Source organism: Tubulanus polymorphus, chromosome 2 (assembly GCF_964204645.1).
Source record: "Tubulanus polymorphus chromosome 2, tnTubPoly1.2, whole genome shotgun sequence".
Classification (NCBI taxonomy): Eukaryota; Metazoa; Nemertea; class Palaeonemertea; order Tubulaniformes; family Tubulanidae; genus Tubulanus; species Tubulanus polymorphus.
Window position 1 is genome coordinate 1 of NC_134026.1, and position 144,179 is coordinate 144,179.

At 39.2% G+C, this 144,179-nt stretch overlaps 7 protein-coding genes, 1 long non-coding RNA gene and 1 pseudogene across 11 annotated transcripts; 4 read left to right on the top strand and 5 right to left on the bottom strand.

Moving 5' to 3' along the window:
- Window positions 1-3,070: 3,070 nt before the first annotated feature.
- On the bottom strand, window positions 3,071-30,903 carry LOC141899555 (uncharacterized). Its single transcript, XR_012618634.1, has 3 exons — window positions 30,782-30,903; window positions 28,185-28,300; window positions 3,071-3,357 (listed from the first exon to the last, which is right to left on the bottom strand). It is a non-coding gene; the product is annotated as an uncharacterized LOC141899555 (long non-coding RNA).
- On the top strand, window positions 14,923-15,866 carry LOC141899988 (uncharacterized; annotated as a pseudogene).
- A 2,729-nt stretch (window positions 30,904-33,632) lies between the features above and the next one.
- LOC141899571 (pantothenate kinase 3-like) lies at window positions 33,633-38,540 on the bottom strand. Its single transcript, XM_074785946.1, has 8 exons — window positions 38,458-38,540; window positions 38,015-38,109; window positions 37,023-37,375; window positions 36,347-36,594; window positions 35,747-35,923; window positions 35,130-35,253; window positions 34,920-35,045; window positions 33,633-34,496 (listed from the first exon to the last, which is right to left on the bottom strand). Exons 2-8 carry the CDS (start codon window positions 38,088-38,090, stop codon window positions 34,437-34,439), a joined length of 1,164 nt encoding a protein of 387 aa, XP_074642047.1. The 5' UTR covers window positions 38,091-38,109; window positions 38,458-38,540; the 3' UTR covers window positions 33,633-34,436.
- A 201-nt stretch (window positions 38,541-38,741) lies between these two features.
- Window positions 38,742-40,651, top strand: LOC141899554 (pyridoxal phosphate homeostasis protein-like). Its single transcript, XM_074785928.1, has 8 exons — window positions 38,742-38,846; window positions 39,010-39,108; window positions 39,229-39,264; window positions 39,351-39,426; window positions 39,557-39,691; window positions 39,875-40,017; window positions 40,114-40,212; window positions 40,304-40,651. Exons 1-8 carry the CDS (start codon window positions 38,757-38,759, stop codon window positions 40,400-40,402), a joined length of 777 nt encoding a protein of 258 aa, XP_074642029.1. The 5' UTR covers window positions 38,742-38,756; the 3' UTR covers window positions 40,403-40,651.
- A 223-nt stretch (window positions 40,652-40,874) lies between these two features.
- On the top strand, window positions 40,875-42,130 carry LOC141898876 (uncharacterized). 3 transcript variants are annotated; one of them, XM_074785017.1, is made up of 3 exons: window positions 40,875-40,966; window positions 41,076-41,242; window positions 41,329-42,130. In XM_074785017.1, exons 2-3 carry the CDS (start codon window positions 41,136-41,138, stop codon window positions 41,528-41,530), a joined length of 309 nt encoding a protein of 102 aa, XP_074641118.1. In that variant the 5' UTR covers window positions 40,875-40,966; window positions 41,076-41,135; the 3' UTR covers window positions 41,531-42,130. The 3 variants fall into 3 exon arrangements, with proteins under 3 accessions (XP_074641118.1, XP_074641120.1, XP_074641119.1); XM_074785019.1 differs by having other exon boundaries at window positions 40,906-40,960; XM_074785018.1 differs by lacking the exon at window positions 40,875-40,966 and having other exon boundaries at window positions 40,973-41,242.
- Window positions 42,131-42,355: 225 nt separating this feature from the next.
- Window positions 42,356-47,126, bottom strand: LOC141898875 (uncharacterized). The gene is made up of 9 exons (XM_074785016.1): window positions 46,746-47,126; window positions 45,885-46,247; window positions 45,158-45,357; window positions 44,680-44,771; window positions 44,256-44,409; window positions 43,818-43,984; window positions 43,611-43,747; window positions 43,080-43,249; window positions 42,356-42,997 (listed from the first exon to the last, which is right to left on the bottom strand). Exons 1-9 carry the CDS (start codon window positions 47,068-47,070, stop codon window positions 42,587-42,589), a joined length of 2,019 nt encoding a protein of 672 aa, XP_074641117.1. The 5' UTR covers window positions 47,071-47,126; the 3' UTR covers window positions 42,356-42,586.
- A 1,312-nt stretch (window positions 47,127-48,438) lies between these two features.
- LOC141898904 (very long chain fatty acid elongase 4-like) lies at window positions 48,439-53,700 on the top strand. Of its 2 annotated transcripts, none has more exons than XM_074785048.1 (8): window positions 48,439-48,556; window positions 49,650-49,748; window positions 51,155-51,342; window positions 51,429-51,512; window positions 51,620-51,676; window positions 52,519-52,633; window positions 52,905-53,032; window positions 53,345-53,700. In XM_074785048.1, exons 2-8 carry the CDS (start codon window positions 49,694-49,696, stop codon window positions 53,633-53,635), a joined length of 918 nt encoding a protein of 305 aa, XP_074641149.1. In that variant the 5' UTR covers window positions 48,439-48,556; window positions 49,650-49,693; the 3' UTR covers window positions 53,636-53,700. The 2 variants fall into 2 exon arrangements, with proteins under 2 accessions (XP_074641149.1, XP_074641150.1); XM_074785049.1 differs by lacking the exon at window positions 48,439-48,556 and adding an exon at window positions 48,968-49,112.
- Window positions 53,701-56,394: 2,694 nt separating this feature from the next.
- On the bottom strand, window positions 56,395-93,002 carry LOC141899597 (uncharacterized). Its single transcript, XM_074785984.1, has 12 exons — window positions 92,941-93,002; window positions 91,917-91,994; window positions 91,574-91,744; window positions 91,153-91,253; window positions 90,419-90,530; window positions 87,933-88,182; window positions 77,974-78,038; window positions 66,766-66,840; window positions 66,441-66,590; window positions 58,969-59,063; window positions 58,755-58,869; window positions 56,395-58,004 (listed from the first exon to the last, which is right to left on the bottom strand). Exons 1-12 carry the CDS (start codon window positions 92,984-92,986, stop codon window positions 57,829-57,831), a joined length of 1,434 nt encoding a protein of 477 aa, XP_074642085.1. The 5' UTR covers window positions 92,987-93,002; the 3' UTR covers window positions 56,395-57,828.
- Window positions 93,003-107,734: 14,732 nt separating this feature from the next.
- LOC141899596 (uncharacterized) lies at window positions 107,735-140,202 on the bottom strand. The gene is made up of 14 exons (XM_074785983.1): window positions 139,794-140,202; window positions 127,506-127,653; window positions 118,921-118,988; window positions 117,989-118,069; window positions 116,879-117,052; window positions 115,088-115,188; window positions 114,868-114,982; window positions 113,609-113,867; window positions 112,570-112,634; window positions 111,604-111,678; window positions 110,733-110,894; window positions 109,320-109,417; window positions 108,989-109,100; window positions 107,735-108,538 (listed from the first exon to the last, which is right to left on the bottom strand). Exons 1-14 carry the CDS (start codon window positions 139,864-139,866, stop codon window positions 108,333-108,335), a joined length of 1,737 nt encoding a protein of 578 aa, XP_074642084.1. The 5' UTR covers window positions 139,867-140,202; the 3' UTR covers window positions 107,735-108,332.
- Between the last annotated feature and the right edge of the window lie 3,977 nt (window positions 140,203-144,179).

The following is a 144,179-nucleotide window of genomic DNA, read 5'->3' on the forward strand; positions in this document are numbered from 1 at the left end:
ATATCTGAAACTCTCAAACTCTGAATATCTGAAACTCTGAATGTCTAAAACTCTGAATACTCCCTAAAGGGGCACTCAGGTCGCCCTTACAACTGCAACTACAACTAGAAGCGACTGGTTCGAGCAACTGGCAGCGATCGTCAGCGACTGGTTTTTTCCCAGTCGCAGCGACCTGAGCGCGTCTACAACTGACAGCGACGGGTCGGCGACGCAAAAACTGCCAGTCGCTATGAGTTGAACATGTTGAACTTTCAGCAACGCGTCGCAGCGACTACCACTAGTTGTACAGCGTTTTTGTCGACCTGAGCGCTACTGCAACTGATTTCCGCGTTGTAGGGAAGTACTATAGTCATTTTGAACAGATCACATGATCAATTGAACATGGGCGGCGCCATTTTGAACAGATCACATGATCAATTGAATCGCGCATTGCAGCGACGGTCGTAGGGCGACCTGAGCGCGCACTGATTAGCGTTGAACGTTTCAATCCCGTTGCTGCCGGTCGCTTCTAGTTCTAGTTGTAAGCGACCTGAGCGCGGTTACAACTCGTAGTCTTCAGTTGCGTCGCGTCGTAGGGCGACCTGAGTGCTGCTTTACTCTCTCCCTCTCCATAATGCCTGACATGATTTAAACAGAAACGAGAGCATGTTTTTTTTTCTCTCACCACCCGTTCACCGGGGTAAAGAGATTTATGCAGTAGTACTAACTGAAAGACCCTGCCGTATACCGAGCTTACAGCGGTACTCACAGGTGAATTATACTACACCAAACCGGGTCACTCGGTGCATTATAGAAAATTTATCAACAAAACGCAAACAGTATATACACACAGTTATAACAGTTACCGGATATAGAAAGAGAGAGAGAGAGAGAGGTTTATAAGATCAGTTTAACTAGCTATAAGGGTTCAGCGGACACTGCTGTGTGACACACTGTCGCTTTGTGTCCAAACTAGTTCTAATAATGCCGTATAATAGATTGCCTGTCAATTTTCATTATTATTTTGAATTATGAATTGTGTATTATAATCCGTCAGTTCGTCGTTTGTCAATCTCAGCGATATTTCACTTACAAAACCAGTTATTCATATATCACGCGCGTGTGTGTGTGTATAGATTTATCTATGTCTGATTCCTGTAGTTGATAAATTCAAACTCCAGTAACTGGTTTTAGACCGGTCTTAATCCGAGAGCCAAGCTGCACGGTAGTGTTTAATCATATAGAGACTGGTCTTATGAGTTGAGAACCAGCCCCACGAGCTCATAACTGGTGATTTCTATCTCTCCTAAATAGTTTCAACGTAGAATCCTGTTGCACGTTTTGCCTGCTACCGGGCTCGTCGAAAATGGGCTTTTTTAACCCCAAAACCTACGCAATTTACACATTTAAACAGTTAACTGAATATATAAATATTAAACAAGATTATATAAATTTGAAGTGATATCAGCTTAAACGGAATGCTCTATAAACTAAAATAATGAACCGGCGTTCCTGGGAATATTACATTTTTATGATATTTCCCTGATTCTAGGTCGAAGAGGTACTTTAAAATACATATAGGTTTAACCAGAAATACGTAAAGAGGTTAGACTGGTTTTAATCGACTAAGTTCAGTTTTAACCCCTATTACACCTGGGCCTAGGCTCACATCCAGTCTGAAAACAAGCCCCTGGAAAGTGAATTTACATAATAAGATGTCGAAAATTAAAATCAGCTAAATCATTTTTAAGTAATTAGTTACATATATATTATATTATTATATATTATTACATATATATATATATATATATATATATATATATATATATATATATATATATATATATATATATATATATATATATATATATATATATATATATGTATAATTAGATGAGTGATCGAGAACACTAACGAGAGTGATATCACAACAATACTGCTAATATTGCAGTAGAGGATTCCACTTGTGGCAAGTGAAGATCCACCAGGTGTCACTAGTAGTTACTCTGGCCGTAAAATTGAATGAACTTTTCTCTCAAATGAATCAATTAATAATCATGGACCCAGGAGCCTAAAAATTCTTCTCAAAGTTCATCAATAAAGAGCTAATTTTGATGACGTTAGACCGAGTACTTGGCACGCCACCTAGTGAGATAGCTGGTGTTGCAGTTCCCAATTCACAGATCAATAATTCAGTGAAATACGATGAGAGAGGAGGGAGAACATCATCTGATTCTCTCAGTAAATAGAGACAACCCTTCAGCAGTTTAATTAATATAATTAAAGCCATCTAAACACAGGAAACTAACAGCAGGTTCACTTTAATAAATATATATTACTGAACGTTTTTTTCTTCATACTTGTTATTATTCAATAGTGTAATTACAATAAGGTCAGGTCAATGAAACTGAATTATTATGTCAAGATGTTCGTGTTCCTTCTACACTGTTTAGAGGTCATACACTCAAATTCCAGCATTTCATTTGACTTTAGAGTCAACTGATAATTCTTCCACGCTGGCAGAAAATAAATCATCATTAAAATGATTATATCATATTACATCATATCATATCAATCATATCATAGACTAATTCATTGAACTGTCAGGTTTTATATTATCACAATGACTAGAGCCGTTTGTGTAAATCAAATATATACAGAAATATTGAATACTTCATCCATAAAAATCAAACATTTTTCATACACGAGAAATATATGGAAAGTAAATCAGTTGAGTAAATGATTTTCAAAACATCTGTTGTTTCGTCGGCTGCCTGGTCGGCTGCCTGGTCGGCTGCCTGGTCGGCTGCCTGGTCGGCTGCCTGGTCGGCTGCCTGGTCGGCTGTCTGGTCGACTAGCTGGTCAGCTGGCGGTCGATATTGTTCAATGAATCTTACATAATGTATTCTATACGAGATATCACTGATTAAACTATTTATAGCTTTATGTTTTAATACAATTATCATTATATAATAAAACTAGAGCTAGTAACACGCAATCCTCCACCGAACACTCTACAAATATGGCTCTGCTAGCCATTTTGGAAGATCTACATGACTCAAAACAAAAACAGCACAACCTCCTACCAAGTTATGAGAAAATTGGTCAAAAACTGTTAATAGTTGAGCGCTGGAAACTGCACGCAGGTCTATACTACACAAAGTGTAACGAATTCATTTCCCAAACATCTCCCAGGAAATCTATTGAATTCCAAATAATTCTCCAATTTACCTGTCGTCCTGCGGGAACCACGAATGAAGTCGTACTCACCAAAACTTAGAAAAGTCGGTCATATTCCAAGTGTTAACGAAAGACAGCCTCTCCATGAGTATTAGATCAATCTATGTAAGGTTTGTTAATCTTCTAACTTTCTTAATACTGAAAGTAAAGAAATTAGAAACATATGTTGAATATTGAGGGGATTAATGTAAATAATAATGCTTGTGAAGATCTGTGCCAAGGTTGAGAGAGGAGAGAGAGAGAGAGAGAAAATGGCTGCTACGTTTCCAAAGTCATAAAAAGCCTCATAAATAAAACCTATAAGCAGCTTTCCTACCGCTGGGTGGCCTTGACATTACACAGACAGTCAACCGATAACCGCAGAGAGTCTGGATTATAGAGATTAAATATCCGATATTCACAAATAAAATATTTAACAAAGTCATTTACTAATTTTTTACCATTTACTAATTTGAAAAGCGGATTAACCGGATTAGTGATTCTAAAGTGATTATCCTTCTGTGCATCGCACAAGTTTGTATTGGTAACATTAAGGAGGGAAAGAGGCCTGATTAGTATCCATAATATTTGAGTGTTAGAGAATGAGACCAAATTAGAGGAGAAAGGAGGCACAGGGATGCCAACCTCTGAAAGGAGGCACAGGGATGCCAACCTCTGAAAGGAGGCACAGAGCTGCCAACCTCTGAAAGGAGGCACAGAGCTGCCAACCTCTGAAAGGAGGCACAGTGCTGCCAACCTCTGAAAGGAGGCACAGGGATGCCAACCTCTGAAAGGAGGGACAGGGATGCCAACCTCTGAAAGGAGGCACAGGGATGCCAACCTCTGAAAGGAGGGACAGGGATGCCAACCTCTGAAAGGAGGCACAGTGCTGCCAACCTCTGAAAGGAGGGACAGGGATGCCAACCTCTGAAAGGAGGCACAGGGCTGCCAACCTCTGAAAGGAGGCACAGTGCTGCCAACCTCTGAAAGGAGGCACAGTGCTGCCAACCTCTGAAAGGAGGGACAGGGATGCCAACCTCTGAAAGGAGGCACAGGGCTGCCAACCTCTGAAAGGAGGGACAGGGATGCCAACCTCTGAAAGGAGGGACAGGGCTGCCAACCTCTGAAAGGAAGCACAGTGCTGCCAACCTCTGAAAGGAGGCACAGTGCTGCCAACCTCTGAAAGGAGGGACAGGGATGCCAACCTCTGAAAGGAGGGACAGGGATGCCAACCTCTGAAAGGAGGCACAGTGCTGCCAACCTCTGAAAGGAGGCACAGTGCTGCCAACCTCTGAAAGGAGGCACAGGGCTGCCAACCTCTGAAAGGAGGCACAGGGATGCAGTATTTCTCGTAATAAGAGAGTAACAAATACTGAAAATCAGGAACAGTTGAGCCGCAGCTCTGGAGAGGAGAAACAGAAAGAACAAGAGGAAGAGAGGCAGAGGTAGAGAGAGGCTAGGAAGAGAGATTGAGAGGCAGAGAGGATGAGAGCGAGTGCGAGACTCGGACAAAGAGGTATAGAGAGGTATAGAGAGGCAGGCAAGCGTGTCTATCTGATATATCTCTTGAATGTATTTAGAGCAATAACCATTTATATCAGTGATCTCTCCCTCTCTCCCACACAGATACAATATACAGATTTATGGGCTATAATTCAGTAATAGTTCTCATCAAACTAAAGTAGCTTTCTCTCTGAACTCTCAGATAAATGATCGGTCGGCAAAACTTCAAAGGCTTATAAAAATCTACAATGGAGCCGTATAGCTGGCCTAGTGCCACATGGCCGAAATACTTCACCAATTTTTATGACCCGTTTTAGCCTAGTTTTAAACGGGAGGGCATTCAGAAAATCGACATCATCACACCTTCCCTAAACGGACTACTAAAAAGAAGTGAAGTTATTCTCAAACTGCACTGGGATGAATTCATCGTATGTTATATAATACTATCAGTAAAATGAATACCACACACTCTAGTAGTTGGATCTGTTAAACTCATTTCAAAGGAGTTCTTTACGAGAATAAATTACTGCACTGACAATAAAAAACTGGTAAACAGTAGGTTATATAAATCACTGACAGAAATTCAGGTTAAATTCGCCATTAGTTTCTAACGAAATCAAAGTATCAATTCTTCTCTTGATTCTTTTCTGTGGTCGACGACGAGACCCATTCACTCTATGTACGCGGCTTCTAAGAATTAAAAAAAACAGGTACAATTTTTGTTGCATTCGAGCAACTTTTTCTGCGTGCACTGAAGCATTAGAAATGGATGAAACTGACTGGGCTTTTGTTTTACTAATCTTCGATGAAAAATATCTCGAAGATTCAAGCATTCAAAACAATTAAATAGAGTTCTATTTGAAATTCTAATTAACATTTTACTCCTTAAACGATGCATTATTTTCCCGATTCAGAATTAACAATCAACATTTGTTGCGGGCTTAATAAGAAAGTCTTATAATCAACGCATTCTCAACCACATAATGAAAGAAGTTTTATCAATGAATATCGAGGAACTTGATTCCAGAAAATCAAATTTGAAAAGTATTTAAAATTCTAATAAACATTTCCATGAAACCGGGTGCAGATATATAGGAATAAGAACGTTTTGTATCCGGTCTGAAAACGAGTTTTTGAAATAAAAACGATTTTAATTTATTATTCCCCGAGGGGCAATTCAGTGTGTTTAAAATATTCACATCGTTTATCAGCGTCGGATAAAGAGGAAACGTTTCCTAGAAATAAACGAAAACTAATTTTCTAGAAAAAACACCCAAACACATAAACAGAACACGAGCCACAGTTTCCAAGAAATTAATAATTATTTTTTTGGTCAGGTATTTCTGGCGATAATCGATTATCAAAGAAATATTATATTTCTCTCTCTCGCTCTGTGTCGCCCTGAATTAATGGATGAAATGACAGATTTGATAAACTGCTGTTATGTGCGATGAATTCTATGGAAAAGAGAATTGTACGTGCGACTCTTCGGTGCGAATGAGGTCGTAATTCCCAGAAACCAACAACTGTTATTTATAGCTGCTCTTCGCAGCGCCGGTGCTCTGCCACCGGCGCTCGCTGCTAGCTCGTGGTAAATAAAAGCACATCTAAAACAGGTTCTATGAACTGTACCAGGGCTGTGTGTATGATATATGGATCACTAGTTCCTAGAATTATATAATTGCACAAAAAAATACAGTTGAAAAATCGATGCAATGAAGGCTTCTACAATAACCGCATTAGATCAATCATGATTAGTAGAGGGGTCCAGGAGAGGGGTCCAGGAGGGGGGGAGGTAATGGAAATAAAGTCCTTGATCTCCATGTGTTAACTCCTCCAATAATTCACCCTTTTTATTTCAGCTAAAAAAGACAAATTTCCATCATCCAATCAGATTCACTGAATTAGGAATTTGTGTAGTAATATAATTAATTCATCTCAATATACACCATTTGTATTTGTTTAGACGTGTGTATGAGATCTAACTGTTTATTTTGGTGTAACTTAGATATAAATAACTAATTATGTTATTCACCCTAAAAGATGTTTCATTTTCCTCATTAAGAACTGATTCAGAATTGAATAATGATACAAATTAGTTGTAATTGTCTAATAATAAAGTTTTATAATGAGAAAATGACAATCAGCCACCATAACTGACTGGTCACCACTGACCAGCCACCATGACTGACTGGTCACCACTGACCAGCCACCATGACTGACTGGTCACCACTGACCAGCCACCATGACTGACTGGTCACCACTGACCAGCCACCATGACTGACTGGTCACCACTGACCAGCCACCATGACTGACTGGTCACCACTGTTCACACTGACCAGACAAACTACCTGACCAAGTTAGCCACTAGAGCTCAGTGGTCTAGTGGTTAGCATGGCGGCCTTGAAAACTGCAGACCCAGGTTCAAATCCCAGGAGGGGTCACTCAACTAAGATTAGCACTACACAGCGGTGTTTAATTTTTTTCAAGATTTTTAACAGTCTTTGAATTTTCAGTTCTAGTTTTTGGGGGGTCACACATAGAATTTACGGGTCCTGCATGTACAGCTGGGCGCACACGGGACCCGCGTGTACAGCCGGGCGCACACGGGACCCGCGTGTACAGCCGGGCGCACACGGGTCCCGTGTGTTCAGCGGTCGGTGTTTAATGCTGATCATTTATATAAAATGCCTAACTATCAAACCGCGACATAAAATTACCATAAAACTATTCGCACTAGTTTAGATTATGGTCTATTATTGGTCGAAAGCGTGTTTCGACGATGGCCTTCACAAAACACCGAACCTACATAAAATAACGATAAAATTCTAATCATTTCACACGGTTTATTTTCTCGAGTTTGACTTTGAGAGCATCAAAAACTGGCGGCAGCGATTTCTCGTTATAACGAACCCGAGTCATTAGAGAATTGCATCCTAATTACTATGTTTAATGCTAGGATTAACCATCAAATATGTAGAGGTTTTTTAGGAGTAATTCTAGCTGTGTGTAAATAAAGCACGACGTGTATGAGAGCTCCAGGCGACTATGGCAAATATGTAGGCCACTTACATATATAAAATACTATGTGAGTGAATGGGGTATATAAACTTACTGATGCTACAGATACTCCAGAAATACAAATACAATCGCCGAGCCAATCATACCCGCCCGAGCCAATCATACCCGCCCGAGCCAATCATACCCGCCCGAGCCAATCATACCCGCCCGAGCCAATCATACCCGCCCGCCGTCCGTCGCTCCTCGCATACACATCTCTCTCATATCTTTTTTAGGAATTGAAATTTTATGGACATCGTAAATCTTTGAAAAGTCTACAACGCAAACCCTGATACGGGGAAACAGACGATAAGGGGAAACAGACGATATAACATTTTATAGTAGTCGCCAGATTGTCGTAAATCTTAGAAACGTCTACAATTCGTTATTACGAAGCAAAGTCTAATAGAAACAGTAAAAACAGCAGTAATTAGTGGATCAGACAGAATGACTGATATATCAAAAAAACAAGTGAATCCTATAACAGTGTCATACACCAATTATACTTGATTTTATATCGGATTTTGGGTAAATTTGATTTTCTCTGTAAAAAAAGGTTCGAACAGCGGCAAAAAATCGGCATTCAACAGCTGTTGGTTTGACTGCAGTTTCAGTTTCAGGATTACATTTAGACCGCTGAAATAGGGAAGCTTTTTGGTCTCAGGAAAAGTATAGAAAATTAAGCTTCATTCTCGTTCGAGCAACTATTTTTCAAATATAAACTCTAATACTTTGTAGAGCAATAACTGTCTGGAACAACAGTTAAACAGCACACGATGCTATTGTTAGTTTCACTACTAACTGTAGAACTCTTTGTAAAGACTCAGTTTGTTTGATCAAAATCAACACGCACATCACATCTATATCAAACAACTAGACAAAAACATCAACCGGTTAAATCAATCCCCTCACCCCTCCCCCCCACACCGCCGAATATTACCTCATCACAAAGGAATAAAATGTCAAAACTTTTTATCCAAAATTGAACACAGCTGATACAAAAGGAAGTAATTAGAGAGTGAGTGAGTGAGAGGTCTCTGAAGGTAAAAGGTCGAAGTGAACAAGAACTAAATGTCAGAAGGCAGAAGTCAATAATGAGTCTTACTCCCGGCTAAAACTCTTCTGTCTGGTTTATAATATTTATGAAGATATAAAGATTGTTGTTTCTGTTGTGTATAAACAATTCACTGGGTCAAGGTTCCATCAATAAACAATTACAACTAATCACTTAGTAATTATATATGGAGCATTCCCCCACACATCAATTATATATGGAGCATTCCCCCACACATCAATTATATATGGAGTATTCCCCCCCACAGGCTGAATTACAATTTAGGCTGGTGAAGTTGCAAAGCTTTTAGTCTGAGAATTGATATCAATTCGATATATTCAAGGAGCAGTAGATATTTTAACCGGGGTGAAAGGGGGATGTCTGCTGCGTATATTGGGGGGGGGGGGGAGGGGGTTGTCTGCTGCGTATATATAGGGGGGGGGGGGTCTGCTGCGTATATGGGGGGGGGGGGTGTCTGCTGCGTATATATAGGGGGGGGTGTCTGTTGTGTCTAGAACCTACTGTAAAGATCACTGAATTCGTATTGTTTCTCATGTTATTGATGTAACTATGGAAAGAAACAATTGTTTTATCTCTTGTTGCAATTACTATAATTTGTAGATCTCAGCAGCGGAGAGACGACTCCGACCGACCGGCGAATCATTGAGTAAACATTAACTGCATTAACAGCGGTTTCAAGCTGCGACTTCGTTTATTCTTTACTCGTGATGAATCACGATAGGAATCGATTCGATTCCTTACAATAGAAAATCTACAAATATTTCTAGAATTTCAGCAAACTAAATACGGCTACAATAAGAGGTACTGTCACTGCTACTTGTGGCGAGTGAGGTTTACACAGGGGGCGCCAGGTGTTGTTTTCGGGAAATTAACCATTATTTCAAATTTTCTAAGGAGAGGAGGACTCGGCACTATTTGTGTACGAGAAAGTTTTGCTTCCTCATTTCTCAATTGCTGGATTTTCGGTGAAATCTACACCAAACATTGAATGAGAAAGTGAATGTTATATCTATCCTATATCTATATGTATTGCACCATCTGGTGTGTACTGAAAAAACCTTCTAACAACATAGAACTCAATGAGTTGATCTTCAATTATCCTCGTTGATAAATGCCATAAACTACTGTAACCGAAACTAAAGTCAGAAAAATAACGAGACTCGGCATGAAATTCATTCAAACCGTATTCAACATACTGTAAAAAAATCAGCAGCTAACGCGAAATATTTCACTATCGAAAAAACAATTTTCAACGTCGTAAAAAATGTATTAAAACAGAAAATAGGTCAAATAATAATATGAAATTCTACACAACGTTGAACAATAGAAACATTTAAAAAAAACTCTAGTAAAACCAGACAGATTTTATTAATCGCGCTGTTTTAAGAATTTAGGCCACCATGAAATAATAGTTTAGGATTTCATTTCTGGGAACTAAGACGTAGCTCCGGTGGCCCGCCGGTGGCCCGCTGGTGGCCGGCAGCCAGTGGAGTTCCATTTCAATACAATACTAAAGAATTCAGTGTTACTTATTACTTATTCAGTCATCTGTATTTTCTAGTTTTATTTATCTACAGTTTGACCACTAGTTAAACATGAAGCGTTTATCGTTAGAGGTGTGTCCAAAAACTAGCACAAGAAAAAAGACCCAGTGTCGTATTGTAGAATAGAATCTCTCGTTTCAACCTCAAAGTAATAAAACTGATGTCTTACTACATCTCGAACTTCAGGAGATCAGAACATCTGTTCATTATAACCGATAGTTAGTAATATCTAGTGTACGTGTTGCGTGTTTCAGCCACTTCCTGTTTTATATTAACTATTTCCTAGGAATTGTGCAGGAGTTGTGAGCAGGAGTTGTGAGCAGGAGCTGTGAGCAGGAGCTGTGAACAGGAGTTGTGAGCAGAAGCTGTGAGCAGGAGTTGTGAGCAGGAGTTGTGAGCAGGAGTTGTGAGCAGGAGCTGTGAGCAGGAGTTGTGAGCAGGAGTTGTGAGCAGGAGCTATGAACAGGAGCTGTGAGCAGGAGCTATGAACAGGAGCTGTGAGCAGGAGCTGTGAGCAGCAGCTATGAGCAGGAGCTGTGAGCAGGAGCTGTGAGCAGGAGTTGTGAGCAGGAGCTATGAGCAGCAGCCTGTGAGCAGGAGTTGTGAGCAGGAGAAATGTCTGTCGGTTTCAACTAGTTTCATTCGTTTTTTTGTAGTTTATCAATCGTATTGATTTAGCTGCTGCTTTACACAATTCTGCATCAAAATCCAATAATATTTCTATCCACTGACGATAGAATAAAGTAATAATATATTAGCAGCAGCAGCAGCAGCAGCAGCAGCTATATACAATCGATATTCATTCACTACTGACACGTTTTGCTACTAAATCTCAATTAGACTTTAAAAATAGAAATCATACACAGACGACGGGATGATAGAGGAGTTACTGAACCTCGCGTAGTAATCAAAATTCCACAGCAAAAATTACACCAAAAACTAAATATTTCCTATTTATTCCTCATTTTCTGAACTGACACAATCTTTACGCAGCTGAACAGTAACAAAAAATCTGTTCGTTAAAACCGATAGTTCACTATTATATCCAGTAGGAAATTAACCGTCCGATTTGAGAGAAATTTCTAATTTCGTTATAACTCGAGATATTTCACCGCTATCTCTCAGTATCTCGGTCTATACAACGGAGGAAAGTAGATCGATTTTCTAATGTGTGAAACAAATATGAACCATTTGAAAGGAACCCCCGCTGAATCCAGTCTCCACGACTGAAATACTAGTATTCACTATTCACTCATTAATCAACAGCTGTTTATAAAATGAACAACACGGTTCTCTCGTAATTTCTCTAGCCAACTGTTCACAGGCCGGGCAGGCGCATCTGTAAATTCGAATAATCAGATTAACTAATAAGGCTGAAGATATCATCACAGGCGTATTCGAGGAAGAATTATTCGAGGAAGAATTATTCGAGGGAGAATTATTCGAGGGAGAATACATAGGCTGAAAATCCCTGTGAAATTGTTTTCAGATGAGATTTCTTGCGTGCCTTATTCTAGGTGTACATCCTTCCCTGAATCCGATCCTAGACGTGACCTCGATAATAGCTGCATTTTATACATACACCACCCACCACTGTTGGCCACCGCCCCGGTCGTATCTCGGCAAAAACTTGACTCGGTTTTTTTCATGATTGAACAAATATGACTGGAGATGAGTTTTCTTTGTGCAACGGAAGAATAGCTGACTAAACATCTAACTTTATTGGAACTACAAACCCAATAGAAAACATGAGAGAGAGAGAGAGAGAGAGAGAGAGAAAGAGAGGAGAGAGGAAGAGAGAGAAAGAGAGAGAGAAGAGAGAGAGAGAAAGAGAGGAAGAGAGAGAGAGGAAGAGAGAGAGAGAAAGTTTATCTTACACTAATTCGCTTAAAACTGATTTCCCCTCAGATCATCCTCATCAAACATCGCGCTAATTAATCGCTGAGTAAAGTCGTTAAAGCGTAGATATGAATTTGAAATTTTATATAATTAACCTCAGCAGGGATTTACTAGTAATTATGTGTACACAGGCGGGACTCTGATATTATATTACCTATTATTATATGAGAACTGAATTATGTTATAACAACCTACATTGAGACTATATCGATTTATACCAAACGGTTTTCAAAGGAATTTCATATGAATAGAAGAAGAACTGAATCCATTATTGAATGGCGAGGGTGCGTAGAATAACTCGCTCTCGTTAAAACATAATAGTTCAAAGTTCCTGAAAAATCACAAAGACATTCGTTGAAATGAATAGTTATAGTTGGTGTTAGCGGTAGTGAACGCACGCACAGACTGACACGGACCGGACCGGACCGGACCGACCAGACCGACCGACCGAACCAGTTAGTAGAAAGTACATGTCTATATATAAATAGTAGAAGCTCTCGCTATTTTAAATAGTATTTATCTGTTTGAACACTGACTGAAATATCTATTTATCTATTTATATCTACTTCAGTAGACTAGAGTCAGAGAGAGGAGGGAGAGGAGAGAGAGGAGAGAGGAGAGAGGAGGAAGGGGTTAATACTGCTAAACCTCGCTTACTAACTCAGATATAACAAACTGAAAATTTAACAATTTTATTAATTTCACAGATGAAACTAACGTTTAAATGAAGAGATTTTCTAATTATTTGAAGTTCATCGCGTTACGACTAACACACAGTGACCCCCGACCCTCGAACTGTTCCGACATAACTTCTCGTTCCGACTAAAAAAAAAGATGAAAATAAAAAAATGAATACTTACGACGATTAAATGAATGAAATTTATATCCGAATTGAGAAGAATGAATATTAATAATGAAATAGGTCGCGGCGTCACTCAGTGAGAGGTGACTGCACTGGTGGCTGCTCACGCATTCTGTATATCACTACTAAAGCCTTTTAGTATGCGTACTACAAGACACTGACGATAGTGCAGTATATGTGCAGTCTGTGCTAGTATACGCATTACACGTGGCGCCACCAATCTATCAAAAACCAAACTAAAACATCGTTTTCTAGGTCACCATTACATTTTTACTAGTATTAACATAGTTTATGGACAGGAACACCGTTTAAGCAGTAAGTTGATCTACCTACAACTCTTAACAACTGCATCGGTTTAGAATGAATACTTGAAACAATTTCAAAAGCCACGATATTTATATAAAAGTCTCCTATTCGTAACAAAATCTAACGACGTTTTATATCAAGATGTATCGCAAACTACAGACGACTTCTGTCAAATTGGACACAGTTTTTGTCAGGGCAAAATTTGTCAGGCTTAGGTCAGATTTAGGGGGGTGGAGCAGGACGACTGGTTCATCCCCTTCTAGATGTGCCCTCCAAAAAGTCCCTGGAAAAATTATTTTTGTAGGGAAAATTTTGAAAAGACTAAAAATAAATCAAGATCAGCTGGTTCAAGCTTCAGTTCGAGCTTCAAAAGCCCCTTTTTGTCCTAAATCTTCTGTGGGAATACCAGGAACCCCTCTAATCTTACAAGCTCGCAGCCCTCGCCAAATCTGCGATTTCAAATTAAGCGCCAATTCCTATTTTCAGGTCTACCTAATCCTAGATCCAGTTAGGAAAGCATCTAATTTTAATAAATCTGACTTGAACAGAGTTTACAATGAGATTGATTACAGGAATATAATAATATAGGACGTACCCAGATCTTTCTGTTTTTAAGTAAGATGTTTGACGCCGGTTTCATGTCTCATCAAAATAACCCTGGGTCTTATATCTAACAATCTCGTTACTGTGACAGATATCACGTTTTTCTGCAGTATCTCCGAATAAACCACAAAACCGACAAAAACAAATCCCTTTCTTAACATAAAATGTTAAGAGATCAAGGACGAATCAGAGATTCCTTCTAAGAACTAAACGTAGAACCAGGTAAATGATTAACTATAAGAAACCTTTAGCCGACTGTTTCTGGCTGTGTGCGATCTGAATTATCCATACAATACACACTGTTTCATCATGATCTTATGATTATGTTTTTATGGGAACAGAGAGGAGAGAGAGGACGGAGAGGACGGAGAGGACGGAGAGGAGAGAGAGGAGAGAGAGGACGGAGAGGACGGAGAGAACGGAGAGGAGAGAGAGGACAGAAAGGACAGAGAGGACGGAGGAGAGAGAGGACGGAGAGGAGAGAGAGGACAGAGAGGACAGAGAGGAGAGAGAGGAGAGAGAGGAGAGAGAGGACAGAGAGGACAGAGAGGAGAGAGAACAGAGGGGAGAGAGGACGGAGAGGAGAGAGAGGACAGAGAGGACAGAGAGGACAGAAAGGACAGAGAGGACGGAGAGGACAGAGAGGAGAGAGAGGAGAGAGAGGACAGAAAGGACAGAGAGGACGGAGAGGACAGAGAGGAGAGAGAGGAGAGAGAGAGGAGAGAGAGGACGGAGAGGACAGAGAGGACAGAGGAGAGAGAGGAGAGAGAGGACGGAGAGGATGGAGAGGAGAGAGAGGACGGAGAGGACAGAGAGGAAAGAGGAGAGAGAACAGAGGGGAGAGAGGACGGAGAGGAGAGAGAGGACAGAGAGGACAGAGAGGACAGAAAGGACAGAGAGGACGGAGAGGACAGAGAGGACAGAGAGGAGAGAGAGGAGAGAGAGGACGGAGAGGATGGAGAGGAGAGAGAGGACGGAGAGGACAGAGAGGAAAGAGGAGAGAGAACAGAGGGGAGAGAGGACGGAGAGGAGAGAGAGGACAGAGAGGACAGAGAGGACAGAAAGGACAGAGAGGACGGAGAGGACAGAGAGGACAGAGAGGAGAGAGAGGACGGAGAGGACGGAGAGGAGAGAGAGGACGGAGAGGATGGAGAGGAGAGAGAGGACGGAGAGGACAGAGAGGACAGAGGAGAGAGAGGACGGAGAGGACGGAGAGGAGAGAGAGGACAGAGAGGAGAGAGAGGAGAGAGAGGACAGAGAGGAGAGAGAGGACAGAGAGGACAGAGAGGAGAGAGAGGACAGAGAGGAGAGAGAGGACAGAGAGGACAGAGAGGACAGAGAGGATGGAGAGGAGAGAGAGGACGGAGAGGACGGAGAGGAGAGAGAGGACAGAGAGGAGAGAGAGGAGAGAGAGGACAGAGAGGAGAGAGAGGACAGAGAGGACGGAGAGGACAGAGAGGACAGAGAGGAGAGAGAGGAGAGAGAGGACGGAGAGGAGAGAGAGGACGGAGAGGATGGAGAGGAGAGAGAGGACGGAGAGGACAGAGAGGACAGAGGAGAGAGAGGACGGAGAGGACGGAGAGGAGAGAGAGGACAGAGAGGAGAGAGAGGAGAGAGAGGACAGAGAGGAGAGAGAGGACAGAGAGGACAGAGAGGATGGAGAGGAGAGAGAGGACGGAGAGGACGGAGAGGACGGAGAGGAGAGAGAGGACAGAGAGGAGAGAGAGGACAGAGAGGAGAGAGAGGACAGAGAGGAGAGAGAGGACGGAGAGGACGGAGATGTTATTTATTCAATGTAACTAATGTAAGACTGTGAAACTCTATTGAGACACTCTACAATTATACAGCGTAAAATTCATTTTATTTCATGTCTTCGACAAAAAGAATCATTGATTCAAATATAAATTATCGTATACAAGATTCATCGTAGTTAATAAATCAAGTTGTATCCCGTTTTGTACAGGTCTGATTTAGACCATGCGGGTCCACGCCTGCTGTCTGTAGAAATCTATATAACATCGTTAATCTTACCTGTGATTCGCGATGAAGCCTTGCGTCGATTCTAAATGAAACCTCGCGAGGAAACCTCAAGAAGTGACTAGGGAACGAATATACAGAGACCTCTAGTGGCGTATAGAAACAACGTAAACTTTGCTGACGTTCAGTTCAAAGCGATAAATCATAAATGAATTTCTATCGCTTTATATCAAACTGTCACTTGATAAAACTTAAAGACATTAATACAATTTATCATTCTATCCGTTTAAATCATTGAATACAATAAAAACAATAAATATGATAAACCGATACAATAAATAAATCCCACATTGACGATACTTATCTATCACGGCAACCGAATGCTTAAAAGTTGGAAATATAAGGAGATGATTTTAGCCCCGAAACACATTAAGCATGTGTCTAATTAGAGCCTGTGTCGCGTAAATCTATCACTCATTACTAAACATAAAAACAATACTCTAACAATTGAGATGAAATCCCTTACAGAACCAGTGAGCAAGTTTGGAGCAAGCCTGGTGCGATGTTTTGGTCAGTGTCAAATTCGGCAGCAAAAAAATGCTTTTAACTTAGAAGAATTTCGGGATAATTTATTTTTGATTGATTGATTGATTGATGTGTGCGATTGAGTCAGGTGTTTTCATTATGTAATAAAAACACAATTTGCACCGAATGCTTCCACACTTTGACCGCAAAACACTTGAAATATATTCACAAAATATCAACTGTAGTCTTACTATATATGATAACAAAACCTAATCATAATGATATATGAGATCGCACCGAACGGGTATCATACAGCTCAGAGATCAGAAAACCTTCCTGGTTCATCTCTCTTCTATCTAAACGATCGATCTAATAATTCAGAAACTTTGTCGCATCGGTTAAATATCGAATGTTTGATATCCTCGGAAAATAGAAAATAACTAAATTAATTGACGTCCTTGAAAAATATCACATATATCTCTTGATATCGTATTCGAGTATATCAAAAATTTGAATTGAATGGCAACCAGTCTAACCGCGATATATCGATAGCATAGTGCACATCCTCTCAACAATAATCATAATAATCTTATCAAAAAATCTGAAATAAAACAACAGTTATGAAATGATAAAAGTTAAATTCCAAAACAACTGCAAAAATTCACATTTGTAATTATTTTTTTTTAACATCAATATTGATGAAGTAGTACACATCGACTCACACGGAACCCCTCATACACTCACACAGAACCCCTCATACACTCACACAGAACCCCTCATACACTCACACAGAACCCCTCATACACTCACACAGAACCCCTCATACACTCACACAGAACCCCTCATACACTCACACAGAACCCCTCATACACTCACACAGAACCCCTCATACACTCACACAGAACCCCTCATACACTCACACAGAACCCCTCATACACTCACACAGAACCCCTCATACACTCACACAGAACCCCTCATACACTCACACAGAACCCCTCATACACTCACACAGAACCCCTCATACACTCACACAGAACCCCTCATACACTCACACAGAACCCCTCATACACTCACACAGAACCCCTCATACACTCACACAGAACCCCTCATACACTCACACAGAACCCCTATACTAGGTATCAATATATATAAACATTATTGTAACGCGTAAAAAAATCTTTATCTTCCAAAAATAGAAAAAAGCAGTTTCATTTCGGGGAAGAGGAAAAATAAAAGAGTTTACAATGAGAATGAAACAAACTCTGAGAAAAACGACTGAATTGAAATAGATTTCGCTTTTGACTTATATCACACAAAGTGGTGATGTGTGGTGGTCCGGGTACTAGAGATAGAGCATTGTCAACCAAACGATCACTACAGTGGCTGTGTTCACTTATCTTAAACAAATATAGAAGCACATACGCCATAACAATCATAACAGATTGGTCACGATCCTCGAGTAGATACTTGAAAAAAATAACGCGCTTATTCTCTACATAAACCAATCAACACCACGCCTTTCATTAGTCAAAATTCATAGTCAGACCTTCGATGACTTCTTCACCTTGATATTCAACTGAGTTCATCTGCTGAACACACACACACACTACACTACACACTCCCGACCTGCGGGAGGGACGGGTACTCCCGGCCTGCGGGAGGGACGGGTACTCCCGACCTGCAGGAAGACGGGTACTCCCGACCTGCAGGAGGGACGGGTACTCCCGGCCTGAAGGAGGAACGGGTACTCCCTGCAGAAGAGAGACTGAGTACTCAATATATATGTATATGGATGCTATGGTCATCAACCCGATGGCTTTCAGTCACTCAACTAATATCAAGTGACATCAACACTTGACGAAATAAGTAAAGGTTGTGATTTAGGAAAAGGAAATATGAATGCATTAGTAAAATTACCCGAAAGGTCATATACTGATACTGATACTGATACTGATACTGATACTGATGTAAGTGAAGGCAATCAGTGAGATGATGAATCATGCTTTATCTGAACTAACCTTCATCACTCTCTGAGAGTCACACGCATCAAAATAACAATTGTTTTTCATCCGAAGCAAATTTGAATTCACCGTAAATTCAAGGCTGCACTCGATGTCATCGTCAAATGCCAGTTTATTAAAAGCGCAGAAAAAAACATATTTTTTGCAATAACAGATATTTATAACTGGCATTTGAGTGAGGAGTCAAATGACAGTTATAAAGGTGAAGAAAAAAAGTTTTTAAAATGTCAGAAAGCTTTCTAATCGGTGACGGCATCAGGAGTTTAACTGGGGACGAGAGACTAGAAATAGAGATGTTAGTGTTAGAGATGGTGACTGTGTTACAAGCATATATCATACATCCATTAGCTAGCTCAGGCATCTATAGCTTTATGGGGTGGATTACTTGGAAAATGTGTGCAATTTATCAGGAAGCCTCCTCTCCCACCCTCTCTCTCTCCCTCCCTCTCTCTCTCTCTCCCTCTCTCTCTCTCTCTCCTGCTCTGTCTATCTGTAACTCCTGAAGTATGAAATATTGCCATAAATAACAGACTGCAGATCTTTTACACAGAAATCTATTCAACTTTATTACATAACATTAGCAGTAGTGAGTGGCAACCATTAGATAGCACCGGTTTCTGGAAACAGATTCATCTGAGAGAGCTAGGAACCAATTATAATTTCCAAGGAAGCTTTCGTTTAAGAAACATTTCCAGTGAAGAGTCATTAACGCGATTAAACACATGCAGTGAAGTATAATCTACTAATTGTATTCTAGGAAAAATTATCGAATTTTCATTTTACCGGCCAGAGATTTTTAGATTTCTGTTGTTTTTATACCCAAAACCCATCGGACAGTCATCGACACCCCTCTCATCTAAGATGGCTATAATTCTATTAACCCGATTATTCCCTGACAAGCGCATTGTTTTCCCCAACTTGATTTGATCAATAAACACAATTCAAATACATAAAACATAGACTGAAACTGTTTGATTTTACGCCCGATCAAAATATCTCAATAAATATCTCTCACTTTTAGCTTCTTGTTTTTATAAAATGCTGATTTCCAGATAAGTGACCACCCTGAATAATCTACCAAATTCCACGACCTTTCTTTTCTAGTTTACATGTTATTTCCAACACTCGACTCTAAAATTCCTCGATGTTTCATATTTCTAATATTTCAACTCAACACGACCTTGACACGTGATCATCATACAACAAATTCCACACGGACGGCAAAACAAATGATAATAACATTACACCTAAAGTTTCAGCTATAATTCCTCGACTTTCAAAGACGTGGAAGACTGTTTAAAGCTTCCCTGATTTATCAAGATTTGCACTGTAACCTTTTGGTGATAATTACTATATGAAGTAATGAGTAAATGCGTTAATTAGCAGTTCCTTAAAGTTTAAAATCCTGAGCCGAGTTTCACACATGATTTACCGACAGGGTCCCGTGTTTGAATTGTTTTTGGATTAACTGATAGCAATAAACCAAAATATTAAATTTGAGACCCGGTCAATGAAACCAGGTCCCGAATATGGCAAACATTGAACCCTATATCTTGATATATCGAAATCTCAGGAAGTCTCGCATTCATCAAACATCTACTAAAACTGAGTTAGCAATAAACATACGCATAATGCCATAACTTACAAAAATTCGATTTATTATCATATTTAATTTTTTGATTCGAAATATCTACAAAATTTTCCCGGGCGGGCGCTGGTGTTACCTGACATGACTGATAGATTTACCTGTCAACATACAGTCATTTATTACTTTAATCAACAATCAACATTTATATCTAAAACTGCTGATTATTTTGTTGATAGTATTTCAGTTCAGTCGACCCTCTCAACGCACCGACAAAACATAAATTAAAATTCAATTGAATTTTCGAATGAAATTCTGCTCCAGTGCGCGACACATCGTATCATCACTAGCTATCTAACCCGAAAATTCTGCATTTATCTGATAACGTTTATTTTCACTCAGAGATGGTAGCATGAGAGGAGAGAGTGAGGAGGGGAGCAAGGAGGAGAGTGAGGAGGAGGAATGAGGAGGAGGGGAGTGAAGAGAGGAGCGAGGAGGATATATATATATATATATATATATATATATATATATATATATTAGTATGTAAGAAAAAATTGGGTTGCCAGAGGTTTTACATAACCATGGCAACGGCATCAATCACATCAATTATCAAAAGATTCGAGAGATATGAATAAAAAAAAGAAACACTGATGAAGAACTAACAGGCTGAACCTAAATAACAGGCTGAACCTAAATAACAGGCTGAACCTAAATAACAGGCTGAACCTAAATAACAGGCTGAACCTAAATAACAGGCTGAACCTAAATAACAGGCTGAACCTAAATAACAGGCTGAACCTAAATAACAGGCTGAACCTAAATAACAGGCTGAACCTAAATAACAGGCTGAACCTAAATAACAGGCTGAACCTGTATAACAGGCTGAACCTAAATAACAGGCTGAACCTAAATAACAGGCTGAACCTAAATAACAGGCTGAACCTAAATAACAGGCTGAACCTAAATAACAGGCTGAACCTAAATAACAGGCTGAACCTAAATAACAGGCTGAACCTAAATAACAGGCTGAACCTGTATAACAGGCTGAACCTAAATAACAGGCTGAACCTAAATAACAGGCTGAACCTAAATAACAGGCTGAACCTAAATAACAGGCTGAACCTAAATAACAGGCTGAACCTAAATAACAGGCTGAACCTAAATAACAGGCTGAACCTAAATAACAGGCTGAACCTAAATAACAGGCTGAACCTAAATAACAGGCTGAACCTAAATAACAGGCTGAACCTAAATAACAGGCTGAACCTAAATAACAGGCTGAACCTAAATAACAGGCTGAACCTAAATAACAGGCTGAACCTAAATAACAGGCTGAACCTAAATAACAGGCTGAACCTAAATAACAGGCTGAACCTAAATAACAGGCTGAACCTAAATAACAGGCTGAACCTAAATAACAGGCTGAACCTAAATAACAGGCTGAACCTAAATAACAGGCTGAACCTAAATAACAGGCTGAACCTAAATAACAGGCTGAACCTGTATAACAGGCTGAACCTAAATAACAGGCTGAACCTAAATAACAGGCTGAACCTAAATAACAGGCTGAACCTAAATAACAGGCTGAACCTAAATAACAGGCTGAACCTAAATAACAGGCTGAACCTAAATAACAGGCTGAACCTAAATAACAGGCTGAACCTAAATAACAGGCTGAACCTAAATAACAGGCTGAACCTAAATAACAGGCTGAACCTGTATACATCTGAATACATCGCATGTCTGTCCACACCTCCTGGGTTCATACCACTCTCACTGACCTGAATACATCGCATGTCTGTCCACACCTCCTGGGTTCATACCACTCTCACTGACCTGAATACATCGCATGTCTGTCCACACCTCCTGGGTTCATACCACTCTCACTGCCCTTAATACATCGCATGTCTGTCCACACCTCCTGGGTTCATACCACTCTCACTGACCTGAATACATCGCATGTCTGTCCACACCTCCTGGGTTCATACCACTCTCACTGATCTGAATACATCGCATGTCTGTCCACACCTCCTGGGTTCATACCACTCTCGCTGATCTGAATACATCGCATGTCTGTCCACACCTCCTGGGTTCATACCACTCTCACTGATCTGAATACATCGCATGTCTGTCCACACCTCCTGGGTTCATACCATTCTCACTGATCTGAATACATCGCATGTCTGTCCACACCTCCTGGGTTCATACCACTCTCACTGATCTGAATACATCGCATGTCTGTCCACACCTCCTGGGTTCATACCACTCTCACTGATCTGAATACACCGCATGTCTGTCCACACCTCCTGGGTTCATACCACTCTCACTGATCTGAATACATCGCATGTCTGTCCACACCTCCTGGGTTCATACCACTCTCACTGATCTGAATACATCGCATGTCTGTCCACACCTCCTGGGTTCATACCACTCTCACTGATCTGAATACATCGCATGTCTGTCCACACCTCCTGGGTTCATACCACTCTCACTGATCTGAATACATCGCATGTCTGTCCACACCTCCTGGGTTCATACCACTCTCACTGATCTGAATACATCGCATGTCTGTCCACACCTCCTGGGTTCATACCATTCTCACTGATCTGAATACAGTTCCTATCTAATCATAGTCCAGGAAATTGCGTCTAGAAGCTGGGCCTATTTTTCCTGGAGAGGACCACCACACCCCCATCCCCCTCATGGTCAGTTAATTCATAAATCAGCAGCCTCCTGTCCCATATACACAGTTTTTAGTTCTACCCCTGCTCATAGTACTGTTAGATGTCATGTATAGCTAGAAGAGAGACTGGCTGGCTGGCTGTTTTTAATCAGTTCTGCATGGGCATCTAGCGAAGCTATAAAACTCGAGCAAATAAGGCTATTCCTATGCTAGACCATTGTCTCTTTAATGAGCCTTACCACCGAGACGACACTTTATGGGCAAGCCGGAATTTTACGAGCCATAATCTGCGTCGATGTAAGCACTACGAGTTCTATGTTGAAGGTTCTGGCGCGGCGCAAATGGCCGTAAACAATCGCCGAGCAACATGCTACGAATCGGTAAAAAATGCGTCCTACGATGTCGACTTAATGGGAAACACCAGCTATCCCACCAGATGGCGTGACGAGCGCTCCAGTTTTACTCGTTCACATTTAGATCATTTTCAAAATCTAATTTGAACTGAATTTTTAGGCTCCAGAATATATACATTATCACAGGAACCACTGATTGTTTTACTCAGTGTTTGGTATAATTTTCATTGATAATTATGAGAAAAGTGGAATCCTTGATTGGCAGTAGTTGATGTCCTACTTCACACTAGCGACACCTGGTGGATCCTCACTTGCCACAAGTGGAGTCAATACAATAACTATGGAGCCCTGTATTCTATCTGGTGCTGGCACAGAGACGTAAACACGTATTTACTGTGACTGACTCGAATATTTCATGATTTATCAGCAAATTGCAGCAAGCCTTTAAAAATATACTGCACGCAACGAAGGATGAAGACTACATTTTACCCGATTGCCAGGGTTCTTCTAACATATCCCAGAATTCTCTCATATTTCCACGACTAAAGATATCCTCAGTGAGGGTTGTTTCTTATCAAGAGGTTCCTTGTGTCACTCGTCACCAGCAAGAACAACAATACACGAAAAAATTCAAATTCTCTAACTTTTTCCTGATTCCAAGAATAGAAACATGTGGCACATAGATACCTGAGACGGGTAGCCCCTTAGATGGGTAGCCCGTAAGACGGGTAGCCCCTGAGATGGATAGCCCCTGAGACGGGTAGCCCGTGAGACGGGTAGCCCCTGAGACGGGTAGCCCGTGAGATGGGTAGCCCCTGAGACAGGTAGCCCCTGAGATGGGTAGCCCCTGAGACGGGTAGCCCGTGAGACGGGTAGCCCCTGAGACGGGTAGCCCGTGAGATGGGTAGCCCCTGAGACAGGTAGCCCCTGAGATGGGTAGCCCGTGAGACGGGTAGCCCCTGAGACGGGTAGCCCCTGAGACGGGTAGCCCCTGAGACGGGTAGCCCGTGAGACGGGTAGCCCCTGAGACGGGTAGCCCCTGAGACGGGTAGCCCCTGAGACGGGTAGCCCGTGAGACGGGTAGCCCCTGAGACGGGTAGCCCCTGAGACGGGTAGCCCCTGAGACGGGTAGCCCCTGAGACGGGTAGCCCCTGAGACGGGTAGCCCCTGAGACGGGTAGCCCCTGAGACGGGTAGCCCCTGAGACTAGATTAAATGCAAACGATTAATTACAGCAAGTAAAATGTGCAGCCATAAATATAAAATTCTCGGATGAAGACGACGAGGAAGGAATCCTGTAAATGTTTACCGTGAATAATATTCTGTGATGCTATAAAAGCGTAAAGATAAATATCCCTACTTCAGTGACTTATAAAACGAACATAAAACTGAGTGTCTCACACAGATCTGTGTCTCACTCCCTTCACACTCCCCACTCCCCTCTCTCTCTTACTCCCCACTCTCCACTTCACTCCCCTCTCTACTCCTCACTCTCTCTCTCCACTTCACTCCCCTCACACTCCCCTCTCTCTTTCTCTCTCTCCCTCTCCCCCTCCCACTCCCCACTCACTCTCTCTCCCACTCCCCTCTCCCCTCTCACTCATTGTCACTGATCAGGTAAACAGTGGAATATTGAATACACATCTACAGAAAATATAAACAGCCTTTAATATGACATCCGACGAGCCACTCCGAGCCACTCCCTGAGTTTTTACACAACTCATCTGACATTCGTCTTCAACATTAAATGAAATATGAGGATGAAAACGATGTCTATTCATAGGTAAAATTCACTTTATTCTCATCAGTTTCATATTCATCATCTAAAAAATCTCACCAATTATTAATTCAGGTTTTACATTTATTCATTTTTTGTGTAAAATGTAAGAGAAATTTCACGACGTTTCATCTGAATTTCTTATAATCCATCAAATAAATTCAACACTAATCAGAACAGTAGAACTTGAAACATGAAATTACATTTTGAAGTTTGAAATATATATATATTGATATATATTCACTGATAAATAAAGTATTCAGATATCGAGCAGGTATCAAATATATACCATTCAACTCAGGCCTGAACACCCCTTCAAATATTTGATATTTTAGCGTGAAGTGTGGATGATCAGTTTTTGAAAGTGTGCAGACAAGATGTCTAATGTCTGGTGTTTGTAGTTCATTTTCAATTAAAAATGTCTCAGATGAAGCACTGAACACACGTGAAGTGTGGATGATCAAAAATAAGAATTATGATTATGAAATGTCTATGGATTTAGGCTTAAGGGGCAGTGCAGGGTCCAGGCAGAGGGGCAGTGCAGGGTCCAGGCAGAGGGGCAGTGCAGGGTCCAGGCAGAGGGGCAGTGCAGGGTCCAGGCAGAGGGGCAGTGCAGGGTCCAGGCAGAGGGGCAGTGCAGGGTCCAGGCAGAGGGGCAGTGCAGGGTCCAGGCAGAGGGGCAGTGCAGGGTCCAGGCAGAGGGGCAGTGCAGGGTCCAGGCAGAGGGGCAGTGCAGGGTCCAGGCAGAGGAGCAGTGCAGGGTCCAGGCAGAGGGGCAGTGCAGGGTCCAGGCAGAGGGGCAGTGCAGGGTCCAGGCAGAGGGGCAGTGCAGGGTCCAGGCAGAGGGGCAGTGCAGGGTCCAGGCAGAGGGGCAGTGCAGGGTCCAGGCAGAGGGGCAGTGCAGGGTCCAGGCAGAGGGGGTGCTCCGGTTGAGGGGCCAGCTACCTGAAGATGACATACACAATGACATACACAATGACATACATTACATTTAATGGCTGCGTTGAGAATCCAAAGAATTTCTTTCACTCGAAGACAATAATAAAAATTAAAACCACTTGAGATAAAGCAGTTCACAACCACTTCAGTATTCTAAATACCAAACATCTCATTTCGATATAACAATAATCATATATGATATCCTATAACAGTATAAACACTACATGCAGTGAATTAATTAAAAATCATCAGTTCACTGACAGATAAAAAACAGATAAAACCAGAATCAATTAATCAATCCAAAAAAAAAAAAATATCATATGAAAGAGAATTTAATTACACCAGGAAAAATCTATTTTCCTCATCAGATTTTCCCAGCCAATACAGGCCTATATCTAAAACCAGTCTAACTGATTACAGTCCCAGCCAATACAGGCCTATATCTAAAACCAGTCTAAACTCATTACAGTCCGAGCCAGTACAGGCCTATATCTAAAACCAGTCTAAACTCATTACAGTCCGAGCCAGTACCGGCCTATATCTAAAACCAGTCTAAACTCATTACAGTCCGAGCCAGTACAGGCCTATATCTAAAACCAGTCTAACTGATTACAGTCCCAGCCAATACAGGCCTATATCTAAAACCAGTCTAAACTCATTACAGTCCGAGCCAGTACAGGCCTATATCTAAAACCAGTCTAAACTCATTACAGTCCGAGCCAGTACCGGCCTATATCTAAAACCAGTCTAAACTCATTACAGTCCGAGCCAGTACAGGCCTATATCTAAAACCAGTCTAACTGATTACAGTCCCAGCCAATACAGGCCTATATCTAAAACCAGTCTAAACTCATTACAGTCCGAGCCAATACAGGCCTATATCTAAAACCAGTCTAAACTCATTACAGTCCGAGCCAGTACAGGCCTATATCTAAAACCAGTCTAAACTCATTACAGTCCGAGCCAGTACAGGCCTATATCTAAAACCAGTCTAAACTCATTACAGTCCGAGCCAGTACAGGCCTATATCTAAAACCAGTCTAAACTCATTATAGTCCGAGCCAGTACAGGCCTATATCTAAAACCAGTCTAAACTCATTAAAGTCCGAGCCAGTACATGCCTATATCTAAAACCAGTCTAAACTCATTACAGTCCGAGCCAGTACAGGCCTATATCTAAAACCAGTCTAAACTCATTACAGTCCGAGCCAGTACAGGCCTATATCTAAAACCAGTCTAAACTCATTAAAGTCCGAGCCAGTACAGGCCTATATCTAAAACCAGTCTAAACTCATTACAGTCCGAGCCAGTACAGGCCTATATCTAAAACCAGTCTAAACTCATTTTGGTTCTAAAAACAGTCTAACAACTTATGAGTTTCACCTCTGCTTGCTGGTCCCCCTGGTCCCCGGGTTAAACTCAAAAATTCTTAGGCTAAATGTTTGATAATACAATCGGTACTGAACAAAATGTACTATTGCTTGGAACTCTGAACTGGTGATGCGGAGTATGATTGACCTACGAGGTGAACTCCTTATTTTACAGATGTTTGGCTTCAACTCATTTAACTCAAATCAGCCATAGATTAATCAGTTCATTAAACATTTCATATCAATACACACTATATATATATATATATATATATATATGTCCATAACATCATGATATAGGCTTATTCTAGTGTGAAAGTTCAATATGGGTTGAGATTCTATAAATAATAGTCAGTATGGAGGAGACACCAGGAACCAGCTGCTGTCTGTAGTACGTATACTGCTGTCAACACCAACTTCAGGTCAATCTTCCATTACTCATAAACACTCATTTATATAAATATGTTTTTAGTTCATTTTCGCTTAAAAAAATGTCTCAGGTGAAGCGCTGAACACTTGTGAAATATGGACGATCAATTGATAAAATGTCTAATGTCTGGTTTTTGCAGATCATTTTTGATCTAAAATATCGGGTGAAGTCCTGAACGCGTGTCAAGTGTGGATGATCAAAAATTGTCAGAACATGAGAAAGTATTTCAAGATTTTAAATCAATTATTTTTTCCATAATGTAAACCATTTTTTTTGTTTACAAAAAGTTTGTTCCTAAGCAAATACAGTAAAACCCGCTTAATCTGAATTTGGGTCCAGTTCGGACAATATTTGCAATCTATTTGTTCAACAATATACAAGAAAATGATTTTTAATCTGGATTTCCCATAAAACGGTTGAATTTCGTAAATCCCAAATGATCGGAATTAAGAAGATTCTATCAGAAACTTACCCTATGTATAAATATCCTCTGTGACTATCTCCTCTCTCTCTCTTCTCTCTCTTCTCTCTCTTCTCTTTCTGCTTTTCTTTTATTACGATGAATGAGTATTTTACTATTTACGGCACCTAGAAAACAGAAAGAGGAAATTTAAACCATCGTCCCATAAACACAATCTACTAATATCCTCTAATAAATGACTGACATGTTGAATGATCATTCATGAATACTGCTTTCCTTTGATTGCCATCTCAAGGGTCTGCAAATAAATCATACTAAAATCATGTATGTTTTTCCGGCTCCTAGATTTGACAGATTCAATTGTTACATCGGTTGTCAATGGTTACCGAGAATCGCGTTCGACCGGGTCGTATTTAAGGGATCGCTGCGGATTGTTAAAGCACCCTCCAACCGCTGTTTAGTGTTTGTACATTTTTTATATAAGTAAACCACTCTGTAGAATTGATTGTTCCCATTTACGGGTTTTCGATGAGTTGTAACTATCCGACACAAATACAACTAATTTACTTTATAACGAAACTCATGAATCAGGCTATAACGTAAACCATAATATTTTCCAATTCGAGGTTATTTTAATAATGAATCTATCAGAATAGAAACGTTTCGAGGAAATGATTTATAAATTCTAAACGTAACGTTATTTTTACGAGTTTGAAATTATATCATATGTAGTTCTGATTATTCGGTACAGATGGCGCCACATTCTTTAAGTCGGGCAGCAAAGAATTTATGATTCTCCGAAAGAATTAACCTTCATCTGCGAAAGTAGATCCAGTATTTATGGCCTCATTTTTTAATGCCCTTGAAAAACTACACGAGATTGTAACTCACTCAATAGAGTTTTACAATGCAATAAATATAAGATTTTGAGGATGTAAAGGGTCCCTATCCTATTGTCTTTAATTTATTTCAGAATAAATCAAAATTCACATTCTGTTCAGATAAAACCAAACTAATCACAATTTCTCAGGACAAAATAGTAACAATACACTGAAAATCAGTAACAGTAGGCAGCTGTAAGTTGGGTTAAAACAGTAAAATGGTCATCAGAACTGAACGCTTTGTTTGCTAATTTCTACTTCATAGAAAATGGTTGTTTTAACCACAAGCAACAGGATAAACACAAGTATCTGTCACTCAGTGTATTACTCATAATCATATCAAATCAATCATTGCATTAAACCTGTAGAGATGAAATGTAGCTCCCAAAAACATTTGTGGCAATAAATTTATTAATTCATTTGAAAATGAGATTTTCACTGTTTTTACTTCCATGGATAAACATTAGGTATTTCTTATCACTGTTCAATGACTTATCGCTGGTCGCTCAATGACTTATCACTAAACGCGAGTCAAACAATAACTATGGAAACGTATAGAAAAGCACACATTTATTTCCCTGACAATTGACCGGGGACCGGGTCCCCTGAATAGGCAGAGTCCAATACAGATTGAACTAACAAATATTTACTTTATCACTGTTCAAATTCTGAGACAGAAATGAAAAATACCATCGGGTCTCTGTAGGTACAACAACAAGCCTAACAACCCTCAACTTAAATAAACATTTAATAACAAACAGTTTAACTCTATAAAAACTCAAATCATTCTAATTGATATTCAAAAGGCGTTCACAGTATTTGTAAATATAACTCTGAAGGATTCAGTTCTACAGATTGTGAATTAGGAATTCATTTTGAGTTTTAGTTTTGAGTTCATATGAGTTAGGAGTTCATTCTATTTCATCTTTTATGAGTAAAACTTGAGTCAAATTCACTCAATTCACAACAGTTGAACATAAGAATTTGAAAGGCTATAAAAACCATGGAGCCTATGATCAATGAATATAAGCCATGAATAACATCCATTCATACTCAATCTATCAATACCATTCATTCATAGGTTACATCATTATGACATCACAAACCTTTTTGTTTTAAAATTAAATGACTGAATATCTGCTATAGTCTTCTATCACTGAGTAATACAAGAAAAACGGAGCTAAAGGTAAGGAGCTAAAATTCCATTTGGACCAAGATTATTGAGGTTGAGGGGTCACTCACTCACTCACTCACTCACACACCCACTCACTCACTCACACACTCACCCACTAACACACTCACTCATTCAAACTGTATCTGCTGTAGTAGATTAAATCAGCATACCAGAGAATAACAACTAGTTTAAAAATTGACTGCTTGATTTATCAATGAAGACGTTCTCATGTCAAAATAACGAATGTGAATGATTGGATCTGGATGGATGGAGTGTGCATGAACGGGTCTAGTAATAGTATTTGACTTTTGTTAAAAAGGTACCGACTACTGACTGGACTGGAATCGGTGGAATGGAACTCAGGTTTGGACCATCATGGTAAGCTCTTGATGGTTCAAAATATCAGCCAACTCAGCGCTGAGTCGACCTGAGGAATGACCCGGAATAAATAGAGCTATAGCCTTAGGGGTCTGGTCGGAGGCCTCACTCTCCTATCCCCTCCTACTCGCTCGTCGTCCTCAATCTATGTGACATTTGAGGAAACGCAAGTTAGTTTCTATTCGATTCATGTCATGTTACGCATTGCTACTCACTGAGTTGTGATCAGAGCTAGGCAGTCAGGTTCCCTTTATCTGTGTGTAATTAATTGAGCGTGACCAGAAATAACAACAAAAACGACGACGAAATGCTCAATCAACCCACATTCATCGACGCCATGTTGTTTGGTGGACTGTAAATTGATAATTACTGATGAATACCGCTTTAATCTAGCATTTATTTGCAAGTAATGTTCCGAATTATTGATATCCAGAAATATACGGGGCCTATTTTGGGAATATTGTATCTAGATTTAAATTTGAAAGTGGAGAAAACGACCGAAGTTCGTAGAATCGCTATCGACGATTCAGTATTTATGTAGCACCTAGAAGGCGCGCTAACCTCTAACGTCGAGACGCCGCGGTAAACTTCGGCGTTCAAACCGTAACAGGTTCCGATACCTGTTAAGCACTGACACCGGGTTCGAATCCACAATTAGCCCAATAAATCAAAGTAACGAAATTTTAAGTCTTTCGATTGATTTATTAATTTTTGAATCATCACAATATCATTTTTACAATGAACCATACAATGAAAGATTGAGCGTCTCTTTATACACTGATATGAGACCAGCTCAACTCGTAACAGTTTTAAAAAAATCACGCAAACAAAAATGTTTTATCATCACTTGACACTTTCTAAAAAAAAAAACATGGACACGAATGAACACATCAAATAAACTAGCAGATTTTTCTAATTAGCACTAGCAAAAACCAATGATTAGAAAAAGCTTACAAGCTATTCAAATCACAGTAATCCACGAAAATCTATAATAAAAATATTTTGTTCTATAATCATTCAATTCTCAATCATAGCTTCATTACTCATTGCATTGTATTAAGAGTAGAAAAATAAATAATTAAAATAATCTATATGAATGAACACTTGGAAAATTGAGTCCATGCTACAAAAATTTTTATGAAATTCACACGTGCGTGCAAAATACCGGGAAGGTTATTGATAAATCGATGACAGCCTAGAAACATTGTTGTCCTTATCGTAAGTAAAGCTGAATTCTATACCTTGCTACACAACTGATTGCCTTGGATTATCGCGTTTCCCGCTGACTAAATTTATAAAATTGCCCTATGACAATGCATATGATGAACTATCGACTGAATTTTGCTCGCCCCATCGGAAAACAATTTATCAGTTCTGCGAATATGAGGCAAGCTCAGTCTACTTTACTAGCCTTTTCAAAACTGACCCTTAGATTGTACATACTGTATCATTATTTAATTAATAAATTATGCCCCAAAATAAACTGGACGAATAAATCTAAACCCACGTTTCCATCAAATCTCAATAGTTGTGTTCTTAATAAACACAATTCTTCAGGAAGATTTTGAGCTCATTTTGTCAAAAGTGGACATTTTTACTTTATTGCAATTTGTGCTGATAAGTACGCAGTGTATAATATAATGTGTGAATACAATACAAAAATTGATCATCATTTACTGAATTTTTATACTATCAAAATGTGTTTATCACATTTTGATGCGAATTATTTTGATTTTTAAGTGTAAATATTTACACAATTCATATCTACATGATTTATATACAGTACAGATATATAATTACATATTATGTCACTTTGCAGTGGTAAAACCACTGTACCTGGCAGTGAAAATCGACTATCAATAAACCAGGTTTTTTGTGAGTTATAGCTGAAATTAATTTCAATTTCAAGAATAGCATTTCAATACTGATTCATCTCAAACTAGAAAGGGAATCAAAAGATCCGACTTGAGCGGAGTCTACTGTATCATCCAACTCAGATATCACTCTCAAGTCAAAAGATCTGACTTGAGCGGAGTCTACTGTACCATCCATCTCAGATATCACTCTCAAGTCAAAAGATCTGACTTGAGCTGAGTCTACTGTACCATCCAACTCAGATATCACTCTCTAGTCAAAAGATCAGACTTGAGCAGAGTCTACTGTACCATCCAACTCAGATATCACTCTTCAAGTCAAAAGATCCGACTTGAGCGGAGTCTACTGTACCATCCGACTCAGATATCACTCTCAAGTCAAAAGATCCGACTTGAGCGGAGTCTACTGTACCATCCAACTCAGATATCACTCTCAAGTCAAAAGATCAGACTTGAGCGGAGTCTACTGTACCATCCAACTCAGATATCACTCTCAAGTCAAACGATCAGACTTGAGCGGAGTCTACTGTACCATCCAACTCAGATATCACTCTCAAGTCAAAAGATCAGACTTGAGCGGAGTCTACTGTACCATCCAACTCAGATATCACTCTCAAGTCAAACGATCAGACTTGAGCGGAGTCTACTGTACCATCCAACTCAGATATCACTCTCAAGTCAAAAGATCCGACTTGAGCGGAGTCTACTGTACCATCCAACTCAGATATCACTCTCAAGTCAAAAGATCAGACTTGAGCGGAGTCTACTGTACCATCCAACTCAGATATCACTCTTCAAGTCAAAAGATCCGACTTGAGCGGAGTCTACTGTACCATCCGACTCAGATATCACTCTCAAGTCAAAAGATCCGACTTGAGCGGAGTCTACTGTACCATCCAACTCAGATATCACTCTCAAGTCAAAAGATCAGACTTGAGCGGAGTCTACTGTACCATCCAACTCAGATATCACTCTCAAGTCAAAAGATCCGACTTGAGCGGAGTCTACTGTACCATCCGACTCAGATATCGCTCTCAAGTCAAAAGATCAGACTAGAGCGGAGTCTACTGTACCATCCAACTCAGATATCGCTCTCAAGTCAAAAGATCTGACTTGAGCTGAGTCTACTGTACCATCCAACTCAGATATCACTCTCAAGTCAAAAGATCAGACTTGAGCGGAGTCTACTGTACCATCCAACTCAGATATCGCTCTCAAGTCAAAAGATCTGACTTGAGCGGAGTCTACTGTACCATCCAACTCAGATATCACTCTCAAGTCAAAAGATCTGACTTGAGCGGAGTCTACTGTACCATCCAACTCAGATATCACTCTCAAGTCAAAAGATCAGACTTGAGCCTACTGTACCATCCAACACAGATATCGCTATAAGTTGGATGAATTTCAATAAGATCAGACTGGAGCGGAGTCTACTGTACCATCAAACACAGATATCTCTATAAGTTGGATGAATTTCAATAAGATCAGACTGGAGCGGAGTCTACTGTACCATCAAACACAGATATCTCTATAAGTTGGATGAATTTCAATAAGATCAGACTGGAGTAGTCAGCTGCTGTAAAAGCTGAACAACAGAAATTATTTACACATTGAAATTAACAGATGTTTCTGATTGAATTGTTTTGTCAATATTACACTAGACACACACACACTGTGACACACACACAGTGACACACACACAGTGACACATATTGTAACAGGTGATTTATCTAGTAATGGATTGTTATTCATCGTACACCAATCAATCCTCATTCAAAACCGTTTCCAAACACTATTCATTAAAAGTGCATTATAATCTGAGCCTAGTTACTGACAGTGAAATATGTTATACCGGTATTAGAATTATAAATATCAAATAATGGAATAATATTCCTAATATCTAAACACGTGCTGATAAGGAATGTAATTATGGTCTGTTGTTTATTCGAGCACCGCAGTTCTCTCGGTTTTCATCTCATCCACTTTCTTCACCGGATCATAAATGATTTTCGCTTTTCATAAGTTCTAATAGACATCCAGTAGCACCGAAATATCCCTGAAAATATATCGCCATTTACTATAATAACTATTCAAATATTCAAATTCCCCGACGAATCAATTACAGATCACAATATCCGTGATAAAACGATACGAGTAAAATCCCACAATAAATTAATTAAGTGACAAAATGTTTATTAAAACATATGAGAAATATTTCGGGTGGTTACTACCACCCTTCTTCAGTCTAAACTTTTAAACTGAAGAAGGGTGGCAGTAACCACCCGAAATATTTCTTATATGTTTTAATAAACATTTTATCACTTAATTCATTTATTGTGGGATTTTACTCGTGAATTCCCTGACGTTTGCAGAAAATATTCAGAATTCCCTGGATAAATCTGGATACCTGGATCCGTAAGAACCCTGCATATACACAGGTGTTGAAAATCAGCGGAACTTTTGGGGGGGGGGGGGTTACCTCATGTTCCAGGAAGAGAGCTTTCATCGAGCCTTGAGACCAATAGTCCATCGCGTGAGCCAATAGTTTCATAGATATTGTATTTACACGTAGGAAATTACCGACAAATACAACACGCTCAATACCCTGAAAAAATACATCATCAACCATTAATACTTACAATCTACAATCTACAACTTACAACTTACAATATAAGATATAAATACGTACCATATTAACAGCACACATACGAGCTATTGAACCGATATTATTCGTTATCGTAACAAGAGTCGATCTCGCTAAATCTTCTTTAGATACTGATTTACGCTTCTCTTTAAATATCATACTTCCAAAACTACAAAACATTTCAACATTGTTTATTTAACTGCAGCAGCGACAGTAGCTCAGTGAGAGAAGGCGTGATGCGGTTGCATTCACTATCAGTGCTGAGTGACAAGTGGGTTTGAGTCCTGCTGGCTGCTTACAGTGTGCGGGCAACACTTCAAAGGTTGTGGTCCCGTCGTGAAGTTAAATGAATAATCCAATAGGGTTCGTCTCGGGAAACCAAGATCCAAACGACGTAAAGCCAAAAACAAGCAGCTGCTCTGTAATCTGTACTCTCTCACATACCGGTAATCAACATTTGAACAAAATTTGGATTGATTTGATTTGAATTCTAATGCATGTTAATGAAATGTCTACACCTATGAGGATCAGATAAATGAATAATTCATACTCAAATAAAAATGTCTTTGGTTCAGAGAGGAGACCTATTGAAGTTTGAATGGTCAGCATTTGTAATTATATCCAACAGATTATCAGCTGTTATAGTTCAAAATATAAATTACCTGCTCGCCACTAGATCGCCGGATAGATTCATTTTTGGATAATCTCCACCGTAGATATCTTTAACGAGTTTATCTACGTTAGTATTATCACCTTTAGCAGCGAGTTCAATCGCTTCTTCAAATGTCTCACAATCAGTCAATAAACAACACAAACCTAAAAACGTTCCTCCACCGAGACTGAAAATTGACAAACAAACCAAAATTTAACATTCACTTCATCTTATCTTCAACTACAAATTTCAGTGGATCAAAATCGATCATCAGGGTCCCTATTGATCGGCCATTCCAGGATATAAGGAGTCTTCAAGGAATTCTAAAGGAAAAAAAGTCAGACTCCTAATCGGGTAAAACAAATGCAGGTCTCACCTGTACCGATTTACGTGTAGTCTATTGACTGTACAACTACAAACATTTCTAATTGTCTATATCTCAAAAATGAAAGAGGTTTAAAGGTGTTTAAGCATGTTGCTCAAACTAAAGGAGCTTCCAAGCACCTTTAAAATGCATTTTTGGTTAAGAAGGAGTTTTTAAGGAATCAAGACGGAACTGTAGGGACCCTGTTAATTCAGCGAGACCCGGGTTGAGGGGTGTGTATTTTACCTCGTGCCGCTGACTCTTCTATAGTCATTCTGTGAATTCACTGTTAGTATACTAACACCCGAGCCGATATTCACTATCAAATACGGATACGGATCACGGAAATCAAACTGTACTTTCTCATATCGTGATGGGTCGTCATGGACGCGCCAATAATAACACTCAGATTTCGGCCGCCAGCGGTCGATGTGATGAACACCTTTTATTAAACTGTCTAGTTCATCGTATTTCATTAATGATAAGTTTACGCGCTACAAATTAAAAACATTACATCAGTGAATTATTTCTAATGTTTAAAACTCTCGCGTGAAATAGTAAACCACAACAACTGTAGAACTTTAGATCCTGGTGATTAACGTAAACCAACTTTCAAGCAACTGGCCACAAATGAATACCATATTGATGATGCAGGGTCTGGTTCCAGTCATGGCTTAAATCATAAAATCTGTCTAAGATCATCTGATATCCGGCCAATCTCACAACATAGCACTTATAATACAGATGTCAATAGTCAAGACTTAAGTTGTCTAAAATCTTGGGACTTGTCTAACAACATGAAAGACCGGTTTTAGGATTTAAGACCTTTTTTGGATTTAAGTCTTGACCCAGAGCCACAATTATGAGTTAGAGTCGAGTATAACTTCATTTCCAATGAAAATGAAACCGCTCAATAACTTACCGTTTTGAAATCATTTTCAAACTTATAAGCACCGCCGCCCGTAGCGGAAACTGTAGTCGATAAACTCGCCAGATTCTTAGAAACGGCTAATTCTATAAACGCTGACATTTCAGACGTCGGGAATCGGATGAAATGTAAGATTCCACGTCTGCCCGCTAAAACATGGTTCTTCATTTCTAGATGTACGTCTCGTATCCCTGTATTTCCGTACGCGACGTTCCCGACGAGATAACGATGAATCGTTTTTACAGCCTCCTTCTCCTGGTCTTTCTCCTCGTGTGAAAGATCGGTCGGTTCGAAATAAACGAGCTTCGTAAGAGTTCCTCCGACATCCATTCCAAACCACGGGAACGCTGTAAATAACATACACAATAATAACGGTGCAAGCTTTCAAACAATTTACAAAATTCCCTGAGTTTTCAATGTTATAACACGAAATTCCCTTAGGAGTTTCTTCATTTAAAATGGTACCATTTATAAACTTTTGGTCAATAATAAATCGAGTTATCGAGGTCAGTGGCTACGAATCCTCGTAATAATTTTGTATAGTGGAACCTCATTTAAACAGAGGACGCTTCCAACCAATTTACAAAATTCCCTGAGGGATTTCTTCGTTTAAAATGTTACAATGTATCCACATTTCATGAAACACGTATTGATAAAGAAATGTTTGGTCAATAGACATATGCTCTCCTGAGTTATCCGGGTTAGTGGCCACGATTCCACATAATTTCGTATAGTGGAACTTCATTAAAACAAATTTCAGGGAAAATCTGTTATTTTAACCGATAGTTCTATATAAGTGAAACCTCATTACATCAAACCTAAGGGAACCAGAAAATCTGTTTGTCAATAATCAATAATTCATTAATATGCCTAAGTCTTAAGCTTGGGATGAAATTTTGGGTTTTATCTGATAAATCGTTACAGGCCTAAAGAACTTCCACAGTAACTATGTTCATTGTTAAACCGGTGATATAATTAATATTTACGAGGCAATTTATAATTTTCTGCTTCAGCGAATTCATCTCTCTTATCGACATCGCCATTCATCAGTTTTTCTGCCATCGCCACAAACTCAAATCAACTGAAATAAACGATAAGATATTGATGCAATATTTGGTGACTGAAAGACGGCAAGTCGTGGGACTACGAGACATAATCCATCAGATTATGATGTGCTCATTTAAGTCTTTACAATCAAAATAAGTTCATCATCGATTTTTCAACTCGTCATTCATATTTCGACCAATCAATGTGTTCGCGGTTGCATATCGACGATACAGCATCAGAGAGGATAATCGGTTTCGTTCAGTACTTAGCACGACCGCTGGCCCATATGTCAGAAATGAATGTGATTTCGAATCGTTTTAAGAAACGACAGTTACAAAAACTGATATATTTCCTATTATAGACTTATAAAAACTCAATTTACTTTTACTTTGTTTCTGATATACGATTCAACATTAACTGTAGCCCTGATATTTTAATAAAATTTGACTGTCAGAATAAAAATCATTTCCTGGTCTTGTTCACAATCACCACAGATCGGTTAGCAATTCAATTCGATTTTATTAGGAAACAAAAGACTATAATTAGAACTGCTTGCTTGTCATTTAGGTAGTTATATTATGAGAGGCTTACTCGTCTGGGGTCAGTTAATAGCTGTGGAACTTTCCATATGGCAGTGTGAATAGGAATAAAATAAAATTTGATTGGATTTGGTTAGTTGTGATGTATCGTAAAATGGCGGACGTTGAAGTGGTGAAAGCGCTGCGTTCAGTGATTGAAAGAGTTACTGCAGCTTGTGATCTTCGCGGATCGGTGAGTTTTTAAGTGCGAACAAAACCTCTCTATCTAAAGCATCTTTTGAGCTATAAATTGTCACTTTTATCCGAACTATTGTATGTGTAATCGCCATTTAATGTAAGATTTTTTCTGCAATTCGCACCCGATTCATTCGCCATCTACCGGTTATTTGTTTCAGAATGTAACTACTCGTTTAGTCGCTGTCAGTAAAACTAAACCCAAGGAACTCATATTTGCTACTTACGACGCTGGTCAAAGGCATTTCGGTGAAAATTATGTAAGAAAACATCAAAGATAAGCGTAAAATTCATCTTAGATTCATCACGACCTTTGAAATGATTCTTTTCTCGATGTTAAATAAGTTCAGAAATTTACAGAATTTATGGTTTTGTTTTAGGTTCAAGAATTAGAAGAAAAAGGCCACGATAAAAGTGTATGTAAACCATTCCAGATGAAATAAGACATATCTATGAATTTAGCGTATAATACTCTGTTGTGTTTCTCCTTTTTAAATTTCAGATATTAGAAAAATGTTCAGATATAAAATGGCATTTTATTGGTCACCTTCAACGCAATAAAGTAAATAAAGTTACAGGTAAAATTGACAGGATCCGGTTCCAAGGTTATAATTCGAAAACTTAAGAGTTTACTGAACTCATTATGCTGTGGAGTTATGTGCTTGCTTTTTTATTCTCTCGCTGCTGCGACCACTTTATTTATTTCAGGTGTGCCAAATTTATTTATGGTTGAAACTGTTGACAGCGACAAATTGGCAATGGCACTCAACAATTCGTGGCAGAAATGTGGCAAAGATGAACCATTGCGTATAATGGTACAAGTGAATACTAGTGGAGAACAAAGTAACTTCTAAATTTACCTATTTTACACAGACTTGTTAAACTCAGTGAAATTGTCTCTATTTTTGAGTTCTAATTTGTATTTCAATTTACCGAGTGTAACTCATTGACAAATGATATTTCACTGTATTTCAAAGTCTATTTCTTCATTTAACTGAATCAATTACGCGCTCTTTATTTTTGTAGATAAAAGTGGTTGTGAACCGAATGAAGTGACTGCTGTGGTAAAACATGTTTTAGAAACTTGTCCTCATCTGAAACTTCAAGGTCTAATGACGATAGGAGCATTTGATCATGATCTAAGCTCAGGACCGAATCCGGACTTCCAGGTATTGCAAGTTTCCTTATCAGTTTTTGAAAATATTTGTCTGAAATGAAAGAAAGCTGCTTGATATGAATTTTTTTGTATGAATTATTTATTTCAGAAATTAGTGCAGTGCAGAAAAGATGTCTGCAATAATCTAAAACTGGATGAAAATGATTTCGAACTGAGTATGGGAATGTCTAATGATTTCGAACACGCTGTAAGTAGGAAAATCAGATTCAAATTTGATTTGATTTGTTTTTGTTAATGACTGATAGAATCAAATATAAATGGAATATTTTGAATTGTAGATAGAGGCAGGAAGCACTAATATACGAGTAGGAAGTACAATATTCGGATCCAGATCATACCCGACTAAACCATCTACAGAAACCCCAAACACTTCATGATTTTGAAGCCGCCACAACCTCAACAAGTGGCATCTGAACAACTTTCCATCTTTTGCTCATTTGTGACGAATCCTGATAGATATATTTGTTTTTTTTTCAGATTAAGTTGTGATAAGTTGAAATGATTTTATGATTGTTACAGTATTTTGTGAAAGGACAGGATGAACTCATTACTCGAGTAGTTCCTGGTTCTTATTCATATAGATTTTAAACTAACTTTGTATATTTGTGAAGAGCTTATTGAATATATAAATACAGTAAATGAAATAAATATCTCGTTGGTTTAACATTTCTGAACGGGTTTAGTTGGGATTCGAGTCTGTTTAGTTCGTGCGTCTGTAGACTAGGAAATATCTCGCAGGTCACCGACATCAGGGACACCTCCCTGCCGACATCGACCAATCAAAACGTCTAGACTGGTTGCCGGTCCCATTCGAAGATAGAGACCGGTAACCAGTCTAGTTAGGGCGTTGTCGTTGGCGCTGATTGGCTGACCACGCGTGGCCGGTAAAACCTGAAGCGCGCGATCATTAGATGATATGTGGAGCCAACCAGGAAGTAAATGTAATGTGTAAATTTTGCATTTTCTTCAAATAAATTGTCACGTAAATAACCAGTATTCCCCGATCTGGAATGAAATCGAATCGTTCGATTGAATATCTATATTTTGCAGCCCCAGTCAAACAGTAGTACTGGATTACCGGTACTAGAACCTGAGAGAGATGTGTGAGACATGACGTCATCATCGGCAAAAAGAGAAGTTTTTGACGTGAAAGCTGAATTAGAAAAACAACCGGAAAAAACTGAACATGACACGAGTGAGAATGAAGAAAACAGACCGTAAATATCATTCTTAGATTTTGAAAGAACGAGAGAGAGATTTTTATATTCATTATTGATAAAGATAGAAACTTTTTAAATTGTAGTCAATTTGGAATCAAGAGACGAAACAAAGACGAACGAACAAAAAACACGGCAAAACAACTGGAAATAATGCTTAAAAAACAGAAAGAACACGAAGTTCAAAGACATCATCGAATTTCAGTATCGAGTGTTTATATCGGTGTTGGTATAGCAGTAGGGCTGATAGGGGTTGGGGTTGGTTTGTATCGACTATTCGCAACTTGAAGTCAACTAATTTCAGTGCCTTTAATAAACAGTTGTTCTTCATCTATTGCATTTTTTAATATCTATCAGTTTTATTGTATTCTCTGTATTTCAATCAGTGACCGTGTCGGTCTCTAACGGTTTATGCCGGTCTCTAATAAACAGTCTATACCTATTAGATTCAATTTGTCTGTGGGAAATTGCTGCAGTTAGGTATTTTCTGATACATTTGTATTTGTTCAGTGATGCGCGGTTGTGTATGCGCCTTGGTAGCTCGTTACTATAAACGTCAGGGGAACAGAAAGTGTCATGACATGACTATTATCAGTTATTACAAACTTGTTTAATTTGTTGTAGTTGTATAAATCATACGTTGATAGTTAATGGCGACAAGTTCGACTGTATTTGAGATGAAATTCTAATTTGTTTGTAAACTGATCTGAGATTATAGTGTCGAGGATTCACTGTGAAATGTAGTTTAGTTTGTCATGAAATTTGGACGATTCATTTCTAATACATCGTACTTTGAACCTTTTTGTAAAGATGTTTGTATAGCATTCTGTTAATCTCTGTTAAACAGCATTACTAGATAATCTGCGATATAAATCTATATGAACAATGAATTTTAGAATTGATTTGACAATTGTTATTGTTATCAATAAAAGATTGATTGATTTTTGAATTGATGAAAGTTCTGGTCTTCATTTCCTTGAATCCACTTCATGTTATAGAATCGTAAAAGACTAAACGACTCAAGCTGACTATTATCAGAGGTGCTCTTCAGAAACTAAAGATGATGTTAAAAGGCTGGAGAAATAAAGACTAAGAGTCTACAGTAGAGTGACCTTGGAATGGTGTAAAAATCAATCTGCGTTTTATCAATTCATTTACTTTCTACATACAAGGTTATCAAATGGCATTGAACATTGAATTTATTGGCGTTTTCCAGGGAAAATTAGGCTTGTTTTTATTTGATAATTTTTTTTTTCATTTCTAATCTTTCACTATCAGTAGTTATCAGTTTTAGCTGTTAAAATACACACGTATGATCGGGTTATTATCACATAAAGGAGAATATTAGAATTTCAGAATTCTGTTTTGACGTTGTTCCGCATCTAAACTGCGGCGTCTGTTATACAGCGCCGGACGAATTAGATAACTGAGACCTTTATCAACATCGTCTTGTAATGAAATACATGCAGCTACGATTCGACCTATTGACATTCCTCCCTGTTCGTAAGCGTCTATCTGTTGAATAGCGTTTTGAGCAGCTCTGATATCTCCGTAAATCTCGTATCTATTCTTGTATAAGATGAAAAGTTCCTCGGCGACTTTCACGACGAACGATCCACAATCACCTGACGTGCACGAAATCAAAGACTTGATGAATCCGATAATTTTAAACGCTATCTCCGTTTCGGAACACGCCATGAACGCTTCGTATAAATCTTTTAAACCGAATCCAATATTTCTGAGGCCTTCGTCAAACTGCGAATACAACACGAGACATTCAGATTATTATTGAAAATGTCTTACGGGATTAAAATCGAAGTGGTTTAATTTTTCTTACCTTCCCGGCGGTAAATGAAGTAAACGCGTTATGGAAATCTGCGACAGTTTTTTCACCGTCTTTGACGCATTCGGTGATATTCATTCTAGTCTCCTCTCCTAAACCTCGGAGCATTCCCTTAAATAACTGTTCCCAATTCGCATCCTTCGAGGAGCTACTACTTATTAAATCTATAACAACAAATGTAGTGTCCAAGTGACGAGCTTGTTTCATTTCGGGACAACTTTCAGGGGCGGGCCTTTGAAATTTGGAAGGCAGAGTCCAGTTGTTTAGTTAACACATTCTGAATTTGCTTTCACCTCTTTTCGAACCTGATGACTTGTATCCCTTTGGAAAAATAATGGCTATTGAGCTAATGTTATGCGACCAAAAACATGGGAACTTTGGATAAGTGTCGCATATCCTTCGAATTGATACCACGATTAGAATCGCTCACTTCACTGGCCATGGATAGATTTACGAAAAATACACTGTATTTTTCTAATGGATAATGATGAAACTAAAGAAAGAATTGACTCAGATAGAACATACCTGTGTGTATGACGCTTGTGAATTCTCGATTTACTAAATATCTAACTTCATATTGACCAGCTGGTAAAAACATGCGCATATAAACCTTACCCTGAGGTACCGGTTTACTGAGCGGGTTCTGCCCTCCTTGAACATATCTGTTAGAAAATCATAATCACGAATTAGCAATTAATCCTCAAACTGAATTGATTAAGTGGTTGTTATTACCTGAAGTCGATGTATTTATCATTAGAAGCAGATTTCGGGTAGATTCCGATCCAGTCGTTAGCTGTCGCCTCGTCTTCAGGTACCGACCATATAGCTGATGTGCTACCACCAAATCCTATTGTTTTATTAGATACTTTCAGAGTTCTAGTTTCAGTCATACTTTCTATCTAAATAATGTGTTGAAAAAGAAGGCGTACATACTGAAAGTGCCCCAACGTTAGGGGGGATCTAGAATTATATACGTACGAGTGAAATGAGGGGAGGGGGATGTAGCTAGGAAAAGACGACTTAAAGCATTTGAGGACTACTTAAAACCTCGTAGGCCCCTACGTTACTTTAACTGTAAAACTGAATGGATTCATAAAAACGTATTCAAGAAAGATATTGAGGCCATAAAAAAGTAGTTGAAATATAGATTGAAGATGATGCGCCGCAAACCTTGTCACCGGCAGTTACAACATGAGCGGTCCACCAACCAGCTTCATTCTGTGCCACGAACGGTAAAGACACGATTGAACCACTCGCAGGACGCCCTACAGATTCCCAATCTTCATATTTAGCTCCTTTTTCCAATTGCCAAGTGTGCCACAAACTAGACGAATAAAAGATAAAATAGTCCAACATCAGTATTCCTGAAGATGACAATAGTTGAGACTTTGAATAAACTGATATATGTTGGAAACTTATCGGACTTAATTTTTCATTCTTAATCTGGGACTTTTTATATCATCGTCACAACACGGACTCAGGAATATTTCGTAAATGGTTATTAAACGGATAAGATATTTTCAGTTTGTGTTAACCTCAGAGGTTCAAAATAATTGTCTTTTCAAAATACATATTACAGAGATATTTGTCTTACTTTCCATCGCCACCGACAGTGAATAATTCTATGCCACGATGTATGTTATACCCGACTGTAAAACCGTTCACATTAGAAGCTGGTTTCGGTGTCTACAAAAATATGAGATGGTTACGTATATCCGGAAAGCTTATCGCTCACAACATTATGACATAAACACGAAATACGACATAGATTTAATCGTTATGGGTTTGATGTCGCTGAACCGAGCTATCAAAACACATAAACACAAATCTGTTTCGTATTTTGGGTTTATGTCGCGCGCTAAGCTTCACAAAACAGGAAACAAGCTTTCCGCAATTAGGCGTTTTATTGGAACGATGCAAATGTCCTGACTGATTGATTCAATTCTCCAAGACTTATCTTTTCGTACAATCATTAAAATATCTGAATCTATAATCAATCTAATATAGTTTTCTAATGCGGATTTCATTCAGGCTACAATGAATTATGAAATGAGTGGAATTAAAATCGATACCTTGGCGTGCATTTTGTACCAAACAGACCAGGTACAGTATCCCCATGGATTCGGTACAGCGTCGCACGTCGTCTGCCAAACTTTATGCAATAAACCGTCTTTACCGTACGCAAATACTTCACTTCTTCCGTTAAAGAAACTCTTGTCCATCGCATGAGCTATCGGTCGAATAGTGGGCACCATTGCTGCCTGACCCCAGCCTTAAGGAAATCGTAAGATATGAATGGAATAATGTTGGGATGAACTATGGCGACGTTTTAGGCGCTGTACTAGATGGAACTTATGCTCAAAGAGATCTGATGATAGACGTAATATAGGTTTACTGACTATCAAATATATACATATAATAACATAGATACATTTTATTGACGGTTATTGAGATATTGAAGCTTTTTGAACAAACATTCCGTGAAATACATTGATTAGATTAAATAAAGCTGTATTTTTTTGTTCCTCTGAAGATGAGGTTTAGTTTTAACCTCGAAATTGTCAGGAAATCTGTTTCTACAAATCTAACTGTGGGTTTTTTATTCGTTATCAGTGAAATAAATTTTATTGTCAGAAAACTAGACGGAAAAATAGTAAATCCATATTTTGTTGCATTTTAACTGATAACATTAATATCTCAGTGTATTTCGACGATTTAGTGATAAGCTCTGTTTGTTTTATCTACGCATCGCCATGTATTTTCATTTGATAAATTGTGGCTGTTTCGCGGTCTACTTACTCAATGTTCTCCACGAAGCCCAACTTCCATCTTTCCATTGCCAGGTTCTGTAAACTTTAGTGTCAGTAAATATAGCGAACGCTTCGAATGCTCCCGAGTACGGGTTGAGAACCAGACTGACGTCACTGAGTAACTGGCCACCGATATCTAACCATCTAGTATAGACCTTACCAAACCTGTGGGTAGTTTGCATTAGAGTGGATTTCGAATGCTGCGTCCGGGCGAATACGTAGAGGATTTGTTGACGTTTTTGGACGAACAGTCGATCTCTACCGACTAGCTTAGCATTTGAGTCGAACGGTAGATAACCAGTTTGAACTAATCTTCTGAACTTATCAAATCCGCCGCAACCAGAAGCCTTCACTGAAATAGAAATACAAAAATCGATCATACGTTATTTTTCAACATGGATTTATAATGAGAAAGAGTTCAAACTGTAATCAAATTATTTCTATTTAGAAAAATAGGTTTATCCTTTTATGATTATGAGATTCTTATTTAGCGTTATTCGTACTACAGTCAACCTCGGTTAATCCGTTAAACTGTATAAGTGCTTATTCCGTATAAACAAATTGGTCCCATTTTTCAGTAACGTTATTCCCTTTAAAATTCTGTATCAAATCGGGACTATAAAATTAGGTCAACCAAATTTAGATTTGAACTTTGGCACGGCAGATGCTAAAATGAAAGTAAATACGCAAAAACCAGGATTTCGTAAAATAGAAGCCATTTTACGTGAAATGAAATGACGGTTTTTAAAAAACTTAAAGATTAGAAAGTAATTTTCTTAAAGCGTATTTGTTTCTTACAATCTATTCAATAATGTGTGCGTCATGATAATAAAAGTGAATAATCATTTACCAGATTGAGTACTGACGTAAACCTGACCATCTGAAAACTGCGCATAAACGTGAGTCGTATTGTCAATATCTTGTGACGTCACTGCATTAGAAACTGGAAATAACGTCGCAGTCGGATTGTCGAATATTGTCCAAGCGCTCCATTTCATATCACTGGCGGCCGTGGCGCATTTTACACCGGTCGAATCGGCGTAAAAAGCGAGTTGATGAAATCCGGGATTCAAAAGATCTATCGTTACGTCCAGTCTCCTATCAACCGAGGACGCATCGATCCGTACTAACAGCGCACCGGAAAACAGTAACAGAAACGTGACAACTTCCATCATTGACTTATAGGAACCTCAATTTGAGCTATATTTACTTCAGTTCGCTGCTATATGTATCGCGGGGGGGATCGTTATCTGATCTCCGTGCGTCACATTATTATGATAAACACATGCATTTTTAATCTTATCGTTAATGGTTCAATCATTATTAATCATTGAATTCACGATCTAGACTCAAGAGCGCGAATGTGACAGCGAAAAATGGTGGAAATTATATATTCGATGGAGTTGAAAATAATCTCATTTGCGTCATCATAATAAACCGACCTACAGTTTGTGGAAGTAGAACTTGGAAGAATATCGGGCGTTGTCCGACAATTGAACTGCGCTTTTGACAAGTTTTTTTTAGCGTTTAATAAAGCGAATTCATTTTATCAGAATAACCTTCAGGTATTGATAGTGGCTACATCTATATCTTTGTCGTCGTCATTCTCCAAGAGAACATTTCAAAGCGCAAAAACAATTTTCAGAGCGCAAAAACAATTTTCAAAGCGCAAAAACAATTTTCAAAGCGCAAAAACAATTTTCAAAGCGCAAAAAACAAGAAGCATGCATTGCAAAAATGGTATAGTTTGATTTTTGCGCGTTGAAATTTGTTTTTTTGCATGTTGGAATTTGTTTTAGTGCGTTCTCGTGCGGGATGATGTTGATGAAAAACATTGATATAGGTAACGTAAAAAAGTCAGCAAGATATCTAAAAGATCGGTCGCAAATTCTGCTAGTATTCTCAAATTCAAAACAGCATGAAACATCATGTCAAAAATACAAACTCCAAGCTGCAAAATGAGAACATTTTTTTTGAGATTTTGTCGTTAATTCAAATTCATATGATTTTTTCCAATTGTTTCTATCCCTATTGATCAAAAATACAGAAGGTATTTATATATTTTTGCTATTACAGAGAAGTTCCAGGGTCATGTTGTGACCATGTCGACCAATAAAAAGGGTATATATTCTTGATTTAGGGCGGAAAGGCATATCAGCAAAATTTTTGAAATTTTACTATCATTTTTAGAGCTTTCTGAGCGTCTCTGAGAGGCATTCAGTCAAGAAACATAGGTTATATATTTAGGAAAAATATCTATTGTGTATCTCAGGTGGTTACAAATTTTGATACAGAGAAAAAATAAAAATGCGCTTTAATATTCCGACCGTGTCGGGCGACACGGTCTAAATCCGCACCTGAGTTCACATTAAAAAAAAACACATTTAAAACTGGTCTCGTTATGGTATAATTGGAATTTGATTTTATCGACGTATAACTATAGTAAGAAATGATTTTATTTGTGTATGAAATGAAAATGAGAACCACGTGAAAGTATCGACAGCCGGTTATTGTGACCTAGTGATAATATTGAATGTGGTATGTTGTGTAGCGTAGACACGGCGTGTGTGGCTTTAGTGTACGTTGTGAGTCTGCTGGCTGAGGTTGCTGTGGCTGCTGTACTCGGATTCTACCATAACAGTGACGAGGAAAACACGTCAGGTAAGATTTAAGTCACATCTAATACACATACGGGTTGATGTTTTTGTTTGGCATTTATAAATGAACGGAGGTTATTCTCTGTTTTGGCGTGGCTGTTATTGCAAGGCGTTGGGCGAGTCAGTCGATAAAATGCACTGTAGGTACGGTGCGCGTCATAATCGATAGGACATTCCAGTATCGAGATACCAGGAGATACTGTGTAGCTTTCTGGTCTTATATTGAGACTCACACTTTAAGGTAGTGGTTGGACATAGTGTATATATGTATGTATATATATTGTTTTATGAACAGATATGATTTATCGGAGGCATAAAACATCTGTCGCACCTGACTCAGTTCTACCAAAACACATTGTCATTAAAACAGAAATAGAAATAGAATAATCGGATAAACCTGGTTTTCATGTATCGTACGAAATTCTGTCATGAAATAAACAGTTTTGATATTATTCGCCATGTTCTAAGTTTTTAACGCGGTGTAAAATGGATATTATGGAAATTATTGTTAGAAGGAGTCATAACAACTCTTGCTGTCTTCGATGAATTTTCATTCACTGGTAAGAGACACGTCTTCTTGCGACTAAAAAGTTCTGATTGTATTATATAGTAAACCCGACACAAATGATAGTAACCTTTTCATAGTCACTTATAAAAAGCCCGAATTCATATAAAAAACACACAAAAGCCTGTCGGTACATATAGGTCATTGGATTGAATCAAGGTGGAAATCGTGCAAAAACCGAAGTGACTTAATATCTTCTCCAAAACGTATTGAATCCGGTGTCTAGGTGATACTAACAACACCGTAGTTATTGAAGGAGTTGAAGCGACATGCGCATTCATAGAACATTCATCAGTTGTACTCTACTCCGGTGTGCAGCTCTGGTCGTGGGTTTATATGGTTGGTTGTTATTCAGACATCACCATTGACTCAAAAAAGTAAACCTTTGTACCGTGTTTCATTATCTGGCCCTATGACATAGTTTGGGCTTTATATAGTGCGGTAAAAAGTGAAGTGAATTTATTAGCGAACCAGACACCAAACTCCGCGACTCTCATCACATTTGATCCACTTTCATTCATATTTTATCTAGAACATAATACGTAAACCTCAACGGCAGTCAAACCAGTGAAAATCATGTCGATTTTTGAAACTCTGCGGGATAAGTATGAATTGATGCTCAATAAATCAGGTAAGTTTAACCTTTGAACTTTCTCCTCCATTTTTATCGTTAGCGGTTTTTAAGTTAAATTTTCTTTTTGGTTCGTTTGGAAAGTACGAGCTAATTCGAGGATATAAGGTTCAATCCATTCGTTTAAGGATGTGATGTTAAAAGTCATAACATTAACAGGACAATCCCGCTTTCACTGACCCACGACAACATTGTACCACATTATAACTTCATTTAATATGCATACCATGTTTTATCAGTTTGTGATCCGTATAAACACGTTTAGCGATCTCAAGTCTCATCCGTATTTTTTCATATTCATATTTTACCTATAGATCAGTGATGTAGGTTTAATATAATATGTCTGTTGTGTCTCATATATTTACACAATTTTCATATTCAGGATAAAAATAAAAATCGTTCTAACATTCACATGTAAATCATTTTTCGTTGAACCAGATGTTGTGGTTTGTGTATTAACCACGAGTATTTATGCGAACACGTGTTTTTTTTTAAATTTTGGGTGAATTCATAATTCGGAATCTGTGTACATTAGACTCGGCTGTACTCGATAACGTTGGATAATCACCGTATTGCAGAAATAGAAAGTTTTACTGAATGAATTTGAGTTAAATTATTCACTGATTTGAGCATTAGTGAGTAAGGAGAGTCTATTGAACCCGTCTCTAGGAATCGCTGGGCGATGTGCATTTCATGTTCACGTATATCAGATATCGCGTATTTACGTGCCCGACCCTGACATTCATTTAACTATCCTTACTTATCCTTACCTATCGGCATTCATCGTTTGATTCCTGTCTACGAATAGACTTAGTTTGATAAGATAAAGATAAAACTTTCGAGGTCGCAGACCAAACATGGATTGGAAAAATCTCGATGACATTCTTATGTTTTGGCAAGTGAAGGTCACGGTTCACTTTCAACGAGTGAAAGTCAGTTGTATTCAAGGCTTGAATTCAAGATCTTAGCCCATCTTGATAGTATAAGCCAATCTAAGACCGGTCTCATGATTTAAGACCCGTTTTGAATTTAGATCTCACGGCGGTGCAAATGGGACTGCAGTTTCCTCATAGCTCGACATTTCAAATCATGTTTATCATAATGTTTAAATTATGGCCTATAGAACTTGAAGTCTCCTATGAACAGCAGAGCTGCCACTGTTCCTTATTTTCAGTATTTGTTACTCTTTTATAATGAGAAATAAGGATTAGTTTGATTGCTGCATTTAGAAATTTGAAAGCTGTCACCGAAAAAAAATCAATTTGTTACTGACAGCACTTTTTAGAGGTTGGCAGCCCTGTGAAAGGTTATCTGCACTCCCTGTAGCATCGGTTTCAGTAATTTCTGCATGAAAGTTTACTCCAATCTACCCGAAGAAATTCATATAATTATGTAATATTTTTCAGACAAACGATTTGATCACTGGCTATGGATGAAAAGTCCCGTCCCGACTTTAGTCTTTCTCTTCTTGTATATCGTAACGATATATATCGGTCCAAAAATAATGAGAAATAGGGAACCGTTTCATCTAAAACCGGTTTTAGTTTTATACAATCTATGTTTGGTTGTTTTATCCGCTTACATAAGCATTGAGGTAAAGTTAATTTTGATATATCTGAAATCGATATTCGTTTATCTCCGCGAAAATATACTATTTCAACGTAATGTATTATTTTGCAGACTGTTCGTATTGCTGTTTTCAAATACGAATATAACTGGTTTTGTCAACCTATAGATTACAGCACTGAAGACGATGTGATGAGAGTAGGTTTTATTTACTGTATAATTTACATGTAACATGTTTGTTTCTGAAATTTGATCGATTTGAATATATATTTGCAACACGATTTCACGATGTTTTATATTTACAGTTATCCTCAATGGGCTGGTGGTTTTACATATCAAAAATTATAGAGTTACTTGACACGGTAAATGATGACATTATTGCATTATGTTTTAAGTGCTTGATAAATATATTACTCATATATTGAACTGAGTAGAATTAGATCGCGGTGTGCGGTGTGCGGTGTGCGGTGTGCGGTGTGGGTATCGGGAATGTTAGATAGACCTCGACCCAGCGATACTCGAAAATTATGCGATCTTCTTTCGCCGTTTTCATCGAATACTCGCATATTCAGTTGTTGAGACGACCTCGAATTGGTGCTAGTTTAAAGTAGGTTCCCTAGTGAAACATTGCAGTAAAACATTTCAACGGACGGATCTATGGAAGGCGGGAATCTTATGGACAAGGAGGGGGATTCCACCAACTGCCACAGGCGGATTCGCCCTCCGTGTTACAACACTTAGAAGGAAGAAATATATCCAAAAGGATACAATTTAGATGAGAATGAGTCAATTTTTCTTGTTTTGAAGAAGGGAAATCTAAAAAAGAAGGAAGGGATCCGCCCTCAAAAATACTTCCTAGACTTTCATCCCTAAAACATTCTCCAGAAAATCATTGCAAACAATGTGGGAATAGAAATAATATAAAATGTATGCTATCATTGCGAAGTAAAATCAGTAGTAGCCTCGACTGATTACCGCCATTTTACACAGTTTATAACCCGAGAAAAAAAGGCGTTTTCTCGAGAAACCATCGTCGTATTCAGAATCGATCACGAGTCACACCCTACAACTCGCTTAAACAATATTGATAGCCAAACAGTCGATTAACGCAGCGGCCTTTAGATATATAGAACCATCGGCAATATACTGTATATTCAGCTGTATGTTATAATGATCGATGTAAATTGATGGCTTTTTATTTCAGGTATTTTTTATTCTTCGCAAAAAGAACAACCAAATTAGCGTTCTACACTGTTATCATCACGGTACTATGACGATTATCTGCTGGACTGGTGTGAAATATTTTGGCGGCGGTTCTTGTAAGTTTCATTGTGATCGATCGATTGCTTTTTGTGCGTTAATTCACTAAATACCAGAGTAAGATTTAAATGTTTCCCAAAGTAACGAATGTTAATAGCTCTCAATTCGAGGTCACTGAGGTTTCGTCTTATAAATGATAAAGAATAAGTTCAATCGTGTTATGCACGTTGTCGAGGTGACACCAATCTTTGAAGCCTCGTAGGATGATTTCTTACTTGACTACCCAATATCCAAACATAAAACTCATTCAAACATATTTTCAAATTGTAGCATTCATTTATCCGATGTTCAATTCAACGATTCACACATTTATGTACACCTATTACGGGTTAGCAGCCATGGGACCAAGTATGCAGAAATACTTGTGGTGGAAAAAGTATATGACTAAATTACAGTTGGTAAGTACGCTAGATGGCGCATTGATCGACGACTTTATTTCGTTCTGATTTGCGTATGTGCATATCTACTCTCTCTTCAGGGCCTCGGCTTGACAATCACTTAATGATTTCCTAGGTCCTGATGATTGTCATGCATTATACGTATACATTTTGTAACAATTATGTATTTATATTTGTATCATGATAATCATCAAATAAATCAAATCAAATCAAAATGATTGGTAAAAATTGTTTTTTTTTTCATATTTTTGCCTCAAGTTTTCAATTTGAAATATTCATTTTAACAATTCGTTTTTTTTCTCAAAATTTCAGCTACAATTAGTCGGCATAATGTTTTTCATGGGCGGTGGAATCTTTAAAGATTGCAATTTTCCAAAAATCGTCAATAAAGCGGTCATCGTTTATACGCTAAGTTTGGTAGTGTTATTCGGCAATTTCTACTACCGAGCCTACATCGCGAAAAAACAGGTTTCTAAATCTAAATCGAATGGGCTGAAAAGTCACCAGAACGGCGTCGCTATTAGCAACGGAATTTACGCTCACAACGGCAGCAGCAGCAGCCGCAGCAGCAAGCAACAAAACGGCAAATCCAAAATCAATTGATCTAATAATTAAAATAGGCTCATTATCTATAGATTGTTCCAAATAAAACTTCAACTTTACTTCAACTTTTAGCTATATGTGAAATTTTGTATACTTTTCTATGAAGACGATGTATTTTTTGTCGTTTTTAAAAATGAATAAGGGGCTGGTTACCGATGAGTTGGATTCTACCGCAGCCCTGGGGCCGGGCTTTAGAAGCAGTTTTTACCTAAACCCGAGGGATAACTGAAGTTGTCGCTAATCCCGGTTCAAAGTCAATACTGATTTATAAAAACGGTCCCTAGGAACACACAACGATTCATTGAATATATTTATTTTTACTTTGACTTAACGATGAATATTGGAACGTTATGATTAAATGATTCCGTTAAGAAGAAAATGGATGATGATGATCGTGACGTTGATTATGATCGCGACGTTGATGTTAAGTTAATGATAAGAAAATGATGTATATTTTGCTCGTTTATTTATTGACTGTTTTTGAAAGAGTTTCTGTATTTTATATAAATCGAAGCTTTAATGAATCATAGATCACACATTTTGCATACTTTCTAAAATGGGTTTCACGCGTTAGTTGCCTTGCTTTTTTGGTTTAGCTGAAATAAATTTCCTTTATAATAGAAATAACGTGGTTTACACTTTATTATTTTATATTCATCTCGATTCCGCAACACGGAGCTACTAGGTTCGAACCCCAGTTTTTACAGTTTTCCAGGTTCTTGCAAAAAAAGAAATACACTGTACAAGAAAAAAAAGGAGAGTAATATTCATCTTTTGCCTCAAGTAGACGATATACGCATTCTAATTATAGTCGTAATCAATCCCAACTCATCAATCCAGGTTCACACTGAGTTGCAATAGTCAAAAATTCAACCCATAACTGTGCCGCCGAACCAAATTTCAGATGATCTCTAACCGGCTGAACCATCGACCTCTTAAGTCTAGATTTTAATCTTATTCATCAGTTGTGAAAGCTAAGGAATCCTATCGTCAGTTGCTTTAGGACACCGGACTCCGGCCCGACCCTCGCTACCACTGTTTGTGACAACGGACTCCGGCCCGACCCTCGCTACCACTGTTTGTGACAACGGACTCCGGCCCGACCCTCGCTACCAGTGTTAGGCGGTTGCGCTCGGGGTAAAGCGGCGTTACCTTGTTGTCTGCAAGACACGAACAGAAAAAGCAATCATTGGAAACAAAATGCCTCTGTCATCTCGTAATTACAGCGTTCTCATTTGTCCGGGAATCAATTATCTTCGCTAGAAATTAGTCGCTAATTTCATATAGTGTTCGCACCTATTACTGTCTTGTCTATTAACCTATCGTGTATGCGTCGTACTGGGAACACTATGACTCACCTAGCGGCGAATAATCACCGAACATAGGGATTATCAGCAATTTAATTACTCACGGAAAAGGTAGAGAAGTTGATTTAATGAATCGCCCCGAAGTTTTGTCCAGCGCGATGGTTGTAAGGGATGGCTGTCCGTTCGGCTTACTGTCAGTACACACCTCACGGGATTCAGCTGCCGTGTAATTTACTGGACCTCAGCTGTCCGGTCACTAGAAATTATCATTGATCGTCGCTACATTTTTATGCGTAACATACAAAAAATGGTCTTAAAAATGGTCTTAAAAATGGTCTTAGACTGGTCATAAGTTGTTAGATTGACTGTAGAACCAAAATGCATGAGTTTGCACTGATCTTAAGTTGTTAGATTGGTTATAGAACCAAAATTCACGAGTTTAGACTGGTTTTAAGTTGCTAGATGGCTATAGAACTGAAATGAACTGGTTTTGAATGGTTGATTGGTTGTGGGACCAAAATTTGATTAAGATGGAAGACTGAAACCACAGCAAATCACTGGAATAAAGATCGAAGCACTATTTGTAGTTGGTAGAGGACTCTATTGATGTCGGTCGGGTCGGGGCTGATGATAGACGGTGCAGGGGTAATTTCCGACGGAAAATAAATGCACGCGAACTGAATAAGAATAGATCGTAATCCCTGACTATCTATTCCAGTATCACAGGAAGACATTATACAAGTCGGAAGTACAGCGAGGTTATCGTCTACAGAATCTTACAGTCGATTATCCGACATTCGATTTTCACTATCCTGAAATCCTCATTACAAAAAATTTAGTTAATTGTCAATTAAGATTATGTTCGTTTCATCCGCCAGACTCAATGAATGACGGATAACGCGACAGTTTCTCAACTATCTAACATTAATTCACAAAAGTTTAGGAAAACTCACAATTCTAAAACAGTGACGGGGATTGTTACAGAAAAGACGGTATTATAAAATCCACATGAACGATACACTGACCGAATATTTAGATCGCTCTCATACTGCGAGAACAAGCACGAGTCCTTCCTTTGTTATATTTTTGTCATCTTTGCTGCAAACGATCTTAAAAACATGAACTTAATTACAACACCCATAATGATGCAAACAGATCATACATGTATATAGGTTAGAGACAAACAATAAACCTCGTCTAACTCGGACAAAACGGGACGAGTAAAACCGGTCCGAGGTAAGCGGAGTTTGAGTTAAGGATGGGAACAATACGATATTCATAGAATGATTATCCGTTGTGGTCCGAGTTGGTCCTAGGTTCATAATCCATGAAACTGTATCGACACATAAAACTAAATACTTTTTGTAAAACAAGTTAAAAGCATTTATTTATTTATTATTATTTGATGAATTTACATATACAATATCATATCGATTTTATTCAGTTCGCTGTGGTTTAATTCCGTTAAACGATACAAATACATGCGATCAAAGAAAGTCAAAGAAAGATGAATACGTTAATGATCTGTTTAATATGGCACCTGTTTGAGACGGAACTAACTTTCTATGATCAGACGAGAAACGAAGGAAACGGTTCCAGAGTCGACACGCGGCTCAATCACACACAGGGCGATTTGACCCGGACCGGACCAGGGTCAAATTTGGCATAAGGCCCATACCTGATCGCGTTCAAAACGATGCTGTAGCAGCCGAGAGGAGATTCACGTAAAAACCCGATGATTTTAGCGTCAAACAGGCACGGACCCATTTAGCACCACGCTGTATAGTTGATGGCCTGTATAGTTGATGTGTGTGATCGCGGCTTATCCTAGTCAAGATTCGTGGTTCATTTCCACTCAATAAGCCCATGGACGTACAACATATGGTATACGTTCATGGGCTAATTGAGTGGAAACTAGACCCTTCATAGCTTATCTAATGAAAACGGTAAATTTTCGGACTTTGAAAGTTCATTCTAGACACAGATCTGGGTTCTCCATTGTTAACCTTGACTCTTGGCCATAAGTTAGTTTCTAAACCAAGCCTAAGTCAAATCCTAGACTGTGGAACCGACCCCTGTAGTTCGTGAAAGCAAATTGATGATTCCTTTTTTGAATAAATCTATAACATTTCGTATGTTTATTTCGAATGAATTAATAGAAAACTCGAAATAATAAAAATAAACAATCATAACGTAATAAATTCTACTCGCAATAATTCGGGGTTCGAACCCTCGGTACGCGCTGTCGCGAGCCAGATATCAATACAACAATATTTATTATGCTTTATTGAGAATGTTACGAGGAGGCGAGATGCAGTTGTTTGGAATCATGACTGAAGCGAGAAGTCGCACGCAATGCGACTACACAAAAATCATTTGGGCTCAAGACGACACCGACCTCAGAAAACAACGAATACATAGAAACTTTATGTATTTTTAGTTTTTGTTGAAAAACAGTAACTTAGGGAGGAAAATACCTGGAATACTGACACAACGATCCTTGTACATTTAAATACATTTTTGATACATTTTCATCATTAGAATATTCACCAGGAATGGAATACAATGATGTATATATATATATATGTATTTATATATATAACAATGTAGAGCGTGGGCTGAGCTTGTCTCATGTGATAGCGCCATCTTTAACGCGTAAAATGCACGACTGACAAATAAACAAAGCTTCATAGTGAAAGTCTTCATTATCTCATTGTCTGTAGGAGACAGGCGCCGACCACGATACCGATAGAGTTCTCTGTGACCCTCTGATGGCGTATTTCACCCGCTTAGCTCGACACAAGCACCGATGAAGCACGTGCGAATAGCTGCAGATATGTTCTCTTTTCATCCGTCAGATATATCATCGTATTCATCGGTTTTTAACTACGTGAAAAATACTACTAATGTCAGCAGTAGCAAAACACAGCAATTTGATGCCATTGAAGCAGTAGGTTTAATACAGTTGTTGTGGTCGGCTGTAATCTTTCCTGCCGAGCGGTGTCCTCCGATAATCTTACTTCCACGATCGTCACTTCCCGCCGTGTCCAAACTGCAAGGACCTGAAAACAGATACAATAACATCAGTGATCATATAGTTTGAACTTGTCTCGCGATGATGAATTCCTAATTATTCCGAAAGCTTATATTATTACACATATATTTACTATTAAAGAAATCAATCCAAATGCTGAAATTCCATCTATTATTAATGTCTTTTTCTTAAGTTTCAATTTATTGCGGAAGGAAGCATGATATAGAGATTTTAAATATTTAATAATTAGCACAATACGTAGGCTTCTTCAGGGATGAACATCTTAAAAACAAGATATTTGAAAATAAAAGAAAACAGATGATGACAGTGCAAGAAGATTGAGAATGCTTAGCTTTCTTATGAGGGCCATGCAAAAATACCAAAAAACTGCTACTGCAAGGAATTATTAGTAGAAAAACTAGAGAATAGTAAAAGGACAAAGCAACTGTGTGGTTAGCCCAGTTGGTTAAGTGGATGACCCAAGAGGTCCTTGGTTCGAAACCACCTCATGGCGTTGGATGTCAAAACACATAAATGGACTAAGATCTGCTACTTTAGTCAGGTTGTGAGTCACAACCAATAAAAAAGCCCTGGCCATTTCTTAAAACCCACTAGGGTTACACTGATAAGTTAAACGTTATAATCATACGGTTATTGTATTACATGTATATATATGTACTATCTATCTGCATGAGATGCAAACAAATAAAATCTTCCTCAAAACGTTAGCCTTAAAAATGTGGAATATTTTTTTAAGCATGAATAGACGATTACTAACCAGCGGATCGTTGTATTGTGTAAGACATTTTCCGATCTACGATAGCAGGCGCACCCATATTACAAGCGTTATCCACTGAAAAGCGCATGTTGCGAGCATCAACAGTTTTAAAACTCTGCAAAAATGATAACAGAATATCATTAGAAAACAGAGAGAGAATAAAAACTTATCACTTGAATTATGGAAACATGATCTGTGTATGTTTTGTACTTACGAAACAGTTGGCTGCCTTACTTCCGGTAGTTTTACGAGCAATAACGTACGTTGTGGTATTCTGTGTCCAGCTACTCAAACATGTTAAGCTGGCAGCTAGATTAAAATAGATTTAAAAAAAACAATTTAGATTGAATGAAAATTATGCAGTCACGAAACCACGGCTTACTGGATGGTAGGAAATGGTTCTCGAGTATGAAAGACCTCGCTGTACAACAGTCACGACCTAATGCCGTCCATTTCAACATTTCTTATAACCAAACTAATCTTGTGATTTAAGTCCAGTATCACAATATGACCACGCTTAAATCGAAGACCATCTGAGTCATGACTCAAGTCATAGTCTTATCCCATTCAAAACCTCTCCTCAAACAAAGCTTACGGTTTGATAAAGCCAGGTTCTCCCAGAATTAAAAGAATTAAACATAAGATCAGTGCTAACAGAACCAAAATTAATCTTCGAACCGTAGAGTCCTGATACCATCAGGTTATAATCTCTACCGGATGAGGAACAGAGCTCGGTCCCTTGAGTTTTCTTTTTAAATCAAATGATCTGCAACACAATCACAATCTCTCATAGCGATTGAAGATTGTTTCTTCTGTTAATGAGCAGCAACAGTAATTAACAGTAAGAACTAATTAACAAGTTTAACAGTAATGAATGAACGGTAATGAAGTAATTTGTACAGTAGATAGAAGTGTAGGGCGGCGAGGAGAGCGGAGCTAGAGCAGATTCTCTAATATTCAAACAGTATAAGGTAAGGTATAATTGATAGGCATCGTTTGAACATCGATCACTGAGTGAAGGAGAGAGAGAGAGGGAGGGAGGGAGGGAGGGAGGGAGGGAGGGAGGGAGGGAGGGAGGGAGGGAGGGAGGGAGGGAGGGAGGGAGGGAGGAAGGGAGGGAGGGAGGGAGGGAGGGAGGGAGGGAGGGAGAGAGAGAGAGAGAGAGAGAGAGAGAGAGAGAGAGAGAGAGAGAGAGAGAGAGAGAGAGAGAGAGAGAGAGAGAGAGAGAGAGAGGAGAGAGAGAGAGAGAGAGAGAGAGAGAGAGAGAGAGAGAGAGAGAGAGAGAGAGAGAGAGAGAGAGAGAGAGAGAGAGAGAGAGAGAGAGAGAGAGAGAGGAGAGAGAGAGAGAGAGGGAGAGAATGTCACAAACACCTGTTTAACACTGATAACGCAACCACACGCGTCACCGCCGTGTTCGTCTGTTTTCATTCGCGTTTTAATAATCATGATTTTTATCGTTACCTTCAATTTCAAACTGTGTAATTATTTCCGATATGATTTAAGTTCGAGCCCCGCAGCAGAGTCGCGATTACTGGTTCTATCACATCAAACACCATCGATATTTAAGACAATGTTATAAATAATAATAATTTCAGATATCGATGTTGAGTTATTGCAGCGATGAAATTACGTTTTCAAAAGAATATTTCCCGAATGAATCGAACTAACAGATGATGTAAATGTAATGAATTTATAACAATTCCTTATCGGCGTAAAGTGTTTCTGTTTCTTTTCGTTCTAAGGGTGCCAGCGTTTTACAGGCTTAAGGCTTAGCTGGTCCTGTACGTAACTTATTGTATGCATGTACGTGTTAATAATATTGTATGCAAATAAATATTTATTGTATTGTATTGTGTGCGCGCCTGAACGAACTCTGACGGACATGAATGAGTCGTCGGTCGGTTAAAACTTGCCGGTCGATCGCGTCATTACAGCACGGTAGATTAACTTTCAAACCTTTCACAGTGTGTATTTATTAATTGAATTTCCGAGTTCAATAAAACGGAAAGCGCCCATTTGGCTTAGAAACAAAGCCATGTAGTTAATGATAGCTGGCGGCACAAAGACCGGTGTAAATAGGATGATTGAAATTAGGAAAAATCCGATTAAGAAACTGCTGGGAGTTCAATTACCACATGGCACCCGGCCATTCGATGACTAACTCACAAACCACTCTTAAAAGTGGTTTCAGTTTTCTATCCCGTTGATTTCATTATAAACGCCACGAAATTGCTTCACTTTCAATTAAATCTTTAACGCAGAATTTCGTAACATAAGTATAGAGAGTTGACTGGGGGCAGTTTCAAGTCGCGGGAAGACGGAGACCAACAACGCGCCTGTCATTTATCATGCGTTGTAATCTAATTTTTATTAAGTTAACAGTTAACGACGCAGTGTCAGAGACGACGGAGTGATACACGCGAGTCCGTATTACCAGTGACGTTATCCGTCGTGAAACCTTCTTCAAAGCGTCATTGTCGATTAATGACGCGAAACCGCCGCAAAAATTAGCCGTAATTAACGCCGGATCTTACCACACACTTTTTAACTGCGTGGATAGAAAAAAAAACTGAAAAAAATCATCGCCGTCCAGCAGAAAATTTATACTTAAAAAATTCAAAAGGAGGAATGTTTTGTTTAGAAGAAATATTTAGAATAAAGCATTGATTATGTTCGTAGCCTGTAGCAAACATACTAACAATACCGACAATAAACAATGAAAAATCCATTACACTGAGGTATCGAATACAATCCATCTTTAGAAATTCATTTCAAATTCATGAATTTTTCAAATGACTTTCAAAAAATGCAGTCTGTAGGCGTAGTGTATATAAAAAACCACAATACGACGATTAAATGAAGAAGGATAGAAGTACCCCAAACATCGGTCTAAAAGATTTTTTCTCGTTCAATGTGTTGGGGTTTTTAATACATTACAAATACTTGGATCGTGAAGCTGAGCGCATAGATATTCGAGAAAATGATACGATACTCTTTTGACCCTATGATGGCCCGCAAACAATTTTTGACCAGAAACAAATGTTTTCTATGTTTTGTAGTGCCGCATAATGCTGAACACAAACACACAAAACAGAATTATTCTGTTGTAAACTCGCTGCCGTACAGTTCGGCTTGTGAGAGCTTATAACGCCTTTTATAAAAACCTAGTTTCCAGTACTTAAGTTCTTAGCATTTGTTTCAGAAGCGCCTCGGGGGAATTTCTCTACTCTTTCCTCTAATACGATAATCAATTTGTAAATTCTATTTATGCCTCATTATCGAAATAAAACGATCGATTTATTCGATTCAATTCAATTCAATTCATTATCGAACGTTTTATTCCTAGGTGCGACGTTGCGAGCGATAAACTGTATCGATGGTGACAATATTGGCAAAGTAATTTCATAGCAGCAGCAGCAATCCAATTACTAGCGATTTAAACTGTGGATCTAGAGACGATCTGTTTGATCTAACGCGTTATCGTCGATACCACCAAGTCTTACCCCACCTTTATCTTTGAACTCTCCGTCAAATCGGGTTTAATTGAAATTGTAAGACGCGCGACGAAAAACGGTTTCAGCTATAAATAAACAGCGGAGTTTAAGCAGCGCCAAGTTTTGAAATGTCAAATGCGCGAATAGAAAAAAATTACAAGATTGTAGATTGTTTGAATCGTGGAGCATTTACTGTCGCATCCAGGGAATCAATGTTCACGTTTATACGTTCGTACTCGCTTACCAGGGTTTGATCATCCCTATTCTTACCGGAGCTCACTCCAAACTTGGAGTAATCAGACTGATGATTACTTCAACAAACTCCAACACAGGTCGCGCCAAACCCTGGCAAGCGAGGTTGAAGACATAAGAATTACATCTATCCGCGACGACAGAATATTAGAAATTAGCCTTTAATTGAATTATAGATGATCAGAATTCGGTGGTTATTAATCCGAAGCATTGCTTGCTGGCCATGTGGTTTACATAATACATTACAGCATTCTAGAAATTATAGACACTGTAACCATATGAGGCGATGATGTATGTTACAGTCATCATTCGCTTGACTCCCAAATCAAATTACATATCATTAACTATCATTTGCACGTAATACATTTCAAACTAGCCATTAGTAACTAGAGACGTTTATCGCGACAGTGTTGAAAAGTCTTTGATTCAGATGAAAGAAGCCTCTATTAGAAGCTCAGAATTAAGAGAGCAATGCATGTATATATATATATATATATATATATATATATATATATATATATATATATATATATATATATATATATATATATATATATATATATATATATATATATATATATATATATATATGACCACTTTTCCAAGTCTTAGATGGCTTTAGGAGCGAGTTGTTTTACCGCGTACAAACCTCGAGGCTAAATACCCATCAACGTTTTTACGAGAAGCAGCGTAAAAAAATAAAAAAAATCTTTGATTTTCTGATCGTGGAGAGAGAGAGGAGAGGAGAGAGGAGAGGAGAGGAGAGGAGAGGGGAGAGGAGAGAGAGGAGAGACAGGCGCGCATGGGTTTTTTTATTCTCGGATATCGAATGTTAATGTTATACATTACATCGAGTGATGAGAAAAATGATGTCTTTTCTCTAATGAAACTAATTAAAGCTGTTAATTGTTCCTTTATTCAGCGACTAATGCGATGGTAATGGTGATTTTTGATGTATTAATGGAATGAAGTTGGCTGAAAGCAACATTCCTACAGTCGGAACATACAATCAGGCACTTTCAAGCAAAAAACTCCATCTTTTCCATTAGCAAAGGTTTGACTATTTCTCTTTGATGCGATAATTAAGTTTTCTGACACTGATTTCCAGTGCCGTATAGTACCACGGGCGAAGTAAGCATAGACCGAACAAACAGCGAGTACGGGACACGCGAAAAGGCCAACAGCAAACGAGCGCTAATAGCATGAAATCTGCCTTATAACTCACAAAATCAAATTTCATCCACATCCAAGATATGCTTTCTTAATAAAGTAATACCCGCTTTCATCGATACCGTCTGATGTCCAAAAACAAGATCGACATTTACCGGTGGAATGTCATCGAGGCGCGTCGCAATAATTCCACGCGTTTTAACTGTTCTTCAGAAATAAAGAGTTTGAATTTCATACATGCTCGGCGTCTCTTTCACCGACAGCGTCGTCATCGATTCGTGGAGAATTGAAATTTTCTTCCGTTAAAATTTGATTAGGTGATGTAACGTTTCCCTAAGGTGTATTGGTAGATGATATTGTTTACCGAGTCACTGATATTCCTCAAGTGAAAGACTAAATTCACTACTATTCACTGAGCTGTGTATAAGCGACGATCGTACAGACATTGCTTTATTAGTTTCACTATCCTTGTCGGTATTTGTCTTGGTGAAAGTGTCTTACAGCAGCGGCGGCGTGCGCGCGTACCCCGCCGAGTTTTCTCTCAATAACAGCTGCCTGGATATTACTCTTCCGGGACCCGTTTTAACGCGGTTGATTGTCGAGACTTACAGAGAAGTCTCTCAATCTTTAAACCAATAATGAGCGCTATATCTATATATATATCTAACACTACTTATTCTTATGATCCAAATACTGGCCAGCGCCTGGACCAGATCCGAGACAAATTTAGCCCGTGTTTAATGGGGAACTCCTGGCCTGCTGTGGCAATCGAGAATTCCACGCATGGCAGGCGAGGATCCACCAGGTTCGCTAGTGGTCTTCGCACGGTGGAACTGAAGGAACATTTGAAATAAATATCGAGGAGTGTCGAAGAATGAACCACTGTTAAATAGTCAAGGAGAGCGGTGGATTGGTTTTTGATAAAAAATGATTAATTCATTCCGCCAATTACAATCCGAAGTTGGTAATAATAGATATACAATTGAGTGCTCAAAACGCGCAGTGAAGTATGTGTGCTGCAAGTAATAACGTGTAATGAGAATTGCGCTGTAATATTAAGAGTTCGCTATGTAAATATTTCCATGTCTTGTATTCATTATTAATAAGAACATTTCTACACTTCAATCTCGTCTGAAACTATATGAAATAGATACAATTCATTTCGTTATGAACTGACTGGTTTTTCATATAGAGTTAAGTTCGTTGAAGTAGAATCTTTTTAGAACTTGCCCGACATATCGTGAGAGTCTGACGGGCTTTAACTGTAGTTCACGCCTATACCGAATTATCGAGATCATTTCTATCGTGTAAGCATCAAATAAAACTACAGTTCTAAAAACACGAGAATTACTCTACTTCACGTGGCCCTTTCTCATCGCCGTTACGATTCATATAAATATTTGATGTACGAAATTCATTAATTCGGAAAGTAAGAAAGACACCGTGGGAATAGTTGATAGAGAAACCACGCGTACTGCCGGTTCTTTATCATTTCATTTGACGGAATTAATAAAGAAAAATCGTCACTTCCCAAATGGGAAAAAATAACGATAAAATTCTGCGGTGCAATTCAAGGATAAGAAATAGTCGACGTACTCTAACGATAGCTCAGGGAATATATCACTATCTCTCCAGGACAGAATGAAACATATTATCATTAACTTTCACAATATTGTAATCTGTTATGAAATAATGAAACAAAAGAAGCACAAGGCGTAATATTAACGAGATACCAGCAGCAGCAGCGGCAGCAGCGGCAGCAGCAGCAGTAACGAAACGACAGAAAAATCGTCTTATCATCAGAGTGTGCACATCGCAAATAGCTGCGAAATTCTCAATTAAGGCAAAATGCTTCCTTAAATTAGGCCTGAAATGTTTAATATTCTCGAGCACATGAATTCGACGCAATAGCCGCGTCTAGTAATGAACAAACGTTTCTTGTTGCGTTCAGTTTCTTCGAATATCAAATTTCACAAGAAGCAAAAATATTGGCGGCAATAAAGACCTTCTATGAAAACGTCGCAAATTACAATTTTTAATTTGTCGACTATCAAATGTCGCTCGTAGTTGTAAAGGCGCTATGTACAATGAGTCTGGACGAGTTGACGAAGTCGATAGGAAACAATTCACAAAGAAACTGAAACTCGTTTCACCGAGAACCTTCAGGGTACTATACTGTATTAAACCAGCGTTGACGTGGCGACGACCAATTGGGAAACATTTAATTTAAAATAAAGGATCCAGTTTCACAGTTTGTCGGTTGAAGTTAAAACAGATTCGTTATCAATGTTTTACTTTAGCTCTAGAGTTAAATTAACACAAAACTTTAGAAACTCTGGAAACGAATGGACGTAGAATTTCACAAATATATACAAATAAAAACACTGGTGCTACTATTCAATGTATTCAATTCATGCCAAATCAATCTTTTTTTCAAACCCCGGTGGCGACAGATTTTCTTGGAGATTTTCGAAGGTATCTTCTCTGGTCTCTCCCCCATTGGGAAAAAGAAACATGGAACCCGCTTAAAATGCCCTGCGTGGCGCTTAGCGGGTTGAAGTAGCCCTGGGGCTTAGCGGGTTGAGGGTGTTAAAAAAGAAATATGTATTTTGAAGATTCCTACAACCGTGAAAACAAAAACTTCAATTTGAAAGTTGCCGCACATTCCGCAGTGTATCAGTTGAAAATTCAACTCAAAAATTTATCTTATTTTCAATATTTAACTGCTTTAAGTGGAACTGGATCCCGCGACGATGTTTCCAATATTTACCTATTTCTTTGTTATCTGGACACGAAGAAAGTTGAAGACGATCCACGTCTGCGCAACCACTGCGTAATATAATCTTACATCGCGGAACAGTTGATGTAGTAATTCCATACTGACCTCCGAATGGACATTTAGTACTTGTAAGTTTTGTGGCTGAAAAAAGTTTGAAAACATCGTTACCTAAAGTGAATTAAAAAGAATGCCAAATCTATGTATTCAGTTTCGCGAATGAACGGCAAAATCGAGAATATATTTATTCGAAAAGTTTGAATTTCGCAAAGCTCATTAATTGCTTCGTTAATTAAACCGGCAAAAAGTCAAAACTCACGAATTAATAATTGCTTTTCTTCGTTATTGAAGTTATCCTCATTACAAGCGTCGTTTTCAGTTTCTACCAGTTTACCTGAAGACAAGAAAACATTTCCTATCAAGCTCATCAAGCGGAAAAATATCCGGCGGCAAAAGCGAGACCGTTCAGTCGGTTCTCTCTCTCTCTCCTGATCACGTATCAGAAAGGAAAACCTATATTAGCTTTGTCATCGCGATAGCACGTAAAATGAGGCATTATCTGAGAAATTTAAAAAACACCAAACGCTGACCTACTTAGCCGCCAGCTCATTTTTGACACAAAACGCATCCAGCAAAAAACAGGACAATAATAACTTTGAAACTGAACTTCTCAATAAGTTTGAATTCTTTGTTACATTTAACTCTTTCTATCCGATAAGTAATCATTACTACGTCTTCATTACTATTAATGTTTCATTAATCTTGTTTCTGTTCAGGGCACCTATAGCCCGTCACTAAAATGTTATGAATTCACTGAGAACCCTTTATCGCAATCGTGAGCTCTTCCAGTACACCGCGAATCAGCCACCTTCAGATAACTGGGCGAAGGTGTGAACGAGCATCAAACCCGCTTGGTGTCATTCTCGTAAAAATATGTATAACAAAACTTGTTAAATCGCAGCAAATCACACAATCTGCATTAGATTATGTTGACCGCTCATAAGTGCAGTACGTCTTATTTTTGGATGGTAGGTAAAAGTGATGGCGGTTAGGGGAAGCGCATACACGCAACCACGAGATGATCGCTCAGATCAAACCAGCACTTTATTCGTCTCCATATCGGCGTTAAACTATCTTAAATATTGCATTTGATGTCTGGTATCATTTTGATAATAACGCATCACCCCGAAGTGTCGTGTGGATGAATCAGCTTTTCGTTCCACGGCCAACTAACTATCCAGGTGTCACCGAGTCGCTAGATAGTTAGTTCTTCCCGCAATTACATGTAGGGAACAGGGGAGAGAGGGAGGGAGAGAGAGAGAGAGAGAGAGAGAGAGAGAGAGAGAGAGAGAGAGAGAGAGAGAGAGAGAGAGAGAGAGAGAGAGAGAGAGAGAGAGAGAGAGAGAGAGAGGGGGGAGAGAGAGAAAAGAGAGGGGAGAGAGGAGGAGAGGGAGAGCGCACGACTGATGCCGAAAGGAAACTGAAATGATGATAAAGTTGCTTAATTGTCGTTATAAATGACATAGTGAGATGAGTCATCGAAAGAGCAGTAGTTTTTACCTGCTGGTTTTCATACCGAATCGCCCGAGGGTACGCGACAGTAGCTACCGGTATACAGGACAATAACGTCACCAAACTAATTACTAATAGTGACACCCTATCGTTCATGTTTTTTACCAACGTAAATGCCAAACAGAGCAATCGAGCAGTTTCCTTTTTAACTTCTTCGATGCCGTAAAAACCGTTATAGAAATGTGTTCACGTATCGAGGAGCACTGTGTGCGTGTGAAATACGTCATCAAATTGGCGGTTGAAATTAACGATTACAATTTTGAAAATTGGCTCGCAATCAAATGAATTTCAATGACATTAAGGATATCGTGCGAGTGGATGTGTACTACGTCATTAATATTGGGACCTAGCCGATTACCGATCAATTCAAATCAAGTTTTGATATACTAACTTTATTGTCTATGAAGCAATAAGTTTGTTATTTTTCGAGACGTCAATAAACTTTCAAGGTAGTTTTCTATTGTATTGTTATTTCATGAACTTTCGTCTGTTTTATAAAGGTGTGGGCAAAAACAACTCATATTCGTCGTCAGAAATATAAGACCGATTCATCCGAGGAACCCTAACTTTCAACAGACAGTATATCGTGTTCATACGAATACACGCCTACCTGTGAGGCATTGCAATGATACTCTAGGTATAATATTCGAGGATAACCACAGCATTCTGATGCCGCAGCTTGGACCGAGCCGCGGGTCTCAGATAACTCGCGGAATTTCTTAATTCGTGAAAATAAACCCGAAAACAAAAAAAGGAATATTTTGAAGATTCTAACTCCCATTAAACCGTATTTAAAGTCGTTAGTGATGACTGGTTAGTGCCACCAGTTATCTCACTAGATGGCGTGCATATCGGTGCGACCCTGTCAAGATTTAGTTCATTAAGGATGAACCCAAATCGAGATTTTTAGCTTCCCAAACCAGAAATTAGGCTTCACCGTGACGTTGATTGTTAGGGTTCAAAGATGGCGCCATCTTTATTCATCGTTCATAGTATTTGAGAAATAATGGACAAAATCCGGGGTCGTTATCCGAATACACACTAGCGACACCTGGTGGATCGGAGTCTGGCGACGCCATTAGGTTCGAATCCGCGTCGAAGGAAGATGTACGGGTATTAAGGTAATAGGATTATACAGTTTGTAGAAGAACTACATAGATATTCATAGTAGGCGTTATTCGTACCGAACTGAACAATATTCACCGGTAAACTCTGCTCACACCGTTACAACTGCTACAACATTAAATTTATTGTCTCGAAAGAAAGATCGATACTTTACGAGATCATCTGCCGATTTTCCAATTTCCTCGGACTTCAATAAGTAATTGCTCGTTGGAGAGCCTTACTTGGTTGAATTTCCTTTTTCACCCGTCGCCTTATGAAAAATTAATTAACTCACAGGAAGCAACACAGCTGTTTGACGAAATGAAACAATGATCTATACGTGAAACAATGCGTACGAGCAGAATGATTGCAGTCGAGAAATGGTTCAGTCAACGATGAAGAATCACCGGTATTTATTGCGATGTATGAACGAAGTACGCGCCTCATTCACTGATTACTGATGTGTTTAGTTGAGTTCACAATCGGAGAAAATTGAGGGAATAATGCAAAATCAGCGGCTGGTTAGAAACAAACCTTCGATCGAGAAATTAATTTGCAAGACGGGTGGTGTAGACACTGGAGATCCAGTTTCTGTTTGACTTTTGTAGAGTTGAAATTAGTTTTTCGATGTTTTAGTCTTGAAATAAGCAATTGTTTCAATCTAATTGATTCGATTCGATTTGAGGCCCTTCATCCACGACACCTGCCGGGAACTGTCCGCGACACCTGCCGGGAACGAAACAGCGGGTTTGATTTTTGAATCGGAAATCGAAGTACAGATAAGGTTGTGCCATCAGTCGAATTAACAGAATTGTTTTCAACCGAAATATTCGGTTCGAGTTCGTGTAAACAATCTTCCGTCTGGAGCCTGAACTGAACAAGCGATTGATTTGAGTTTATTTCTGTTGACCGCAAAATCTATAGAGATTCGGAAAGTCCTCTCTTTGTCGTGTTTAAGCCTTAAGCCGGTCGACGCAACGATCGCGTCGCGTTGAGGCGAGACCTACGCCCGGCTTTGGAGTCAAATATTTTGAGTGTAACGCGTGGACTCTACGTCAAGATGGCTTGATGTAAGTTATTTCGAAGTTATCTTGAAATATCGAATTTCTGACGCAGTTTCTACAATTCTAAGACAATCACACATATAATCATATGTGTATAAACGGCTTTAAATGGAGATTTGAAAGGCTTCAAAATGACAAGTTAGGAATATTCGCGATATATATATTTATATTCATAATCGCCTGATTAAACTACGAAAGTGTCATTTACACATTGTGTCTAGTACCATGACAACACGACGATATATCCAACATCCCACAGGATATTTTACTTATAAACAGAGGAGAGACAGTTTACACCGAGTAATACGAACCGAAAATAAGAAGATATAATCGCTATTAGTCAGACAAACGGCTTCGAATAACCGAGAAAAACTTCTTCAGAATTCGATATTCTCATCTCCGACGCGTTCAAAACGTTTTAATTCGGTTAATACAAATCCGTAGAGAGTAGAATAGCGTCCCGTGTCTTTGATGAAAGCAAGGGGCGAGGAAACGAATAAAGGCGTTTGATTGTTCGCGGCACCTTTTAAGAGAAAAACAATAGAACAGAAAAAAAGAACGACCGGTGTTTAATCTTCTCTTCTATCATCGAATCGATATGTGGTAATGGCTATACCGAGACGTAGCGACGATCGACAAATCTTTATCGAACTCATCATCAGAAATATAACGCGCATAGCTCTCAACATTTAGTTCGAGTGGACCCATCATGTACTTCAAAGCGTCGTATCGGCTCATCCTAGACACTCACTGAACATCGCATTGTTTCAAACCGAAGCTATAACGCAAAAAGTAAAGATCTGCTAATTCCTTTTTAAGGAGGATCCACAAGAAATCGGGGGCTTTGATTTTGCTACGGTAAAATCCCGCAAGCGGAAACGCGATAAATGCCGGCGACGGAAATAGAAAGATTCATTTATTTAAATCAGCAGCAGCCGTTAACGGCGTTAGGGCGGGGCAGTGAAGAGTGGCGGAAAATATGAATTGAATAGTTCACTGAAGCGCGATAACGCTCTCCTCAAATACCGCAACAATAAAAACACAATCTATTATTTACCTTTATTCAGTAAATCTAATGTCGTTTACGGTAATGAATTCATGAAACAGTTCGTAGAGATTGATAATCCACGGTAGAACCGAATGAAGAAATTCAGATAAATGAGTCATATTTAATCTGACTTAATGTATTTTTCTATGTATTTTAACGCTGTATTTAGTCTGATCTGCAGATGGCCTTTTAGAACAATGAATGAAACAAAGAGATCCAGGTATCTTTTCTCCGGGTCATTAAACAACGATAAAGAATAACCCATCTTTCTGACAATGTTTTCCCATCTCGTAAGGCGTTGCAGCAGTCTTGTTGGTAAGTGTTAGCGGCGCCATTAAGATGGACGCACCATCAGTTATACTATCACCAGGTGTTGCATAGATACACATAAACACCCCGAAAGACATTAGCCATAATGACTGCACAATACCTCTTCAAAGATAAGACCGCTACTAATAAAACCAGCGGTGAACAGGACGAATATTTTTCTATCGAGTTGTGGATTGCTTTGATGGCGGTAAAAATGAATCATTTATGACCTGGACAGCGCTCCATATGGTTTGTTTAGGATATCATTTCCTTTTTTCATCCTCAGTCGACACCCGAACAGCCGTCAACGAGCGCTGAAACCGCATGCATAAAAACATGAACGCTATTACTTTCATCGCTAGAGCGGCGCGTTTTAAAAATAATCGAAATGTCCGTCGCACACACCGCGATAAACTAAACGATGAACCGACAGATGATGTTCGGCGAGCGCCGTGTTGTATATGGTTCCAGAGAAGTTAACGAAACAATAGCGTGTGTTTGCCTAAAAAAATTCTTCATTATCCCATTATCTTATATGGAGAGATACCCGACCAGTGCATACTGTTAGCGGCGGTAATGATGAAAATTTAGTATTCCCCAGCGTTAACGTTTCCACTAGTATATGTCATCATAATATCCTCCGGTTCTATCAACTATTCCCTGAACAGCAGTGCCAGGTTCTACATTAATAGACCTAGTACATTTCACCTGTTCTGTAAGCCATTACCCGGGGACGCATAAAACCTATGCCTGAAAGTCAACGTCAGTAATTGCCACGCAGGTATATCTGCATATAAATTCATTTACCGCGATACAAAAGAATGATGATCTTTAACGATTTGAATGTACGAGAAAAAATGTGCCCCACGAGAACATTTCAAAAGGAATCGACGCAGACTACGCCTTCAAAGAATCCATCCAAGGTCGGTGTGGAGATGCTCGCTTGCCGAAGTAATGGTTGGTTCACGACGCTGATATCCCCTCGGTGAACGGGGAAATTAGATTCTATGTCGACATTTTCGTCCCCGGCGAGACAAATTATAACAGATTCAGATCGAGTGAGAAACGTTCTGCTTTTATGACTCAATCACAAGCTTTGAACTTGCACCTCAAATAAATTCATTTCGAAATATCTGAAAACCACCCGTCATCGCTAGTCACGGGCCTGGATTGATCCGATATAAACCTGTACACCACATCAACCGACGTTTCCATCTTTTCGCATTTATTTTCGCCAACTTTCATAAAATTCTGGCTTAGTCACGTGTCGAATGAAGTTTTGTTTTTGGAAATCGATCGATTCATCAAAAACACTTCAAGTAAACATCAGCGACTGCGCAATTATAGAGAGGAAAGTTATGTACAGGACAAATCGAAATCGAACGGCGCTGAAAAAAATATTTGCCGTTAAAGAATGAATCGGAGGCATCCCCCTCGAGCAGGCGTGTTCTCTGCCAGTAATTAGTGATTACGTGGCATTTAGAAGTCTTTGTTTTGAGAAAATCGACACCTCTGATACGTGTATATAATACACCGCTGAAAGTTAATAACACTCAGTCCCTGCAGTCAACAACAATTTCATTTGTATATATTTCCAGTTTTTAGTTCTCTAGGCAGTCGGTATAACACACCGAGACACCGGTTGTAAGGATTCTGGGTGCGGTCAGGTATTGGTTAAAGCTATTTCGGAAATGCGATGACTTGTCTTGGTTTAACGATGTTTTCCGATGAACTGCAGTATTTGCAGCTGCTGATGTCTAATTCGCGTCATGTACGAGAATTACGCCGGTGACTAAGATACATCGCATTCTCCCATAAAACACACCTTTAGACCGAGAAACAAAACGTGTGTGCGTGGCGCGTGTACGTCCGTCTATATGTCCAGTACTAGCCACTCGCTCTAATCTACTTAATTGCTTTAGCTTTTTCTGGACGTCTGGTCAAGGTTAGAGAATGTGCGCTGAATTAACCATCGATTACGTTCAATTTCCTGTCATTATTTCAATGGTGCCCGTCGCCGTTCCTTAACCGGGTGAAATTAGTAATTTATGAAGATTGGTAGCCGACGAATGCGGTGTCGATTTACGTTTCCAAACTAACGAGGCAAGAACGCCTCATTTCCACAAACGAATCTCGCAATGTTATAGATTTAGTAGAAAATGTATCCATTGGAATTTGATTTGGAAAGTCCTGAATGGTGAACTCCATGGATGTTTGCTAAGTGTGGAAACATGGATCTAAATAGACTGGAATCTTAGCATACCTGAAGATGATAATAATTAGGATAAAGTCGAAAAGTCGAAAATAAATCCCTCACTAAAGGAAACCTTTTCGGAGAAATTTTCCACCTCTGAGTGCGGGATTTTCTAAGGCACCTGTGATCTATAGTCTAACATAAACTCTTTAAGTTCGTATATCGTCGATGAATTCGATTTTCGATGTGCTTTTGACTTCATAAGCAGCGGTTGGCGGCTGGTCGTACAAGCGCCATTTGCGCGATATGAACGCTTTTACGAAAGCTGTCACAAGAACGGAAACCCAATAGAAATGACTGAGCAAAAATATGGATTGAAGCTTTATTATATAGAGCATTGAAATACGGCGAGGACGAAGCGAGGCTAATCGAAGAAACCATCGCCAGAAATAATACCGATTGTTGACGCGAGAATTGCCAGGGTAAAAAGAAAACTACTCAATCAATTAACCGGTTCGACCGTGTCAGACGGTGAGTCAGAATCTGAGCCGGCCACAAGTGACACAACCAACAAAATATGATTGGAATAAATCCGAGTAAAACTGTCAGCTTGGATTACTGTAAGTTATCGATGGAAGTTTAGATTACAAATTTATGAGTAACGGAAGATTGTCGGGAGTTTACTGGCACCTTACTGAGGGAATGTTGTATCAGACACATTGGTCAGTGGAGGTTCATTAGAATGTCGTCTGTGTTCGTGGTGGTAAATGTTTGGTCCATTAGTGACCGGGAATACTGCCGACATACTAAACAAGTATCCACGGTCAAACGATAGTTTTTGTTCATTAGCAGAAACGGAAGTTGATGTCTCCATTTTCGCGCATCTCTGTCCAGAAGATTAACTAGAGAAAATGTAATATACAGTTTGTGATGACGGACCTTCTTCCCTTGTAACCTTCAACGCGGTCGCGGGTAAACATTGCGATAGTAGAGCGCTCTTCTTGAGTTACTATCATGTATGGAGTCCATGTTCCCCGGGAACCCTCAGTAGGGTGAAGATTGCTCCGCGCAACACAGGTTAAACATCACTTTAATAAGTCCACAGCCCGGGTGTCCTCAATTCGGTCAGGCATTTTTCAACTCAAATCATTTCTATCGATATTTTCCCCTTCCCTTCGGCGCGAGTGAGCGCAGGCTTTTCGGTGAACAATAGACGATTGAGTCTATTACAAAAAGTCAATAAATAAACAAGTTTTATAATTCAAATTGACGATGTAAAGTTTAGTCGCTAGAGCCGTGACGTCATAAAGTTCAATCGAAAGCAAAACTGAATAGAAAACGAAGAAGCATGACGTGTGTTCACGTGCACAATACAGACGAGACGGATGTGCAGCGATTTTCAATCCGTCGCTATTTCAAGAAAGTAATTCTTCTGCCGGGCGGCTAAAAAATCTTTTATTCAAAGGTTACTTAAATCGCGCGGTGAATCAGCGAAGCTGAATATTTTCAGTTAAAAGGAACGGGATACTGTTGACAATGGGAGAATGTAAAATAAATCTAGGAATGTTGCGGTGCGGTACATCGGGGCTACAAATTGCCTTGCACTGCATCATAGAACTGATGTATCTGTCCTTTGATCGATGGTCCCGCAGTTGATGAGAAATAATGGAAAAGAAATGGAGCTGCGTCAAACATTAATGTTGATAAACGTGACGAACAGATTGAAATGTCTGTAGTATTATGACTGACCCCGGACTGACGGAGAATCCTACATTCACTCATACAACTTAATCCACTACAGTGAACGCTGCTGCTGCTGCTGCTGCTGCTGCTGCTGCTGCTGCTGCTGCTGCTGCTGCTGCTGCTGCTGCTGCTGCTGCTGCTGCTGCTGCTGCTGCTGCTGCTGCTGCCTCATTTGAACAGTGTTTTAGACGAGTAAAACAATGACAAATCCAACAACTGATTAACGATTGTTTATACACGACAGGACAGACTGAAAGTGTAACAGTAAAAATCAACTCGGGACCCAACGTTTAAATTATGACCTATTATATCATAACTTCAGATGCGCCATTAACGCGAGATCATAGTAAAATCTGCTGGTAAAACAGTTAATTACGGTCACCAGTAAAGGTCGCTACTCATTATTAGAATCCTTTAGATGCGCGCAAAGTTAAGAGTTAATATTTCAAAAAGAATTGAACGGCTGTAATCTATCTGACGCCGAGGCAGAACTGTATTTTGCGATGTTTGAAATCACTCCCAAACGGCCGTACAAATTACATCCAATCACATGGCAATGTTGATCTTTCAACCGCGTTTACGTCTGTTCGAAGTAATACGAGGCGCCCTTCGGGGGAAGAAGGAAATATTCTGTCAGGGGGTGCGGGGCGGGGCGGGGGCGCAACGTTTCGAGTCTGATAAACAATTAAAGTATGATAGTATATAATGTTGTTAACTGGACGTGACTGTTGGCGACCACATACATTTAACGACACTTTCGTCTGACACTCCGCCGCAGTCTCAGATCGTTTGCCTTTAAAAAGATACACGTCTTACATCTTATGCATTTTTCAACGGCTTAAGTGACTAAAAGTCATTTAGCCAGTAAGGAAGCCGTCACATAACTGCCATGTATTATTACTGATAGAATCAGACGACAGTGATCAATGTCTAAACAGGATTATTACTAAACGGACGGAGGAGCTCTACGCAGCCTGAGCTGATATTCAATCTGTGTCTTAACTAAACTACATATACCCAGGCAGTATTCTAGACACTGCACTTTGTCAGTCGATTTCACATGACTCCCGAGACCGAATCAAATATTACTCGGTTATTCGGTTCAGACACGGGATAACAAATCACAAAAACAATGACAAAGTCGTTACTGTTATTGAGCAACTGAAAACTTCAACGGCAATTACTAGAATTCTACGATAAATGATGATTTCAAATATCCACGACTCGAAATTCTCTCGCCACCTCAGTGGCGCTGATGTTTAGGCCTCTTGTAACTTCTTTTTCTAAGGATGTCCTCGTCTATGCTTTGTAAAATGTATCGTAGTTATTTTTAGATCAGCCCATTTCCCTGCGTTCATTTATTATTACGAAATGGCCTCCGACCAGCAGCACTAACCACCACGACGAGATGTAAACAGCCATTTCTAAATGATTTCTAGGTGATTTGATGACAGCACTGATCATCAGAATATAGCCAAAGGTTTGCCAATCTCATATATGTAAAAGCACGATTACAGACACGAGAGCTTCGAGCGAAAGATAGCTCAACCCATCGGGAGGATTAGGTTCTCGTTTTGGCTCGAGGTGAAGCGACTAAAAATTGATGACTCAGTATCGCGTAAACTGTTGAGGAAATCTGATATAGTTGTTTCTGTTGGCGAAGAAGATGATGTTGGTCGGGATTTAAGTCACGACATTCTCTCGGACACGGTGATCGGTGAACTATATCAATGACCTCCCGTAAGAAACTGCAGCTACGTATGATTCATCGTCAATTCCCGCAAAGGACGTTTCCTTTCTTCAGTCACCGCGGATAACGTGATAAATACCAGTTCCGTTGTGAATCTTTCACCGGAAGAAATCTTGCCGCTGTCAGGTGCGCGAAACTTTTCACAATGCGTCGTTAGAAACGGGTTTTTTTCCTTTCCAATTTACATTATTTAATTTCGTGCGTGCAATTGCCGAGACTCGTAAACCGGGAAGAGATTTTGGATCACGGAACCGAATGTGAGAAGAAGAGCAAAGTTTTCAGCTGATTCAGATAATTCTAGTAAAAATAGCAACCATTTCATCGCACATTTTCTAACAATATTCTAACACTACTATATTACACGCCATCTGATTCACGCTGTTCTTACATTTTGAATGACACGACTATTTTCCGATATTTTACTATATTTTTTGGCTACTCGAGATTCAAATGAGCAAACAACAGCTTGCATTCTATAGAAAACTGACAGATACATCAAATTGAAAAAAACCACAAACACGAAGAGAAATAGACTAAGAGAGTATAGTGGCATTACGACTCAATTCTTGAGCCATTATCAAAACTAAAAGAGTATTTTACGTTTCGACTTCTCTACATTTCTATGAGCCATTGTCACAACGGTTTTTAAGCCGCTTTCTTCAGGATTTTCTCTGGATTATTGTGGTTTTTCTTCATCAAACAACGTCTCAATTTGTCACATGCACGAATGAAATGAATTTTACCTCTCACGATATCTACTACATTTTCCTTTCTTCTCAATAGTCGCACGCATTGGTATTTTGATTGACTGAAAAGAAATAAAAACGAAAACATTTTAAAATATCTAACTTTTTATCGAAGCGTTCAAGCTTTATCAAATTATTCAAAAACATTTGTCTTTTCTTTTCATTTTTAAGCTGCTTTCAAGGTGTGGGTTTCTTCTGTGCATGATTCAGGCTAGTGGATGGAATCTTATGAAATTTTATGAAGTTACGCCGGACTATAGAGAAGAATTCCTTCGAATGAAATCGTCAAAATTTTACGGATGAGAGGCTGGAGACAATACTTTCTAGGTGAAAATTGGCAATTTTTCACGCGTGAAATGCGAGCTGTTTGTGAGAAATGTTGCGTGAAATTTGATTGGCGACCCGTATTGTTACCCGCAGGGGAAGAGATGATGGCGATTCCTCGACTAAGACTCGTTCAGTAACAATGATTATTACTTGTAAATATCGGATATACACTTAATAACGGATGTAATTTTGTCGAGATATTTTGCGGCTTCTCAACACGAGATACTGCGCCATACTCAATCAATGCAATATATGACGTGAAAGTAGATCCGACACTGACGCGGAGTGGAACGGTCTGTTTACCCCACTCCGCGAGCCGACGAACACCGTTTGAAAAATCGACAATGAGAAACTGCGAGGACATCGCAGCAACAACCCTTATTGGGAAATTGAGCCGGGGTGCGGCGTCCTTACTTCAGACGCTTGAAGTACTTTACTTTATAGACATGTCAATAATATAACCGGGTGTTGTCGGAAACAGCTCCGTCGCGAACATTCCATCGTATCATTTAACAGCTTGACCAGATTTCAGCCGTTCAACAACCGCCGCCAAAAAGACTGAGCGATAAAAAAACTGAGAATGAAAAGATGGCTGCTGTTTCACGCGCAGACGCGGAACATCTTGACCAAATTATCATTGTACCGGCAATGCCGTACATGACGGTCAAATTACCAGTACCGGAGTTTTATTTGATTGTTCCGAATACTTATTCTGGTCGTTGTCATGCGCGTTGATGAAGTGACAATAGCTAACAACATTCATTTAACAGCGCGCAGACGACAGACGACAGATAATTTACTGCATGACTTTGATATTGAAGTCTAAAGTAGAAGTTACGAAGAGGCTGAAAATCAGACGACATGAGTCACTAGCTCACACACTTGTGAGAAAGTGAGAGAGCGCGACTTAGAACGGCGGGCACTTTTTACACAAATAGCGCTAAATTACTATCACAAATATCCCGGTACCTTTCAAAGCTCCCGGTAAGACACAGATGATTAGGTTATTTACAGAACAAAAACTTCGCCGACAGGCATTGTGTGACGTGAGAACAAGAGTAGCCATAGCATACATAAAACTAACCGTAGTCACGAAAGATGACACAAAGAATCGATGCATATTGCATGATTTCGCCGACGAATTGACGTATGATTTTAACAACGTTTGGCACAAAATAGCACGTGCTTATAATGATAACCAGACGTTTCCGCTACAGCACGTCAGTATTATCAGTAACTACTAGTAGAAACTCATTTGAATATGTCCAGAAAATAACATTTTCAACCTCAATTTTCTCTTCCCGATGATTGCGCGTCAGTCGTTGTTTTCTGCGTCTCGAATAAGAACAAAAGATCAAAATCTATATCGTCATAAAGTTCTTTGTTTTTAGAACAAAAAGAGAATCCATATTCGCGTTTATGAGAGTGAATCACTAAGCGACATGATCAATTTTTCTTGAAATAATTCCTCAATAACTGAATAATTGGCGGCCGAAACCCGACGAAATGAATACGTGTATTAGTTCAATAATACAGTTAACTCGGCCTTCGTTAGAACTGCCGCAAATCAGCGAATTCGGAACCGAGTTTAGAATTGAGGGAAATCAGTTTTTCCAGCTAAATCTACATCAAATTCATTAACTGGAGCGGTTTACTGGAGTTGACTGGCGTCGAGTAACGAGGCTCGATTATTAGACCGTATTTTCGTCGAATGCAATTTCTGAATTTGAACGAAATTTCATCACAAACTTTAAAGAAAAAATTCATTCCCGTTAAACCGTTTAAAAGGAACGAACGACTCGTGCAATCAGTTAGAATCCGCTTTCAAATGAATAGAATCGAGCGACACTGTCTTCGTTCGAATCCGATTATAATTTGATCTCTAAATGAAAAGGATTTTTCCGTTCTGCACTATCGTTCTCAGAGCGATCCTGAAATTTCTCGAATTTTTCCCTCGCTGTATTTAAGCATTAAACGTTAGGTGCTGAATTTAATTTGCTTGATGAGCTTTGACTGTCTATTTAAGGATTCTGTTTTTGACGACGAAGGCAACAAGAATTTGCGCATTAAAGGGACTCGCATTGTAAATGACTAATCATTAAATGTCTCTCTTTTGCTTCATCGGAAAATCCGAGGTTGATCCATAGTGTTGTATATGATATATATATATCCAGCTGAGAGTAAGGGGGGGACATACCAAACATCTGATGCTTTTAACGCCTGGTGGAAGCGAAAAGGCGACGCAAAACGTATGAAATCAACAACCGTATCATTATCTGACCATTGCGCGCTGTTCGCTTAGCTATTAGTTACAGTTGTCAGTCTTAGTAGGTACTAAATCATAATGCAACCGGTTTTTACCAACGCGCTACAGACCGTGAAAAAGCAGTAATTTATATGTTTAAATGGCTCGCTGTCCTTTGACACGGTGTCCAGATCGCTGCACTGTCATTAAGACGGTGTTTTAGGGAGGAAGCGAGAGGGATGAAATCTCCTAGCCGGCTTCCGTTTATCGTTGCGTCTGATGACATGTATCTAAACACACGGAGAGTGAGGAGAGAGAGAGAGGAGAGAGAGGGATAGAGAGAGATAGAGAGAGATAGAGAGGGAGTGTGTGTTGGGTGAATAGCCTTGGAATAGAGGAACTGAACGCGTATTATATCAGTCTTTTGTCAGCTGCTATACTGATACACTCACTCATTTAATTTCACTAAGACAGCCATTTTACATCTTACTGATTATTCATTAAATCTACAGCATTTCAAGCCCTACGAATTAATCGAAATTCTATCTCTGACAAATTTCGCTTTGAAAAAAACCCATGTACCTTGTCGCTAGTTGCTATTTTGTTTCAAAGGGCAAGGTCACGATGTTGTGGCTAAAGGCAATGTCGAAATGAACGCAGTAAAATGATGACAGTGAGAAACGTACTTTTTTAAGTAATTGCAAAGACAGAACATGTTTCTATGACAAAGCGTAAACGGGTCCTTGAAGCAGAATCCATCTTTGAGGAAGCAAATGCATTTCGAGATTCCTGCTGGTGGATAAATGAACATAAATGACCTTCTAAAGTCGTTATAAGAATAGGGAACCGCGACACCAGCTATCCCGCGAGACAAGCACTCGAACTAATATACACTCGTCGTAATATACCTGATTCATTATCATCAACTTTGATGTAAATTTTTAGGCTCCAAATCCACACGTTATCACAGGGCCCACCATATATACGATAAATTAATTCTTCTACCAAATTCTTATAGTTTTCTTTAATAATTGATGTTTTAAGGGTTTATTCGAGTTGAACTAAAATGTAGAAGAGACCGAGTAACCACTAGCGCACCTGGCGGATCCTCGCATGCCAGAAGCGGAAACCTCGATTGCCGCAGTAGCCTTGGAGATTTCTCATTGCACTGATTTAACCAATCAGGACATGGTTATGCAAATGAGGTGAATGTGCGCGCACGTGTTTGTGTACAATGTGAATGTAATATCGGTAATGCGTGTGAACGCGTGAAGCGAGGAATTATGCAAATGTTAAACATACACAATGACAACATGAACTTTTTACCGATGGACAAGGAGTGCACCTCGGACCTATCAAGTAAAGAGTCTTCGGGTCGTGTGGGGAATGCAGATTGTCAGTGAAGCAAGTGCAACATCGATTATCTGCCATCTTCTCCATATTGTTGACGACTCTTCTCCTATTGCTTTATAATAAGAAACCATAGCTTCTCTTCTATGATAAGTTCTTCTGCTTCAACAGTTATAGCCGTTATAAATATATCGATCTGTCGGAAGTAAAGTGACACCAGTTGCGTGTGTTTTAGGAAGTGTCGGTTGGTCGGTCGGTATCGCGCCGCGACAGAAAAAAACGGACATGGAGAAAAATATAGAATGTTTCTTGATGAAACTGGCAGCGAAGTTTTGAGAATTTTCTGATTGTAGAATCGATTTCTTGTTCGGGAAAAGTTCAACTGCTTGGCATAAAAAACAGAGTTTTCTTACGCGCGACACGGCACATCAATTTCATGTTGTGATACGATAATTCGCAAACAATGAACACGGATTGTCGAATCAATAGTTCGCTTCTACTCGGTTCCGCTTGTTTCTATTTGACTCATTAAACGATTTTCAAATTCTTTCAACCGAAAGAACTATCCGCGCGCCGAACGCGGGTTTTAAATTTGAAAATTTAATCATTTTAACGCAAACAAAAACAACGTCGTAAGACAATGAAGTTAAGTAAGATTTCGCAGATGCGGGTGACAGAGCCCGGGGGTTGATGAGGTGGGTTGATACAAGTGCCATAGATACTAATTAGGCCAGACAGGCATAAACAATAGATAACGAGTCTCCATGGCAACTAAATGATAAGATTGAAAATGAAAGCAATTGTCAACACTGAACAAGAAACAAAAAAAGTAAATTAAAGATTTCCCTGCGCAACTATTCTAAGCCTAATTGACAACGTTTCCTGTCAAAACACCTTGCATCTTTTTTGTATAATGGATTAATGGTATTGAGGTTTCATAAGATTTGCCTCTTGTTGCTGTCTCTGATCCGGCTGAGTGGATGAAATACTTCATTCTTGCAAAGTGTCAATGGGAAATAAGTTGAGATACATTTGAGGAATAATAACTATGTAACCTGCTGCGCGGGGTCATTGATATCTATAAATCCAGATTGAAGTCATCAGTCTAGTCCTTGTAATCACGAAGATAATATTGACATGTCTGAGTCTCGTAAAGAAAACAATTCATCAAATATTCAAAACATTTTCTGCTGACACGATCGAATATACAATGATTTACAGAGCGATTTAATTATTTACATTCATTATATATGTTTTATTTGCTGCATCGCGAACGAGTCTTACAATAAAACAAGATGTCGTTGTTTTCATTGTGCAGTGTTTTCTGCTGTTAAAAGTCAGAACGCTGGTTATAATATGTGACGTCACGACCTGGTCGGCGGCTCATGGTTTTTGATATATCAGAGATGAAAAGTTACATGAACGACTTCGGAATACGGGTAAAGGTTTGTCGTTACCTCGGGTAACTTTTCATTCTTGGATAAATCATCAACCGCGACGCTCAATCCTGACGTCAACAAGTCTATGACAATTGCCATCAGGTTTGAATCCCAGTACCGGAGATCTGACAACCTCGCATGCCAGTAGCGGCGTTGAATGGAGAATTACGCTTGGACTGGTCGTCGGTCTCTACCTTCAGTTAGACTGCGAATGCAGGTGGCGCAGAATTGGACAGGCGACCAGTCTAGAATGACGCTCAAACCTGACGTCAACAAATCTCTGACAATTGCCATCAGGTTCGAATCCCAGCACCGGAGATCTGACAACCTCGCGTGCCAGTGGCGGCATTGAATTATTCCAATCGGTTCGAATCCCACCGAAGTACAAAGTAAACCGCAGCTCGTGTATTGTTGGTTTTTGAATTTAAACGCCAAGACAGGTTCTTCCAGAAATTATCCGTTAAACTCAGCGAACAAACATGAAGATTTTTTAAGGCTAATAGTAGGCCTTTACATACTGTATCTCGGTAGTAAATCCATCGTGAAATCCTGAAATCGATTGGTTTCATTTTTCATTAATTTTGACGAATAGAAACTGCGGTAGTATTAGAGAGATATAATCCATCACTCATACTCTCGTCTGATGACAGGTATTATACAATTTATCTGATGATGTTCAATGGAATGAAATGAATTCCATGTCATCACTATCCATCCATCTAACTCTCTCCTACCCTACTCTCTCTCTCCTCTCTCTCGGTGTCATCTCCTGTCTCTCTCCCCACTCTCTGTCCCTGTACCTCTCTCTCTCTCTTCCCGTTCTCTTCACTCGCCCATCTTTACCTCCTCATCCTTATCCTTTCCACTCTCTCATGTTCCCATCTATTCCACCAATCTCTTCCTACTCTTCCTCAGACAGTTTCACGGTTTCTCATCTGTTGTCTCTTAAACCTCTGTTAACGATCGGTATTTTTATCTGACCACACTTCCTGTCACAGTGTGTTCTTATTTGCAAATTGAGCTTCGGGCTTAAGTCTAGAAATCGGAGAGTTTGGGAAATATCGAGGATAAGTTAACGGTGTATTGATCTCTGAAACCAATAACAGGTGTCCACCACCAGTACCACCGGTACCACCAGTACCGCCATCAGGCAATCATCTAATTAGTTTGCGCAGTAATTTCCTGTATTAGGAACGACGCAATTCCATTTACCTATTAAATTTGAGTTGTAAGTAGGTCAAAAATACATTATCCCAATAAGACAAGTCGTAACACGATTAGCATTATAATACATACATTACGCTAAATTAGCATACTAATCTGCATACGTATATTCGATTAGTTATAATGATCTACGGTATATAGAATAGTTAAGACGAAATTCTACAGCCCTTTAAGGAGGCGAAGTAACGAGCGCGTTGAAGAAATCGGGTTCAAGCGAGAGTTGAACACGATTTGTACCGGACTCAGCATGCTTTTAATTACATCCTCCCGTCGGTTACACAGACTACACGACGTCCATAACGGGCGATATTTAATTATCATTTCGCCGTTATAGGTATACGTGTGTGTATTATAACATAGTCCGCGTGTTGTATTACATCTCCGCTAGTATTTATCACTTTATCATTACTAGTTGACAGTTTTATAGAAATTATCAAACAAATCGGCCGTGTGTACAGGAAAGCCACCATCACATCAACGGCTATTATTTCCAGATGGTTTCTCCGTCGCTAACGCGATAACGGAACGGAAAATAAACGAGACAAACCAGTAATACTCGCGCGAGGTTTAGTCCGCGTATATGACCCGATGACAGAGCCAGTGACATGCAGTCGCGTGCGGATACAAAATTACTCAACGAATTCCAACAGTCGAATATAGCCATACTTCATATGAATGAATAGAAAAATCCACAATAATTCATCCTCCCTATTCTGGGATTCGAACCTGATCAGTCTATAGACTGGTTATCTGGGATAGACTGGTTGCCAGTCAATTCAATTCAATCATCGATATATTCAAACCAAAAATAACTTGATATTAATCCTTGATATTAGATAATCTATACCATATTATTGATTGTCGACAATATCAAGAAATATATGTGTTATTTTTCAAGGCATCAATAAACCCTCGAGATACCGACGGGTTCGAATCCATGCCGAGGAAGGATGACTATAATTCCGATGATATCAATAAACTGGAGGAAGGTCATCAATCTATACGAGGAAGGATATCATGACAAACTGATGTAGAATCCCTTGAGTCACGAGAGGGCGTAACCATGTAACCATGTAATCGAAGCACATAGCTCTTCATGGCTCTGAAATATGGATGAGTTGAAGGTTTCTCTCTTCTCCACCCCAGGGATACCAGAAAAAAAGATAGCTTAGTGTTAGTTTATTTAGGATACGGTACTCTCAAAAGTATCAATTATTACTACATAATATATGATTGCTGTATGATAACCGAATGATAACAGCCAACATGGCGCGCATCCTCGCTTACCACCGGGCGAATCCTCGCTTACCACCGGGCGAATCCTCACTTACCACCGGGCGAAACCTCGTTTACCACCGGGCGGAAAACCCATGTATTATCGAACTTAGTAATGCGTTCCTTGTGTATTAGTATAACATATACGTGATTGCGATAACTTCAAGTATAAAATCAAAACATTTCGCGATGTTGTCACATCAAACGGTATTTACTAAGACGCCGTATAAAGGCCGTGTTCTGCGCTGTGTCTATTTTTCACCGAATAGACGACGACAACAACTAGAAATTTAGGAGAAACTTTCATGCTCAATCAACAGTAAGAAGAGATTAACAAAGAACCCGTATAAAAGGTTTCATCGTTTCAGCTTATATCCACACTGCATCCTTATGATTACAGAACATCGACTCTGATTTCGCCGTGTAATTTCCTTCTGAAAATGGTATCCGCGGCGCGTGTTGTCAATTTTGTTTTTCTGCCGGAGACTCGACGTGTAAGGATTCCGTTCCGCGCGTGTTAGGTAGAAAAAATACAAGATTGAACCTTTTAGCGAGATATGTTTACGTCATACGTCTGGACATTGATCGCTTATAGGTTTATTTAGGGGTTTTATTTCGGCGAAATTAATCTCTGATATCATTTTCTATAAGGTAATTGTAACCTTTTAAAAATACGAAATTATCATACTGTCCCCACCCAAAAACATACCATCAAATGCCAATCTGCCAGTCTGTAAAATGGCTGAATAAAAACGGCGGTTTTTTCATACGATAGGTTTAGCCGAAAGTGATGATGCATTATCAAAAATGGTTATTCATAAAAGGCAACTCAATGGTCAACCACAATAATTAGAGTCATGATTTTTTATAAGTATGATTGATGTATGTATATATGTATTATCGTGTCTATGAACGGCGGTCAAATAAGTGCTAATGACTAGAATCAAGATTAATAGTCAATTATGACATTAACACCAGGAGAGACCGCATAATCATACAGAACCACATCAAACCTCATCGGCTCAGTGAGTATAGAATCCAGCTGACAAAATACATCGAAATTCGTGTGTCTGATGTAACGATCAAATATATTATACCTTCAGGGTGATTAATATCGACATCATTGCGACTCGTTAAAACCGAGTTGCGCTTTCTACTTCTCTCCACCGTCGATATAGTTATTATTCAAACGATAAGAACTCAGATGAGTGTATTAGCAAATGAGTGAGAAATTAACACCTCCACCAGACACACATCGCCTCTCATCAAAAACACGATAAACAAAGCCAATCAGTGTAGGTGTTTTATCATCGAATCGGCACGATTTACAAGACGGCGAAACATGTGCGCCTTTTCTTCCAGGCCATTTTTAATTATTGTCAAATTTCAAACGGTCGTTTGACAGTAAAACCCGGGGCTGTCGGCGGAAAGATGACAGAATGAACGCGATGAAGAGTTGACAGAACCTGAGGCGATGTAGAGATGACGGAGCCTGTGGCGTGGTGGACCTGTGCGCGCCACGCGTTTCATCGACTGTTAAACGCATTTGATAGAGGTTAATAAATTTAAAACTGCAATGGATGAAAAAGGCAGTGACATGTATCCGCTCGAGTCAATCAACCGGAGTGCAATCTGAAAATGGACGTCTATCATTTTCACTATCAGAATACTAAATAGATTTGCTGATAGAATATATTGGTAAAATGCCCGTAAGAAATTCGTTTCCCTGTTAGAATATTCTAACTATAAAATGATGAGGGATGTAACAAAAAATGTCGGACCGGTATCATTAAATAAACCGAATGACGTCATCCACGGATCTGTGAAACCGGCCTCATATACAGGAGACTGGATACTGATCCGGTAGTAACTTCAATTTAATGTTCCCTGCAACTTTTGGACTTCGTAAAGCCCAGGGCATATCCTTATTCCCTATTGACTCGATAAGCCTGTGTGGAGTGCCCCAGGGAGATGAATAAAGTCCCTCCGGTGCATTGGGAGAACCACTCTGGGCCCAGGCATGTTCGTGTTTAACTGTGTTCATGCTTTGGAATAATTCTAATATCTGTTTGGATTTGATCAGTATTATCACTTACCATCCCGATGTTGTGAAGCTGACTGCTTGGAAAAGTTTCTTGGTAGTTGTAAGCCGATCGAGCCGATGACATCTCAATATATCAGTCGCTATTTTCTCAGCTTTGTGATGATTTTTGTAGTAAACGTGAATTGTGTTCCTCGATTTCTCGACGTGGTAAATATGTCTGGCGGAAAGATCGTGCCAGCGATTATGTGAATCTGTCAACCATTGTGGGAATGTACAAACAGTCGTAGGATACTCTTGAATATCTGAAAAAAAACAACAATATTTATCAGTATTCCCGCTGCCTGTAGGTCATAAACCCACTCCGGAAAATAGATCCGTTCATTTTTCAAAGTAAATTCTCCAAGAAGAAGTTGTCTGTAATGAAGGGCTTAGTGAGACATTTTCTCGATGTTAATGGATTATTTTTTCTTCAGTGAAACGAGCGCAGGATTGCGGCCAAGATCGAAATAGAAAGAATCCTGGTTCCACGAGTGTTTTTGATAGAAGATTATTTTCGACCCCCGCGGATGAATTCATTTTTTTCTTCAATGTTCTACTGACGTTCAACGAACCCAAGAATGTATTCCGTTAGAATTCCACGAACGCGTAAAAATAGATATTCTTAAAACGTATCGGCCAAAATCAAAGGTAGAAAGCTCTAGTCAGAAAATGGTGCATATTCAACATTTAAAACGTAATTTAGTTTTAAAATTTTAAAAATAAGATAAACTCGTTTTAAACTATTTTAAAACTTAGTCCCCGCCTTTCGTCAGAAACATATTCGTCTTAATCAGATTTTAGCTTACAGAATCTTCGCTATCATCACATATTCAGAGTCGGTACGATGGTCGCTAGCAGGAGACCCACAGGGCAGACTTTCACAGGAAATACGAAAGAAGAGAGACATGAAAAAGGTATATTCTCAAAAAGTGCAAGACGTATCCACGCACAGTGAATGCCGAAGGCGCGATGCCAAAATAAACTTGAATATTCTGAAATTTCAGTCCATTTTAACGTAATTTCCAGGCACTTGATTGACATTAAAGAGAAATCTATAAGAAAACGACCACCGAAATAGATTGCGGTTGTTTTTCAAAAGGGCACGCGAAAATTGCGACAGGAGAGCAGCGTCTGAATCGAGCCGGTGGCTATACAAAACGATTACGGGGAAACATACGTTTAGTTTATTGGTTGACTACGACGACGATAGTACGAGATTTAACGAATAGATCAGGAACCTCGCGATGAATCCGTTACAGTCCTTTATTTATATCCATTTTATTTGTATTATCGAGACCAGGCGATTTCATCGTACAGCCGTAAAACAAGACAGGAATGCTTAGTAGAACGTAAGGAAGGACGCGCGGGAAATGCTTATTAATGGCGGGTGTATAACCCAACACGTAGAGGGACAGGGGTATAGTATTCAATCGCTTCTCATTAATCTTATACACTAATAGTCCCCTGATAATAGTCAACTCTATAATCTTTTCTCATTCGGCGGATGAAATCAGCTGCTACTGAGTTTTTACGGATTAATCTACCGTTCTATTTTCTATCCTCCGTGTGTACAGACAGTCGTTCTCAGCGCAGGCGCACTGGCGGCTGCTGCTGTACAACGTTCCCGTTTGAATTCCGTGCAATTTAATTACGCGACAACTAAAACCCTGAGAATTTACCATTTTACAACCGGTATTTAAGAGTAAATGAAAAAGCGGTAATGCACCTTACCGACTGACGGTGCAAACATGTGTTTTAGAGAGAAATTTGTTTTACAATTGGAATTTCTCGAGTTCCATTAGAGAAAAAAATCGTAGTCATTTTAAGCTTCTGAAATACCTCATTTCGTAAGTCTATGCTAAACTATTACAGGGATAGGTTACCTTACCGTTTACACGCTAGCCCATCCTTAAATGCTTTAAATCTTTAATCAAGATACATATTGTTACTACCCCTTATTCCTAGGTCCTACCCCTGTATAAAACCACCCGAAATATTTCGGGTATTTTGAATAAAACTGTTCAGTCAGTAATGATTTTATAGTGGGATTTTACGAGTATCGTTTAATTACGGATATTGTGGTCTATTGATTGATCTAACCCATGTATCTTACCTATAGGGCATATATTTTACAGGGAATTATGGAAATATTAAATCCAACCATAAGAAAGGAATAAAGACATGTTTTCTACGGGATAAACATCTATTCAACATTTCGATTATATTCCGATAGTCATCTTCTAGTATTCCCGAACGTGACAATCAGAATATAATCGAAACGTTGAATAAACCATTAACTAAAAGAAACATATCGAACTCGCTTCTCCTTCATTCATTTCATATCATCGTTACAGCACAACACGAACTCACTGTGTTTCATCAACAGTTCCCTCAATGCTCTCAATCATTCAACTCACTCTTACAGTTTTCGCTCGAAAGCTGAAAATCTCGGACACGAGATTTTTATCAGCCATTTGTTATTGATGATTTTTGACTTACTTTTTGTCAGTTGCATGGATACGGGTCCATCTTCTATATTGACCAGACCCATACACGACGCGTCAGCGGACATAGCTAACTCCATTCTACCAAGTTGATTCATCTCATACAACTAGAATCAAATCAAAACAAAAATCATTCATTTCACTTCCAAATAATTCATATATAGAATGGAACTGAACTTTAAACGTCATTAATAGACATCGGTGTAAGGGGGAGAGATGAAGGGAAGTAACAAGTCTCGACGGAGAGACTGAATTGGGTTAGTCTAGTGTCACCCTGAAACATCCACATAGCATATCGTATTCCGACCGAAAACCACTGTAGCGCTGGGCCCAGTTTCACGAAATAGTTTAAGCCTAAATCGGTTAAGTTTGAATTGTTGTCCTCATTGAAAACATGAAGTAACCAAAGGCGATTACACCAACAATTTGAGTTTTACTTTTTGTGAAACTGGACCCTGGGGCTCGGACCTACAATCTATCTACTTCAGAGATATTCGCGCACCGAGTAACATGTCGCATTTACAACATCTCCCGTCAATAAAAATCATGGAGTCACCGGGGTTCGAACCCATTTCGGAATTTTCCCGGCCATTCGGTTCGGTTTATTTTTATTCCATTTATTCGATTCTAAGACTGTGTGAATCACCAGAACGAATCGGTGCAGGTACTTAATTCATTATAAACAATATCATCACACAGTAACATTAACCAGGTTCGGGATAAACTTACAAAACATCGATAGAAATCTTCGTAGTAGTTTGGATTTCGAAAGACTCCGACTAGAAATTTTCCTCCGCCATCCCAACGAGCTAAACACTTAAAATCATAATCTAAAAAACAAAGAAGACGCGTTAAAATCGTAGACGTTCGGCACAATGTTCAATTCTCAATCTGAACTAACTAACCGACCTAATGCTTCATCACGTTACGGGTATCGTTTCTAAAAATATTTCAGTGAATTACGTTCGTGGTATGATTTTCCGACAGAACTGGAGGAGATACACGTGTCTGGATTAGTGTCATAAATGTCACCAATTTACCAGACTGGTCATAAAACGGGTCAGCGAGTCTCGCGCTTTGTACCAACCAAGGACGTCAGTATATCCCTGGATAAATACCGCCTCGATACACAATGATGATTATACCTTACCTATATTATTAGATCCTGGAATGCCCGGACAATGTCTAAAATGAAACTTATATTGGGTGTTGCTCGCACATTCGTCTATAGTGGAAAACGGACTCTTACAAACCGCAGAACCGTTGATATAAGAGAATATGTAGGAACCCTCGAATATACAGGGTATCGGCTTCGCTTTCTCTGCAAAATAACGAATAAATAGATTAAAGCGGTTTTGAATTTCTCGATTTTTCTTGAATCGTTTAAAGATTCGCGCATATTTCCCAAAAATACTGGACGTAGTTATTAGAAAAAAATGATCTTCTCGGAATTTTGTATTTATCAAATGAAGATATATTTCTGATATACAAACCTCTTATGAGTGTGTGAAGCAAAGCATTTCCTCGGATATTATCACAAATCTTCCCTCCTTTATTCGGGTAACAGTAACCTAGAAATAATGTACGACCTCAAATAAGAATCCGCCTGCTAGAAATAATTCATGCATCTCGCTAACTTCACCTTCTGTAGCCCAACCTTATTTATTTCTTAATGTCTGTGGGTTACTTTTAATGGTATATCATCGACCCGGGGGATAAGACTGTTTGAGATGTGATGGGTCGATTTCCCCAAATTAACCGGGCTATTTCTGCCACACGACCGCGGATTACCTGTGACAGAAACGGCCACTAACGGAGGTTAGACTGTCATCAGCGACGTACATGAATTCTCACGTAGAATCGTGTAAAATATCGGCTGCTTTTAGGAGGTGAATTCAAATCACATCAGAATCAACGATCCTTTAGTTGTAGTATCCCGGATCCCGGATCCAGTTCTACAGTTCGGAGTTTGGGACTCTGACTCGCAGAGAAACTGAATCACTGTTTAATTTGACTCCGCAATCAAAATAAGTCCATTTCCGATGTTTTATTTAAACCTTTTAGACTCATATTTTAACCGAAAGTGAATCCTGGTGTCCAAATTCAACGAATAAATTAAATATTTCATTAATGAAGGTGATACTATATTAATGAAATATTGTTCTGTGATGTTGTATGTTGAGATATAGTGTAATAATTGCACTTTTTCACGAATATAACAAACTCGACCATGCAACTTCACTCTCTCGACTTCATTGACACGATATCCAGTTTAATATGTGCACGTCGAGGAAATAGCCACTCATTCCGAGCAACCACTTTAATACAGCTAGGATATCACAGAGCAGAGATCGTGGCCCGTTCCAGCATCCCTTTACCACTTGTAGCTGTGAGGGGTTGAGTTATATTACCCATCAATCTCAACAAGTCATCATTCCTAGCGGTCCGTGACTTTATTAAATTGATTCGCACTATAAACATTATATCAGTTCGATACGAATCAGTGTTTACACTTACTCTCTTTATATTGAAGAACGTTTTCATGTCGTTTAGTTATAACCATACACCTAGAACAGTTCCGTCTCCTGAAAATATTCAATAACAGACCATTTTATAATCAGAGTTATCAAAAATCTCAATTGAACCGAATCAACTCATCAAACTATCAATAAATCCATCGTCAAAACGGTAGAAAAATGAATCAAATTAGGAATGATGTATCTTCTTTGCTTTGCTTCAATTTGTTTAGTTTTTAACTGTTTTTATATAATATAACTTCTTGTTTATATCACTTCAATTAGATTCTTTGTTGTAACTTAAGTATTCGTAAAAATGACTTTCAAGGGATTCAAATCGAAGCGTCGAAAATAAACCTTTTAAAAGGAAACGTTTTTCATATTTTCTACATGACCATAGAAATGTTTCATCATCATCATCAATTGTGAAGGATCTGTAGTAGGCTCCTTCCAGCCTGTGGTTATCCTCTAAGTTTCTAAGAACCGAATTCTGTTAAACCCCGAGCTTCATTCGCGGTTTATTACATTACTGTTATTATACTGCATTAACATTACTGTATTCTGATTTACAAGATATCTCTTATCATTCTCGATATAATGGTAACAACTAAATGTATTTCAGAAGAAACGTTTTAGAGCTTTTTAATGTGAAATTTGCTGACAACGCGAGAAGTGTCTTTCGATGTTTTACATTAGTTGCGAATATCGGTGATATTACCCGGTTCGGTATGCGAGGAAAACTGACGCTATTCGCGAGAGCATGTTAACGGGAACGATACCGAGCGATACTTTTTAACAGGAAAAGATAACATGAATTCACTCTTGGAACCCAATCGGATCGACAACTTGTCTTCGAAGGAAACAATATAATCCAAGTTTGCTGATTCAACAATGACATCGCCTCAAAGAAGAACAGCTCCGGGCAAATTAAATTAGAAATTTGGAACGCGCGCCGCGTTAACCCGATGACATCCCGAGGCCTCACATTCACGGAACTTAATCAGCTTAATTTATGATTACTAATCGCGATAATCTCAATTATAAACGGAGGTTTTTGAGATTTATTTCACAGCTTGTTTTAATCACATTCAGGTGAAATTAGACTAAAGCGTCAACCTGAGGGTGATATATGTATCCCTCAACACCGAGAATAAAAACACTGAGAAATGTTTATTGAGCTGATTTTCTATCCGACGTTTCGTGTTTATCCTAATACGGTATTCCTGAAGATGACTATCAGTTTATATCTGACATAAATATCAGAACAATCTATAAAGATTACTGATCCATAACACGTGACCAGATCAATCAAAGTCCTGTGAACTGGTCATCATGGTCAGTACTGTTATATGTCTAGAGTTCTGGTTATTTTTTTAGATGTTGTGATGACGTAGTGTTCATGGGTATAAAACCGAGAGGCACGCGTCTCTCTCGTGGTCGGTTGCTGGACTTAAGCTCGATTTTACTAAATAAAACAGTTACTGACAACCGAACCTAAGTTTCACTTTCCTGAGCTGGGACTCTGTATCATTAGTGGAAACGTTTTATAGATCATCAGCTCGAAACATTCCGGACTTTCTTATTCTTAGTGCAAAATTTTATATTTCAATACGGATTCTCAGAGTGTTTCATCAATGGCTACAAAATCTTAACACATTTTATGAACAAGAGATTAACCAGGGTCCAGGGTCACTATGCACACGTGGGAAGTGGTTACGTTCAACAACCCGATAATTTCAATATTCAACGCCCCCTGGTGAGCATGTACAGAAACAAATCACCTTTAAACTCACCACAATCACAGAAAGAGCTTAAATATATGTTCTAGAAGAACGGGCGGATGGACAAACAATGAACGCAATAGCCCGCTGGGACTAAAGTACAGACATCATAATTCATTGTACTCAATAACAAGTCGACGGCTATTGATAATTACACTTCATATGTGAAGATATATCGCTAGCAATCAGAAAATGAATATTTCGTAAATCAAACTTTCCTCAGTCGATCTGCTGCTCGATCGCTCGTTATTGTCGGGATGTTAAAGCGACGCCTCGCACAAAAAGGTATTAAAAGGTAACGTAGGGAATAATGTGTTAAGAGTTATGCATTCTCACGTTGAGAACACGGTTAGTAGAAATGAACGGAAGTTGTTCTCCAAGTGACATACGTAAAGTCGATCAGCCATGGCGGCAAAAGCACTTTACGATGAAGACGGAGACCCTTGTCTCTCCGCGCGAGAACCCCAATAATCAGCATCGCCATAGAATGTCGAATAGAAAATATAATTTTGGACCGGCATTAGACTAACTTGAAATTTATCAATATTCTGCTTAGTATAACTTAATGTTCTATAGGCTATGTACTATCAAAAATTTATAAAGACTAATAGTCTTTATGAACTTTTGATACTATTGACCGGTAACCATTTCAGCCCTAATATCAATGACGTAGTGCACATCCACTCGCAAACTATACATTATATACCCTGATTGAAGCTCAATGAAAGAGATATGAAAATTCATGAATAGAAAATAACGAGTAACGATGAATTTAATTCGATTACAAAATAAACGTTAAGATTTGTAATTGTTATTATGGAACGTCAATATCGATGACGTACTTCACTTCGAATCATCTAACTGCCAATAACGCATAGTAGTTAACTATTTATAAAATCATGTTTGAAGCGATTTTTACGGCGTCAAAAAATCTTCACAAATGAGTTAAATAGCTACATCAGTATAAACTGTTATCAGCTTGTGAAATACTTTCAGTTTCATTTGCGTTTCTTTCGTTTGAGAATTTAAAAAAAACAAGCGGCGCTGTAAGAAACCTGGCGTTTCATATGCATTTCAGTTTTCAAGTCTGACTCGTACAAGATTACAAATATCTATAGAGGAACAAAAGAGTATTTTTCAGAATATCAATTAGATGAAATAACGTTAGAACGTTAGAATATTTCTAGAGAAGGAACATGATATCCACTTAACAATTCTAAAGTTATATTCGCCATCTTTACCTATATCTAACAATTGCTGAATTTTTAAACTTATTTCCATGGGTGCCAGGGCCATGTTTTATGGTTACAAGTTTTTAACTTCTCCCGGTATCCATCGATTTATATTACATTACCATATTATCATCTGTAATTTTCTAATGTAATTCAATTCGTAAATAAAGAAGTTGGTGAGAATTGGGACGCAGTTTCCGAAAATAATAGATAATAATAAATAATTTAAAGAAAGACTTTATCATTTTTTCATCGCTCACGTATCGACAACTTACTCGTCTTTTACATTGTGAATTCTGTTCGTCGTGATGTTGATTTTGCCCAATCGCTCCTGATACCAGTCGCCTCTATACTCGTGTGGAAACTCACAAACTGGACGGCAATCTAGGAGAAAACAAGCCATGAAAATCAATCGTTAATTCACGGGTGGCAGAAAAACAACGTTTCATTCAATTTGCGAAAAATAAAATCTATGTTTTGCTAATATATGATAACGAACGCTTGACCTGTAAAAGAGCGAATATCTGCGAGATTAAAAGAGCTGTTTCTATCGACTTCATAGACAGGAACATGACATAGGGTTCATAGCGCTGGACAGTGATCAAAGGGAGACGAGACAGACGTCAACTGTTTACCCGAGTCTGCTGTATTTATTCAGTACAGAAAGGTTAAATCTGTTCAGCTTGATCACTGCGTTACAAAATAGTAATAATTAGAAAGTAGCCTTAATTCATACTGATCAAATATTGGGGATTCGTTTGTTGACACGAAGCACCTAAACTCCTAATGCACACCAGTCAAAACTAAGCCTGAATGATCATACCACCAGGTTGGTCGGTGCTGGGACAACGACCACTATCACTCGGTGGTCTAGCGGTTAGTACACAGGCTTTCAACACCCGACGTCTTGGGTTCGAATCTCCCGACGGTTACATTTTTCGATTTATTTTTTTTCCGGGAAGATTAATTTTTGTCGTACAGATATTAAACTGGAACCTTGAAAGTAACTGATTACAGGGTTTGAGTGAACATGTCAGAAATGTAACGAGATGGAAAGAGCTCCCGTAGAAAATAAATAGAACTATTTATAGCAAATTAAATGCGATATTTAGAGTTTCAGACCACGTATATCAGCGGTAATCCGGTCAGTTAAAACAGAACGCGAGATAGAGAACCCAGGAAATACGTGTCTGGTTTATACAAGAGCAGAATGTCACAGGTTGAAATAGAGCATCTTCATCTTTATCAGCTTACTGGACCAACGACATATACAGCGCCTTCCATCCATACTGCTACATGCGGCTGAATAAATCGCTTTAAACCGTCATCAATTTGACAGCGGATTTCATGTCTTTACACAGTTTATGTTACAAAACGGATTTCGTATGATACACGAAAAGACTCTACCTTCAGTTTGAGCGCAACTTATTTTCCTGCAACATATGATGATAGTGAACGCTTCGGGCGTTTTCACTTCAGTAAACAATAATTATACATTCAAATAGCTGGTTTAATATATTCGTCTTTTTGTCGTGGAACTACCTGAAGATTACTTCCATCAGTTCAACTACAAACGACTTACTTTCATTATCATCTGTGCAGCAGTAATTTTAAAGCCATTAATAGCGTTTCAGGTGAATAGCTATAATTTTTACTCTTTTTCTACCTCGTGTTCGCTCGACTGATTAAAGCACATATATTTTACTGTAATTATACCGAATGTGCTTCATCTATTTATAAACTGATGTTGATTATACCTGGAAACTGTATATGTTACGAGATTAAGTCTATGATTTAGTTGAACTTGTCACGCACACGGACAGACTGGTGGTGGCCATACGACGCCATGTTGACGCCATTATATCATGATGCATCGGTTTGTTCGAAGCTCTCATAACGAATTTACATGCTCACAATTTCCAAGCCTCGGGTAAAAAATGTGACCCAGGAAATGATAAAAACAAAAAAAACACCCATAGCTTAAATTCAATGGCCATCTTACCGCATGTATAAGATGTACAGCTTGATAGCTCCGCAAATCAGTAGATGCCCAGTGCACAGTCATGGGAATGTGACCCAAGGCCCAATTATGGAGTAGATTTAAGATCGGTCTAAGAACATTATAGAAGCCAATTTTGGACGGTGCAACTGGGCTCTGGAATGGGAAATCTGATAATCTTAAATCAGTTAATTTCAGATTGTTTCAACCACTCACACTTGACATGAAGCTTAGAACATCCTCAAACAAAACCATGGATGATAAAGCAGCTATTTCAAAAAATCAAGTAAACCATTCAAACCATTAGAATCTTAGCTACAACTTTAGATATGGATATTTTGAATTCTCGATTCTCTGTCGCAGTAACTTCATTGCTAATGTCTATTCTGAAAGAAAGAAACGTATTACGACATCCTCGGGTAGGAATTTGAATACGGAATCTTTTTTCTGTCTGATGCGATGACTAGTTCAAGGTGTACCGTTCCAAATGGGATTTACCGACAAGAGGAAATTCTTGCAAATTTAATTTTCAGAGATTTTTCATTCTCGGTTGGTATTCTGAATATTGAGACATATTGACGAGGAATGTATCACTGCTGCTGCTGCTGCTGCTGCTGCTGCTGCTGCTGCTGCTGCTGCTGTTTCATGACTCACTGCAGTCGCTCTGATAACAGAATTATATAACTTAGGAAAGCGCCAACTTTATTATGACAAATGTTAAGTTATATCGAGATTTTATATTCCAGCTGTAAGAAACTGATGGTGAACGAAGTGAAGATAATGTCTCCATATCGAATGTACCATACATTGCAATATCGAAATATTTAGATTTCAAAGATTGATTTAAGTGCAGCATTCAGGATGTGATTATTAAGCCTGCATCACAATAACTTTTCACGTCTGTTTATGAGGTGCGCACGCAATCCTTTGCTGCCGATTCGAGCATTAGGGAGAAGCGAGTCTCCCCCAGCGGTTGCGCACGTATTTCTTGAAATAGTTGAAATAAATAACCTAACCATCCTGCCCCATATAGTCTCGATGTTATTAGATTCGAATCCCTCTGGAGGGAGAGAGGAAACTTCGTGTCTAGTCAGTAAGACATTTAGAGATTCTTAGAAAACTAGTCTCGAGTGCATTTCATAAAATATTCCACTTTTTCGACGACCAATTTTAGCAATTTTCTGTTTTGTTCAGGAAATTGGTACCAATAACACAAGCAACAGCGGTATCTTACACACGGCGGCGTCGCGTGTCGACAGTAGTTTCGTCCAATAGTCAAACTGTAATTATTTCCTATTTCCACGGTAACAACTTGATTATAGGGACCCCCGAAACTGTAAGCAATTTGAATGAAGAGATAGCCTGGTATTGGTTCTACCCGATACCACGATATATCGATACCATGGTAACGGAATTAACTAGAAACAGTTTTATACCGAATTTGTCACTTAGTGAATACGCGAGTTGAGTGATAAAAAGCGAACGAATGTTTACGTATTAAATGAGGTATATACGGAGACCTTCGATCAAACCATTATCTGCACTGATAGCCGTGACACTGTATACCAGCAGCTATCGCTATGCCGTGATGGGACTCGAACCTGATATCGAATAGTTCATTTAAAGGCGGCCATGTTTGATCATTTTGAGCGCTTGGAAGCTGAAAATTCTGCCGAGAGGTTGTGATCAAAATGTTCGGCGATCCTAACAACACTGTCGCGGGATATTTCTTTAAGATATTTCCCTGGCTTGTTTTCATACAACGGTTAATCTGAATGCGGGGTGACCGTGATTACCGATACACTTGATGCTAGGGGAGGAGTTCGCACCCGGAATAGCAGAATCTTTCGATGCCATCAGGTTCAAGTCTATACCGAGAGAACACTGCTCATATTGTGGCAAGGTTCAGAGGATGAGAACCAGTACACCAATCATAGTCACAGACTCTGAGAGACTAATTAACCGTTACCCTTAGAGAACGACTGCACAAACAGCAAAAGCCGCTTCTAAAAGCAAAATTATTTGCGCTAATAAACATCGGGAGTTCCAGCGCCGTACTGCCCTGTATTAACAACGGCACAATGGCGCAATAAGTGCCCATTAAAATACTATTTCAGTCACTACGAGTGATGGGCCTATAACAACCCTTTCAATGGATAAGCATCGTATATACAAATAATATCATCGTTTAGCACCAGAGCGCCTCCCAAAGGTTCACATACATAAACCAATATGATATCATTGTTCCTACCCGTCTACTGGGAGAACACGTCGTGATATTTTGCACTAATAGAATTTCGCATTTTAATTTTTAATTTCAAAATGTGTTCGTACATATAGAGCATTTTAAATAAAGTCTACACGACGAGTCTATTCTCTCAGTTTATACGTCGTTATTCTCTGATAAAAGTTGCCCTCGCTTGCCAGTTGTCGTTCGGCTGAATGAGTAATAAACTTATTGATGTTTGGGAACATATGTAAGATAAATCTGTCATCGCGTGAAAATGTTCGACGAATAACTTTTTTATTTTCCGACAAGAAAATGACGTTCTTCAATTGATCATCGCTTTGTTCACATTTTACAACATTCTCAGACATATCATCGTCTGTTATACAACCATAATATACATTAGTTGTACATAAACATTCTGTGCAGTTTCAGCAGCAGCAAACAGAGGATAATTCAGCAGTGACGCGTGAAATAAAAATTGGTTTCGTATTACATCAGTCAGCCGGCGTTTATTTTATTTACATTGTTCATGGTGAATTAGTTTGTTTTGTTGTACTGTGAACCAGCAGGGCAGCAATAAGGCCGAGTTGTAAGAAGGAACGTTCACGGGGTAATTATTGTATGTCAAAGGTCGCCATTTGCCCCCGAGTGTCTCGGTGATAAAAGACGATAAAATATGAACCAAATTTGACGGGTTTTTGTTACAAAGGCAGAAATTCTCACGCGTTTACTTTTTAAAGTAGTTTGTCGTTGTTTCGTGGATGGAGGACGATTTACTTCTACATGTTTGTCCTCGAATTCATATTTGAGTAGAATCTTCGACGAAAATTGCAGTTTACTGGACGGTATATTCGAGAAACGACGCATCCTGTTTCTGCTCGAATAAAGTTGCCGTTCCTTGATGTATAAATAGATGTATTTTCGGTGATAGTCACGATGGAAAAAAAGGAAATATCCAAGATATAGATACATCTACTTACACAGTAATTATTTTTGGTTCCGGTACAATAGAAAAAACACTAGAAATAGTGAGTAAAACCTCGAAATGATTCGGGTATTGTGAAGTATTCGGTACCCGGCAGGAAGAGAGTGCGGTCTCTTTCACAAAGACAGCTAGTAACTCGGTGCTTTCGCATACTGGAGTGCCAGAGAGAAGTGTCGTCAAGACTCGAGCAATGAAAGCATAGATTAACCGACTCCTCCATCCTGATAGCGGAATCAATCTCTTGTCTCCGGAAATCGTGAATCGAGTAAGAATTTAAAATGCTTCAACAGCCCTTCAAGTTTGCTGATGAAAGAAAATCGTCGACGCGTCGCGAAAATATTTCCGTGTTTCGGAAAATCGAAAAAAATCCCCTCTGATCTTCACCTTCATTATATTTAATTGGAATGAATGTATTTTCGTTCAGGTCTTTTGAAAATAGATTCTATTGACCTTTTCCGATCGCAATGCACACACGTGACCGATCGTTAGTCGCGATGAATTATGATCACACCCGTTTAGAATCGTCCCTGCAGATATTTCTCTTGTTTCAGTCATTATATTTTTTTCGAACAAAGGTGATATGTCATCCATTGTTCGGAACAGCGACGATTTAGTCATTCTTTTTAGAAAATGATGTGTTATTAGATCCTGTAATCGTCGTCCAGGCCGCGTATGAACAAAATTACTGTCATTGAAAGCAGATGACGACTGCGGTATTTTGAAACATTTAACCTTTCTCTTTCCGTCGATGACTCTCCGTTTCTTCCTTTATCAATTCGTATTTCTAGGAAGATTAATTCATTTTCGAAATGAAATTCTACCTTTTTGTTAGAAAGTCGGATATGTATGAATGTACACGCCTATTCACACGGCGAACGAGTTAGTGAAATATTATTGTTCTTTTGAAATAGACGTAATGTGAACAGCTGTCATTCATCCATGGCTGTGTATAATAACCTACAGTTAGATGTAATAGGCTTCATAATATCAGAAATAAGCTCTATAATATTTCACGTCATCTCTCTGTGTCTCTGCGTCTCCGCACGCTGCCACTTCGACTGTGCGCATGAATAAGTGACACACATTTTCTATTCAGACTCAGATTCTCTAAATAGTTCAGTTCGCTGTTTCCGACTGTGACGGAGAAAACAGCAGTATACACGGGGCTGCTGTTAGGAGACAGGTTTTTATTCATTATGCCACTGAATTTTCTGATAATAAGATGAACGTTGAGCTCGTTGAAAGGCCAGCAGTGCGGTGTGGGGGGAAACTATCATTGAAAAAAATACGTATAATCAGCAGATGATTGAGATAAACTCATTCGATATCATATCGAATATCTGAGATTTTGAGAAATGATGAGTCTTAGCGATTTGAGATGGACGCGAGTAACAAAGCGTGAAAATAGAGAAAACCGGGTTCAAGTTATCTCTCAATTGCATTTGTTAAATAAATCTAATAAACACAAGTTGCCGATAGAAATCGATTTATATTCCACTTGATGCTATGAAGGAAGGAAGCGGCGACGATAATGAACTTCAGGATACTGGAAAATCTGATCGTTAAAACCGATAGTTCGCGCCATTATCTTAATTGATAATTGATAATGTCAGTCAGCTTAATTAGATTTCACTATTTAAGTCACGAATTCGTATAGCTGTTTTTGTGAGATCGGTATTTTTGGATCCCCTCAGCAGGTCCATGTAGCGGTATTTAATCATTGATGCATCGTAATCGACTTGACATAAATTTGAATTTCGGGTCATTTCTTGATGATAGTTTTTAGTGAAAAACTGAAAATTCGGATTTTTAGAAACCAATTTCACCGTTTCTATGTTTTAACTTTTCGGCTTTAAGACGTATATTCAATAAACTAGAATAACGAAAAAAACACGCCGAATAAGCTGTAAGGTACTATACCTGTCAGCTATACAGACTTGATCTACTCAACCACCTTAATACCCTAAACCTTATATATCTCTCGTCCCTTGATGTAAGTGGCCCTGGCTCCTGGTCTGGATAAAAAGTATGCTCAAGAGTTATGACGTCTATGAGATAAGATAAGATAAGATTTAGATAAGTATCACTCTCTACGTACCATTTCCATGGTATGTTGACGGAAAGTAATGTTGTTTACAAAGTTATTTACAATACGTATGTTTCATGTCAATGTTCGTTTGTTTTGGTTTTACGTCGTTTGGATTTTTGTCTCCAAAGACTGAACCTTATTGGATTATTCACTAGATAGACTACTGCCTACACGCTGCATGCAGCCAGCAGGACTCGAACCCACTTGTCACCATTACACTGTAGATACAATCGCGACCCCTAGCGGCCACTCTACAGTCTATCGGTATGAATCAGCGGTATGTGAACGAACCTCTTCTAACATCGCGTGTCGCTGAATGGAAAATAACAACCTCCGCCGCGATTAACACATCCGACCGTGACCAAATAAACGCGAAATCCACGTGAAAAAGCGCTCTATTATCACGTGATGGCAATCTTACCGCCTCGCAACTCCCGTTAGACCGTTCCTAGCCTGTTAATTCACTCAAGGGTGTTTCATTTCACATTGAAATTAATGAAAAGGTACCAGGTCCTATCGTGCCGGTTTAATTGAAGTGACAAGCTTATTTTATATCAAACTTCCCCCAGTCCGCGCGCTCTGAAAGTCTGACTCATCCGCGATCAGAATCCTTCTCAAACACCGCCAGTCCGGTACTACTGTATACACGCGGTCGTTTATCAAAAGATAAAATTTCAGCCGTCGCCACTCGTGAATGTGTACAGTCTTCCTTTCAAACGACTCTTTCTCCGCTCTCTCCCTCACTCTCTTTCCTCTCTCTTTCTTTTCTCTCTTTCCTCAATCTCTCTCCCTCTCCCTCTCTCTCTTCTCTCTCCCCCGCTCTTTCCCGCTCTCTTTCCCCTCGATCTCTCTTTCTCGCGGTAGCGATATGAAGAAAGCGGAAAATTAGAGACAAGTTCTTACGATGTTAAATATCATGTAAATAGCGGTTTATGTCTTTAGTGAAGTGAACTATGTGAAATTAATGACTGACTAGCGCAGAACTGCACCACAAGAAAAACACTACAGCATCCAGATACACTGCCTACTAATATCATAATCCGGGATGTTTAACCCAGATTCAGTCGTTATATTATTATTTTTTGGCCCCGGGCAAAAAAATCAGCCCGCTACAAACCCGACATACATAGCACACACAGGCTTACGTGCGTGTTCACGTAAATATAGGGAAGCATTTTATCCGTCGATGAGTTACGTTAGTTATAGATGATTGAAGTTGAAACGTTTCGTCATTTTCTCTTCCTCGAGTTTAATGCTCAGACGAGGAAGGAACTTTCAACTATTGGCAGAAGGTTCGCAACAACTGCTAAAACCTTCTGAAAAAGTGTTTTTCTCTCTAGAGAATAAAAACCATTGCGGTGAAAACGGAGGCGCGGTACATTAAAAATCATATGAGCAATAAACATAAAAATAGAGGCGACTCAGACTCGTCGGGAAAATGAATATAAAGACTGATTTTTATAACGACTTCATAAACCCATGGACTCTTAGACTTTAGAGTCCATGCATGTGTGTGATACACGGTGTGTGATACATGTGTTACGGTAGAGCATCGAACACGTGACATTGTCCATTACCTGATCCTGCCAGACATACAATACACCTTCCTCTACAACGTATACCCAGTATTAAATCCCATGGTTTATAGCCGATTCCCCCAGAGAGAATCGAGGAAATACCCCCAGTAACTCGACTACAACATTATAGTTTCCTTCAGTGAAATCCCCGTCGATAAAACATCTGGTTTCTAAATCTTCTGTTTGTTGAACTGTTAAATTTTTTAAAAAGCGCGTAAAGGATCATTTCCTATACGTAACACTACATTACGCGTAGGAAGCATCTCTGGTGAGTGAGGGATTGAGGATACGGACAAGCGGCTTAGTGGACTGGAGGCTACTCTCTCTCTTACTGCTCAAGGAAATACTACCACGATTGCCTTACAGCTATCCGTAATACGCTCTGAGATAGATATGAAAATAATACTGTTTCCTGTCAAACCTAGCACCGAGATACAGGACAAGAAGTCTGTGAAGCACCCTCTAACCCGTTCCATACTGACACTCACGACGAAATTACATTTCTTATTTGACAGAAGTAACTACAAAAGACATTAAAAATGAACCGTCTCTTTATACAGAACATATTCTCCTGTTTATTATTATATCATACTCAGATGCAGATATTGTTTGTGCTAGACGCGACATTCAGTCGTTTCAATATGAACAACTAGATGTCTACAAAAAGGCAAATAGAAGTCGAATAAGTTCCCGGAGATGTATCGAATTACCCAAACCCGGTTTTTCATTTCATTTTTCGATGTATAGTAGTGTCAGGACAAAGGGCTCTTACGGTCTGATTTCAAATGTGTATTATTAGCTATCGAACACGAGAAGCCCTCTCGGCTATTCCGGTTTTCAGCTGGTAACCGCTCGCGAACCGGTGGCCCACAAAATTCCAACCGATGAATATCACGTAATTGTGAAGAGAATTATGTGCAATTATGAACATGATACATTAGACGTATGGGACACCGACAACAGGTTTTAATGAAGTGATATTTGATACAGGCGAAATAGAGTCACCTCTCCCTGAGAACCGCTGAGTGTACGCATACGAATAATCAGGTGGCGCATTACATAGAACATACACGGCTAAATTTCAAATCAGTTTCTGTAATTCAAATAAGATTTACACGCGACATTTGAATCCATCTCGTCCCTGCCTCGCAGCAGGTAAACACTAATTCAAACCGTACTATACCGAATTGAAAACCGTGATCTTAGAAATGATCTGATTTAGATTAGTGTGATAGTACGCGTACGCTTATCATCTGTCGGTGGAGTTGTAACAGACTCGTGTAAATTAAACTAGCGAAACTGCTCTAACATGTAGTAATGGGTAAAGCAAAAACCGATCCTGCTATATTCTATACCCAGGCGCTTTTTTACCATGAAAATAGAAACTAATCACCGCGGACTGTCAACTCGAAAACAACCTCGGCAATGATATGATTCGGCGCATTATATCGTCTTCAATTGGTACTCGAAAATTGCGACCTCCACTAAGCTCAAGGGGTCAAGAGCGCAGCTCCCGAGTATTGGTCCGACCTGACAGATGTTTGCACCGGGGCTAATACGGCTTGTTCTCATAATTGAAGCCCGATTCTCTCTAATCAAATGAAACCTAATATTCAAACGACAATAGTTCACAAGTTTCATCAAAGATGTTCTAATAACACACAGCGTTGTAAATGCGCGTCTTGTTGGCTTTCATCTGTCAAAGCTAATATCCAAATGACTAGAGGAGCTATAGTTAATTTATAACGCAATTTACATGTGTGGAGATGGTTAAAGTACTTTAGAAGTAGTTTCAAGCTCACTTCCTAGTTATAAATATAATTCATTAACGATACTGAAAGTGACACGATTAAATCGACTTACCTATTGAGGTGTAGACAAACACAAATGTTGATATGAAAATCAAGGGTAGCTGACGCCGCTTAGATGTCGAATGTAACAATCCATGCATGTTGTTCGTGCGCTACTTGTAGTAAGTTCATCTTGTATTATATCCATATTTAACGCTTGTGAAAGCCGTAAAACTCGTATACAACGACATAATTATAACAGTACGATCGATGAGTCATTTCATGTTTATAATTAACTAATCCCAGCTTTCGTTGTTTCAAGATAAAACTCTCTTTATGTTCGGTGTGGGTTTATTTGGTCGCGATTTCACATATTTCTCTAAGTATTCCGCTGGTAGTACACAGTACGTTCTAAGTGGGCACTATGTAAAATGCTCAGCGCATTGAGCGATGCTTTGATAAACTGTTTTCCCTGCGGCTAGTCGCGCACTGATTGGATGGTACCGTCTACAATAATAGCAGATGGCGTAGCTGCATTTATCGTCTCTCTCGATCGTGCGTCGCGTTTCGTGTCGATTTTCGAGTCGTCTACGAGAAAAAGATGGATAAAAATGCGCTCTAATACCGGTACAGTGTCCATCCGCTGGTGGATGAGATTGAAGAACCAACAGCTGTGAAAACAAACAAACCACAGTAAGAAAAATAAATGAACAACTAGAAATCCGTATATTGATTAGTAGTATTAGATTAGGCGAACGGTTTGAGGTCGTTGTCCAGCGCCTTTCACGCCTTACCATTTTTTGGAACTTGATAGCCCTACAATTGTTTCCTTCGCAGAGAACGTCCAAATTATAGTTTCCTATCAATCTTCCTCGAATTCCGAACGGTCATCAAAATCCCAGGACCCAAATCAACAGTCGTAAGAGTTAACTCCATAATTAAATTTAGACTTCAATAAGTCATCATTAGCAGTTATTGGCTTTAGTCTGTTTTAGATCAATGGTGCATATGACCTCAGTGAGTGAATAGTGATCAAACACTCGACTGTAGAAACGGATATTAACTCGACAAAGTAAACTACAAACCAACAAACGAAGACGACTGGATCTTGTAGAAATTTTCGTATAAAAACGTTATGTTTATTATGCAACATTTAACTGTACAAAGCACCCCCTGCGCGTACTACACGTTTCAGATACACTTTCACTTCTCGACACCCCTAATGCGAGAATTAAGAAAACATTATGCTTGATTTTATAGTAAGTTTTAGAGTTAAGAATGTTAAAATATTATGCACAAAATGTATTATGTCGTCGAATTATGTCCTAAAAATGTCCAGACATTATAGAATCAAAATATCATCTAGAAATAGGAAGGATCTCCAACCGCGGACTAACTGAAGTTTAACTTCGATTTATAAAGTTCGTTATCAACGATTCTGATTTTTTCCAGCGCGCACTCGGAGGTCACCGAACGAATATAAAATAAATCTTCTTTTTAAAAACAGAATTTACACAATAGTGAACTCACAAACGGCGTCGCTGTTTGCTGAAGGCATCGAGTTTATTGAAATGCCCACTCAGTCGCGAGACCCGACACAGTCTCACATCAACTTCATTAGAATTATTAACAAATTAATGTATATATAATATATCCATATCTATATACACTCGAGTACAGCGCCACCTACAGTTTTCGTATCGTACTATACTAAGACCACGTGACAGCGTTATCTATGGTCGCGGTCAGCAGTATGTAAAACAGCGCTAAACATGACGTCATAACGGCCACTGAGTTTTTAAAACTAGACGACGCAGTATTAGCACCAGTAGAACCAGTTCCAGCAGAATATTTAGTATTTTTATCAGGAGGATGAACAGTCGCGCTTCCCTTAGAGACAATCTGGTTACACGAGCCTGAAATAAGAGATATAAGATTAATATAACACCCCTCAACGCGCCCGAGGAAGGCGACATTTACACTCATATTTCACAATTCAAAACACTAATCTCAGCTTCAAAGGTAAAATGACTAAGTGTACGATCAACGAAACGAATTTTTGTTATAATTTTGTTTTGTTCGTCGAATTTTTTTGATTCTAGTTTTTTATCACGGTCTCAGTGACGAGTGTTTCTATTTCGAGGAATTGATACCAAGTTTTTAAGCTAGATACATTTATACAAGGACCCCGGGCATAGATTCACAATACGATACAAAGTACCGCGAAGTGTATTGTGAATCGAGCCCCGGGTTTTATTTTAGAAATCTGAAACTTTTAGAATCAATTATTTTCAAGTGACAAAAAATCAAGACAGAATAAAATGTTTTTTTTGTTTTATAAGTAATTTGAGAATTAAATCGCTTACCAGCAGTGCCTCTCAGTTTATATTGTATCTGTTTATCAACTATGGGCGTCGTTCCCATGTTACAAGCTTTATCCAATGAAAACATAATACTATCATCCTTCTCAACAAAACTCTGAAAAATAACCAAACAGAATCAAGTGAATGAAAATAAAGTTCGACAAGAGTTTCATTTATTCGTATTGCATTGAAACAGTGAATTCGGGGATTCGAACCAACAATCTTCTGAAGTGTACGATGTTGATTCGCGTTTAAAGTAGAATGTTGCCGCTATCCGGACTAGGGCATAGTACACCTTAATTTGAATATTCGGTGGACAAATTCGAATACTTACAAAACAGTTGGCTCCACCGCCTCTCGATCCAACCTTCTTAACGATGACGTAAGTTGTTTTATTGTGTGACCAACTACTCAAACATGTTAGACTAGAATCTATAAATATAAATAAAAATAAGAATGACTTTTAGATTTCAAATAATTGTTGCCTCCAGTATTTCAGTGTTGTACAGTCAAATTTGACTCAAAAGTCAAAATGAGTTCATTCGTTTCATTCGTTTACAACGGCTTCAGGCGCCTGGATCCAGTTCAATAGTTGTGAGCGACTCCGGATTAAAATCAGTTCATTTTCAATAAGCTGATTCCTCGTCAAATCAACTGTGGAACTTGGACCTGGATATCATAACTTTTTGCTTAAAATGAAAATGAGATTTAGATTTTACCCGTAGATACAGCATTTACACCAGAGTTCATTTGTTATCATTGGGCCGAAAAATTAACAACACTCTATAAACAGTTCTGCAGGAAAAATGTGAGCATATCTACAACATATTCTACTTAATATGTATCGTTTTTGCGTAATACAAATAAACAGCAGTCGAGATCAGGAATCCGTCAGTAAAATATGTATCGCATGTGCGCAATGTGTGTGTGTGGAAATAAATAATTATCGGATGCGAATCTTTGATCGATGAATCATAATGAGAATACTATCGCGTGGAACAAACTGAAAATAGTTATGAATCTCGTTTGAAACACGGAGCGCCGATGTCTTCCAAATGTTTATGCTATTCACGCAGAATTTCAGGTCATCTTTCTTAGTTTTAGTTATATTGAAATGAATACATATTGCGCCTGTATCTTAGCGATGAATCACGCCGCGCAGCCGCCAGTTTTCAGCGCTCGAATGTTCGATGAAATCAAAACCTACCACAAATTCACAGTATGCGATATTTATGATTTTATGACGAGGCAAACATCCTGCGTCGGGATGCGAATTTAGACTGAAAATAATTGCTTGTTTTGTCAGCCATGTTTTTTCATCAAGTTAATGTAATAACAATGGCGGATTGATTGAACCACGTGAGGGGGTGTTGCGCCGATAATAGGATATGTTAATCATTTTATCCATTAAATCGCGGTATCGCCCGTACAGGAGACCGCGCTGTTTTCTGTAACAACAAAAACATCCATACGTGAATATTTAAGGAATGTAACCGGGGCCACCCTTACAGTGGAGATTTACAATAACATAGACGAGAAACATTATAACCAGTCATCTTTTCAAATGAAGAAAAACATGATCATTCGGTGTCTTCGGTTTCTGTAAATGTCAAATCGGTGTAAATTTCAGTCAGAAATAAGAATCGCTTTTGTTGTTTGTGTTTGGGATGAATCATTACGAATTAATAATAGAATCGTTGAAAAAGATATAAAGGTTTGGCTTTCTGAGAAGGCGTAAAAAACAAACCTGATATTATTGAAGAAGGGCACGTTGAAAGTTCTACTTTGAGATGACTGGAATCTCCGCAACCACTGGAGAACGTACTGCGGCAAGTAGGGTTGTTAGATTGACTGATCTCAACGTCATAACGACCATCAAACGGGCATCGATTACCGGTTAGTTTCGTCGCTACAATATAAAACAGTCCGGTTTCATTTCAAGACAAATCTCATGAGATATTCGACATTACTTTTCCATAACGCCGCTACTTCTAAATTCTAATTCTTTTTTAAAATGAAATATGTGTTCAGTGCAGATTCAGTTAATCTCTATATCTGCTGACGTTTGAAGCCTCGAAGAACATGACATTCGTCTAATGTTCCTTTGAACTACCTTTTTGTATGAGATATAACTTTGTCTCCCCCGAGAAACCTAGAAATCACAAGATTTTGCGGACGACAAAAGTCCATAACTAAAACTATATTCATAGAATGAATATACTCGCTATTTATGTGGATAGCTGTGTATCTGGAGGGATAGCTGTGTATCTGGAGGGATAGCTGTGTATCTGGAGGGATAGCTGTGTATCTGGAGGGATAGCTGTGTATCTGGAGGGATAGCTGTGTATCTAGAGGGATAGCTGTGTATCTGGAGGGATAGCTGTGTTATAGAGGGATAGCTAGGTTCCCCGATTTCACAGTGTCGGTTTAAAGTAATTGGTCTCTAAAGTTAAGACATCATAAATGAACCCTATAGTCTAGAACTCAAGAATTGAATGCAGGTTCTTCAATCAGCTGCATCTTTACGATTAATGATGGTATATGCTATCAATAAATGTGATTTCTAGTATCGAATTGAAGGACGATTGATTGAATATCGCTGTTTTTACATTACTTACGAATAAGTAGATTTTTTGTGCCGCGTCTGAATTTTCCTTCATCGCAAATATCTCTCAAAGAGCTGCTGGGACGTCCTGGAATTACAATCAACAATTTGAAAATGAAGAAAGTTTTTGAGAGTTGGGCCAAAACGACAAATTCTAATCTAGTTTTTTTTCATTATATTATGGGTTTGTCAGACTATGGAAACCATGAAGGTAATTGAATTGACTTGAACGGCTGCTGTTGAAAGGAATGCTTTAGTCGGTTATCACGATTTCTAAACCTCTTACAGTCACTAATAATCTAGATATCGCTCTCATGAATTTGTTGATATGTTTCCTGGTATAAATGTCGGTAGGTTCTCAACAGCACTTCAATGTTATTTACTGTTGCTGCTTTCATTCTAAGTACTGATGATACATAATACATACCAATAGTTCTTATATTAGACGACTTAACTACGTTTTTTTTAAACAGAAAACCAGTTATTCATAATGATATAATATAATTTTGCGGATGGGTCTAATTTGTGATTTCACCGAAATGAAATGAGAGAACGATACATTTTTCACCGAAAGGAAATTTTTGAAATCAAAATAGAAGCGTAAAATACAGGAAACTCTGTCATGTGGACCTCATTCGCGTGACGTCACAGCCCGTCATATTGACCGTCAATGCGTAAGCGAGTGAGTGAAAAAGGTATAGATTGTGACGGCCGTTTTACGTCCAATCTGACGCGTGTGTAGGTCCTACAATACTTGTGACGTCTGTGAATAATATCTATAATTGTCGATGTTCAAATCTAAAGTTTAATCATGATTTTTTATTTAATCACGAATCCTAAAAGGAAAAAGTTCCGTTTTACAATCGATGATTCATTCTTTACGCTTTGCTGCAGCGACGATTCGCGTCACGAAGTAGCATTTTATCTTTCTTTGAATAGATGTCGCCTACATCGGTTCAGTTACACATTTCACATTTACCTCGATGAAACTCGACGACCTCAACACTTCGCTGGAATATTCTGATACACTGGTATTTAGTTTCACTACAAGTAAAAAAACAACAATACATTTGAATCAACGATATTAAAGTGTGTTCGCGGTGAGTGATATCGACTCATTACAATCTATCATTTCCAAAAGAAAGCGACGACTATTGAGTCGAAATGAGTTAAAGTTTTTATTCGCTTTGATGACATCGATTAAAGCCGATTGAATCTCTCGGTATCAACGGTATCAAAGCGATACACGATACTGCAGTTAACTTTTCATCAAACGACGCGACAACAGTTTCAAAAAATCGTTCGTAAAAACCAACTGACAAAAACAGACGAATGTAAACCGATTACTGTATAAAACACAACTCCTCTAAACCGTCGAACAACACGCTAACGTTTTATACGATAAAACGGCTGCGAGGAACATCGGAATTATTGCATGTGAATGTTGACTAAACCGCCTCAAAACGAACGAGATATCTGAATGAAATTTGTTCTGAAAACACTCGATGTTAAGATATATATCAACACAAATTTGATAATCGATAGTGGTTTATGTAAAAACACGTGTTACCAGAAAAAAAAACTATTTCGAACGTTTCACAATAAAACATATCATATTTACAATCGATTTCTCGGTAAATAATAACAAAAAGCTTGTTGTGTTGTATTTTTGATAATAAAAAGCTTCATTTTGTTGTTCTTTGACAAAATAACTGTTACGTTTCACAATGTTTATTCGTATATCGTCACAGCGCGTCATTTTGGACGTAAAGTGCGAGCAATTACTGGAGTTGGCAATAAATTACCAAATCGTATCCGAAATCGACCCTCGATGGAGGAGACTTTTAAATGTGCTCTGAAGCCTTTATATTTATATTGAGTTTTAAGATTATTTACTCTATGAAATCATGTTTTTTGTTCAAAGCGCTTTGATATCGTTCTAGATACTCGTGAATTCGAGAAATGAAGACATTGAGATTTTGAAAGAAGAATATATTGCGGGGATTAAGAGCCCTTACCATTCACTGGTCGTCGTTTCACTTATTGCTTGGAATAATTTTTCTGTCGTGTTCGGTTCATCGAGTTGATAACACTTCAGTTTATCAGTGAGTCGTTTATGAATATGATGTTGCGGTTTATGATAAACACGTATTGTTTTACTGCCGCTGTCCACGTGGTAGATTGTCCGTGACGAAAGGTCGTGCCATTTCGCGTGTTCAGCGCTCAACCAATCAGGGAATGTACAAGCCGTTTCTCGATGATTCGCAGTCGCTCTTTCTGTAAAAAAAGGTATCGTCGAATATGAATATAATATCATAACTGAGTTTACAATACTCAGAACCCAGTTTCACAGTTGTGAGTTAAAGTTAAAATCTGTCCATTTTCACTGAGTTGACAATGAGTTAAATCAGAACTCAGAACTGTGGCACCGGGTCCTGACCGTTCTAAATTCAGTCCGTTCCATTTTAGAACGAACCAGCGACTCAATTGGTTTGCTCAATTTCAGAACGGAGCTTTTAGACCGATTCTGAAATTTATAATGGACAATTTCTTTGTGTATGAATATAGAAACTTTACTTCTGTTGAATCTAGCTGGACCAGTTATCCAATCCAAAAACGCGCGCGAACGCGCAGTATTGATTTGGTCCATTCGAAATTGGTCCGTTCTAACGCGGCTTATGTATTATTCACTGAACACTTTGTCAGAAGTTAACGACACAAGAACGAATCCTTAAGCCTGAGAACTTATCATCAAAGGCCAGATCTAGGATTTTTAAGAATAGATGAAAAGGTCTACGACCAAAAAGCCGAGATCTTTCTTTTATGGAAGTAAAAAGGTGAAGCAGCTTCGTGTAAGCCACGGTGGATTATTACTTGAAGGACTATTCTTTCGTAAATCTATGTTTTGCAGACTATTTTACCGCTGACCATCGCCTCAGTGATATATCACAGTTGACTCACAGCTGCCGCTGATAACGTTAATGTTCCATTAATTGGAATAATAGAATTATTCGTTTATTCCAATGTGGAGAATAAATATCAGAATATTGAAACTCACTATATACAAATTCAACAGATTCAAAACTAAATTCAAGAATTGAAGACGCGCGCGCTCTCTAGAGACCACAGTCACGTGTGAAGAGATGAGGAAAGCGATAGGGCCACGAGTTAATAGAGTGAGTAGGTAATTAGTGTTCTGTAGGAAGGCATGAAGTAATATCTACGTTGGACGTTGTTGGACTAATTACTTATTCGAATTCATTCATTTCTAGCTTACCTTTATTAAGTTCAAGTACAGCAGGACCATCGTCAGTATTCACTAGACCAATACAAGACGCATCTAGTGACATAGCAACCCGCATCGGTTGTCCTGGTTGCGGATCTTCGTAGATCTATTAAACATTAAAAATCATTCGACATTAGTTTGAAAAATGACTTAGACATTAGTCATTAGACATAAGTCTTCGATCATATTGAAAACGAAGCTCGTAACTTACGAAACATCTGTACATTTTATGCCACATATTCTCGGATTCGAATCTACCGATCATGTATTTACCGCCGCTCGTCCATCGCGCCAAACATTTGAAATCATACACTGAAAAAAAAAATAAATTCATCGACTTTAATTAAAAAAGTTTTCGTAGATTTTATTTACCTTTTCAGAGCATCAATAACTTACGACAAACATAATTCCACTAAAACTCATCCCATATTTTACGATCGACCCGTTGCCGCTGACCCGATAATACGTGCTATTGTGATTGTATGTAGCGGTGTCGGTTTTGATTGTGATTTATTGAGGAAAGAACTTCCATAAAAGATATTGCTTACATCGATTTCGGATCATAGAAAGATGCATCAAAGTATCTCAAAAAGTTTGAGATAATCCCATCAGTAAAACACAGCTGTAAACCTGCTGTTAGTAGCGACAAGTGTATATATATATATATAAGTATTGCAGCCTATACCACGTGACTGAAGCCACCGTCTTGACTCAATTAATTCGTTTCCAAGCAACGCGCTGTACGTTTACGCGGAATTCCGTGACTTTTAAGTCTTAATTTCTCGAGAAATAGGATTATAGCAAAATGTTGGTTAATTTTCAATCAGTTTTTGTGAATCGATATCTCGCACTAGTAGAGGAGAGGAGTAGTATGGCGGTGACGGGTTGGAGACCGCGGTGGTGCCGGTTTATGCGCGCGCACGTACAGATGTTCAACTAGTCGGAAGAAGAAAATGAAGTATCGATCAGATATTCAATAATCGTCTTCAAAAGAGAATTGCGCAACATGTAGTTGTCGTCGGTGTGTCGGGTAATGGGTGGCATTTCACAAAAGCTAAATTGATTTTCAAGACGTTTCATCTTCTTTTAAAAAGACGAAATACAGGATGTCGGTTGTAGTACTCGATCGACATCGCGCCAGATTTACACTCGTCATATTGACCGTCAATGTGTGATAGTAAAAGTCTCGTATCGAGAATGAAAAAAGTCCGAAAAGTATCGTTGAGATAATCGGGTAGTTTATCGTTTTAAGAATACTGGGTAGTTTATTTCATTGACGTATTCAGCGAGGATGATTTCTATCGATACGTTGTATAAACTATTATCACTTGGACAATTTCATTCTGATAGTGAAGTTTTCCATATTCTATCGTTACAGAATCAGGACCCAGTTCCAGAGTTCATTTTCAATGTTTTAACTCAGAGTCAAATCTGAACTCGGAACCGTGGAACTGGGTCCAGAGTGTTTCATTATAAACGGTGTGTGTAATAACGGTAGCGTTCTGTTTTGTTCGTAGTTTCAATGATTCATTACAAAACGCGTATTGTCTACTTGCGTCATAATGACCGTCAAATGGCCGTCAGTGCATTTTCACTTCAGTTAGGTATTTACACTCGACAGCCGATGTACGGCACACTTTGACGTCACGCGAAATACTTTCGTACCCTATGAGCCGATGTTATCAGGTTTTATGGAGTAAATGTTTTTTTTGCGACATGAAGAATTCTCTCTAGTGCCTGAGAATGTTAATCGTTAATTTAAAATTTTTATTTTCCCAGGAGACACATTTTGACGATGTTCGACATTTTTCTAGAGAGGCGACTCATTCCTAAACCGTATTGTAGACGACGTCGACGAACGTCGTAAAATTCAATTTACATTCAGGCGCACTTTTTAAAAATGTTGTCAGTTAACGTATCGTGATCGCTCGACAGATTCGAAATATCGCACGAACATGTTTCTTGACGAAAAAAACAACCTGCCGTCATATGCAAGTTTTACCTTTATCGTGAGAGTCCGGGACGTTTTTACAACGTCTGAAGTGGAATCTATAATGCGCATCGCTCGCGCAGGCCGACAGTGACGACATCGGTTTATCACACATCAGTCCTGAACCGTTCGTGTAAGAGAATGTATAAGATCCTTGAAATATACACGGTATAGGCGTCGCTGGTTCTGTAAGTTCATAGAAAGAAAAAAAAACAAAAAAGAGACATGTTTTAGAATAGAATATTTTTACCGGTGGCATATAGCGTCGGCGTCAACAATCGCGTCGGTTGAGAGAACGGAAGATTGAATATAATCCTCGCTACAAATCCAGGATTTATGCCAGCTTATTTCTGCTGGTGGTGGTGATTAAATTTGATTAATTTCTATCGCGATATATTCTCTCCGATTCGTCCGGTTTCTGACATGTGATACAATTCATTACATTCAATCGTGCAGTATCAAATACACACAGTATCAGTAATCAACAGCGCGTGCGCACTGCTGCTACTGCTGCTGCTACTGTGTCCTTCCATTGACAAGCGACTGTTTACAATTCAATCGAAGAAAAACCCGACAATTATCATGAAAAACTCGACACGATTTTATTTCGAAAATGGTGCATAATTTTCATTCGACTGTCTTTTAATTTGTGTGGATATTTCTGAGGTTTTTCTTCGATTCAACCACCTTTCATAACCATATACACTTTTTGTATCATTTCAAGCATGGAATTACTCAGTTTTCACAAAATTCATCAAAATGAATATCCAGCGCAGTGGCTGGGAGGGGGGGGGTCACCGATCTTTCATCAATCCTGGATTTTGTGGGTTTGAATCCTGGCGGTGGCAGAGTCTCTTGGTCAATGGTCTCCCCCCCCCCCCCCTAGATCGGACATAAGGACCCGAGAGTGGGTCTCAGTGGGTCCTGGGATGACAAATACAGATATTTTCAAAATAAACGTTAACTTTGATCTCCAACAGTAAAAGAAGCTACTCGAATCAATGGATCACGTCTAAAATATGAATCGTCGAAAGCCACGTAAATGAATGTGAAGTAATAAGTAATTTTAGTATTTCGTTGTTTTGCTGTTTATCACATACAGTGAATGAATGCTCGGCTTACCTCGTATCAGTGTATACAGTCTAGCGTTTCCATGAATCAGCGAACACAGAGTTCCCAGATTCTTATACGCCAAACAGAAACCTGAGAAAAATAGAGAGAAGCGAATTATTAAATAGGAGATTTTAGAGATGTCTACAGGGTAGAATAGATGATACCTGTACAATATCAGCAGCAGGAGCAGTGCGCGTTTTAATAATTCAACGCTTTAAGGAATTCTCCGCTAATGTTGTTTGTGTCAAATAGAGATGAGCTTTGCGAGAAAATCTACCACAGAAATTGCAAAATATTCCGAATTCGATAGAACCGAATGCATTATTGTATCTTTACGCTTAAAGGTGTCTGCGGGTGTTTGCTGATAGATTAGACTAATGTATCTGTATATATACTTAATAATTAGGGTAAAATCATATGTATTTCTCTCAGTTTCAAGCGATCGGTGAAACTTATATATAATCAAATTATTGCCTTCATTAATTCTATGAATAAATCATCTATTGAATATAGCGATATCATATGGTCATTATTATACAGTTCACTTTCAATATAGCTTCATAGATAATCAGTATATTATTTTCAAAAACAGTTCAGGCGCACTGTCAAATTTCAATGCTGTCTCAATAGGGGAATCATAAGTTTATTGTGTGGTTAGAAAAGTGTGTAAATTGACTTGGCAAATTTATCGGTAGGTGAATATCTTAGTAATCTACATTAAAACCCGCGAACTCCAGATGCATCGAATCCGGGATAGTTTGCAAGCTAGGGATATTTGGGAGGTCTGATAGCGAGAAATAATAATTTGATTTATTCAATGATAGCATAAAATATGTAAATCTATAACTGGTTGTACATTGAAACATGACAATCATCAGGACCTCGGAAATCTATAATAATACGAGATCCAGGATATGATTGTTATTTTAATTCGAACTTACTTTCTTTGTATTGTAAGGCGTTGTGGTGCGATCGAGTAATGACCATACATCTATAACAGTCGCCTCCTCTGTAAATATAGAACGAAAAAAAAAATCATATTTAGTTAACTTTATATAAATACGTATGATGTGTGGGTCCGATTACTGATAGTTATTGTTCTGATTAGATTCCTGGTAGAGAGACAGATCAACGGGAAAAAAGAAACATCGCCGCGAAAATATGCGGTTTTTATTTCATAATAATAATACGTATCTTTTATAAATATCTACATCGTTTGAAAGCCAGAAATAACATCGTTAAAGTTCATACAAAAAGCTTTGATTGAAATATATCAGATCGACTGCGGATAAACTTTATGTAATTGAATGTTGGGGTCAAAAAGCTATCTGACATCATCTCTACGATTGTGTATTATATTTGACAGTTGATGTTACTGTATCCTAAAAACTCTTCCATCATGAAATGCCGATCAGTTGTCGGAATTGTGATTATCTCCTCCCTACTGTTCGTCTACTACTTCTATATATGCAATTTTTTCTATTCGCGGAGAAGAAGAAATAAATTCACGCAAAACAACGCGTCAATCTTATTTAGATTTGAATAGGTCTGAAACCGTTGCCGCTGATCCAATTATGCAATGTCCCATCAATTTTCTTAATGTGTCACTATCTAGTCGGGTTACTTAGCCCATGGGATTAATTCTAGGTGTGAGTATACGTCTAAAATGCGGATCACGTCGAATCAGGTTGTCGTAGGCTTATTTGATGGACCAACTTTCCATCTGCAGAATGCTAATCGCCCAGGGGGACCGGAACTCATCCGAGGATTTTATACGTAAGGTAACCTGGCGCACTGTCACCGACATCACCGGCACCGGCACTGATGGAATTTCAGTCTCAAACCGTACGATGACAGACGACAGCTCTCGCTCGAGGTCGTCACAGGTTTCACAAAAGGTTTTTCAAGAGTGAATCAGGAGTTAAAAGCATTGTGTAGTAGATATCAGCGGAACAAAGCTTTGACGACGTGTCTTTGTGAAAAGTATCGCATTTTTATGAGGGTCACGATGTTTATTTTCAGTAGCGGAGACATTTATTGCGCATCAACAAGACTACCGGTATTTGATGAGCATGTCTTTTAATCAGGAGGCCTTGATGAATAAATACCCGGAATCGTGGAAACAACATGCGGGATCGAATGCGCAACCTTGAGTTCATTTCAGTCATTGCAGGTCAAAATATTCAGAGCCAGTTGTATTCTCTATGCCAGACGATGTTGATAGCGAATATTTCATCTCAGACTGGATATTCAAAAGAAAGTTCCCAGATCGAGAAACTTTAAAAACTGATTTCATTTCCCGATACAAAACCTTCTTTGATAACAACATGTAACAAAAAACAAGTATTTTGCTGCAAAATATATCAATATGATACTAATTACTTTAATACTAAATTCATCTTAATAAAGTATTTTATTTAAAATAAATCAAAATAAAAGTATATTACTGTAGATTATATCAATTTGAAAATTTCATTTTACTGCAATTTTATGTATGACATGGGACAAAGATGGAGAAATGATTCGTTACACTAATGAACCCCATAAATTGCGAGCTTCAACATTCAATATTCAAGAGTTGATTGTCAGTCACTTTGTGCAGCAGTAACTGTATCTCGCACTGGACAGCACCGGACAGCGCTGGACAGCACCGGACAGCACGTCTATGACTGAATGAATTGAACTCACTTATCAATTATACATAATAAAGTTAACCGTCGTTGGTTCGGTCTCAAGTTAACGGTCACATTCGATCATTTGTAATTCAACGCTGACAGTTTGTGGCGCAGATGTTTGTAGTCTTAGTTTGAGACTATCGGTTGACATCCTACAGTCTCCCGAGAGAGAATGAGACACCGATGAATCTTTCTACAGATCACAGCGTGTATATGTATCAAACACAGTCCTGGGTCGAGTCGTTCTTTGATTTGCGATAATGAAAGCTAGTCTAAAAAAGATCCATATTCCCCGCATACAACAACGTTTTGTAACAAAAGCAATAGCAGCAATATTCGTCTAAAGTGGCCACAGCCGCATCGATTCAGATCCGTGGTATCATTGATGCGTAATGCATACCAATGCGTCCATTGTACAGCACCAAGCGTTCCACTTAGTCTATAAAATATCGTGGAAGCGTTAATCTTTCGAGACAGATCGTATTTCCAGTTGTAATTCTTTGGCTGTCGTTATTTCTAAGCCGCCCGTATATCGACTGTAGAATCATCGCCGACTCGACAAGTTACCGCGCTTTTTATATTTGATAAAGTGTTGTACTGAACGGCGGCGTGTAAAGAGCGAAATCTGTCCATTTTTCTCGCTCGATTACGGTATGAAGGACTCGGATAAGAAGCCGGTGTCCGGCTCCCGGTAAAGGACTGTAGTTGATGACTCGTCACCGTCGCGTATATCACCGGCAAGAGAAAACATATTATCATTGATCGATGGCGCCGGTGTCGGCAGCAGCGGCGGCCATGTTGTTTTGTTTTCAAGGTAACATCGAAGTAAATCCCAATCAAGTCGGTAAATACCCTTCAAATCCATCGGATTCTATGTAATAACACAGGATTCGAAAGTTTCAAGGAAATGTAACGATTTTAAAGCTTCGGATGAATAAATTCAATTCATTCAGCCGTTCTTAGTCCCGGATGTCAGCGAGACTCAAGTCGCATCCATGGAAGACAAAATAACAAGTTTCAAATATTCGTTTTTCAGATATCCACACAGCACCTATTCGTGACTGGTGGATTCAGATATCCACACTGCACCTATTCATGACTGGTGGATTCAGATATCCACACTGCACCTATTCGTGACTGGTGGATTCAGATATCCACACTGCACCTATTCGTGACTGGTGGATTCAGATATCCACACTGCACCTATTCGTGACTGGTGGATTCAGATATCCACACTGCACCTATTCGTGACTGGTGGATTCAGATATCCACACTGCACCTATTCGTGACTGGTGGATTCAGATATCCACACTGCACCTATTCGTGACTGGTGGATTCAGATATCCACACCGCACCTATTCGTGACTGGTGGATTCAGATATCCACACTGCACCTATTCGTGACTGGTGGATTCAGATATCCACACCGCACCTATTCGTGACTGGTGGATTCAGATATCCACACTGCACCTATTCGTGACTAGTGGATTCAGATATCCACACCACACCTATTCGTGACTGGTGGATTCAGATATCCACACTGCACCTATTCGTGACTGGTGGATTCAGATATCCACTGCACCTATTCGTGACTGGTGGATTCAGATATCCACTGCACCTATTCGTGACTGGTGGATTCAGATATCCACACTGCACCTATTCGTGACTGGTGGATTCAGATATCCACACTGCACCTATTCGTGACTGGTGGATTCAGATATCCACACTGCACCTATTCGTGACTGGTGGATTCAGATATCCACACTGCACCTATTCGTGACTGGTGGATTCAGATATCCACACCGCACCTATTCGTGACTGGTGGATTCAGATATCCACACTGCACCTATTCGTGACTGGTGGATTCAGATATCCACACCGCACCTATTCGTGACTGGTGGATTCAGATATCTACGTTTCTTTTCCATCACCATAACTACAGGCTGCGAATCCGTACAATAGGCAGTGCGGCTGCGGCAAGCGAGGGTATAACTGATGTGACTTGACGAACACCATTTATAGACAGTGATCACAGTGAATTTATACTAATTACCCAATAACGTGTACACGGCGATATTTTGCAAATGGATTTCCTCCGCCGGCACAACTGTCGGTTTTCACGTTGTAAAATATTACCCAGATGTAAGTGTTTCTATAATGACTATTTGAGGCTTCTATTAAATTCTAGTAGCAAATTATACGTTCGTTTTTACTCGCTGAGATACGAGGTATAGCCGCAAGGATGAAGTAATATAGTTGAATTGAGAATTTGTATTGATAAGGATTTTTATTCAAAAGAGGGGTTGGAGGTTAAGCCAGAGAGGGGTCTCTGATCCGGATGGCTGATCTTGAAGAAGGAAGGGCTCCACAAGTCAGGGGTAGATTATTACTAGAATTGACTGTTTTTGTTTTTTCATGAAAGTAGAATCTGATTAACATTTACTGAAGCACCGTGTGCTCTCCTCGCAATCGAACCTAATGACCTATTGGCTTGAAGTGTATTTAACTACAGACTCTTAGAGTAGTAACATTGAGTGTATGTCAGGTATATATGTACAGAACTGATAATACACACATCAGTTCTCTGATTACTGTGAGTTCTTTCTATAACTAGCGATCAATCGTTATTCGCTTATGAAAAAAGATTGATTTAACGGATTATTCAATGATTAACCTCCAGGTTTATACATATAGCTACAGATGCTTCATCACGCCATGTCGCGAATTAACCCTTTCCTTTCAATACCGAGCTAAATATCGATACAACAAAACACTGAGTCGTGTGCGTTGTGTGCGTATTACATCCCTGCTCCATCCCCCACTCTCCACTCTCCACTCACTGCCCTGCTCCATCCCCCACTCTCCATTCACTGCCCTGCTCCATCCCCCACTCTCCATTCACTGCCCTGCTCCATCCCCCACTCTCCACTCACTCCCCTGCTCCATCCCCCACTCTCCACTCACTCCCCTGCTCCATCCCCCACTCTCCACTCACTCCTCTGCTCCATCCCCCACTCTCCATTCACTCCCCTGCTCCATTCCCCACTCCCCACTCACTCCCCTGCTCCATCCCCCACTCTCCACTCACTCACCTGCTCCATCCCCCACTCTCCACTCACTCCCTGCTCCATCCCCCACTCTCCATTCACTCCCCTGCTCCATTCCCCACTCCCCACTCACTCCCCTGCTCCATCCCCCACTCTCCACTCACTCCCCTTCTCCATTCCCCACTCCCCACTCTCCATTCACTCACTCCCTGCTCCATTCCCCACTCTCCACTCACTGCCCTGCTCCATCCCCCACTCTCCATTCACTCCCCTGCTCCATTCCCCACTCTCCACTCACTCCCCTGCTCCATCCCCCACTCTCCACTCACTCCCCTGCTCCATTCCCCACTCTCCACTCACTCCCCTGCTCCATCCCCCACTCTCCACTCACTCCTCTGCTCCATCCCCCACTCTCCATTCACTCCCCTGCTCCATTCCCCACTCTCCACTCACTCCCCTGCTCCATCCCCCACTCTCCACTCACTCCTCTGCTCCATCCCCCACTCTCCATTCACTCCCCTGCTCCATCCCCCACTCTCCACTCACTCCCCTTCTCCATTCCCCACTCCCCACTCTCCTCATTATCTGTCTCTAAAATCAACGGGCAAAACTGCGTCAACATGTCGTACATTACGGACAACTGTGGCAATACGGGATATCGACAAATTAAAGTTCTTGAATTACTCGTTTGATGGCGCTAGTCAGAACCGGAAATTGGACACTAAATCCGCCATGCTCTAGTTCATTTGCAATGAAATCTCTCGCTTCAAGTTTTCAATGAGCGATATTTTACTTACTATATATCGTCACCCATAATCCTTTAAATATGTAATCCTACCGCTACGTTGGATATGATAAAACCTCACTGCAAAGGCTAGAAATCACTATAAATGTCCTAACATTATCAAAAAACATTTTGCAACTCCTGACGATGTGAAGACTGGTTGCCAGGTATCACATGGTGGCAGCACTTGACGGGCCAATTTTGATTGTTGGTTCGAGTCCTGGTACTTTTCATATTTTCATTATGAATCTACGAGTTTAGTCCTTCTAAAATCAATTTTAGTTCATAATATTATTTCATATTTAACTGTGGCAATAGAGGGTTCCACTTGTGGCAAGTGAGGATCCACCAAGTTCGCTAGTGTGCAGTGGGACATGAACTACTGCAGCAATAGAAGGTTCCACTTGTGGTAAGTGAGGATCCACCAGGTGTCGCTAGTGTGCAGTAGGACATCAACTACTGCAGCAATAGAGGGTTCCACTTGTGGCAAGTGAGGATCCGCCAGGTGTTGGAACATGTGCATTCGAACAACGGCTCCAGGATTTCATATCGGATTCAATACAAATCTATCCACAATTTCTCGAATTCTAGCGGGATAGAGGATCTGCTCGCGATCTTTCATACATTCTCATCCAAAGCCCAAACGAGACGTAATTTTTGTCGCGAAGAAAACATTTTCGGACGAACAAATTTGACGTTTGAAAACATGTACGGAGACCATGACAACATTGAAAAATCGAAAACAGACCTAGTTGAAATGTCAAAGCTGATTTACTCGGGTTTTTCCTTTTTATGTCAAACAGAAAAATTATCGGACGTGTTTATTTTCGCTGCTACGGGCCACTAAATCTGTCAATAACTGTTCTTGTTCACGAGAATTAAACGGGTAATTTGCCACCCGAGAATACACCGATTCGTAATGGCTGAAATACACGAATTATAACCCTAGGCTCGGTCTGTATTAACCTTAGGTTGTATTTTAAATTCTTTGATGAATGTAATATATTTTAACAGTAATACGAAATACTATATCGACGCAATCGCGTGGGGAATTAAATACCCTATCATCAGCATTCACATATCATGTACGCCTCTAGCAGATGATGTCAAATTGTACTGCGCCACGTCAGGACTCCTCAAGGGGATACATTCGATTATTATCAAGCCTTACCTTAGAAGGGCGGAGGTCTACAATCAAGGAATTATAGGCGATAAATACTGAACTGTAAGCGAGCGCCATTGATTTTGTTTGTTCGCTTTGGAAGTTTATAAATAATTTAAAACTATTAACGATTTTAGAGTTATTCGCTTTGAGCCATCTCTGAACTTTATTCAGCTATAACAATACCGCAGAAGAATAATCTTTATATCCGTTTCGTTTTTTTTGACTAATCAAGTACGTAGCGCTTGAGCAGCGGTTCGATATATTCGCCGGGAACAGTGCGATCTTATCGAGCAGTTTAAAAACCGATAGTTCTCACGGAAATGGACGAAGCGAACAGGTCCACCGCCGCGTGAAACCAGTAGAACTTCTTTCCAAGGGGCCTGAACGTCCATTATGATCGTAAAGCCACCAAGGCTCTGTTCACGCTCCTATTTTCGATTTCCTATCGTGTATTTTTCGCGACCTGAATTTAATTCGTGATAAAATGAATCGTACTATTACAATCTAAAAGTAATCTATGAAATATAAACCCGCCAAAGATTTAGAAGAATTTACATCACTACAAATCGCTTATAGTGAAATATATTATCACACCAAATACATTTTTGAGTTTATCAAAACTGTAGGATCTATTTTTATATTTAGTAATTTAATTAAATCAAGTATTTGTATTCTTAAGATATTGCAAATTTTCTCGCCAGAATTGCGTCCCAATTTCTGTGAAAACAATTTTGAGTAGACAAATTTATTTGTTTCTTTTTTAGAATAAGGCGATGATGTCAGATGTGCGGGAATCGATGCCGCTGACAGCTATCGATGTAGCACCGCATAGCGCTCACAGCAATTTACTCATCATAAACATAATATAGATAATCTATCAGATTTTATTAATACACCACAGGGCGAAAGTTTAATAAAGTATATATTCATATATAGCCTATTGACGACTAAAGCAAGATGTTATATAAAACCCTAAATTGATCAGCTATCAGCGACGGAACGACGTGTTAATGATACCAAATTATTTCAAAATCGCGTATCTTTTTACCGCCGCTAAAAAACGCGATGATGTAAAATATGAAACTAATTCAATGCAGAAACAGAAAGAGGAGTGTTTCGTGTTTTGTGTTTTTTGTATTATATTGGATGATGATAATTACGGATGAACCGGTTTTCAGATTTGCGTAATTTTTCATTTCGCTTGATGTTTCGGGAAAATGCCGCGGCTTAATGTAAATCTAAATTAATGAAAGGCAAAACCATTTATATTTGCGTTCATCAAAGCGCGCGCATAAAAACGGCTAACTTTCAGCTAGAGATGAAAACCTGAACAGCGTTTTAAAAACTGCCTTTGAACATCGTTCTGTACATTCTGCGATGGAATGGACGGGTTTAGAGGCATATTTGAGAAATTGATTTAAAGTATCAAATAACGATATCGAATCGTGCGGCTCCGGGATTTATGACGCGCCGGGAACCAAAGCGGTAAAGGTCGCAATTCCCGCTTTAAGTTTTAACGAGATAATCATTTCAAAAATTTATGCATTTGTCTTCATTATTCATCAGAAAATTATCAATTTACATCAAGGTATTTTTGTTCCAGCAACTTATGATGGAGAAACTCCCCAACGCTCTGCGGCAATCGAGGATTCCACTTGTGGCAAGCGAGGATCCACCAGGTGTTGCTAGAAGAGTTCTCTTAAATAAATCAGATATCGATAACACTATACCAATCACTGAGTAGTAGGTGGATTCAGTGCATGGATTCAGGAGCCTAGAAATTCAGATCAAAGTCGATTGATATCGAACCAGTTTTGACAACATAAAGCGCCACCTAGCGGGATAGCTGACCATACCTGTTATAGATGATGTACGCGGTATGGAGTTTTCTGTAACATACTCCCTTTTTACCGAGTTCAGTGCGCGTTATATTAAATGTACCCAAGCCTTGTTGATACCAGGTTCCCTTGTATTCGTCGGGGAAATGACAGTTTTGCACGCAATCTGAAAGATATAATAACATTCGAATATTAAGACTTTGAGAAAAGACCTCGATGAAAACATGTAACTATGAGGTATGATAAAAAGGCTCCCGTCGCCAATAAGGTTTTACAGTTGTTGATTCTGATCAACAATTTATAGACACCAGATATTGATAGCGATCCTCTGTCTCCTACTCAGTCTACGTCCTACCCCTTCCCCTGGTCAGTCTCCTACTCAGTCTACGTCCTACCCCTTCCCCTGGTCAGTCTCCTACTCAGTCTACGTCCTACCCCTTCCCCTGGTCAGTCTCCTTCACTCATTTTAGACTCCCTTCCTTTCTCTTTGTCCTATCTCTATCTCTCTCTCTCTCTGTCTTGCACTTTTTTGTTATTGCAATTTAAGAACTACCCTTGTGTAGATTCCTGTCAAAATTCCATGGAAAATCCAGGAACCGAAGAATGGTAGAATATTTTGAGAATATAAAGCATTAGTAACCAGTGACACCACACCTGATCACTGGTCACCACACCTGATCACTGGTCACCACACCCGATCACTGGTCACCACATCTGATCACACTGATCACCGGTCACCACACCCGATCACTGGTCACCACATCTGATCACACTGATCACCACACCTGGTCACTGGTCACCACATCCCATTTCTCCTTTATTTGTTCCCCTTCTATCTTGTTCTCTTTTCTCCCTCCCTCTCTCGTCAGCCTCTCTCTATATCTGGCTGTAGCTGTGCGCGGGTCCTGTGCAACTTCTATCCGGTGACAATCAATTATCAGCGGATTCTCCGGCGTGTGTTATACTGGTAGTGTCGTTTATCTGGCTTTCACGTGTCGCTCGCTGCACATATCTGCTTAATATTCGTAGAGGTTAATTCGTGTTGAATCATCAATCATTTGGGAGGAGAAAAAGCTTTTCATAGACATGTTTCATTCCTACTCCCGGTAACGGATTAAAATCACAAACTCGGATTTAAACTCGCTACTTTGACCGTACGAGAAACAATCGTGAATTTTGTTTGATGTATGTGATTTTAAGCCGCTTCCCGTTCGAATTAGCGATAGTTCTTTTTGTCGCTGAATCAAATTGCGGAATCGGTATAAGCAAAACGAGTTCTAAATGTCGCATTGTCTCCTCGAGGTAAGTGGCTCAGTTGTGTCTGCGGATAAACTATGACATAATCCACGAGTAATGGCAATTCCAAAAAAGAGAAAAATTTCTTTTTTAAACTTTGAAATTGTCTTCTTTTTGCGACAGTGCCACGACGCCACTGCGACGTGTGAGGCCCTGGTCTGAACCAGCACCACCTGCGGAAAGAATCGAAATTCTTCGAATCCTCTCAGGAATGACGAGGTTTTTTGCCCGCTATTTACGTTTTTATTTGTGCCGAGTTATTATTGTGTAAGTTTTCAGTGATTGCTGAGTTATTGTGCGAAGAACTGCCTAATAAGCCATGATTGGCCATCTCAACACTATCAACTAATGCGCGCAGCACGTCAGTTCAAATATGAAAAATACACTAAGACATGCTTCCCGGGGAAGAGAATTCTATCAGACGGAAATGACTTGAAATTTGATATTTGCAATTTTCCAATAGATGCGTCAATGTAGTGATGGGTGACTTATTATTGGCCTTAAGGAAATGCGTTGACAATATTGAATGCGTTCGGTATTGATTATGGCTTAAACCCGATATTTTCCATCTTATGCCGCCATTATTTTGTTTTCTGAAAAACTCCTGCCGTCTTGAAATTATCGAACGTATACACAGTTTAAAAAGACCGTATTCGGAAAAATGTGATAACCTTGCGACATTATTAGACAGTTAATTTCCACTGGGGGTCACACAATGTCACTACTGTATACCTCGAGGGTTCGAATGAGCATCTTCTTTTGATGAAGTTTCTTTTCACTGTTTACGGCGGTGCTGGGTATGCTGTAGCCGGTTCTGATTGCCCGCTATTTTTCTTCGACCAAACACACGTTTATTAATACGGTGGTCGTGCCACGTTCGATTAGGAGACGATCGAGACAGGATGCTCGCTAATACATCACGACCAGGCAATTATATTCACGGGGGATTATACAGAGGTCTTCTATTATCGGGTCCGTGGTCAAAGCCAAGGTCTCAAGGACTATAGCCGTTAAGCCGTTCTAGAGAAGGCTACATCAGAGCGTTCTAGAGAAGGCTACATCAGAGCGAGCTTAGGACTAGGATTGCCAAGTTACTCCCTCTTCCTCTCTCCCTCCCTCTCACTTCCTCCCTCTCACTTCCTCCCTCTCTCCCCCTCTCTCCATCCCTCTTTCCTCCATCTTCTTCCACAGTCCCCTTCTCCTCTCGCCCCTCCTCACTCTCTCCTCCCCTCCCTACCTCTCACTCTCATTCATCTCTCTTACTCTCTCTCTCACTCTCTCTCCCTCCCTCCATCTTCATCTCTCTCTCTCTCTCTCTCTCTCTCTCTCTCTCTCTCTCTCTCTCTCTCTCTCTCTCTCTCTCTCTCTCTCTCTCTCTCTCTCTCTCTCTCTCTCTCTCTCTCTCTCTCTCTCTCTCTCTCTCTCTCTCTCTCTCTCTCTCTCTCTCTCTCTCTCTCTCGCCACAAGCATAAGCTTCATTCTATCGCCATCTTGTTGTAGAGAGAACATGATTGTACGTATGCGCACGACGGTAAGCGATTAACGCGAAAGCAGCGTTCTTGGTTCCGAAGCCAATTAAGATGACTGTTTCTTCACCAAAGCTTGTTTCTGTTGGTAACTATGTCGACTGATCGTCGCCGTCGTCGCTGCCGACAAGCCGACAAAACATCTTCCACGAACCGAGATAATGCCGCGCATAAAAATACACGCATCCAATCTTCAGAGCACTGAATCCCGGAGCCATCGCTATAGAAAAAAACGATTGGTCTCGCGCAGAAACACGTCGAGACTTTCAGATTAAAGATTTTTAAACAACTGTCGTCAGTATAGTGCAGAGCTGAGACTAAAGCGCGCTATTCAATTATTCCCGCATTCAACATTCAAATGATTTTATCTGTTGCGATTTCATTTTCTCGTCTCTTAATGATTTTCCGTAAATGGTTTTACAATGAGTATAGCATCAGTTTCGCGCCGTTCCGCGCTGAATCTATACGATGCCAGATTTGCATGGCGGAACGACGGTCCTGTGTACATCGAGTAATTTATGGGTCTCCGGAGACCGAAACCATAATTCGACCGTCGCTGTAAATCCCATTCTATCCATGGTCAGTTTCATTGGTAAGTAGATTGTAAATAGTTCCCTGATGACGCTTCGTCACAGTTTTAGACGCTCACAGCGGACAAGATGTCAATCATTGCGACCAGGAAATTCCTCTATTTGGCATAGATTATTTGATAATCATCGTCTCGGGTACATCGACACACATTGACCAATTGAGCTAGAGGCAATTTCGAGTGAACAACGGCCATAAATCAACTTCTACTTAACGTGGAGTCATTGAAGGTAGTAAGTGGCCGTATAGTTAAAGGAGCTTAACCATCAAATGGATTGCGATGCGTGTTGCGCAGTGAGAAGAGCTGAGGATGATTTTGCAACTGGTATATTTCTGTTTGACACAAGTGGACTGTTTGTCTCGAGTACCGCTCTACCGATAACTGTTCTGTTTATTTCTCGTAAAACTCTCAGCACCTTCCTATCCCCCACACGCACTAGAACAGTATAGATAACGACTCGTACTATATTTACACGGATGATTTTCGATTCTTTCTCGTCGGTGAAGTGCTAAAATGAATAGAAGATACCCGCGTGGAACTGAGATGCGAAATTAGTTTCCGTGCGATAGAAGGTATTTACGGGGGGCTCGATTGTGTAATTGTTATTGCCATATTGCTCATATTGCTCGTCTCTGAATGAAACATAAAATCAAGCCGCATTGAGCTGTAATGATGGCAGTATTCCCACAATACCACTAGACATCAGCAGTCTGTGACTCGAACGGCACAATGTATAATATATCCCGCAGGTGGTTTCGTTGAGTAACTGTAAAGCGAATGACTCAATTTTACGCGAGCGCAGATAATGGAAAAAACAATTCAAAGAGCGACCAAAAGAGAATTGTCATTCGCAATTAACTAGCAGACGCATTTTAGAAATCATTTTCGCACGACGGCACAGGGCACGACGACAAGGTACAAAAACTCATTTGAGAAATGACGACGAAGACGACGACGACGGCAGACATGTGAGTTTTCACTTTGAAGATTCTAGCGCGCAGAGCTCACGGCGGGTCATTTATTGCCGTCAAAGAGATCGCCGTATTGGGGATTTACCACTAGATTTCACATCCCAGGATATTTTACCACAAGGCGTATGATATATTACATAAGAACCGATACTATTTGCAAGTCGAATGAACCTCTCTTTTCTTTCTCTCCGCCGGCAAAACATTAAATTCGGAGAACGACAAAAAATATATCATTCTCCATACGTGATATTTATTTCCTCTCTATTTAAAAGCCTCAGGTTTTTACCGATATAAAGATATCAAACAACGTCGACGAAAATCTTGATCCACAGTCTGATATATCACGGGCAGTTCCCATAGTCGAGAGATAGTCTTTGAACGTCATCATCTTGAATATTAAGACTTGTTTTGCATTGTCGGATTGGCATTAGAACTAAGATGTTCCTAGAACGGTCTTAAGCCTCTTAGCTATGACTGCGAAGCCGCCCCTCTGTATTTTCGTTTGGAAGAATATAGGGTTCTCCGAATCAAGCGACTTTATCGTGAATTCCACCTTATCGCATACCATTCCGCGTGTCTTATATATACTGAAATAGCAGGACTTCAGCTTATCCTCAACGGCCGAGTCTGAAATTCATAGCATGCATTTTCTTGCTAGTTACAGCCGAGTAAAGCACCGCTTTGGTGGTTTTTACGAGATGACATAGGTGAATGCATACCTCGGCTTCAGCTGATTGCTTTTCTCTCTCTTTCTTATCCTTCTCAATCTACGAATACAAACTCATATCACGTACTTCAAATCAAATAAACACAGTTGCACTAGTTCTATGTGCAGCAGCCTTCAGATAACTGAATTATTAAGATTTCTCTTACAATTAGCGAAGACAGAACGTGGAATAGATTGTCGTGTACTCTCTCCCCCTCTCTCTCTCTCCCCCCTCTCTCTCTCTCCACCCCCTCTCTCTCTCTCTCCCTCTCTCTCTCGCAACCCGTCCCATTTATAAATAATACAGCGCATGACTTACATGCATTACGGTGCCGAACTCGTTACTCTACGGCTAAACAGGGCATAAATAAGAAATGATCATGACTCGGCATTTTTAAACAGTTTCTATCCAACAGCAGCAGCAGCAGCCGATGAGACGACTGTAAATAACTCAATAACCAGTCAACGTGCTTCACGTTTCTCTATTTGCAAACTCGAGAGTGATGCGCGTGAATTTCGGAGTTAATGAGGGGACACGTCATAGAACTGTGGCGTCTAGGGAAATACAGGATGCTCCCCAAATTGCCTTCTTGCCTTCGACGATATTTGATAGGGGAATATTTGACATGATGTTGAATTTTCTTCGAATGGCGGCCAGTGTCTGAGTAAATACTTTATTTCAGACAAAACGCAAATGGACATTGCTTTGCATTAAACACGAGATGTGCCTTCGCTTTTCTTACCATCAATCTTCATTTATGACTCATATCATCATCAATATTTAAAATACTCGCCTATTCTGAAATTCGTTTGTAAATTTTGTAGAATTCAAGGTATCAATAATATAAGATATATTAGAAATCTGAGCCGTTTGATTTACAGAAGGTCGGTACAAACACATACATACGATACGGTCAATGTTAATGAAATAATGTAGCCTGGAGTCATGTGTTCAATCTATCGAACCATTTCTTTTTACGGATAAGAATCGAGACGCGGCTGCTGATGCTGCTGATGCTGATGCTGCTGCTGCTGCTGCTGCTATACACGGAGAAAACGATCGGTTTCGTCGTGCGGTCCTGTCAGCGCAGTCTCATAATTATTGACACCTTTCACGACGACGACGATAGGGAGGAGGAGGGAGAGGAGGGAGAACGGACGATGAAAACCTCGCATGTATCTCTCTCTCTCTCACACGGCGAGAGACGTTCATAAACAAGAAGAAGTGTAAGTGTATGTGCGTGTGCGCCGACACAAATTGATTCAGATAAGGAACCCAAGGGAAATGATGCCAAGATGCGTTACTGTGATGCAGTAGAATACGAATATCTTTAACGGTATATCTTCGCAAAAGAGGAGGGAAGGGAAGAGACTGTGTCTCCTGTAGATAGCATATTTATCATCACACCAGGGGCTCAGTGGATCCAGGTAAAAACTGCGTGTGTATATGACTATGTATCGCGTGTCTCCTCAACGCTACCACTAATCAACACTAGCCTATCTCTATCTCTGCTTTAATTAATGACACTACTATCGAAATTGATTCGCAAGAGAAAATATATAGATTGTCAGTGTCATTATCTTATCACTGATAGTTCGGGACATTTGTGAGCAGGTCGCCAGTACGATACATTGTCAGGTAATAAGCATCTAAAGTGTTCCTAATTCGTCTGGAAACAACCCTGTAAAAGAAATCGTTCACCGGTACTGAGTGGGATAAAGGTCTGATAAAAGGTATAGAAACGGCTCGAATAAAGGACATTGCGCAGTCACAGTACGCGCTCTGTAACGATCATCCCTGGGTAGGGATTCGGACGTGTCCGCGAATGCCTGCCCGAATACTCACAGTGCGCATTATAGTTGCGCATCTCAGCCGCCTCAAGTTGTCGGCGCCAATCAGATTGACCGTTGTGTAATCGTTAGGACGGGTTCATAGTCCGGGCTAAGGTGAAACGTGATTTATGATTGGCTGAAATTGATATTACGGCAATGTTGCGCGTTTATGGGGCAATTCAGGCAGGGTTAAGTGACGATACAGTCTCTCGGTGCCATCGGGTTCGAATCCCTGCTGCGAGAGGACGCTTTAACATTCCTCGTAGTGTATCGGCCCTTATGGTCAATTCCCGGTGCCAGCAATGAGGGAAAACATGTTTAGATGGGCGGAATCATCTGATGATCTCTTGAAATTCAAACAACCAATTTGGTCATTGTATCTATTCGGAACTCTATCTAGACCGCGAGCTCTTATTACTGGGTGGGGTATATTACGCGAAGGACAGGTGAAGGTCGTTGATGTTACAGTGTTTGAGATTAATTCCTGCAATGCGCGCTGTGTTTGACAATAGCGGTATTATGTCATTGACAGAAAAGCTGGAACAGTCACTAGACTGAGTCGGAGCAATTTATCCTACTGACAGCACCGTGTGGTATGCAAACCAGTGACTAGTTTTACTACAGCCAATTAGTACAATTACACTATTATGCGTTACACTTTAGAAGCGAGGAACGTTTGAGTCAGAACGGCAGAATGATGGTGGTAAATCGCAATTAGATCCACAACAGAACACGGTTAGAAGCTATTATTAATTGGCATGATTTGCAACAAACTTCGCTCGGAATGAAACCCGTATTTTACTGGTGTAGCGAACTAAGGGTTAATGAGCAACCCGTCCCACTAACTATCCCCGCGGATAATGGTCGACGTCTAAAGGACAATTCAATCACAATTTATTCCATTTTCGATTGAATTTTATCTAGATTTTTAGCCTCCCACGTCAGAAATTAGGCAAATCCTGATTAATTCAGATTGATATTTATGGTTCTGACGGTTTTTATCCATCTTTTATAGAGTTTGAGAAATTTAGGATAGATTTTAATCGGCTCTGAGTAGAAAGCATTTATCGTTGTCCTAATGCGCACTAGCGACACCTGGTGGATCCTCGCTTACCACGGGCGGAATCATCGATTGCCAAGAGTCGAACACGAGCCCTTATACAGCAGCTGCTGAGAACGAATCGAAGGACGCGTGCACGGAAAAATAAGAAAATGATTTCAGACGGTCGTCCCTTTGACCTTTCAGTAATCATACCGCGGGCCATAATAGATGACAAAGAAAGAACGTGCGCATTAAACATTTTGTTGGAAAAAAACGATGCGCAGTAGAACAGTGCCCGGAGGAGTTTGAACAGACTACTGTAAACTGAAATAAATCCATTTGCATTTAGCTGATTCATGTCGGTCTCCATGTAACACATGCGCATTCTGAATGATCGCCGGACATCCGGCTTAGATCCATTCTCCTGAAATCTTCAATTAGTCACCTACAACACACTTACAATTATATATATACAAGTTGCATATATGCTGGAGTAGACTTCATTTGCGATTGAGAGAATTTTCCATTAATTCGACGACTTTCTCTTAATTAGTTAAGGTGCGATTTATTACGTAATTCAAGGTAAGCTGTTAATTGTATTCACCCAGAACCGAGGACTGAAAACAAGCCAAATTTGTAGAAATACAATCTCGCAATAAGAATGAAAAGTCGAGTGCGATATGCTTCCTTGAACTGGTAGTTCATTTCGACTTTATTCTATTCGTGAAGATGACTCATTAGCCGAAACATCGAAAAACAATTCTAGTTCAAGGAAACATTTCGGACTCGATATTCTCTTTTCATTCTCTATAGAGGGACTTTATCTAATTCTTACAACACGGAATCGGAGTGTTTTATCAAGATTAGGCCGAACCTGTAACCTATTCAGGAGCTGCAGTTTCGCGAGTTTCAGGAGCTGCAGTTTCGCGAGTTCTAATTTCGACTCTAAGAATTTAACTTATCGAAGATGAAATAGAACTCGGTGAAGAACTCTAAAACTGGGATCAGATCAATCGAAAAACAAAAAGAAAATAAAAGCGAGCAAACATTGTCGACATTTTCAAATTCAATGTCGAATCTTGTTCCGTAACGATTACAACAAGCTGACAAATAGCCAAGATGAATATCTAATATTCCTAATGTTTCATTTTACATCTGGAAAAAAGATAAAACCACGGACTGCACTGTTTCTCGATGAGACAACTTATTCTAAAATCATTATAAATCTGATCTGTTTTTGTGTTACTCGGTTTTATCGACATTGTAATTATCGCCATGTTTTCTCCAAGTTAAGAGTCTTTCTGTGTAGTTCGTGAAGTTACAGAATCAAAAAGACTGAAATTTCGGATCGATTTCAATGATAGAATTCATAGTTAAACGCTTAAAGACAACATGAAAATAATTTCAATTTTTGCATCCACAAAAAGCTAACTATGAAATGCACTTTTCCTCAACAAAGCAAATAGTTCTAAAATCTCTAAAATTCTAATTTTTTTTCCTGTTATTCTGAGAATGAAATTATCGTGGTTTCTTTTCAAATGAAGAAAGTCGTTCTGTGTTTTTGCACGAATTTAATGCCTTTTTTCAAAGATCGACCACCGTGCGAAATCCAATACAAAAGGGGGCAAAAATGTTCTATAACAAACCGAACTTTTTTTGAACACCCTCAACCCGCTAAGCGCCACGCAGGGCATTCATTATAAGCGGGTTCGATGTTCCTTTTTTTCCCACTGGGGGAGAGACCAGAGAATGACCTTCGACCAAGAAACTCCAGGTTTTGAACCAGGGTTTGAACTTCTTGATGAACAGAGTATAAGGTAATGCGTTGTTTTTCCCCCTGTTAAAGGGTGCCGCTACAAAATTTACTTCATGCCTCATTTTTGTTAGGTTTCAGTTTGTATTGTATCTTAATCATTCGTTGCTTAAGATGATACCTAAATTATATTGACTAAATTATTTGAAATAAACTCCTGGTTTAAAGAAACAATTCGGACTTTATTTTGAATTCTTATTGTAGGTTTTTATATCATTCAGCTGCGGGTCGGAAAATTACACTTCCAGTTGCAATAGTTACAATTCTCAAAGAGCTTTAACGGAGTTCAGTGATTTATGGCGAGTTCGGTATATAAAGGTTTTTAATTATCATAGTCGCAATGTACAATATGAAATCCGCATGATTGTTTACTCTGGGAGCTCTATTTCTGATCGGGAACAAGCTTGTACAAATACAGCGGGTCGTTCGCTGATTTGCTTTGAGACATTTCCACTGAAGAGATGCACAAATATATGATAGAAGCGCCGCGACGCCGCGAACTCATCTCACACTGCGACTTCGTGCCATCGAAATTGACAGCTAGGAAAGTAATACCAGCACTATCCGGAATGGACATTTATACCCTCGCTAATCCCGGGGACGTGACTTAGACACGAATAGTTATCCATAGCCCTGGTGTCCATCCGCAATTTGTCTTTCCTAGATTGACACAACTCGCGAAAACCGCGGATTTCGTAACCAAGCAACTAATATCAGTGATCTGGCGATCTGAAAAGCGCTTCTGGGTTATGACTTATGACCAATAGTGAGAGCACATTTTCATTAGCACAAACAGAAAATGACATGACACCCGATGATACGGCGGTACGGAGTGTCGGGTTGTAACATGCGGTAAACCTACGTCAAACATGACTAAACAAGAAACAATATTATTATAGAAATAACGTACACAAATAATTGCCGATATTGTAACATATGAACCACCTTGCAACATTCGAGCTCGATCTCATCGGGTGGTCTCCGCCCATCTATACAATTACCTAAACAATTCGGCCCGATTTTAAACACTAAAGCGAGGAGGTCGCACTTTGTCTCCGAGGCCATTTTCGGCTACAACCCAGTCTAGTAGTATACACGCTCTATTTCGTGATTGTAGCCAAATGAATTCGAAGCCTTTTGTTGAAAAGCTTTGTTGCATTCAGACGACGGATTTTCGCGAATATAAAAATGAATTGCAATTCGATTGTGCGCGTATTATGGCGGCCAGATGAATAATGAACGAGTTTCGCATTCGCCTCGAATACAACGACAAAAATAATGCCTCAATTGGCTTCATATATCGTCCATATATCCGATTCCGCCGTTTTCCTCTCGCAAATAAAAAATTCATAAATCCACATCAACCGATAGAGAGACTAAACCCATTACTTGTCGCTGTTGCTGAGGATGGGTTTTAGAGAAAAAAAAGAATAATAAATGGCTTCATAAACACACTCATCATTAGCGTCGTTTTATGCGAGATTTTTCCCTCCGAATCGGGATGAAAAAATTCACAATCTCTAAAACGAGAAATGTTCCCATTTTTTTTTGTGCGTAAGTAAAATAATTGGTTTCATGTAAATTCGTCATCGGTCAAATATCCCATTATCGGTGAACGCTCTCTGCTAATGACCAATAGAAGGAAATTGACAAAATTGGCTTCGTATATTTTCGCTGTAAAATTAAGTGAAAGGAATCTACGAACAAAAAGAATGATTTATGCCCCGATTGCGAACTAACAATTCCGATGTTTTAACCTTATTTGTGTCGTTAAACAGAACCGAAAAGGCTTGAACTGGTTTTACTACCAAAATAGATTTAATCTGGTCACAGATATATATGCGATGACTGTGCATAGCTTGTGAATTTATAATTATTGAGGTATATATATATATATATATCAAAGGCACGTATAATAGCTCAGTTAAATTAGGATGTCACGTCGAGATAATGAATAATTCTCGCCTTCTGTATCTATCGAAATTGCAACCTTTGGTTCGATACAAACTGTTACAAACAGAGATACAAATAATGTCAAAACCTCTATAATCGACTTTCATACATTTATACATTTATAAGAGCTAATAGTCGCTATATATACGTATAATATTAATATATTATTCATGCATAATGCATATTATCGCCATGTATCAATTATATGTAACCGAGACAAGACTTTACAGAAATTCCAATTTGATCTGCCAACATGATAGCACGAAATCAATATAGACGAACACTTTTAATAAAGGTAAAATATTGACAAGATAACAACAGAAAATACGTGTTCGATAGGTTTTCGAGACGTGCTATGTAATAACGTCTAATCACAAGGTAAGATATATTGATTCAATGTCCACGGTTTAAAACAAAAAACATTTTTATTCAAATGTATTGTATGTATTCACATTCACAATCGATTCCATTGTCAACAGTTACAAATAACATTTGAATCGGAATACAATTCTTACTCCTACAAGAGAAGAAATTAACGCGTTTCATCTTGTGAAATATGAAAGAAAATGTGACTTACCGATAAAACTGTCGAACAGCAAACAAGTTATAGATAAAAACAAAGATATTTGTTGTAGGTTGTAAATCTCCATAGTTTTAATCTTGTATCCATTACCCGACAGATGAAATCCAGAACGCCCTGTTTATCGGTGTTATATCCATGCTTGAATCATGTCAAAAGTCAAAAAACCTCTCCAGCCGAGAACTTATAACAAACTGTTTGATGTATAGTTCGACGGTTAACGTGTATTTAATTCGTACATGCGAAGCGCTGTCGATGCACAATTGAAAAGATAATCATGCGCGTAGCACATCTCCCTTTGGCTATCTGTGTTATTGTCGAAGTTCATTGGATGATGTGGATGAAACTAGAGGGCGCTCACCGGCGACAGACGACAGCTAGTTCACGTCACCCGTGTCGTCCTTGTGTATATCACACTACTTGTGAATATATGACGTCGTTCGTTCTTAATCCGATTAAACATAAAAATCCACGCCGAATAATTCCTCATTGAAAATTAATCCGCGCCAATTGGAATTTCTGAATTTCTATGAAAGAATTTTAATCGTATTTGCGAAAGTAATTTGTTTGCGGCGTCTGTCTCGGTGACAGAACGGTCAGCGTACAAACATGTATGTAAATAAATCCCGAGCTCGACGAGTACAGTAGGAATTGTTTGCCAAATATTAACCAGTAATTGATATAAAGTATTATTCAACAGTAACAGTTTTCCGTTGTTTGATTTGACACTCAGTAGCAAACTCAATTAATCGGCTGCTTTTAGGAGACCGGGGCATAACGAAACAATTCTTGTATTTTTAAGGATATGTTCTTTTAGGAACTAGTTTTGAAAATGTCGATTTCGGTCTGAAATTCAGTCGTTAATATCAGAAGACAAAAGAACAAAAAACGTTTTTGTGAGATATCAGAATTCTCCGATTAAACTTTATTGATTTATGTCTAATTGAGTTTAATTCTTCTTTGTAATGAATCTGTTAATGTTTTATAAGTCGATACAGCGGTAGCAGCATTAGCAGCATCAGTCTTAACAACAGCAGAACAAACTACTGAAAATTCGCACCGTTCCACGTTAAAAGGCGGTGGTTTTTCGCGAGATCAAATTAAAACTAAAAATCAATCAGTTGGCGACGCTTTTAATTCATAATGGAAGCAGTGTCGTCACGTTCCTCATGAGTCAAAAGTGCGGCTGCATTTCGCACCCAGTTTTAGGTAACGTTAATCTACATGCAGGTTTCCATAGAAACGATTGAGACAGATGCTGCACAATGCACCGTGATCATAACATGCGTTTATTACAACGGACTAAGAGCGCATGTCACGTCAATCGAACCTGGAAATCTCTCGCGGGCGGATGTTACTCATATTGGCCGTCAACGTGTGTTCTTACCTCGAGAGATTCAGAGGTGTGGTGCAGTTAACACCGAGCGAACAAACGCGTTTTGACATTTTCGTGTTGAAAATTCAGCGAACAATGGTTTATTCAGTGTGCTGGTGAAGTAGCTTCGCGTTGTCGCAATTAACCGACGTTACAATTCGATTTACAATTGAAATTATTGACATGAAATTCACGCCTGATTCAAAGGTTTTTTTTATCATAATCAGGCGTCGTCAAAAATGTTTGAAACCTGAAACGCGTTCATCGTTAGACGCTAAAAAGATGCCGAACTTTTATTGATTTATAATTTGTGAACTAAAATTGTGATTTATAGAAATGTTAAGTGTGTCCCGGGGTCCCGTACCACCCAAACACACGTGTCAGTAATTCCATATTGTTTAAGTATTATTTATAACGCTGAATTATTGTGACAGAAAACGACCATCAAAAATGTCATTAATTCCAAACTGTAAACACTAATTGACCTCGATGACAGATGGATAAAGTTACAATTCATTATTCAACCTTTTTCTATTTTGGTTGGATGCCTTATTTTCTAATGCGTAGAATATACATTTCGTCCACCTAGTTCAAATCAACCAACTACAAATAGATAACGACTTTATTTTTGGAAAGGTTGGACTTTTGAGTCCCATTTAATTTGCTGGAAATATTTACCTGTAAGATGCAAACAAGACAAATCGCTTATGTATTTGCGAGATGAAAGACTTCAAATGAGTCAGTTTCCTTTGCTTTTGGACATCTTTCTTTGCTATGTCGCAAATTGGAGAGATGCTTTGTGTTTACTTTTATTTTGAATATTTTTCTATCATCCCTCTCACTCGGTAAGAGAGAGAGATAGAGGAGGGAGAGAGAAGAGAGAATATCTGGTGCCTTACACTGACTGCAATAATCAGTCACAAAGGCGTGATATACTAAATGTGTTTTTCTATTGAGACAAGTACAGTTGACATCCGGGCAATCTGCACAGCGGTGACTTCACTGGTAATCAAGCAAATAGTTGCAATTTGATGGATGGTCCCTCGGCAGAAGACCCCATAATGAGAAAGGAATAGAGCTCTGTCATCATTAAATGCGAATAAATAAAAGGATGAACGCCCGGCCAGGTTAGCGGTAACGCTGCAGATATCAAGGGAGGAAACATAAATAATTAGGTTTCGTCGATTCGATAAAGGAAAGATATATGATAATGAAATATATTCAATTGTGGAATCTCCAAAGAATTGAACATTTTGCCTACGATCTATCACGATACGACTTGAAGAGAGGTAGCCATATGTTCATAAAAGGAAATCATTTCTTTTTCTTTCATGACACGTATTTTTTCAAATATTTTTTTCGCGTTTGTTTGAGAGAAGGAGAAGCCGATATTGTGTATACAGAGACGACAGAACCTGCACTCTTCCCGTCGCGTCTACAGTTACCAAAAACGTCGATATTCTGTTAACTTGATTTCACTATAATACACACAACTATTGAAGAGCGTTCTTTCGCAAAAATAATGGCCAATTTCGTCGTTGGAATTTACGGAATCAGTTTACAAGATCAATTTGTACGATTAACATTTCTCAGCGTCTGTGTGCGTCGAGCTTTTCACACAATGATTCATGGCGGGCGTTTTGCGTCAAGTGTCGCTGAAAATAAAATCAAATCTTGTTTCTAGCTGCACGCGCGCGAGGAGAACACTTTTTCTTTTTCGCTGAAACCGAAAACTCTTTTGTTTTGTAGAGTGATCGCCCCGTGAGAGGCAATATCGAACGATGACGTCACGATCGAATCGTCAGCTTTTTATCCATTATGAAAATAACGGTTAGAACCCAGGATCTATAGCGGCGTTCCTATTAAGTCTTCCCAAGTTCAAGGTTAAACACTGGCTGAAAACATAATCAAACTTAACCGGGACTAGTGGAACTGGGTGCGGATCAGAAAAACGACTGATTCATAAAACCTGAAATGCTACCAAATATCTGCTTCATGTACTAATAATCCTTGTAGTGGAATATCATCATTGAGATGAATTGAGGTTAGGTTTCGTAAAAAGGATCTTCGACAGTGAAAACTGAGTTTAAATGAGCGACCGAACGCTTCGTCTTGCTGATGACACGACTGTAGTACTTCTGTAATATCATCAACGCCACGATGTGATCTACGAGGCACCTACAAATATCGCGGTCTACAGCGCATATTACCGTCAAATATGGCGGGATATGGGAGAGAGTGGGTTCGAGTCCCAAATAAAGCCGTGCCGTCAACCTGTCCCATTCCATGTTAGACTGGTTGCCGATCTCTACCCACTGCGAATGCAGGTGGCGCGCGTACATGTGACATGCTATCACGTGATCTCAACATGTAAACACAATAACTACCGGTATACATAAAACACGTGTTCCTTATAAAACAGGAATAAGTTGAATAATGAAACCCACTAAGTAACAAAACGAAAATTGGAGTCTAGAATATAATCCTTAATTATAATGTTAATAAAATTGGGGAATTATATGCTCAATTTTATTAATTATAATTTATACTGAAGTAGACACCGCGTGTAGAAGACGCTGTCCTCAATTATGCCAGATCCAAAAAGCCCCAAGTCTAGACTTTTGTGTCCTTGTAAATAGAAAATTATATGGGGGGAATATCCTCTTAGCCTCTGCAGGGAATCAAGTCTACGTCCTTGAGCTCCTTCTGAAGGGCCAAAAATAAATACAGGCCTCTCCATAGGCGTCGCCAGGATTTTTTTATGGGGGTCCGAATATCGGCAATTTGTTGAATCTAGTAAGGCAGCGAAGCTGCCTTTGACGAGGACCGAAGGTCCGAAGTCCCCTTGGGGGGTTTGGGGGTTCCCCCCAAGAAAATTCTGAAAACTAGGAGCGATTTAAACCGTTTTCCCGCCACCTTGAGTGATTACCTTGTGGAAAAAACACGAGTTTTTATATTGTAAAAAATGAAGAAACCTAGCCGAAAAAGGGGGTTCGTTTGCACCCCCC

Coding starts and splice junctions, on each gene's coding strand:
- LOC141899596 (XM_074785983.1), bottom strand. CDS start 139,866: ATGGAGATTTACAACCTACAACAAATATCTTTGTTTTTATCTATAACT. Junction 112,635..113,608: donor GAAACGACGACCAGTGAATG/GTAAGGGCTCTT, acceptor TTTTACTTGTAG/TGAAACTAAATACCAGTGTA. Junction 110,895..111,603: donor CACAAAAAATCTACTTATTC/GTAAGTAATGTA, acceptor TTTATATTGTAG/CGACGAAACTAACCGGTAAT.
- LOC141898876 (XM_074785017.1), top strand. CDS start 41,136: ATGACGTCATCATCGGCAAAAAGAGAAGTTTTTGACGTGAAAGCTGAA. Junction 41,243..41,328: donor GAGAATGAAGAAAACAGACC/GTAAATATCATT, acceptor TTTAAATTGTAG/TCAATTTGGAATCAAGAGAC.
- LOC141899597 (XM_074785984.1), bottom strand. CDS start 92,986: ATGGTTATAACTAAACGACATGAAAACGTTCTTCAATATAAAGAGA. Junction 78,039..87,932: donor AGCTTCACAACATCGGGATG/GTAAGTGATAAT, acceptor ATTTCTTTTCAG/TCAATCAAAATACCAATGCG. Junction 66,841..77,973: donor TGTAGTAGATATCGTGAGAG/GTAAAATTCATT, acceptor TCTTGTCTTCAG/GTAAACTGGTAGAAACTGAA.
- LOC141899554 (XM_074785928.1), top strand. CDS start 38,757: ATGTATCGTAAAATGGCGGACGTTGAAGTGGTGAAAGCGCTGCGTTCA. Junction 39,692..39,874: donor GAATACTAGTGGAGAACAAA/GTAACTTCTAAA, acceptor TTATTTTTGTAG/ATAAAAGTGGTTGTGAACCG. Junction 40,018..40,113: donor GACCGAATCCGGACTTCCAG/GTATTGCAAGTT, acceptor TATTTATTTCAG/AAATTAGTGCAGTGCAGAAA.
- LOC141898875 (XM_074785016.1), bottom strand. CDS start 47,070: ATGATGGAAGTTGTCACGTTTCTGTTACTGTTTTCCGGTGCGCTGTTA. Junction 46,248..46,745: donor TTACGTCAGTACTCAATCTG/GTAAATGATTAT, acceptor TTTCTATTTCAG/TGAAGGCTTCTGGTTGCGGC. Junction 43,748..43,817: donor GATAAATACATCGACTTCAG/GTAATAACAACC, acceptor ATTTTCTAACAG/ATATGTTCAAGGAGGGCAGA.
- LOC141898904 (XM_074785048.1), top strand. CDS start 49,694: ATGTCGATTTTTGAAACTCTGCGGGATAAGTATGAATTGATGCTCAAT. Junction 51,677..52,518: donor TTATAGAGTTACTTGACACG/GTAAATGATGAC, acceptor TTTTTATTTCAG/GTATTTTTTATTCTTCGCAA. Junction 52,634..52,904: donor ATATTTTGGCGGCGGTTCTT/GTAAGTTTCATT, acceptor TTCAAATTGTAG/CATTCATTTATCCGATGTTC.
- LOC141899571 (XM_074785946.1), bottom strand. CDS start 38,090: ATGGCAGAAAAACTGATGAATGGCGATGTCGATAAGAGAGATGAATTC. Junction 35,254..35,746: donor GGCGATCTAGTGGCGAGCAG/GTAATTTATATT, acceptor AATGTTTTGTAG/TTTTGGAAGTATGATATTTA. Junction 35,046..35,129: donor GTATGTGTGCTGTTAATATG/GTACGTATTTAT, acceptor GTATTTTTTCAG/GGTATTGAGCGTGTTGTATT.